We start from the raw sequence: 144179 nt of genomic DNA on the forward strand, positions 1-144179 counted from the left end.
ACAAAGGACACTGATTGGACCAAACCACTGTGGTCCGGCCACAAGCACATAACTTGAAGCCTGTCGAGATGGATTTTCGCGTAATATCGTGAATCCATCTGTTGTGTCAAATCGATGGAAGACAGTTGAAGAAAACACCAGATCAAAAACTGCTTTTTGAAGATGAAAATCAGGAGTCAGAGGTCCAAGCAACAAAGTGTTCTTTAATGCCGGCAATAAAGGAGAGCATATTAGCGCATACAAGATGAACCAGGTCGCTCTGAAGTTTTTTTCCTTCAGGGCGTAGTTTTTATACCCTTGGGTTGGCATAGGTCACACCTATCATCCATCCTCCTTATTTTGGCCAATTACACTATTATATTTTATCTTCGTCACTTGTTGTTGGTCAAAACTCTTCAAGACAGGTTTTGAGCTGTTGTGGATATGTACCGGCATATTCAATTCTATCTGGTTATGTCCAATTTTTTTATATAAGTATTGGGGATCATTTTACACCATTATTGCCAAGTTGTCTCCTGGCCTTATTCTTGCCACTTTACACCCTTATTTCTTGATCTCCTCCAGAGTGTATTTTTTAAAAAAGGTGAAGACTTATATGCAGACCCAAGCAAAGTGACATGTAATACAAACACACTCAAATTTCTCCAGTGTATGATTAGGATTCTTTTACCGTGCGTCCATACGTATATCGTGATTAAATATGATTCATGAGATTACAAATACATCATCAATAGGATTCTAACACACTAGCACTTATTGCTTATAAAATTTATAAAATCAATCTGCATAGCTTAATATTGTCTTAAAGCACACCAATGACATTTAATGAAAATACACCACACATCTTCCTCGCAAGGTAACACTCAAACACAAACTCTCCTTCTTTTCTCCTCAGGAACAAGCAGTTGACCCTCGTACTCGTCTGCTGATGTATAAGATGGTGAACGCCGGCGTGCTGGAAAACATCAATGGCTGCATCAGCACCGGGAAAGAGTCAGTTGTTTTCCACGCTGACGGAGGGAGGTGAGTGAAAAGACGGAGGAAAGGAGGAAAAGAAATTCTCACACGTCTTGACAAACAGCCTTTTTTGCTGTCTTAACGCAGATTAAGATGTCTGCCTGATCTATATCTAAATATTGTGTGTGTGTGTGTGTGTCAGGATGGAGGAGGGGGAGCAGCCGGTCCCAGACGAGGTGGTGTTGAAGGTGTTTAAGACGACGCTCAATGAGTTCAAAAACAGAGACCGCTACATCAAAGACGACTATCGCTTCAAAGATCGCTTCAGCAAGCTGAACCCACGAAAGGTCATTAGGCTGTGGGCCGAGAAGGAGATGCACAACCTGACCAGGTAACTGACACTACTCATAACATCACTCATAATACTCCTAGTACTACTACTACTGCTGCTACTAAAACCATAGTACCACTACTAATATTTAGGGGTGCACAGTATTATCGGCACGTCATCAGTATCGGCCGATAATAGCTCTAAAATGAAATATTGGCATCAGCAAATTCTGCCGAGTATGAGAAGCCGATATGTCGCCTTCTCTTCCGCCACCTGACTGTGCTTCCCTCGACGGACTGTGTCACCCTGACGCTTCCTCCGCATCTTGTAAAATTCACGGTTTGGTACGATTTCTGTATATCAGTAGAAAAAGAAAGGTAGAAAATAATATTTGGTCCTTTTATTTTGATAAATTGAAACATCCAACAATGGCTCATTGGCCAAAACTATTACTGAAACAGTCCAGTTGTGCTGCAGTGGAAAAGGAAAACAACCGGTTTGTTTCTTGCAAGGAGTCAGGACACCTGCTGACAGATGTGTTATAAACATATGTTATAATATGATTATATGTCTGTAAAGATGTCATTAATAATAAATATGGAACACAGTAAAGGGACTAATAAAGCAGCGAGCCATCTGAATCTGTACCAGGTATCACCAGGATGTGAAAGTTCTGAGTTAACGGTCATTGATAGACTGCTAACTCTGAATAGAAGATTAATTGCTGCTAATATTTTGCGTTATTGTAGTAACATTATCCCGCGTGTGTGTGTGTTCAGGATGAAGAAAGCAGAGATTCCCTGTCCGGAGGTGGTGCTGTTGAAGAAACACATCCTGGTGATGTCATTCATCGGTAAAGACCACGTTCCTGCTCCCAAACTCAAAGACGTCATGTTGAGCTCAGAGGACATGAAGAACGCCTACTATCAGGTCCTACATGTAAGTACACATCCAGTATGTTAATGTTTACATACAGCAAGTACAACTGCAAATGACTAATCATTTCATTATTGATCACAATGAGATTTAGTCTGTTAATTAGTAAGGTGTTCAGTCTCTTAAAATATCAAAAATAATGAGAAATTTACATCACATTTTCTCAGATGTCATATTTGTTTCTGCTTTTTTCCAAATGAAAAATAAAAAAATGTAAAGGTTTGGTCTGAATAAAGTAGCAACAAATAAGAGTTTTCTTGATAAATTACACAAAAGATAATTTATCAATATTGTAACTGTCAGTTTTAAAGCTATAATATGTAATTATTCCACATTAAAATGTCTAAAAACAACTAGACCTATGTTATATATGTTGTTGAGTTGTGTTCTTACATTATCCCAGATGTTTCCAACAATTTTCAAACCCAGAGAAATCTGTAATTTAATCAAAGTAATGGACCGTTTCATTTGTCCGCTACAATGGCGTCTACCAAAGAGTAACTTACACACATACAAGATAATACATCGGCGTTGTGGTTGTTCCACACAAACTGTTATAAATTGACTTTTATTCAGTTTTAAGCCACATTTTCATGATAAATTTAGGCCGTTTTTAACTATATCTTTTAGCCGGAAGAAGGATTTTAGTCATTGGACGTCTGGATCTTAAGTTATCAGAGAAATAAACTGGGCAAACGTTAGCAGCAGCTCGGCTAACAGCCCCTCCAGGAAGTACGGTGGTCGCCAAACATCGTTGGAGAAATATTGATTTTTTTTTTTAGTATTTTTAACGATTTTAATCTCCTGGTCCGTTTGTTCTGGAGAGGAGGAGACCTCTGTGGGTAAAAACATCCTGAATGATGAACACTGGAGTAATCCTATCCCGGTGAAGCTGGTTATTTAACAGCGAAGACAACAACTCCCATGATCCCTTGCTACTTCACACCATCATCACACGGGTTTTGATTGAGAGACCCCTAGTGGCTGAAATTACATATTGTGCATTTAAGTGAATAATTCAACTACTGAACATTTAATTAACATCCTTTTAGCACATAAAAATGATTTGTACTTTCTGTACTATACAGCAAGTATACGATTTAGTCAATGGCTGCAGTTATATAGCACTTTAGCTTAACTTAGGACACTTCAACATGCAGACAGAAGGAGTTGGGAGTCAAACCACCGACCTTCTGATTGGTGGACGACCTGTTCCACCTCCTGAACCACAGCTGGCCCATATTTACTCCACTCATCACTGTGTCTTTATGTGTGTGTGCAGGTGATGCAGCAGCTGTATCAGGAGTGTAATCTGGTTCATGCTGATCTCAGTGAATACAACATGCTGTGGCACGAAGGGAAGGTACGACAGTCTGCCTTTCTTTATTTTCAGTCCATGTTTCCCTCATTAACTCTTTTCTTCTTTCTTCTCCTTTGACTTCTTCCTTCTATACTTTTTGTTTCCGTCCTTTGAACTTGACTTCTTTGTTCTTATTTCACCCTGCGTTTCATTATTTTACTCCTTACAGCTCTACTTCTTTCCTTCCATCTTTTTTATCCTTTTTTTCTTCAATCTTTTCTCCTACAATAACTCACTTTTATCTTCATTAATTAATTCCTTCCCTCTTTAGTCTTTTCTCTTTCTTCCTTCATACAGTTAATTTAGTGAGTCTCTTTCACCCTCCACAGTGCTGTTGTAATATGTGTGTGTGTGTTGTAGGTGTGGTTGATAGATGTCAGTCAGTCCATCGAGCCCACTCATCCTCACGGCCTGGAGTTCCTCTTCAGAGACTGCAGGAACGTTTCCACGGTAACGGCTGGTTTCACACATGCAACTCTTATAAAAATAAATGAATAAAATAAAGTCATGTAGTGTTTGTATAAGACAGCTGACTTGGACATTTTAGTGTGTGTGGCTGCTACAGTACACAGATAAAAAATCTGGATATTGACGGTTATAAAAGAAATATTAACGTGTGTGTGTGTGTGTGTGTGTACACCACAGTTCTTCCAGAAGAGAGGCGTGAGCGAGGCGATGAGTGTGTACGACCTTTTCAACGCTGTGAGCGGACTGAACATCCCAGTTGGTACAGAAGACGAAGCTGAGTTTATGGCTGAGGTAACAAATTCAGTTTGATTTGTTCACTAAAATCTCTCCCGACATTGTCCTCTCGCTGTCCAACCACCACAATCCAGCCGGGAGGATGTCTGTGTTGATCAAAATGTTAATATGTTCATCTGAGTCACGTTCTGTGTTACGCTCACAGCATTTAGAGGATAAGTCTGGCGATTTTCTATATTTTTTTTTACTGTCAACAAATCTCATGTTTGGATCCAAACCAACAATGAACTGATCTACTAACAAGTATTGTGTGTGTATCTAAAGCCTGATATACATTGTAAATATCTCAATGAACTTCAGCACAAAGGCGAGAGGATGTGATATGTAGCACAACAAGCTAGTGAAGCTGTAAAAGAACCATGTTCCTGCACATGCTCAGTGGAGTCTGCCTTACACAGAACTACTCTCCGGAGACTGAAAACATGATGCTGTTATTAGTCTTTGGAGCCGTTTCTAATCAAACTAATGTGACCAAACTCTTCATGATGAAGGAACATGTGACCCAGTGCAGCGGTGTGACTCACTGACGTGTTTTTAATAGTTTTTAAACAACCATGGAGGAATAAGATATATCAGGCTTTGGATACACACACAATACTTGTAAGTAGATCAGTTCATCTTTGAACTTGATGAAAGGCTGCAGCACTTCTCGGTCAGAGGAGAGGAAAGTACAGACACCACCAGGTAAATGAGCTCTCTCTCTCTGCTCTCTGACAGATTGTGGCGTTGGAGAAGAGGAACGAGGATCACGTGCAGAGGCGAGGGAAGAAAACGTTCCCTGTGGCCTCCGAGGACGGCGGTCCTCCTTTAAAACCCGACGCTGATGACTAACGCTCACCTGGCTCGCTCTCTCTTCACGATCTCGCCGTGTTGAAAATGCTGTAAGGAGAAGATGAACGGAGGAGGACCCGGAGCCTCCCCCCTTCCAACCCTCCTCACCACCCACTGACCCACCGACTGCTTGCTTTATACAGGCAGGACGGAGCGCCTCCTCCTGGCTGCAGGAGGTTCATCATGTTAGACGTTGAAGTCGGAGCGTCCTGGCTGTCTGAGCACTAAAGAGGCTCCAACATGATTTTCTGAAGATGTTACCAGCTCTCATATCTTCCTGGTTGTATTGGCTGATACATATATTGATTCCAGGATGTGTTTTTCTAGTAAAAAAAAATACTTGTTAATACAGGTAAAAGATAAAAAAAGGACCTCTTGTTTCCTGCTAGAATCACTAGTGGGTCCATCATTACAAACACAAGTGATGCAGCTGAGCTTTGTTCATGCTCTAATTTATTTTGAATTCTAGCAGAGAAGTTTCCAGAGATACCACAAACGTATGTTGGGCTGAATTTTAGGGGGGAATGTGGATTAAATGGTGCAAGAAACAACAAGTTTTCCAATTTTGTATGTGATGTTGCTGAGACAGAATGCACATAGTGTGTTTCATTGTCTGTGTATTTCTGCAGCTTCAGCAAGGCATTGAAACAAGTAGAAAGAGAATATATAAAGTATGTGATAATGTGAGCTTCAGAGCTGCAATCTATTATTTCCATCATGGATTAACCTGCAAATTATTTTCTGAATTCATCTGTTACTCAATTGGTCTATAAAACATCTGAAAACAGTGAAAATCACATCACATGTCACATGAGATTAATAGAAGCAGCAAATCCTCACAAATTACTGGCTGGAACTGGGGAAACATTTTTGCTTTAAAAAAAAAGTCTGAAATAATTTTTTAATTTTGATTATCAAAACAGTGGCTGCTCATTTTTGTGTTGATTGATCAATCTATTATTTGTTGCAGTTCTAGAGATATGTGAAAATAACTGAAGCATCATAAGGAGAAACATAGGAGATTGCAGGATTAAAGGGGTTCAAATAAACTAGCATGAGATTTTTTTGACAGTTTTTTTTTAGCAACATGATAAAAAATATCTCAAAATACCTAATTGCAAAAATTGGTTAAATATCAGCAGATGTTGCTTTCTAAGGCTGATATTTTCCAAAACTGATGCATGCTCATTTCCTGTATTTCTTGGCTTTTTTTTAAGTTCTTTATTTCTCTTTTCTGCTCACTTTCTGTCTTCATTTGCTGTGTGCTCTAAGACTCTTAAGAGTACATGAAAATGACCTACCACCTAATAGGAAACGATGCATATATGTTTTTATATTTCAGATTTATGCACGTTACACAATGAGCCTCATTTTTTTCACCATCGTGGCTAAAATTAGGAAACAAACGCCTGAAAACAAAGGAAACTTCAGTTTAATTCTGTATTTTTGTCACTTTATACTCCGCTCTGTTGCAGTTTAAGGGTCAAATATAGAGGGTGGAAGGGTTCAAAGGTCACAGCAGTTTGGTGTGGTGTGTTAAGTGTTTTGTTAACACTTGAAACTGACATGTAAAAAGACAAAAAAAATGAAAGTGAACTAAAGTCATCCTCACATCATTAACAGTTTTTGATGTTTGCTCTCAGATTGTAACACAACTCTGGCGTGGGAAAGTTTGAACATGTGGAAGATTATTGTGTTTTTATTTTAATGAATATAAAAATGAAAATCAGGACCGAATGTGTCAGGTTCCTCTTAGTGTGGCTTCAGAGACTTATCATCATGAAAAAAATGCATCATTGTGGTGACATTAAAGAGTGAAGATGAAAAACTTTCTGTTGTCTGTTTATTTACTAAAAATATAAATAACTCGGGTTTATCTCCACTTTAACACATGAATGTTTGTCTCGTGCAGCACAAGGTTATTAGAACTGTATCATCTCTTTTTCAGCCATATAGTCATATGATTGCAGGCTGTCACGTGACTTTCAGCAGCAACAACAAGGAGGGTTTCCGGCTCGCGTCTTTCAGAATAAAAGGAGTCATCTAAATGTAAGAGAAATGCATATGGAGCAAGAGTTTTTCCTACTCTCAAGTCTACTTCCAGTGATCAGCACCTCACTACAACCCTTGGTGTTTGTTACTTTTCCACTATAGATTGAATATTGAACTACAATTGGCTTCCAAACTAGTTGTGATGTCACAAATCGTGTATAAGTTCACCCTTTAGAATCTGATTTTTATTGCGCTGAGAGAAACTTTCCACTTTCAGCAGATGAATATGAAAACAAACTCTACAAATACATCACTCAGCACAGAGAAGCTCAAACATCCAACTGAAGGAACAAGAAGAAAAACAATTTTGAGTGGAGTGGGACTTTAAAGTATATTTTGCTTAACTTTTACTAAGTATAATTATGAATGAAGAACATTTACTTGTAACTGAGTATTTTTATAGTATAGTATTGCTACGTTTACTTAAGTAAATGATCAGCTCTGTTGACTTTACAAGACTTTCTACATGTCAAGCTAAAAAAACAAAAGGAATATTCTCTGCTTTTATTCTGACGGTCTGAGCCGGAAGCCTGTTCATCGCCAATTGACTTGTTCTCTTCCGGGTCTGCTGTTGTGACAGTTTCAGGACACTGAACTGAGGCTCGAACAGCGATAAACTGCCGGCGTTCAGTGTGAGGATGAGTGAGGAACATTATTTGGAGCTGTGTGAGAACCCGGTGCAGTTTGAACATGCCTCCAGCGTCAACAACGTCTTCTTCGACGAGGCTAACAAGCAGGTGAGCTAGCTGCTTAGCATTTATGTGGCTAACTAAGCTAAGTCAGCTGACTGACAGTTTGATAGTTAAAAGAACATTTAGAAACTAGCATGTCAACGACAATCTGCACTTTTAATTAAATTGGTTTGTTTACTGGCTGCTGGGAAACTTTATTAATAATCGATAACCTTCAAGATAAATTACATTATCTTTAACAAACATTATAAAATAACACTAGTGGAAGAAGTACTCAGATCCTTTACTGTAGTAAAAGTACCAGTACAGCAATGTAAAAATACTCCATTACATGTAAAAGTCCTGCATGAAAAATCCCACTGTAGTAAAAGTACATAAGTATTATGAGCTTGATGTAGTTAAAGTATTGCAGTAAAAGTAGTGGTTTGGTCCTTCTGACTGATATATTATTATATATGACATCATTAGATTATTAATAGTGAAGCATCAGTGTTAGAGCAGCATGTTACTGTTGTAGCTGCTGGAGGTGGAGCTAGTTTACACTACTTTATATACAGTTAGCTAGTTTAGTCCAGTGGTTCCCAACCTAGGGGTCGGGCCCCTCCAAAGGGTCAGCAGATAAATCTGAGGGGTCGTGAGATGATTAATGGGAGAGGAAAGAAGAAAAAACAAAGTTCTGATACACAAATCTGTTTTCAGTTTTTGGACTTTTTCTCTAATCTTTGATTTTTGCTGAAATATTGGATCATTTGAACATTTATTGAAATGAAAGCATGTGAGAAGTTTAGAGGGAAAAATCACTATTTGGTGGAGCTGTTAACAACTCATAGACATGTGAAATGTGACCCCGACTACACACTGCTTTTTGTAAGACGTCAAAAGACAAAAAGGTTGGAAACCACTGGTTTCATCTTTAACAATGTGTTGTATTTTAAAAGCTTGTTATATTATCCATTGTGTCAAATCTTCATCTGAAAAGTAACTAAAGCTGTCAAATAAATGTAGTGGAGTAGAAAGTACAATATTTCCCTCTGAAATGTAGAAAGTAGCATCACATGGAAATACTCAAGTTAAGTACAAGTACCTCAAAATTGCACCTAAGTACAGTACTTGAGTTAATATAAAACTGTAAAACAATATAAAAAATTCACAATATTTGATGAGATAATTTAGTGAACAAGACCGAGGACCTGCCTTTACAGTTACCAACTTTTTGTTACTTGCTTCATATTTTTAATGTTTTACAACATTTCAATGTGTTGGTTTTTGATAGTAAAGTTGAGAGAAAAACAATGACAGCAGGATGTTAAATGGATTAAATGATAAGGTATTTAAGCTCAACTTGATGAGAGGAAATGGTCAATGTTTGCTTTTTTTGTTCTTCGAATGTTCCTTTTTTGATCAAGCATATAGCAACAAGAAACAAAAATATACTGGTGTGACTTTCTGTCGGAGTGTTCCAGTAGGAGTGGGACATCTTTAGAGCTAAGTCAATCAACAGAAAAATAATTGGAAACTATTTTGATAATCCAATAACTGTTTCATTTATTTTTCAAGCAAAATTAGTTATGAATGCTACACATTCTCAGGTTCCAGCTTCCCAAATGAGATGATATGCTGCTTAATTTTGTCATATATAATAATAAATTAACACCTTTTTGGGTTTTGGAAAAAAAAGACATTTGAAGACGTTACCTTGGGCTCTACGAAGATGTGATCAGCTTTTTTACACTTTTTCTTTGACATTTCATAGACCAAACCAATCGATTAATTGAAAAAATAATTGGGAGATTTATGAATAATGAAAATAATCAGTATAATAAGTAAGTTGCATCCCTAGAAATCTTATATTTCCATTTATTTAAGTACAAATTGCAATACAACAATGTTAATCTACTCTATTACATATAAAAGTAAAAATCTTTCATCAAGCTGCAGAAGTATCAAAAGTAAAGTGACATTAATGCAGAACGGCTCCTTTCAGAGTGTTATATTTTTATCTGTCATATTAATGGGATGTTATTATTGATGCATTTACCTTTAGCAACCAAACATACTTTTAGAGAGGCTTTTATTCAAAGTGCAAGTTGTGACAAAGCAGTTTTAAACATTGTTGCTGTGTAGATGCTACAGTTTGTTTTCTCATGCATGTTGCGTCCTGTTTCCTGGCTGCAGGTGTTTGCGGTGCGTTCAGGTGGAGCCACAGGTGTGGTGGTCAAAGGTCCAGATGATAAGAGCTCTGTTGCCTTCAGGTACATCAATTTGTTCAAGAATCTCTGATGGTACAATCACACTGACCGAAAAACTAAAACCTCAGGACTGATTTTTAAATCACTAAAATATTATATTAACGTTAACTTATTACTTACTTTATTTCTCTGCCTGATCGGTGAATGTCGGTGTCTTTTCCACAGGATGGACGACAAAGGAGAAGTGAAGTGCATCAAGTTCTCCATTGGAAACAAGATTTTGGCAGTACAGAGAACTTCCAAATCTGTGGTGAGCTCTGCTGCAGAGAACAAGAGAGTAACGCTGTCAGATTAGAGGTTTTACTAAAACTGTGCACAGTAATAACAGTAGTCAATTATTTTTAAAGACAAATCTTCAGCAGATGAAAATGTAGCATCAGGTGAATTTACTGTAAATAAAAAGAAACGTGAAGTGACAAGTTATTTAACAATTTCTTGTTTGGTGTTTACAGGATTTCATCAACTTTATACCCGACTATCCACATACAGAGTTCACACAGGAATGCAAGGTTTGTTTCATGATATCTTTCTCCATATTTTAAAAATGATTTCCTCCTGTTTTTCCAATTGATTTTAAAGATTTAGATCAGGAGAACTTCATTTAGTAACAACTGATAAAGGATATGAATGAAAGTGAATACATAGCAGCTCTGTGAAAACTTTTGTCTGTGTTTGTGTTTATTGTCTTGTTCTGCAGATGAAGAACGCAAATGTTTTGGGTTTCTGTTGGACAAACTGGAACGAGATCGTCTTCATCACTGACCAGGGAATAGAATACTACCAGGTAAATGCGAATCACTATCATTTTGGTATTGCCCTGTGCTGGCTGCTTGGAAGAATATCCACCAGACTTTAGAGGATGTATTCAGAACCACTATCCCTTTTAGATTCAATGTTCTATACATATGCAGTATCCCTCAAGAGATCAACTCTGAAGATAGAACCCTTATGACAATTCTGCTGGCTGCATGTAAAAAAGCCATAACTCCTGAGTGGCTAATGCCCCAAGCTCCCTTGATTGATATATGGTAAAGGTGGATCAACTTTATCAGACCCAAGACAGTGTTCAATGTAACATTTTTTGCCACTGGTCCACTTGGCCAGTAGAGTTTTACTGGCCCTTTGTATATTTTCACTGGCCTGGCAGCCAAAAATGTTGTATTGTATGCATAATACGTACAACAGTTAAGTTCCCATTAGATTTGGTTGTTTTCCTTTAGTTTTGAATATGTAATGTTGATATATTACACAAATATGCAAAATATAAAATTAGGCACATATTGGATCAGTAAATGAATGGTGTACAAATATAAGTTTCTCCATATTTCGTGTAAAGCCAGAGAGTAAGGAATACATAGGGAGAAGAGAAGAGAATTTATTACAACATTTTAGTGAGTATGGATGACCTTGATAATAAACTCTTGTGTCAAGAACTGAGACAATGCTAGAGAGATCTGTAGATATCTACTCGTTAAGATAGAACAGTGAGAGAAAGAAACATAACGGCGTTTGTTTGTGTGCGTGTGTTCACTCTGTCATCAACCTGTCCATTACAGATATGGAGCTGAACTGTAATGGATGAATGAAAAGGAGAGCGTCTGTTTCCACAGAAAATCAACTGTTGAGTGTTTGATGGTTATTTCTTTGTACTTTAGAACTTAACCGCTCAAAAAATAACGTTTTATTTCTCTCATTCACTGCTTTGTTGTCTCTACTGCCGCTCCTTCTCCTTGCTTGACCACCGCTGCTCTCTCTCTCGCTCTCTCTTTTTCTCTCATCTTTTTTAAAATCAGTCTGGAAGCCACAACAAAGCCTCACTTTATTTTTAATGTTATCAAACGAAGAGAAATGTTCTCCCCTCGTCCTAAATTGTATACCCATGACTCTGATTGGCAGTCACTGGTTAAAAATCTGGCTCTATCTAGGGTTAAAACATATGCTGCAGCCATTTCGTCCTGTCATGAAGGCTATGGAGAGAGATCGCACATCCGCTGGTTAAGTGTTATCTAACAGGAATCAGAAGACAGCAGCCTGTCATGTGCTCCTTGGCACCGCAGTGGGATTTACCCCTGGTGTTACGCGCTCTGGGCGGACCCCCTTTCACGCCACTAACGCCAATCTCTCTCAAGTTACTCTCTTTAAAAACAGCACTTCTCTTAGCCTTGACTTCAGCAAAAAGAGTAAGTGGTTTATGTGCGCTCTCAGTCTCCCTGTCTTTTCTCATCATTAGAGAAGACAGAAGCGCAGCCACTCTGCAGCCGAATCCCACATTCTTGCCCTAAAATCACAACCAGATCTTTTAGATCAGGATTCTCTTGAAGGTTTTTTCCCTCCTCCTCACAGGAATGAGGGAGAGGAGATATCACACTGCCTCTGTCCAGTGCAAATGTTGTCACATTATGTGGCATGCACAGCAGGCCTCAGATAGACACAGCAGCTATTTGTGTATTACAGGGAGGATTCTCAGGGGAAGTCCCTGACGAAACAGCGCTCGGCCCACTGGCTGTGTGAAGCTATCACACAGCATTAAGCTGCAGTGGGGGTGGACCCAAAAGTGTCTTTTCTTGAACCAGTATTCAAACATGCTTTAAAACAACCCCGCATCAGATGAACTGCAGCTCTTTAATGTCTGAAGTCTTAGTGAATTCAAAAACTAAACTGAATTTGCAGTGACACCCCTGATGGTAATTTGCGCCAGGCGACTGTAAATATCCCTGTTACTCTTGTGTTGTGTGTGTGTGTATGTATGTGGTTAGGTGTTTCCTGACAAGCGTAGTCTGAAGCTGTTGAAGAGTCAGAGCATTAATGTGAACTGGTACCAGTACTGTCCAGAGACCGCTGTCATCCTGCTGTCCACCACCGTGCAGGGAAACATTCTGCAGCCCTTCGCCTTCAGGGTGAGAAGACACACAATGTAATATTTTGATTTTTCTATGTTTAAGTGTATGGATGCTTCATGGTTTGATATCACAAAGCACAGAAAAAAAGGGTTTGCACACCCAACTCAGATATTGTTCCTGTTATTTGGTTTATTATTTTGTTTTCTCTGTGTGCGTTTTTCCCCTCCGTTGCTTAAGTTTGATGAAGACAACTAGATAAAAGATCTGATTTGGGTCTGTAAATCCTTTTTTGTGCTTTGAACTTTGACTTTGGTTACTCACACCTCAGTCCCTGCTCTTTGTTTTTGGTTGAGCACAATGTTTTTTTTATTTCTATTCTAGTTTGGTATTGGACACAAACACACCTAAGATTAGGTTTGTATGTTATAATCTGCAAAGTCAGATAGACAACACCTGGTTTTTATCCAACCAAAACAAAAAATCTGACTTTCAAATTTGACTTTAAACATCAGCAATTGATATTTGAAGTAGAACTAAACACAGATCTATCCACAAGCTGCAGTTAGAATCACATGTTTCCCCTTTGATCCTGTTTTTTTTAAAATAAAAAATATATTTTTTTAATTTATAATTTTAATATTTATAGTTTAATTTTGCTGCATATTTATCATTTCATTTTTATTTGTTGTTTCAGAACGGGAGCATGTCCAAGATGTCTAAGTTTGAGATCGAGTTGCCAGTCGTCCCTAAACCTGCCAAACTCAGCCTGTCGGAGAGAGATATCGCTATGGCAACCATGTAAGTTGGTTTCTGTGGCAGTTATTGTTTCGTGGCACAAACTAAATGTAATTTGTCTTTGCTCTGATAGCCTGAATGTTGACTGAATATCACTAAATGGTCTAAATGTCTCTCTCTGTGTTTGTAGTTACGGTCAGCTGTATGTGATGTATCTGAAGCATCACTCGAGAACAGCCAACAGTCCCAGTGCAGAGGTGGTGCTGTACCACTTACCAAGGTACACACACACACACACACACACACACACACACACACACACACACACGTTTGTATAGCTACAGTATCTTAGTGAGAACATTCATCAATGTAATGCATTCTAGGCCCTCACCCTAACCATAACCATCACGACTAAATGCCTAACCCTAAAGCTTGATTTATGGTCGCTCAAAACCAGTTCTTACCAGTTAATGAACCCTCAAACTGACCTTTTTTAAGGTGCATCAGAAACTAAGGCTCGGCGAAAACGTCCTCCCTCCCCAGGTCTAAAACTCAAAAAATCTTATTGTGATAGCCACAAAACACACGCTCAAGTGTCTATATTGTGGCTTTATTTTATAGAACTTTAGCTTAATTAAACACTTTGATATTTGGCAAAATTTCAAATGTTGCTATGATAAAAGTCAAAATAATAAATAATTTCTCTCAGAAATATAAAATTATTCTGTATGCTGGTCGTGTTTAACTGTTTAATTTCACAGTAAACTCCAGGACAAGTTGTGGTATTAAACTTCACTGTGACGCGTCTCTTTCCAAGAACAAAACCAGAACCTCAGCCCCTCAGTCTCAAACCAAGACATCACTTTTAAACCTTAATTTGTTTATTATTCACAGCTCTTGACATGGGTTACATAAGAGGGCACTAAAGGAAATTTGAGCTCTGAGTTAAGACTGTGGAACAGCTCAGTTAAAAAAGAGAAAATGAAACAGCACAATAGTCCAGAAGAAATTTTCAAATTAAACAGCATCTCAGCATGTTTTATTTTATTTTTTTGAAATGGAAGAACTCTCCAACACTGCCGTTAATTTGGTATTTTTTCCTTTTGTGTGTGTTGTGTGTTCAGGGAGGGTGCGTGTAAGAAGAGTCATGTGTTGAAGCTGAACACCACGGGGAAGTTTGCTCTCAACATTGTGGACAACCTGGTGGTGGTTCATCACCAGAGCTCCCAGGTTTGTGTGTGTGTGTGTTGAAGGTGATCTGTATTTAATTAATGTAGGTAAACACTGTGTCTGTGTGAGGATGTTATTTATACTGTGTGTGTGTGTGTGTGTGTGTGTGTGTGTCAGACGTCTCTGATCTTTGACATCAAGCTGAAGGAGCCAGACTGTGCCGTCACACACCAGCCTGTCTTACCTGCCCGCTCCATACACCCCTACAGGATACCACTGTCAGGTACACACACATACATCTTCATAGCTTCCAGTGTCTGCAGCTTTTCACATCTCTCTCCTGAGTGTTAGCGTGAATTTTTTTGTTTCCTCTCTTCAGGTCCAGCAGTCGTTCCCTCTCAGCCTCCAGTGCCGTGTCAGCTCTGTATCCTTTACGTCTAAAAAGAAGTGTTTTGTGACATTTACTGTGTCAAGTTAATTGTTAATTAAAATCATTCATGATGCAGTTTTTTTAATTTTCTCACGCTGACCTTGACCATCACTCCAGACTCTTCCTCTTGGAGCGTCTTCCAGCCTGACATCATCATCAGCGCCAGTGAAGGTATGAAAACACAAAAAGGGCTGCAACTAACAATTTTTTTCATTATTATTTATCTGCTAATTATTTTCTCAATTATTCAGTTAATTACTTTCTCTATAAAATATGAAACATGCTCATAATTTCCCATCGCTTGTTTTTTCGGACTAATAGTCTAAATAAAATCTAAAGGTAATTGTTGTAGAGGAGTGTGTGAAGGAAGTGAAACTGCCTGGCTGGTGTCCAAAAAGTAAAAACTAAAGCAGTATGAATAAAGGTATATTGATTATCAGTCCATCTGTCTGTCGGTCTGTCTCAGGTTACCTGTGGTACCTGCAGGTGAAGTTGCCTCCAGCCGTCAACCTGCTGCAGGACAAAGGCAAACTGATGGACTTCCTGTTAAGGCGAAGAGACTGCAAGATGGTCATCCTGTCTGTCTGCTCACAGAGTACGTATGTCTGCCTGTCTGTGTGTGTTAGGCCCCTCAGATTAGTCATATTTTTTATTTGAAAAATAAATAAATAATATAAATTAGAAAAATAAATATTAGGAACACCATTCAATATAATGCACCCCAGTACACCACCATCCCCCACTACGACCTCAATAATAAACATAAAGTTGAATTATCACCTTTCTGACAATGTCAAGGAAAACTGAAAATGTATAAGCTTTGTAAATGTAGAATTGATATATAAACCAGCTTGAGAATAACACAGCTGCAGCAGTGGCAGGGTGCCACAAAATCTTTTATGTCATTCAAAATGTATTGTGCATTTTCAATATCATTTCACCTAATTAAATTGTGGTAATATTTACATTTTTTTGTTTTATATTACATTTTCAAATATGCAGAACAAAATATGCAAGAAATATTAAAATCACCATATTAAAAATGTTTAGTATGCAGTTTAAGACATTGTCACAGTAATGCAACACGCTTTGTGGCTTGTAAGTTTTTAAGGTGCTCTGCAATCAGAAGGGGTTTCATGACAAAAATATCTTATAAAGTTTTTTACACCACTGTGTACAAGTGCAAGACAAAAAATCAAAACCAATTTGTTAAAAAAACAACACTAAGACTCTACAGCCATGCTAGCAGTTCTATGAGGCTGTACCTGAGCTAAATGTTAACATCAGCATGCTAACATGTCGATAAACACAAAGTACCACTGAGGCTAATGGGAATGTCCTTTGTTTTGCAGGTATTCGGTCATAAACCACAGTATTGGATAAAATTACATTTTGACCATGACAATCATCAAATAGTTGGCGAGATATTTCAGTCTGGGCTAAAGTAGTGGACTGACAGACATTGCTATGTCTAAAAATACAGTGATTGAGTGTTCCCAGAGGCATTTTCCACCAGTTAGAGAAACAAAACCAAATGTGGTACACCTACATTAAAATAACAAAGTGTTGCCATCAAGCTAAAGCTAAACTTGTGTTTCTGTCAGTTCTGGAGGGCGGAGAGAAGGGCAGTCTTCCAGTTGTGGCGACTGTCTTTGACAAACTCAACCAGGTGTATAAAGAATACCTGGAGGCGGAACAGACGTACACTGTGGTGAGTGATGTCATCTCTAACAGAGGAGCGGTTGGTTAATTAATAAACAAACAAAAACATTTTACTTGTTCTGTTAAATGCTTCTGAACAAGGCTCTGCACTTTCACTTCTCCTCACTTATATGTGTGTTTTGATGTATGTTCATTTCAGATGTTTGTGGTTATGTTTGTAGGCAATGGAGTCTGGTCCAGGTCGAGGCAGTGCAGCCCAGAAGCGTCCGGTCAGAACTCAGGCTGTCATCGACCAATCGGACATGTACACACACGTCCTGTCTTCTTTCACAGAGAAGAAGGTAAAAACAAACACATCCTGTTATCTGTTTTATTACTTTAAAGCCGTTTTCTTTATCTCCGGTTAACACTACGAAGAAGTTAAAGGTTGCTTGTTAAAAAGATTTGTGTTTAGTGTGTCTTAATTAAATCTGGAGGTGTATTTGAAAGTGCAGACTGACTGAAAAGTTGTTAGAGTGATATATGCATATATAGATATATGCATTCCTAGGAGCAATCTAAAGTTGTTAAATATTAAGTCACCTAGTATTTTGGGTTCATGATGGTGTTTGCAAGTTTACAGTATGGACTAATTTACTGCTGTCCTTCATTATATTGAAAACTTTAGATATATACTTGCTGGATGAAACAATCCAGTCAGGACTGAAAGACATCGCAGAGTTAACAATTCAGTACACACATGATATTTTTAACCAGGAAAGTTTCTGCATTTTTCTTGAAGGTGAAAAATGTATTAGTTTTTCCCCACAGGTTCAGGTTTTGACTCCTGTGTACATAGCGATGTCTCTTGGATGAAAAATAATCTTTAAAAACAAAAAAAATCATCAAAATGTCCTCTTGTGACAGGAAACAATTACTTATTTATCAAATTCAACTTGAGATATGTAACAAATATTAAAAATGAAATGACTGCTCTGTTTGTGTGTTAATCTTCTGCAGGGTGTCTCCCATAAGTTCATCATTGCAGTGCTGATGGAGTACATCCGCTCTCTGAACCAGTTCCAGATCACTGTCCAGGTAAAACCAAGCAGAGTGATGCCTCACCTTCTATGCTTTAAAAATCTTTTCTGATTGCTCATCTCTAATGTAAACTGTAAAGCAAACTGTAGCTGAACTTAGCTGAACTGAACATATGAACTTCCTGATCACATTCCTGCTCCCTTTAGATCTTAATGACTCAAGGGTAACCCTCAGCATACACCTTATACTTTTATCTGCTCCACATTTGACTCTGAGGGTGTTTTTTTAAATAATATTTCTACTGTTTGTGTCTCTCAGCATTACCTCTATGAGTTGGTGATAAAGACATTGGTGCAGCACAACCTGTTCTACATGCTGCATCAGTTCCTGCAGTACCACGTCCTCAGTGACTCCAAACCACTGGTGAGTTAAAACTACTCCTAAACTCATCTGAAACTAGTCCTAAACATGGCTCAACTCAGTTCTTAACTCAATGCTAAATTAGTACCAAGTAGGACTATAGGTAATGATAATTTTATCAGTTAGTCAATTAATTGTTTTGTCTCTAAAATGTCAGAAAATGGTGATAAATGACCATCACTATTTCTCAAAGTCCAAGCTGACACATTTGACTGCTTGTTTTGTCAGACCAACAGTCCAAAATCCAAAGATATTCAGTTAACTGTCATAGAACCCGCAAATAGTTTTGGCATTTTATATTTTAAGTTAGAGTTGGACATTTTTGGATACACTTATTTGCCTTCTGCCGTAGAGTTAGACGAGAAGATTGATACCACCCATGTCTTAATATGATATAAATATGAAGCTACAGCAGCTGGTTAGCTTTGCTTAGCATAAAGACTGGAAACAGAGGGAAACAGCTAGCCTGGCTTTGTCCAGAGGTAACAAAAGTAACCAAGAAATAGTCTAGCACGTACAATTTAGTACCAAACTTGTCTACACTGGGCCTGAAACTAGTCAGTAATTCACCTACAATTAGACCAAAATTCCCATGTTTATCACTGATCATCATTTGCAGTCCAAATCTGTAAATTTAGTTTAGTTATTTTATCATTTTTCATTTAGTCTTCTTGTGATCGTTATCCCACAGGGGCAATTTGGTTTGTGTTTTCAGTTTTTCTTATTCCAGTTCATTCCATTTATAAAATAGTCTTTATTTTTCTTGTTTTCAGGCCTGTTTACTTCTGTCACTGGAGAGCACATACCCTCCTGCACACCAGCTGTCACTGGACATGTTGAAGGTATCACAAACACACGCTTAAACAGATTTCTTCACAGCAAGAAACATTTCTGTCATTTAAAAGTTTTTGTTTGTTTATTTCAGCGTCTTTCCACGGCCAATGACGAGATAGTTGAGGTGTTGTTGTCCAAGCAGCAGGTTCTGGGCGCGCTCAGATTCATCCGGAGTGTTGGTACGTTGATAGGATCTAATCTCAGGATAAAACATTTAAACATTTTTACTCCAATTAAAACTTATTATATATGATTATTTGTGATTTCTTTAACAGTATTTTATTTTTATTTATTTATAAAACAATATCACTGCATTGTTCATTTTCATTTTCCTGTTTTCTTCTCATGCATGTTGGCTTTAAAGTTCAGATTGAAAGGTCATCCTTGACTTTGGAACCAGCAGCTGAGAAAACAATTTTGTCATAAGGCCCATTTAGTAGCTCTTCTGGAGCATTCCACTGTATCACATAATCTTCCAAAGGAAATGTTTCTAGGGTCAAAAATGAACTTTTACTCTCAACTTTTGAGCCTACATTGATGAGAAGGCGGAATCTATTTTGTCTGCATGTCAGTATTACATTAAAGTCAGTGAACTGGAAGTTAGAGCGTCTTTAGCTTCTGTACTCTGATGTATTCCCCAGTGAAACAGAATATGTGAACGGTGTACAGTTACAAGAGGGATTTAAATTAAATCCATTGCATTTGATTGGACCACTAAAATGTGCACGTGGTGTTGAGAATTCAGAGCTGTAAAGGACTGTTGGTGTCCACACACACACCTCCCTCACCTGTTGTTAGATCAGGAGGATGAAGGAGAGATGAATGAATTAGAGTTTCTAAGTTTTTGCTTAATTATATATCCTACACTTCCTTTTATGATGCCGCTCTGTAGCAACTACAACCCACAAGTATTTTTATATGATGAGAGCGGTTAGCTAGTTGCCCAGAGTCACATTTCATTGGACATATTTTTGTTTACACCCCTCAGGTCAAGATGAGTCATCAAACATTTGAAACCAGGGAGAGAAAAGACAGGGATTTTGATGTAAAAACACATACTCACAACATACTGACATATATTTGGCATATAACAAGAGACAAATGAACAATTAACCCTGGGACACAGGATTAGAACTGGAAAAATGTATATTATATTTCACTGCGTCTTTAAGATAGACTTAGAAAAATCTGAGCTTATCCTTTGAGGTGAAGTAACCCTGACATGGTTTCACTCGGGGCAGGTGGACATGACAATGTATCGGCCAGGAAGTTTCTGGACGCGGCACGGCAGACTGGAGACCAGATGTTATTCTATACGGTGTTCAGGTCCTTTCAGCAGAGGAACCAACGACTGAGAGGAAGTCCCGGCTTCAACCCCGGTGAGAACACACACACACACACACAGTTAACAGTTATGTTAACCAAAGTGAAGTTGTCTTGTCTTGCTTCGCTGTTCCTTTTGGCAAGAAATGAAACCGGCAATGTAGGCTGTCTTCTCATATGTAAACAGATAACTTTAGCAATTAGGAAATAGGTCTTTTTTCATTGATTGGTATTAAAAATGTCTTAAATTAATAAAACTTGCAGGCACTCTGTTATCTGTTATCAATCTTATCATTTATCATCTTTTTATATAAATTATATGACAAAATAAAAAAGTTGAAATCACCGTATGAGACCCTTTTGGAGAAGGTGGTTTTTGTAAAACCTCAGTTCGCCCTAATTGCAAAAAAATATTTTATCAGTTATCCAGTGGTGGAGGCAGTGTTGAGATCTTTTACTTAAACAAAAGCAGCAATAGCACAGTATAAGAATACTCCATTATAACTCCTGCATTCAAATGTATGTGTAATTTAACGCAGGCAAGGTGGAGTTCATTTTAACAGCTTAATAAATTGTGGACTAGTTCAATCTATAACAATGCATCATATTTTTTTAGTTTTCATCTGAAAAGCTAAATCTAAAAAACTAAAGCTCCAAAATAAATATAGTACAAGAACCTCTAAGTTGTACTTAACTCAAAAAGTATTTGAGTAAATGTACTTAGTTACATTCCAGCACAGTTACTCTCTGTGGTATCCATTTCTGCCAGTTGGGAAAAGAAAACTCTGCAAGCCAAGTGTTTTTTTTTTAAATTATTAATATATATAGTTTTTTTTAAATTCTGACTTACCTCATAATTACAAAAAGTTTCTCAAAATTGTGACTTTGCATCTTAAAATTCTGACTAAGTTTGTAAAAATGCAGACAGTTTAAAACTCTCAGGGTGCAGCTTCTTAAATGTGAATATTTTCTGGTTTCTTTAGTGTTCTATGATAATAAATTGAATATATTTATCATATAAAGATGAATATATTTGGGTTGCAGACTGCTTGTCAAGACAAAACAAGGCATTTAAGGATGTCATCTTGGGTTTTGGAAAACAGTGATCGTCATTTTTCACATTTTAAAAACCCAACGACTAATCAATTAACTGAGAAAATAATTGACAGGATAGAATCAGGACATGTTTCTAGACAGAGATGTTGTTAATATTTTAAATTGTACTGGGACAGATGAAATAGAAACTATTTGAATGGATAGATATCAGTAGATATAAGTAGGAAAATGTGTTCAGGTCGACTGATCCTTTACATCTGGGATTTTTCCACACTTACACACACTAACTTTTGAACTCCTGATTGATTGTGACTAACTTTTAGTGTATTTGTTAACCAGAACTTTCCATGTTTCTGTGTGTGTGTCACCAGGAGAGCACTGTGAGGAGCACGTGGTTTACTTCAAGCAGCTGTTTGGGGAGCAGGCGCTAATGAAGCCTTCCACTGTGTGAACCACTGCGACCAAAAAACTCTGGAAACTATCCTGGATGCCAGCAGACGATGGACTGAGTCTCTCTCTCTCTGTCAGTTTGGACACACAGGAAGGACAGGAGACGACCTGACGGGGTCACAAACCAACATGACGGACAAATCATCATGGACTTGTGTATGTTCACATGCACACTAGTATCCTGGTTCCTGAAACATGAGTATGCCACATGGCAGAGGAACAGGACACAGCATGTAAACACCATTGCACATGAATTTCACATGATTCCTTGTATCCAGAAAGATTAAATCTAAAGTCTTCTATAGGTCCAAATAGTTGATTTTGAGCTCTCTCACTAAAGAAAGTCACTAAGTGAAACATCAGCACAACACAATCTGGTTAGTCCAGACAGACAGCGTTCAGACAAATTGTTTTTACCAGGCTAATATCAGAAATTCAATTGATAAAAATCATTATATGTACATTAGAAATGTATAGACAGTAGGAGGTTTGGGTTATTTGACCAACTGCCTTTGGAATTTATACTTGACTAAGAAAAATAAACTGACTCAAAAGCATTAAAAAACATAGGGGGACCATGTCGTTTGGTTTTAAGTATTGAGGCCAAAGTTGAGAGATAAAATAAAGGACAAGGAAAATTATGTCACGATATTTTGAGAAAACAGTCATATTACAAGAAAATGTTGTACCATTTAGAGACTAAACTTATGTTAGTTATTCTAATTGTATGAAAAGAGAGCAGAAGCCTTGATGTCACTCCCTATCTACTCCTCTGTTCCACTTGCTTCTGTAACTTAATACAATCTTTTTTTCAGCATTTCTTACATCTGTCTTTCTGACATAAATGAAGCATGTTCCTGGAGTTTATTTTCCATATTCAAAGACAAATTGGCTTCACTACAGCACTTGAAATCAGAAGTTGAAACCATTCATTTTTAGCACACCGCTTCCAGAAAAAAAATTCACCAGTGCAGCAGCGTGGGTACTGACATCGTATCTTGGTTTTGTCCATATCCGTAAAATTCACAAATACACCTAAGTCAGTTTTCCCTAAAATCTTCTAAACTTTATCTCTATCCTGTCTGTTACAGACATGTCTGAACTAACCGTGGCCACTTGACTCGTCCGTGGTCTCGCCTCTTTTGTAGAGTTGTGACATTTGGCCTGAGAAGGTCCATGGACTTTGGTTCATTAAAAAGTCAGATAAAAACACAGTTATTGAATAAAGAACAATATTTCCATCCTTATCTAAACATAAGGAGCGAAGTGTGCAATCTCATAATTTTACAACTTAAATTATGAAATGCTAGGACTTTTTCCCCTGATTTTTCCTCATTCCCTAATGGTTCTAATACTCATACCTTCTCATACTTATTATCAGTCAGCCGCAGTTCAAAAGAAATGTGATCACTGACCTGCTGCATGTAAGCTCATTCTGGCTTCTTGTGTACATGTCGTCAGAGATGTACCTGCACAGGTGACCAGAAACATGGAAAATGTTAGAATCATACTGTATCAACATGGAGATCAAAGTTAGTCTTTATGAACATAATCAGAATGTGATTAAAACCAGGAGAAATGTACATGTCATCGCTGTGAGTGGCTTAGGTGACGTCTGGTTTTGCTTTCACTTGTTGTGGGCGGGGTCAGAGGCTGTGGCTGTAAGAAGTCTCAACAGTATGTCTGTATGAAGACTGTACATATGAAATGAGGTGGATAATAAATCTAATGTGTTTATTTTGTATGATAAAGAATGAATTATTGAATAACAGTTACCAATGTTAAATCTTTGTTTTGAAATCAAACATCGCTGAACTGTAGGAAGTAATGATGGGAATATTTTAATGCTCTGTTAAAAGATGCTGAAAATAAAAATAAAGTGTCTATACGTGATGAATTTTCTCTTTCAATGACACTATACAGCTGAAGAAAGACTGAACTAAAAGTGTGTACAAGAGAGTCATTTCTGTGGTGCATTCACATGCTAGTGTGATAAAATCAAAAATAGGGCATTCAGGATTGCATCTTTTCAGAACAGTCAAAAGTTAAATTTACCTTTAACTACCTAAAGTTAAAAAGGAACATAAGAATTTGGTCGCTTCATCAAATAAAAAGACTGCTGGTCCTCAGCCGAGTGTCAAAACTCAAAAGCCACAAGGTACTACAACTCCTGAAAGCACCACAGAAAAAACAACTAACAACAGTTTTGCTTTAAAAAAAATTAAACAAGCTTTGCAATGATGAAACAATGATGCTGGTTGAAACACTGACAGTCCATATGAAAAGGAACATCTTCCAGGGCTGTAATCTCTTCTGCAATAATACAAGATGACAAACTCATAGACAGCAGACTCATTAATAAAATTAGTGTAATAATGCAAATGATTACACCGAGAGCTGAGATTGAACAAGCTGTGGAGAGAAAGTTTAGTCCTGGGTGCATCTAGCAGCTGGTGTACATTCAGAACACCTGAATAGTGAAAAGAAATACACTGAAAATACAGAGAGAACAGGAGAACAAATAAGCTTTATTTACCACCCCCAGGCCAGAATTATATCTCTCTTAATATCTGACAACTTGTGTTACATAGGAAACAGGTGAGATAGGCTGTGGATGTCAGGAGGCATGTGTTAATAATAGCAATAATAGCAATAATTACAGAATTCATCAAAAAAAACAAAGGTGACCCGAAACTGAGCACTAATATGAATGACACTTGACCTGCAGGCTGATTGCTGCATTCTTTGCTGAAAGGTATAAAGAAATAATGTCTGGAACGTAGCTGCAATACTGAATCATTACACATGGTGGTACTGCAACACCAAAATACTGCAGTGCCTGTAATCTTTACAGGAGTTCAGCCAGCAGTGCTGGAAAGTAACTAAGTACATTTACTCAAGTACTGTACTTAAGCAAAGTACAAGTACCTAAAACTTGTACTTGAGTATTTCCATTTTATGCTAAATGATACTTCCATTCCACTACATTTCAGAGGGAAATATTGTACTTTCTACTCCACTACATTTATTTGACAGCTTTAGTTACTTTTCAGATGAAGATTTGACACAATGGATAATATAACAAGCTTTTAAAATACAACACATTGTTAAAAATGAAACCAGTGGTTTCCAACCATTTGGGCTTTTGACACTTTACAAAAAGCACTTTCTAGTCAGGGTCACATTTCAGATGTCTATGAGTTGTTAACAGCTCCACCAAATAGTGATTTTCTCCTCTAAACTTCTCATATGGTTTCATTTCAATAAATGTTCAAATGACCAAATATTTCACCAAAAACCAAAGATTAGAGAAAAAGCCCCAAAACTGAAAACAGATTTGTGTATCAGAACTTTTTTTTTCCTTCTTTCCTCTCTCATTAATCATCTCACGACTCCTCAGATTTATCAGGGTCAGGCCCCTCTATTGGAGGGTCCTGACCCCAGGTTGGGAACCACTGGACTAAACTAGCTAACGGAATATAAAGTAGTTCCAACTAGCTCCACCTCCAGCAGCTACAACAGTAACATACAGTTACTACTGGATGAAGCTCTCCTCTCCACTCTACCTCCCAGTAACATGGCCCAGTCAGAGCCTCTCTACACACAAGCTGCTGCTGTTGCTTCAACCTCTCTGGATCATCAGGATACAGCTGATCCTCCCTCAACACACACCCCTGGATGTTCACTCACACTCTTACAGAGATCACCACCACCAGCTGATGAGAAAAGAAGAAACAACAGAAGTCATAAATCAATGTTTAGTGAGACTCAATCAGCTGTCAGTCAGTGATGCAGCACATCCAGTATAAAGAGCAGCAGGGACTTCAGTCCTGTTCAGACCAGAAGTGGAACAGCTGTGCAGCGTGGCCAGCTTCTTTTCAGCTCTCATGTTAATGTATTGGAGTGAACACACTGAGCTCACAGTTCAAGTTCACAGACCTGCAGAGACTTTTGGTATCAAATCTGTTTCCTCTGCAGATTTCACTGAACTACACAGAGGAAATAAACTGCTGAGAGTCATGAACAAATCATTACTGCAGATACACTTTTGTGATACATTTAAATTGGAGGTTCACCAGGAAATACTGGATATTTGCTTTGATAGTAACTGTGTTTAATACAATACTCCTGAAACCAGCATGGACTGACTTCAACTCTCTACTGACCTCAGAGTATCCAGTCTAAAGTGTGGACTCTCCTGAAGATCACACAGTTCCTTCACATCTGAATCCCACAGCTCATTGTCATTCAGATCCAGCTTTCTCAGATGTGAGGGGTTGGACTTCAGAGCTGAGGCCAGAGAAGAACAGCTGATCTTTGACAACGTGCAGCGACTCAATCTGAATAAAGAATAAATGATGTCACTTTAGAAGACAAAGTTCCTGCTTGAAATCATTCAATGTTTCATAATCTGTTCAGAGGTTTAGAATGAAGGAGTTTAGAAAATGGAAACTCCAAACACCTGAACCCAACAGGATGCAGGATAAAAACTGTCTAATACAAACATTGAAAAGGAGCTCTCATTAATATTAATGACAACATGCTGCTACTTCAATAAAGACAGTGACTTCACCCCTTAATCTCTGCAGCTCCACCAGTGACTCCATCTATACAAACTCATGTCATGCAGCCAAACACAAGTAAAAAACACTGACCTCTATTTACTCAACATCCAAATATGTCAAAATTGATTTAGGGAAAATAGGATATTTCAGTTTCATGGAATCGTGAAGCCATAAAAAATATCATGGCATCTTATGTTTGAATATTTCAGTCAGTATAAACACTGCATAGCTTCATAAATGTGTTGGAACGAGCAAATACTGGATATTATGTTTGTTACTATAATCAATATTTTAGAGGTTTACAGTGAATTGTCCAGTGTCGTTTTTATCTTGTTGTATTTAAGATTTAAATGTGCAGCTCTGACACAGTCAATGCACTAAACCACTAAAGAACCAAACAGACTTTACCTTTAAGATACTCAGTGTGGATCAGCAGAATATCATCCTTATGTCTGCAGATTAGTGTCACCACAATTTTCACATCATATTAATCTCAGCACGGAAGTAAAAAAATGGTGTCTAACCTCAGACTCTCCAGTCTACAGTGTGGACTCTCCAGAAAATCACACAGCAGCTTCACTCCTGAATCCTGCAGCTTGTTGCAGCCCAAATCCAGCTCTCTCAGATGGGAGGGGTTGGACTTCAGAGCTGAGGCCAGAAAAGCACAGCTGATCTCTGACAAACTGCAGGACCACAAACTGAATAAAGAATAAATGATGTCACTTTAGAAATCGAAGTTCCTGCTTGAAATCATTCAATATTCCATAATGTGTTCAGGGCTGAAGAGGGTTTAGAATGGAGAAGTTTAGAAAATGGAAACTTGAAACACCTGAACCCAACAGGATGCAGGTTAAAAACTGTCAAATACAAACAGTGAAAAAGAGCTCTCATTAATATTAACGACATCATGCTGCTACTTCAATAAAGATGTGGTGACTTCACCTCTTCAACTCTGCAGCTACACCAGTGACTCCATCTATACAAACTCATGTTGTGCAGCCAAATGCAAGTTAAAAACACTGACATTTACTTCAGATTCTACTCAAGATCCAAAAGTTTTAAAAGACACCAAATATGACAGGATGGATTTTAGAGAAATGTGAACATATTTATTCTCCAGACATCTACAATATTTCTATTTTATGGAATGACGAAGCCGTAAAAATCATGTCATCTTCAGTTTTAATTTTTCAGTTAGTATAAACATCACATATCATCATTAAGGTTTAGAAAAAAACATGAATGTCTTTTTAAAATTTATATTTACATTAAGGTTAAATTTAAGGTGAAGATCAAATGTTTAAGAAGGTAAGGGTGAAGCAGCCAGTGTTGGATTCTTAATGTTATATTAAATATGTTTTAAATATGAAGCTCAACAAGGTGCTCAGTATGGATCAGGATAAAATCTATGAGGTCAAACCTCATTAAAACTTTTGACATTAAAACTAAGATTTTAATGTTTGACAGCATGTTTTAAACGTGTTATGGTTTAAAACATGCTGTCAAACATTAAAATCATTAAATATTATTTAAACATTTGAAAACAACATTTGAATGTCTAAATCTGAAGGGGATTTTACCTCTTAAACACCATCCCTATGTTTGCAGTATAATGTCATCACAACATCCACATCATACAGTTTAATCTGAGCACAGAAGTAACATAAACGGCGTCTGACCTCAGAGTCTCTAGTCTACAGTGTGGACTCTCCAGAAAATCACACAGCGGCTTAACTCCTGAATTCTGCAGCTTGTTGTAGCCCAAATCCAGCTCTCTCAGATGGGAGGGGTTGGACTTCAGAGCTGAGGCCAGAAAAGCACAGCTGATCTCTGACAAACTGCAGTACCACAAACTGAATGAAGAATAAATGATTTAGCATTAGAAAAAAATGTTCCTGCTTGAAATCATTCAACATTCCATAATCTGGTCAGAGAAGAACAGATTAAGAAAGATTATGAAGGTTTAGAATATAAAAATAAAGGCAGAAAATGCCAAAAAAAAGATGTATGACCTCAGAGTCTCCAGTCTACATTGTGGACTCTCCAGAAAACCACACAGCAACTTCACTCCTGAATCCTGCAGCATGTTGTGCATCAGTTCTAGCTCTCTCAGATGGGAGGGGTTGGACTTCAGAGCTGAGGCCAGAGAAGCAAAGCCGATCCCTGACAAACTGGGGTCAGTAAATCTGAATGAAGAGTAAATTATGTCACTTCAGAAGACAATGTTCCTGCTTGTAATAATCATGTTTCACAATCTGTTCAGAGCGTAAGAAGGTTTAGAATGTAATGACAACATGCTTCTACTTCACGAGAGACATAGTGAATTAACAGTGAATTAGCCAGTGGAGCTTTTCTACTGTTATATATGAAGACCAAAAAGATGCTCAGTATGGATCTGCATAAACTCTATGAGGTCACAGCTGTTTTAACGTTATCAAAATTGATTAAAACAAAGATCTGAATGTTTGATGCATGTTTTTAAAGGGTTAACTATGGTTTAAAATTAAACATTTAAATAGTATTTAAATATTTGAAAACATTTGAATGTCAAAATCTGAGGGGGATTTTACCTCATAACCATCATCCTTATGTTTACAGATTAGTGTCACCATAACTGTCACATTATATTAATCTCAACACAGAAGTCAAAAAAAAATGGTGTCTGACCTCAGAGTCTCCAGTCTACAGTGTGGACTCTCCAGAAAATCACACAGCAGCTTCACTCCTGAATCCTTCACATTGTTGTAGCTCAGTTCCAGCTCTCTCAAATGGGAGGGGTTGGACTTCAGAGCTGAGACCAGAGAAGCATGGCTAATTTCTGACAAACTGCAGGAATTCAATCTGAATGAAGAAAAAATGACACTTCAGAAGACAATGTTCCCGCTTGTAATCATTCAATGTTTAATAATCTGTTCAGAGCTGAAGAAGGTTTAGAATGTAGAAGTTTAGAAAATGGAAACTCCAAACACCTGAACCCAACGGGATGCAGGTTAAAAACTGTCAAATACAAACAGTGAAAAAGAGCTCTTATTAATATTAATGACAACATGCTTCTACTTCAATAAAGACAAAGTGACTTAACAGTGAATTACCCAGAGGAGCATTTTCTTGTTATATTAAGGTTTTAAATCTGTAGCTCTGACAGTCAATAGACTAAACCACTAAGAAGAAAATAGACATCAATGGTAAGATACTCAGCATGAGTCAACATAACATCATCCTTATGTCTGCAGATTAATGTCACCACAACTTTTACCATCATAATAATCTTAGCACAGAAGTGAAGAATGATGTCTGACCCCAGAGTCTTCAGTCTACAGTGTGGACTCTCCAGAAATTCACACAGCAGCTTCACTCCTGAATCCTGTAGCTTGTTTCTAGACAGATCCAGCTTTCTCAGATGGCAGGGGTTGGACTTCAGAGCTGAGACCAGAGAAGCACAGCTGATCTCTGACAAACTGCAGTCTCTCAATCTAAATAAAGAATACATCATGTCGATAAAAATCCATTACAATCCACCAGATCCGTTCAGGTTTTGTATGTATATGTATAATTCAACATTATTATGTCCTAATCAATTAGCTTTTCCCTAATATGAGCAGATTGTGTTATCTGTTATCATCATGTCAGTCTTATGCAGACATCATCCAAATGGTACCACAGCATTCAGACACCTATTCATCTCAACACAGATCACTAAAATGCTACTGCCCTTGATCAAGTCTGTAATAAGTGTGTAATTTCATTAAAAACACTACAGTACTTGAGTGAATACAAAGAAATTTTTTCTTCTACTGAGGCATTTATGTCTTACCACAGATTTACTCTCATTATCACCGCTGACTGACTGTCATCAGTGCCAAACACCAAACTTTCACATGACTTCCCTTTTAACTGGGTGTGCAGCTATCCAAAGTGATATCATTTTCTGACAGGAGACATCAAGCACCTGTTGAAGTCTCACATTTCATTGGTGGCAGCTCAGACACAACTAAAGATACATACTGCATTTTGAAATATGATTTGCTCTCTTTGTCTGTATCCCCATATGAGAGTTTTAGTGTGTGTGTGAGAAAGACTTTAGGCATAGGTTCCTTCAAAATAGTGTGTTCTCAATGTTTAATATAAAAACATTATTCTTGAAAATGCAGTGAAAGTCTGAACTTTTTCCCATTTGATTTACAGATTTGAGATTCACACGCATACCAAAAATTATAAACATTAACTTGGTCTCACAGGTAATTGTCCAATAACTTCAACAGTTTTCTTGCAAATACCAGACCTTTTTGATTGTAGACTAAATTCAAGGTGAAACCAACTGTTTAGGCATTTTGGACTTTTAGTGATTTGTGAAAAACAAATTATCTGAAACTTCTGTTATGTATTTAAAAAACTGGTTAAATACAAGATGTACAATAGTAAAACACAGTCAGTGAACTGACCTTAGAGTCTCCAGTCTACAGTGTGGATTCTCCAGTCCAGCAGACAGCAGCTTCATCTCCGCACCCTGAAGGTTGGTGTTACTCAGATCCAGCTCTCTCAGATGGGAGGGGTTGGACTTCAGAGCTGAGGCCACAATTTCACAGTGAGTCCCTGAGAGTCCACTCAGCCTGTTATTAAAATTTAATAACAGGCAGCCTGTTATTAAAAATTATATTACATTTAAATACACTAAAATCATACACTTTTATTATAAAATAGACACTATGCAAAGTCAAACAACTAAACAGAATAATTGTGTTCATAAGTGTAAACACACCAACTATTAAGTTAAATTTTCTTGCTCTCAAAGTTTTTGTTACAACTGAAGAACAATTGTAAGAATAACTGATGTACAATTTTGGTAACAAGCAGCTGTAACACAAGCTGAAAACACTTTAATAATTTGTAAGTTTTACAGTGTACATGTATGTAAAGGAGGGATGAATGGAATTTCTCTTGGAGCCATACCCTAAGTCCATCAGGAAGTCAGTCATTTTGAATCTACTTTGCAATTTTTTTGCAAAGTGAAGCCATTGACAGGTGTTGTATTCAAACAAACTCCTCCTAGAGATTTAACTCGAGTGACTTGAAATTTGGTAGCTTACATCTAAACACCTTTGTGGTGCTAAATAGCAAAGCTTTTTAATTTTCATGGAACGCCCTTGGCGTGGCATGCTGGACAATTTTGCCCAAAACATGTTTGGGGCATTAAACAGGAAATTGTTGTAACTTGGCTTTACATTGTCCAATCTGCCCCAAATTTCTCATGCAGTGTTTCCCCTATTATAGTACAGGCCTGGTGGGCCACCAGGCCAACAAGAGCCCCGCCAGGCCAAAAAATATTTTTTAAAAATGCCAATAATGACACCAAATATCCAAATAGCATTTGGGAGCCTCTGAGCAGTGCTGTTTCGAAACGTGAGTCAACGTCTGTGTTGTTGCCTGGGAAACTGCAGGTAGCGTAACTCCTTTTAAGGAATAAGGCAGTACATCAGCAGGTGAGTGGTTAAGCAAGAGAGCGAGCGTCAGAAATGTGACGGTGAATGTGAGCAGAGCAGAGGAAAAGGTTAGCAGTAAGGCCGGAGGTGTGTTGGGGTGTGGGCCTGTTTATTTGTCCTCCGGAATGTAACCGCTTTGAAACAATCAGGAAATAACATTTTCATCTGATTTATCGGCATTCTCGCTACAAGCGATCCCTCTCTTCATTAACTCTCTAGCTCATTTGACCACTGCTGATTTCTTTCTCTTGCCTTTTTTAGAGTACAGACTACAGTGTACCTGTTAATAAATGCTGCAGCTTGGGGGTTAGCTCCGAAGTTAGCAACAATGGGTTAGCCTAACCTGACGACGCTAAACAGAGAAACAGAGAATGGAGAAATGTGTGGCTGCTAATAATCCCCCCCCCCACCTGGCCAAACCACTCAACCATGTCAATATTGATTCATAGTCATTGCTTCACCTACTGACAACAGGAAGTTTACCTTACATGGTGTGGTCTACACATGATATACAGCAACATGACATATAATTAGTGGGTTTTCTCTAGCACCACATAGTGGACACAGGAAGTGATAGGTATCTCCTACAAGCAATGTCCGATATTCATGGAAATGTATATCCATGTCAGGTGCCCTCTGGAATGTGTATGTTGTATCATGTTGCCTTGCAATAATAGCAGTTTGAGTGCAGCGTAGTTTGAGTGCAGTGTACCCCGACGTGTGTGAAGGAGTAAGGTCTGATCATCGCTGCTTGCAGCTTTAATGGTTATTGTTTTGGTATTAGCCACAACAAACAGATAATTTTGGGTTGTTGTTATTGGCCCAGAAATTGCACGTAGGTGCATCTCTAATGTAAAGTGATACATGCTTTACAGCATGCACTATACATTAACATTACACTTAATTGTAATATTGATATGATTTATGTAAAATTGGCTTTATAATGTTGATACCTTGTTTCCCAATCACTCTCAACACTGTGAAATGCTATCTTAAAAATGTTTCTTTGTTACATGTACAAACAGTACATCATTTCGAGCCCAAACAGGCTCTTCAGAGTTGGGTACAGAGGCAACAGGAAATATCTTAAACTTTTTGGACTGAGCACCTGGACACAAGAGATGTGTGTATGTTCTGATGTGACTGATTTATAATGTTGATAATCACATCTGGACTTACACAGCCTTTCTGCAGTTCCTCACAGCAGGGATCAGTCTCAGTTGTCCCTCATGTGATGTGTTGTACTTGTTCAGATCCAACTCATCCAGAACCTCCTCTGACATCTGCAGCATGTAGGCCAGAGCTGAGCAGTGGATCTCAGAGAGTTCCTTGTCTGATCTGTTCTCTGACTTCAGGAACTCTTGGATCTCCTGATGCACTGAGTAGTCATTCATCTCCATCAGACAGTGCAAGATGTTGATGCTTCTGTCAGGAGAGATTTGGGTCTTCTTCTCCTTCAGTTTGTTGGTGGCTTTCCGGATGACTTTTGGACTGTTCACTGTCCAACCCAGCAGGCCTCCTAAGAGACTCTGGTTGGACTCCAGAGAGAGGCCATGAAGGAAGCGAACAAAGAGGTCCAGGTGGCCATTTTCACTTCTGAGAGATTTCTCCATGGCTCTCCTCAGGAAGACATCTAGGGATATGTAATGGTCATTGTCCCCATCATCATCGTCATCATCAGTGATTCCATCATCATCAAAGAATTCATCACCATAATCTTTATAGATTAATTCATCATCATCATCCACATCTCCCAGGAAGTCATCCAATACCTCTGTAATGCTGTTGGCGTAACAGTGGTGCATGTAGACTGCGGCCAGAAACTCCTGAACACTCAGATGAATAAAGCAGTAGACTGTTTTCTGGAGGATCACACGCTCTCTTTTGAGGATCCCTGTACAAACTCCTGATAACAACGAGGCCTCTGTGACATCAAGACCACACTGCTCCAGGTCTTCTCGGTAGAACATGTTTCCTTTCTCCAGATGTTCAAATGCCAGCCTCCCCAGCTTTAGAAGAACTTCCCTGTCAGCCTCCGTCAGCTCCTTTGGACTTGTCTCATGTTCCTCATCATACTTGTGCTTCCTCCTCTTTGTCTGAACCAGCAGGAAGTGTGAGTACATGTCAGTCAGGGTCTTGGGCAGCTCTCCTCTCTGGTCTGTAGTTAAAATGTGCTCCAGAACTGTAGCAGTGGTCCAGCAGAAGACTGGGATTCGACACATGATGTGGAAGCTCCTGGTTGTCTTGATGTGTGAGACGATTCTGCTGGACAGCTCTTCATCACTGAATCTCCTCCTGAAGTACTCCTCCTTCTGTGCGTCAGTGAAACCTCGTACTTCTGTTACCCTGTCAACACATGTAGGAGGGATCTGATTGGCTGCTGCAGGTTGAGAAGTTATCCAGACGAGAGCTGAAGGAAGCAGATTCCCCTCAATGAGGTTTGTCAACAGCACGTTGACTGATGACTTCTGTGTGACATCAGACACAACCTTCCTGTTCTTAAAATCCAGTGAAAGTCTGCTTTCATCTAGGCCGTCAAAGATGAACAAAACTTTACTGTCAGCGAGCTTCTCTGCTGTGACCTTCTGTAATGTTGGATGGAAATCATGTATCAGCATGAGAAGACTGTACTGCTCATCTTTAATCAAGTTCAGTTCCCTGAACGAAAGCAGAATCACCAGACTGACATCTTGGTTTTCCAAGCCCTCTGCCCAGTCCAGAGTGAACTTCTGCACTGAGAAGGTTTTTCCAGTGCCAGCTATGCCGTTCGTCAGCACGACTCTGATGTGTTTCTGTTGGTCAGGTAAGACTTTAAAGATGTCGTGGCACTTGATTGGAGTGTCATGGAGGGTATCCATCTTTGTAGCTGTCTCAAGCTGCCACACCTCATGTTGGACATTAACCTTTTCACTCTGTCCCTCTGTAATGTAGAGATCAGTGTAGATCCTGTTGAGGAGGGTTTCACTTCCTGCTTCATCAGCTCCCTCAGTCACACATTCACATCTCCTCCTCAGACTGATCTTATGTTCATCTAAAATCTCCCAGAGAGCAACATTCACTAAAAAAAGAGAAAAATGTGAGACTAAACATAACAAAGACAATCTGACAATTAGCCGTTATGTCATGCCCTCCACTTCTGCCTCCTCCTCCTAGTGTGTGTGCCTCTCTCTCCCCCTTGTCTGTGCCTAATTACAGGAGTGGAGACAGGTGAGTGAGAGTCAGGCGACCAGCTGCCATCCATCAGGAGTTCTGCTTAAATATCTGGTTCAACCTCCTACTCACCGACAGATCATAGACTCTGTTTATCACAGTCAGTCACACTTCTAGCCTCCTTACTTCACTACGGTTCAGTTTCTACAGCATCGCTAATCCCTATTTCTCTGTGCCTACAGTTTTGCCTTTGCCTGACTCCAGCCCTTCTCCTGCCTTCCTGCCTCACCTGCCCAGCACATCCCTCTGCCTGGCTCCCCTCAGTATTCCCTCAGCCCAGCTTCACATCCAGCCCAAATCCCCCTGCCTGGCTCCCCTCTCCATTCCCTCTGCCCAGCTTCACGCCAAGCCCAAGCCCCAGGTTCCCGGCTACCAGCCCAGACCCTGGCCCAAGCCTCAATAAATTATCTTCCAACACTGCTCGCTGCCTCCTGCCTCAGTGTCCTACTCTTGGGTTCGCTAGCCTAGCCATAACACATTATGACCAACCCAAAAACAATCAGTCTTACTTTGTACAGTGCTGGTCTGACTGTCTGTCCGCAGTCCATGTCTTGTTCTGGATCTTTCTCCACACTGGGGACAGGAGGAGTCTCCTGGTGAAGCAGACTGGTCCCAGTATGAGGTGATGCACTGTCTGCAGAACCAGTGTCCACAGCTGGTAGAGACTGGATCCTTCAGGACATCCTGACACAAAGAACAGCAGGACAGCTGTTCCTCCACAGAAACACTCCTCCTCTTCTTCTTCTCTCTGTGAAGACATTTCTTTTTCACTATGATGGTTTGTTGATTTTTGTTGAAAAATATAAATATTTAGCTGACACTGTCTAGAAGCTCAGGCAGTCACGGAGGATAGTAGAAGTCTAGCTTCTTACTTGAAAATTATTATTTTATTTCAACTCTCCTGCTTTCATGAACACATATTTAAGTCTTGTAAACTGACATAAAGAGATTAATTTGTCTCTCTGCTGAAAATAACTCTTAACTGCATTTCTTATCTGGCTGACTTATTAAACATTTAGTGATCTGCCTGTAGTTTGCTATTAATACAAACACTTCCTGCAGCTGCTTCACTGTTCCATTAAAGAGAGCTGATTATGTCCTTTACTGTTTTACAGTCTCTTTGGGCAGCTTAGCTTGGGTTAGTTAGGTTTAAACTGAGGTTAGAGGGGGTCTAAAATTGTGGTAGACCAGCAGTCTTACATGATTCAGAGCTTTCAACTGCAAGCTCCAAATCATTAGTAAGTGAACCTTTGAGCTTAATTTTCTTCAACATGTTTCACATAAGCAGTTAGCTTGGAGAGAAAACTCAGACACACATAATCAAGGTGAGCAAAGCTTCTCCACAAATAACCTTTCGACCACATGTTGCACATTTTTGATATGCACTGATTCATCATGACATCTGGTAATTCATAACAGCTGATCTGAGGGATATTTCGAGTTAAAAACACAAGAAAATTTAACATTTGAAGTAAATTCTTTCAGGTCTTTACAGTGACTTCAGTGTTAGGGCAAAGCTGTATGAACATATTCTTGAAGTGTAAATTGACATTGAGGTTTTCAGGTTGCTACAGAAATACCATCTGTGGTTTCTGGCTATAAAACGCAGATTAAGATCCATCTTAGTTTGAAACAGTGTCTATTATGATAGTTCTGCATCATGAATAGGAATATTTTAGCAGAGCAGTTTGCCTTCATCTTCACTGAAACATCTTCCATCAGTACAGTTTACAACAGAAACAGTGTCTTACTATGTCTAATGACTTAATCATCTTCAAGCCAGTTTACAGTAAAACCAGTCTCTTACTTTGTGTCTGAGGGTCCAGGTTCATTACTGAAGTCTGGAGGAGGATATTCTTTGGATCGGTCACTCTTCATAGACAGACAGCTGGATAATGGAGACCCTGCTCTGTCCTCCTCTTCCTCCACACAAACACTCATCTTGTGGACTTCAGTCAGCCTGAGAGGTAAACCAATAACACTGACTGTAAGATTAGAAAGCAAGATTCAAGAGAAACAAGTCTGTTCATGAGTCACCCCAAAAATACCGAGCAAATACCACACACAAACAAGTTAGTATCTCCCTCTTTTCTTTCTCCTCTTTATAACGACAGAAGTTCATTCCGACTCTTCTCCCCTCTATAGTCCTCAGGGAGGAAACTGACACATTCACGGTGAAATAAGAATGTTTTATTAACACTCACCCTGTGTCAGACGTCAGTTTTTATCCGTCTGCCATGCTCCAAAATCTCAATATGGAGTCTGAACTTGCAGACTGATCCCTTTCAGTTTCAATACTGCCACGTCAAACAGTCACATGACCCTGTCAGCGTGTGTGTGTTTATGAGGATATCTTTTGGCTTAAACAGGTTAAATTAAAATGGATTTTGGAGGAAATTTAGTTTATCTCATCTATGTATTGAATGAATGTAAAAATGAATTGATGTTGTTAACTGTTTTTCTTTTTAATGTGGCTTCATTTGTTGAGCGGAGGAGCGGAGTGAGAGACAAGAGGCCCGTGGCGCAATTTGCGTCAAAACTCTGAACACACACGCTCCCATAATTTTTTTTCAGTATCAAGGTAATCCAGTAATGTCTGTAGATCCGTGGCTACACTGCAAATTGAGAATAAAAAGAAACTGACGGTAACTCATTCGGGATACTTTTAATGGCGCCATTTTGTCAACATCTAAACAAATATAGGCTAAAAACGGGGCTCAAATCGTTGCCCACTGTTAATTTGCTGTATCCATGGCAACGCTATACTTCCTGTTTATATCCCCCTAAAGCATTATGGGAACTGTTATTCAAAAACTGAGACCATGATTATCGCTCAAACCAGTGATGTGTAAGCATGTCTGTTGTGCAAAAAAGCTATTGGCTGGTGTTTGGTACCGACTGGTATCTCTCAGCATAACTTGACACCAAAGAGCAGCCAGTAGCAGATAAACTGTTCAGTAGTAGCTTGCTTTCACCAGCAGATGGCAGCGTTATATGTATGAAGACTGTACATATGAAATGAATGAAGTGGACAATAAATCTAATATGTTTATTTTATATGACAAAGAATGAATTATTGAGTAACTTACAGTCACTAATGTTAAGTCTTTGTCAAAAAGCACCAAATTGTTGGAAGTAACAATGGGAATATATTTTAATGCTCTGTTAAAAGATGCTGAAAATTAAAATAAAAAGTGTCTATACATTATGAAGGTGCCCTTTCAATGACACTGTGTACAGCTAAAGAAGGACTGAACTAAAAGTGTTTACAAGAGAGTCATTTCTGTGGTGCATTCACATGCTAGTGTGATAAAAATCAACATTAGGGCGTTCACGATTGCATCTTTTCAGAACAGTCAAAAGTTGAAGTTACCTGTAACTACCTTTAGACTTTAAAGCTAAAAAGGAACAACTAAATATTTTGCATTTTTACTTAAAAAACTGAAACAACTTATGCAATGATGAAACAACGAGGCTGGTTGAAACAATGACAGTCGATATGAACAGGAGCATATTGCGGGGCTGTAATCTCTTCTGCAATAATACAAGATGACAAACTCATAGACAGCAGCCTCATTAATAACATTACTGTAATAATGCGAATGCTTATACTAAGAGCTGAGATTGAACAATCTGTGATAAGAAAGTTTAGTCCTGGGTGCATCCAGCAACTGGTGTACATTCAAAACACCTGAATAGTCAAAAGAAATACACTGAAAATCCAGAGAGAACTGGAGAACAAATAAACTTTATTTACCACCACTGGGCCTGAATTATATCTGCCTTTATGTCTGACAACTTGTGTTACATAGGAAACAGGTGAGACAGGCTGTGGATATCAGGAGGTGTGTGTTAATAATACCAATAATACAATTAATTACAGAATTCATCAAAAAATAACAAAGGTGATCTGAAACTGAGCACTAATATGAATGACACGACCTGCAGGCTATAAAGAAAGCAGATATAAAGAAATATTATCTGGAAAATAGCTGCAATACTGCATCATTACACATGGTGGTGCTGCAACACATAAATACTGCAGTGCCTCCAATCTTTACAGGAGTTCAACCAGCAGTGCTGGAAAGTAACTAAGTACATTTGCTCAAGTATGTACTTATGTACAATTTTTAGGTACTTGTATCTTAGTTGAGTATTTCCATTTTATGCAAACTGATACTTCTGCTCCACTACATTTAATGACAGCTGTAATTACCATTTACTTTACAGATTTTACATAAAAATACATAATCTTATAAATAAGTGTAATAACTACACACCGATTTGTATAAAATCAGATGTCAGATGTCAAAAAATCAAAGATTAGAGAAAAAGTCCAAAAACTGAAAACAGATTTGCGTATCAGAACTTTGTTTTTTCTTCTTTCCTCTCCCATTAATCATCTCACGACCCCTCAGATTTATCTGCTGACCCTTTGGAGGGGCCCGACCCTTAGGTTGGGAACCACTGGACTAAACTAGCTAACTGTATATAAAGTAGTTGAAACTAGCTCCACCTCCAGCAGCTACAACAGTAACATGCTGCTCTAACACTGATGCTTCACTATTAATAATCTAATGATGTCATATATAATAATATATCAGTCAGAGGGACCAAACCACTACTTTTACTGCAATACTTTAACTAGCCTACATCAAGCTCATAATACTTATGTACTTTTACTGCAATATTTTAACTACATCAAGCTCATAATACTACTTCTATTTAAGTAGTTTTTTCAGATAAGATTTTTCATGCAGGACTTTTACTTGTAATGGGGTATTTTTACATTGCTTTACTGGCACTTCATCTCAAGGATCTGAGTAATTCTCCCACCATTGATCTTCCACTGATGTGATGGAAGCTGAAACAATAAGTCAATTAATCAGTGAGTTTATCAAAAGGTTTTTTATTTTCATTTGAACTTTACTCGCAAAAATGATTGGATGAAAACATACAACTCCAAATACAGGTAGAGCTGTAAATGGTGCAATGGTGTGAGAGAGTGCCGAAATAAATATTGTATGAGTAAAAACAAATTGATGTTACTCTATATACATACATTAGGTGGTTATATACAGTATAGAGTATTTTGTTGTTTTACATAATTGTAAACTGAATATATTATCTTATCAAAAATAAGACATTTGTAGACATAGCTTTGCCCCCGAGAAATTGTGATGATAATAATTTTTGGACACTTTTTAGACAATATTATTAATTGGTTAATTTGGAAAATAACTGACACATAAAAAACTCGGTTGCAGCTGTGGATCTAACTACACTTTTCTTATCAGAAAGTAGTTTTAATATATCATCTAGTCAGACATGAGAAACATTTATACAAAAATGGACCACAGAACACATTTGAATGATTCTGAGAACACAGAAATAATGGTATAAATAACATACACACACACTGGAAAAAAGAGAAAAGAAAAAAATACCTTTATATATATATATACAGTTCACACACATACACACACACACACACACGCACACACAAACACACACACAATTCTGTATTTCATATCAGTCTATTTTACATGTCTATGTCACATTTATTCTATATTATATACAGTTATACAGATGAACAGACTTATGCTAACTGTGTTGTGTGTATTCTGTCATAATGTATCACAATATCATCTAATATATAGAAATATATCATGCATATCTATAGTTTGTTTTTGTTTATAGGATGATATATATAAAATGACATGAGATACAGAATTATGTGTGTGTGTGTGTGTGTGTAGCTCTGTCATAGGCTACTTTCAGGGACAAATTTCAGAATTAAGACCAGTCAAATGGGGACGGCTTTCCCAATTGGTGACAAAAGTCACGTTCCCAATTGGTAAAACACTGATTTTTTTGGGTCAGTGGTTAAGGTTAGGGTAAGTCTCCAGGAAATAAATGTAAGTCTAGGAATGTCCCCAAAAGTGACCTAGGACAACGTGTGTGTGTGTGTGTGTGTGTGTGTGTCTGTGTGTGTGTATGTATGTGTATGTGTGTGCGCGCGCGCATGCATATGTAGTCCTACAACATGTATAGCCTATATATATGTGCGGGTACCCGCGTGCGCGCACCAGCGACAGCGTGTGCGCGTACAACCTACAATCTGTCCAGGTTAGTGCGTGAGCGCGCATGTCCGTCAGGTGGGTGAAGACAGACAGAGTGAATAGGAAGAGGACCGGAAACATCGGAGAGGATGGCTTCAAAATAAATGTTATTTTGGTGACGGAGCTGTTGAAATTTTCAGAAAATGAGCTTGTTTGTTGGCCTTCATGTTCAGCTCTAAACAGTTAAGTTAAAACTGGTCTGGTAGCAAGTCAGAGTGTTTATTTTAGAATTAAAACAATTCAGTTAATTGGTTAGGTTAGCTGATCAGCAGAAAAACACACACAATGTTGATCAGTTAATCGTTAAAGTTGATTATAAACATTCTTTGGTGTCAGCGTCTGTAATATGAGGATTTATTGTGTTTTTTTATCATCGTAAACTGAATATCTTTGGGTCCGACAAGACGAAACATTTGACAATGTCACCCTGAGCTCTGGAAAACTGACATTTTACACAATTTTCTGACATTTTTTAAACTAAATGATTGATTGACTAATTAAAATCTTACTTAACATAACTGCTGATTAAAATAATTGTTAGTTGCACCCTTAATTTTATTTAAGTAATTAAAAATATTATATTGTATTAAATGAAGTGATGTAATGGTAAATCAGATGGGTGTCCGAGTAAGATAAAGTAAATTATTATGTGCTGATGTTGATTATGAGGCACATATTAACAACTAACAAAATGTTAAAGTATTTGGCCTATATAAAACGATAGTAATGATAATAATAATAATACATTGAATTTGTACCGCACTTTTCATTCATAGGGAAACTAACATGTAGCTACTCCAACCCTGTTAGAGTTATATGATCTCTGTTTTAAAATTACTAACCTAAACCTTGTTGTAATATTAACATCACTACCCGTGTATGTGTGTGTACTTTTACATGTAATATTGCATGCTTCATTTTTCAATTTTTGCTTTTATTGATTTGTAAAGTGTACAGAGACTCTCTGGGTGATGTGCACTTTGAATAAAGTGAAGCTGAAGTTGAATCTGAAGTTGAATAATTAAGTTTAGTTTTAGGATCTGCTTTAAATAGCTGTCATTGCGTGTGTGTGTGTGTGTGCAGCCTAGGAGGTAATTGCACTGTGAATTACCTACATCTGACTGACACTCAAGCATCTTGTTTATTTATTCCAAACCCTTATTTATATAACATGCTGCTACACTACATCAACTAAAAACCACCTATTTAATCTGACTTTTATGTAGTGTCTTATAATTGTATGGTTTTATTATTTATGTACTTCTTTTATATGTTATCATCATTATTATTAATTTTATTCCTTTTTTTTATTTTTTTTTAACAATTTACTGTTTTATTATAATCCTAATTTTGTGTACTATTTCATAATTTTATTTTTGTTGTTTTTATTGCTTGTATTATCTTTTATTGTGTCCTCATCAATTCACCTTTTTCATTTTTAATTACTTTGGTGTACATTAGTCTCTAAATCCATTTCTAACATCCCACATTTTGTCAGTCAAATGTAAAGCACTTTGAATTGCATTTGATTTGTTTGTAAAGTGCTATATAGCTAATGATTAATTGATTGGTTGATTGATTGGTTGATTGATTAATTGATTGATTAATGTGCAATATGCCTTCATACTGCTGCCCCAGGAATTCATTAGAAACTCTGTAAATAACAGTTACTTTTTTAAAATTATATACAATAACTTTAATATTTTTATTTAATCTAAATGTAATTTATTTTAAATGTGCTGTGCATGGACCCTGATGTGTCTGTAGCTGCAAATGGAAAATCAAAGTCTCTTGGATGTTGAAGGATTTTCTTTTGAAAGGGTTGACCGGCAGTGTGTGTGTTTCAGTAACTTGACAGTTTCAGAGCATCCTGACGTCTTCTCAGAGCACAAAGTGAAACGCATCTCAGCTCCTGCGTCCTCCTCACACGTTACAGTGCCCGCACGGATCCACAAGGACACCGTTTAATCATCTGTGCGGCTTTCAGGGACATTTATTGGTCATTCCCCCCGCTCGTTCGTTTTTAATTTGCTCGGATATCTTTGTGTCCGCGGGATACCGATGGCCACCCCCACCGCCGTCCCCAGCATCAGCACCAGCAGCAGCAGCCAGGACGGCCGGGATTCAACCAGCACACCCAGCAGCTCGCTTCGCTGTGAGTATCTACGTTTTATTTCTATCGAAACACCTTAAAATAATACAAAAACACAGCAAACTGCTGTGAAGCTGCATGTAGCAGGCGTTCATCCCGGATAAACGTCCTCACTTTTGGAGGATGCTGATAATTTTTTTGCCTCCTTGCGAGGACATTTGGTGAGGATACATCACATAAGGGTCACTTTGATCATTAAACACAAGAGGAATTTGTCAATTTAGCTCAATTTAAGAAACATTTACCTCCAATATCAAACACTCAGCAACATTCAGGCTTCTCAGGATTATTTTTTTTTCGCCTTTCTGTTTAATCTCAGTGGTGGAAATGTAAAACAGCCCTGTGGGACCTTTAAGTGTCTCTGGCTTTTCATCGTGTTGTCTCAGTGGACAGACAGATTGGACGACATCTGACACAATTAATGTAAGCGGCAGATGGGGACGAGTTGGGGGCGGGGGTGTGGTGGGTTAGCAGGGGGGTCATGAAGGTACTTAGATCCTTTACTGCAGTTAAAGTACCAATACAGCAATGTAAAAATAGTCCATTACAAGTAAAGGTCCTGCATGAAACATCCCACTACAGTAAAAGTACATAAGTATTATGAGCTTGATGTAGTTAAAGTATTGCAGTTAAAGTACATAAGTATTATGAGCTTGATGTAGTTAAAGTATTGCAGTAAAAGTAGTGGTTTGGTCCCTCTGACTGATATATTATTATATATGACATCATTAGATTATTAATAGTGAAGCATCAGTGTTAGAGCAGCATGTTACTGTTGTAGCTGCTGGAGGTGGAGCTAGTTTACACTACTTTATATACAGTTAGCTAGTTTAGTCCAGTGGTTCCCAACCTAGGGGTCGGGCCCCTCCAAAGGGTCAGCAGATAAATCTGAGGGGTGGTGAGATGATTAATGGGAGAGGAAAGAAGAAAAAACAAAGTTCTGATACACAAATCTGTTTTCAGTTTTTGGACTTTTTCTCTAATCTTTGATTTTTGCTGAAATATTGGATCATTTGAACATTTATTGAAATGAAAGCATGTGAGAAGTTTAGAGGGAAAAATCACTATTTGGTGGAGCTGTTAACAACTCATAGACATGTTAAATGTGACCCCGACTACACACTGCTTTTTGTAAGACGTCAAAAGACAAAAAGGTTGGAAACCACTGGTTTCATCTGTAACAATGTGTTGTATTTTAAAAGCTTGTTATATTATCCATTGTGTCAAATCTTCATCTGAAATCGGGCAAAGCGGGCAACAGCAGGGACCCTGAACCCTAAAGGGCCCCAGAATACCTATGCAGGAAAATACTTTATGGTTATTTGATTAATTGCAAATTTGTTTGGCAATATGTATTAAGGCAGTCAGAGGTTACCGCTGCAGTTGACAGGGAGTATTTGGAAAAAATGTACAGTAGCTCAACTCATTTCTCAAAATAGAGATTGTGATTTGGGTAAAAGAAAATCTAAATATTGGGTTCTGAACTATGTTATGATTGACAATGAGTTAGAAAATGAACAGAGAAAGCAGTTTAGAGCTGCAATGATCAGTCGAATTAACAATTTTGATAATTGAATAATCATTTAAGCATTTTTAATGCAAAAAGAGAAAGAAAAAATACTGGTTCCAGCTTCTCACATACAAATATTTGCTTGTTGTCTGGATGTCTGTAAACTGGATGTATTGGGTTTGTGGACAGTTGCTCAGACAAAACAAGATATTTAAAAATATAATAAAAACAGGGTACAGCAGGTCTTTCTTGCCAAATGTAATTAGGGTGCTTTGACTTTCAAAAAAATTGGCAACTATTTTGGTCATTGGTCATTTTTAAAGCAAAAATGTCAAACATTCCCCAGTTGCTTAGTCTTATGTAATAGTAAATTTATGTCATCTTGGAAACGCCGACCGTCATTTTTTACAGTTTTCAGATGCTTAATAGAAACGATCAAACGAAAAAATAAACAAAACGAAAATAATCTTTAGTTGCAGCTCCAAAGCAGTCAGCCAAAAATAATGGATACATGGTTGAAATGGACAGTTAAATGAATGATAAATGTTTAAAATAGAACATGATGGCATATGGTGCCGATGAAGCAGTTCTTGGGTTCATGTGACAGGACTGTGGGGGTAAGTTTAGTAAAGAAGCACAAGGCATTCATCCTTAATTTTGACCAATACCATCTTTTTTACCTCTATATTTTACCATTCTTGGCACCCTGTCTTGTAGTAGAACACTGTGTAAAAATCTAGTTTTACCATTTTAAATATCTTTAGTTTCTATTATGCTTACATAGTGCATATTTTAAAATAAATCTGCTTTAAATCACCTCACTTGGAGAACCAGGTTCATGTTCACTCTGGGGCCCCCTAATGAGTTAATCCAGCCCTGGCAATCACTGTGCAATTTAGAAAATTATGCTGGACATTTTTCTCTGTTGTCAGACAGTGAAATAATGAATTAACTAGTTAGTGAGTTTGTTGGTTTCATCGTGTCAGTCTTGTGCCAAATATTTGACACATCCCACATGGAATTACAAAACACCGCCATGTGTCAATCTTCAGAAATATAAAAAGACATCATCAGATTTCTGGTGAAAGGTATACACCCCCCACCCCCGTTATGTGTACTTAAAAACATAAAACATGTACTTTGTTTATGTGCGTTTTTAAAAATAAACCACACAATATATCAGAAGAAAGATGAGCTGAGGAAATGATTTGCAGATTCATCGAAAAATAAATAATTAGCTGCAGCCAAGTTAAATAGATGTTCTAAAAATACCAGAGTTACACAACACAACTTACATTTTTCTTTGAACAAAAAACAAATCTTTTCTAATATTTTTTTTCAGATTCCGTGAGTTTATTCTTTATTCTGAATTTCATATAATTGATTCTAATTTGTATACATGATTTTTTTTAAATTCTGATTATTAGTAGAAATAAACTATATTAATGAAGTGAAATGTGTAGGCAGAGTGCTTCATTTTCTATTTTACTTTTTGGTAATGATGAGAAGTACACTGTAATACTTTGATGCTACTTTACACTTCTACTTCACTATATTTCAGAAAATATTGTACTTTTTACTGCACTACATTGATTTGACTGCTATAGTTACTAGTTACAGATTCACTTCTACACACAAAACATGTAATCAGAGTAAAACAATATGATGCATTGCTGCAGATTAAACTAAACAACAGTGTAGAAAAGTTCTCACATCAATGCATAGAAGTAATAATATCTTGCTTTCAGTGTGTTCTATGTATAGACTTTTGTTTCTTCTTCTGTGTAAAGAATCTTTGAGAACCTTGAAATTTACCTTATAAATAAAATGTATTACTATAATTATTAATATATGTGATATTATAACTCTAACAGGAGACATTCTCCTGTATAATGAGAAGTTTTACTTATGATACTTAAAGTACATTTTTTTGATTTTTTTGATTTAGAACACCTATAAATAAAACTTTTTTTTATGTGGTATTTTTACTGAAAAGCAAAAGATCTGATCATTCCCTCTTATTTATTTTGTTTTTATTTTTTAATCTATTTTATTGTTTTTATTATTACATTTTCATCATTTTAAACTCTTGTGTGCATTATTCTCACATTGTTTCACTGTTTACGTTTCTACTGTCTCATCATCAACATCAACTAAAGTTATATTGATTGATATATTGATTGATTATGGATGATTCATGCTCTCTGTTTTCTGTTTGTCTCTTCTAGGCTGAGGAATCCCATGTCAGACATAGTTGCCTTAACTGACCTTTGACCTTTTGCTGACACCTTACTGAGGGGTCGCGACCCCCAGTGTAGAAGACTCATCATCAACAAGCCTCGAGCTCCGACCGGCCTCATCATGACGAAGCAGAAAGTCGACGTCACCGACTGATGAAACCGAAATCTGCCACCGCCAAACGCCATGACAGAGGAGGAGGGCGCTGTGAGATGCTGAACGGGAAGAGAAACAGGACAAAAAAGATGTGAATTCTGCTCTGAACACCCAGAACAAACACTCCCCTGCCATCCCTCCACTCTGAGTTGCACGTAGAGGTTGTTTGTTTGAATAAAGACCATCACAGTCCCCTTAACGTTACTAAAACCTCTAACTGAACCTGTCATTCACACATCAAAAGCCAAAAAACAGACTTCTCTCCATCCAAAGGAAGAAGGCAGGGACTTTCATCTCCCTCAGAGCCGACGATGTAGACGAAGACAGCAGTGATGATTGTTGATTCGTACTGTTACTGATGGACAGAAGTCCAGCTTTCTAAACCAGCACAGTCATTCTGTGTTGGATTGTACATGCGTGAAGACGACCATGATTGTCTCTTACTGACACAAAATCTGACAGCAAATAAGATTGTGTTACTGAGAAAAACTTACACTTACTAACACAGATGGGTCAACCGCAAAAGTCTCTACAAGAAAACAATCATAAAACTAAATTGCCCGGCAGTTTGATCCTCAAAACTGCAAAATTTGGAGTTTAAAGTCCAGACGTTTGAAGAAGAAAGGATACTAAAGATATTAAAAGAAGAAAAACAAGTCCATCTGTTGATCTAGGGGACAACAGGTGGTACAGAAACACTTTTTGGACATCAGGAAACAAACACAGAAGGCAGAGGAACCAAACCCGAGCAAGTCGCCAAGATGACGCACTTACACGCCGGCCTGAGCTCCGAGACGACAGAGAAGGCTCGCTTAGAGCTGAATGAAAACCCGGACACTCTGCACCAGGACATCCAGCAGGTAGACAGCAAGAAAACACTTATTACATGTATTACTAACAATAACAATCAGAGCTGAGCTTAAAGGATAAAGCTAGTGTTGTTCTATGTCTTTCTAATTGTTAAAAAGACTAAAATCAATGTGTTAGTCTCTAAATAAAGATTTATTTTTACAAGCATGGCAGTAACAACAGAATAGAACTTATAAAACAGAAAATATAATTAAGTTTACAAAACAGAAATAATATAAAAACATACAAAAACGTAAAATAAAATACAATACTCACCATCTGTGGCTCTCAGCTCCAAAAATACTGCTTCCTACTGAAGACTTGGTCAGTCAGTTAGTTAGAAACTTTATTGTTCACGTTGTGGAAAATGATCTTTGGTTTCACCACATAGCGTTAAATGCAGGGCAGGACAAACAACATGAGTTAAAATACATAAATACAGTAAAAATAAAGCACAATAAAATAAAATAAGAAAAGGGATAGATGTTGCTGTCAGAGTTCAGGATCAGCAGGAAGCTTTACTCTTTATATTAAATTCATAAAAGGCTGCAACAAATGATTATTTTTATTATAATGATGCAGATTATTTGCTCAATTAATTGGTTATTTGTTTGTTCTATAAAATATCAGAAAATAGCAAAAAATGTCCAAGTTGATGTTTTTAAATGTCCACCCATCCAAAACCTAAACTTACTTACTGTCATAGACAACTAACAAAACATGCAAATATTTACAACTGAGAATCTGGAACCAGTGAAGCCTTAAAAAAAAGCTTAAATGATTGTTTGATTATCAAAATTGTTGCAACTTAATCAATTTATAGACTAAACATTGCAGCTCTAAATTAATAAGATTTCTCACTTGGTTGCATCCTTTTAATTTTACAAGCTACATTTACTATTATCTGCTATTTCAGTTTATTCCTAACATTCAGATTTCCAATGACTAAAAAAAACTTTCCACCAAAAACACCAGGCTTTAAAATCATTTAACCTCCTACGTAGATACAATTTCTGTGTGACTTTGAAGTAAATCTTTAAAATCAGCTCACAGATATAGTTTCTCTCTTCTCTTGCATTCTGTGTATTAAAACGGTTCCGAATCCTAAACTTCTGTCTGTGTTAACTCGAGGTTCGGGACATGATCGTGACGCGACCGGACATCGGTTTCCTGCGGACGGACGACGACTTCATCCTCCGCTTCCTGAGAGCCAGGAAGTTCGACCAGGTGGAAACCTTCAGACTGCTGGCTCAGTATTTCCAGTTCAGGCAGCAGAACCTCGACATGTTCCAGAGCTTCAAGGTCTGCTTCTGTTTGTGATATAATTACAGTATGAGCTCCTAATGCATCAGAAATATGTTCTTACCATCTCAACTCATAGATGTGACCACATTGTGTTTACTGTTGTCTTTAGTTGTGCTCGTATTGAGGCTGCAACTAACAATATTATTTTCTTGATTAATTGATTCATCGTTTATTCTATAAAATGTCAAAAAGTAGTAAAACACACCCTCCCAGTTAAAATTAAATTCTTCAAGTGTCAAAAATCAAAACCATTTTGGTAATTTGGTCATATTTTTGGGATTTGGACTGTTGGTTGGACAAAACAAGACATCTGAAGATGTCATCCTGGGAAATTATAACAGCCATATTTCATTATTTACTGACATTTTATCGACAAAACGATTCATCTTTAAAACAATCATGAGTTGCTGCTCTAATCTGATGGGAAGCCTGAAACCAGAACAGTCGAGACTGTTAAACCACTACACGAGTGTGTAATGTTTTGTGTAGGTGTCCACATACTTTTGGCCATGTGATGTATATTAACGCAGCATATTAACATTTCTACCCGTTGAATAATGATGTTTTATGGTGTGACAACGCTGTGGTTAACGTCTGGTTAGATTTAGGCACAAGGACCACTTGGTTAGGGTTAGGGGAAAGATCATGGTTTGGGTTAAAATAAAAAATAAAATAAAAACGGCCGATGTTTCACTAAAATATATATATTTCCTATATAGGAAAGATCAACTCATATAGATCACATGTGAACTACATCACTTTAGAAATGTTGACATGATACGTTTTGTTGACATTTTGATAAGATATGTTTTGTTGAAATGTTAATATGTTACGTATTTTGCGTGATGAAATGTAGATATTCAATGTTTCTGTGGTTTGCAGAAATGTACAGTGCCAACGTTTTACTCTGGCAACCAGACTGTGTTTTGAGTAGGTGTCCACATACTTTTGGCCATGTAGTGTATATTCGGGGTGAATTTAAGTGTTTGTGTGTGTGTGTCAGGTGGATGACCCTGGTATTAAGCGAGCGTTGATGGACGGTTTCCCGGGTGTTCTGGAGACTCCGGACCAACATGGCCGAAAAATCCTCATCCTTTTCGCATCCAACTGGGACCAGAGCAGGTAAACACACACACACACACACACACACACACACACACACACACACATCCCTCTATTGATTGAAAGCACAAAGAGCCTAATGAGTCATTTCTGCGCTTCGACTAAAAACAGACAAGGACTCACGCAGCCTATTGAATCTGGTCTCGTAGTTAAGACTCACAGCGTGAAGGACTGTCACACTCTCTTTAACTATTGATTAGCTGCTGAGCAGTAACGACACACACACACACGCTTTTTCCTCCTCCTCCTCCTCCTCTGTCAGGAACTCCTTCACAGACATCCTGCGGGCGATCCTCCTCTCTCTGGAGGTTTTGATAGAGAACCCGGAGCTCCAGATCAACGGTTTCATCCTCATCATTGACTGGAGCAACTTCTCCTTCAAACAGGCCTCTAAGCTCACTCCCAACATCCTCAAACTGGCTATTGAAGGCCTCCAGGTAAAATAAAACAGTCAGTTAATGTGTGTGAAGGATAAAAAAAAAAATACTGTGCATGCATGATAAATGTGGTGCAATGTTGATCGCATTTGCGTTTACTTACCTTGAATGACAGATTTTGGGTGCTTTAAGGCTTTTTCTAGAACTTCCATATTTGGTACCAACTTTTTTCGCAGTCATAATTATGACTTTGAAGCTGACGTGAATAATATTTACAGGTTGTAAACTGGTAAATATGGCAACTCCCACATGACATGAGAGTGATAAAGGCTTCAATTTCAGTGGTAGGAAGGAAGCTCATTAGAAGACATGTTTGTTTCTTTCCAGGTTTTGTGGTTGTTCCATTCGCTCTCTGTCAGTTTGTGTAGTGATAATGTCATAAAAACAACTGACTTAAGAATTTTAGCGATTTTTTAGAATTTAAATTTAACATTGTACTTCTATAAAACTGTCAGACACAAGATGGACAATTTTAAAAAAGGATCGAAATTGATGCAACAAACCAGAGATAATGTCTTTTTTATTCCATATTGTCAAAACCTGCCACCTACAATACCCACAATGCAACATGATGCCGACAGTTCAGTCTGAGTTTCAGGTGTGTTATGCTAGTAGCGGCTAATGTAGCCTGGAGCTGCTAGCCTCCAGCAGAGACAAGGAGCTTCAGAGGTCTGCTAACCTCACTTCTTTCTAACTCCACATCCCCAGATTTTTTTATTTCACAAACTTGTAGTCTTCAGCCCCAACCGACGCTGATTCAAGTTGTTTTTTTGGAAAATATATATTTTTTAAAGGGGACATTTTGTGCTTTTTGTGGTTTTCTGTTATTTATATCCTGTTATGATGTTGGAGTTTTGAATTTCCAAAAACTTGAGGTGAATGTTTGTAGAACTGACGACAGCTCCTCAATATGCCCATAAGCGGACGTCTGTTCTGTAGCCTTGGTTGCTAAGGTGGTTGCTAAGGTGTTTCCATGTGTTGTTCAGCTCCAACATGTACGGATGGATTTGAGAAGTTGACATTTGGAGTAAAGAAGGAGAAAAAGAAGTGAAATCTTGCTACTATAGTTTGTTTACGTAGCCTCCGGAGCCGGAGGAAGCTTCCTGAAGCTGACCAATCAGAACAGAGTGGGCTCATCAGGAGGCAGGGCCTTAAAGAAACAGGAGCTAAAAACGGCCTGTTTCAGACAGAGGCTGAACTGAGGGGCTGCATAAAGGACCAGTAGAAGATAAATAAGGAGTTTTTAACTGGAAATCATACAAAGATATTCCAGTAGAGCCCCAGAATATAAATATAGAGCTGGAAATGTGCAGAATATGTTCACTTTAACAATCTCAAAGCGACATTGAGCACAGAAAAAAAATATTGTCTTTTGCACAGCTGTCTGTTACTACTGTCATGGTACAAATATAATAACCAATATCTGAAAAGCATGAAATTGCTCAATTTGGACAACAATCTCTTTCTGGAAACTGTGACCAGTAAACAATTTTCTGAATATTTGCAGCTCAATAGTAATATCTCAAATTAGGGGAGGGTCAGCCTGCTTTCACATTTGTGTGACTGAAATTGTTATTTTTGGGTTTTTTGCAGCTCAGATGAAAGAGAGAGCAAGAAAATTGGGAGAAACTGAATTTGCTACAGAAATCAGAGCAAAAAAAATTAATTTTCACACAGGTCACTCTTTTCTTTCCTTCCTCAGGATAGTTTTCCAGCTCGGTTTGGGGGAATCCATTTTGTGAATCAGCCCTGGTACATTCACGCCATGTACACCATCATCAAACCTTTCCTCAAAGACAAGACAAGGAAAAGGGTGAAAACACAATTTGGCTTCTTTTTTTAATCTCTCTGTCTCTTGTTTTTATTTCATATTGCTCATCCTTTTTCTTCTCTCCGCTTTCCTCTTATCTTCTTTCATTCTTTCTTTTCTCTCCTTGTCATCCGTTTCTTCTTTTGTTTTCTTTTTTCTTCTTCTATTTTCTCTTTCCCTTTCTGTGTCTTCCTCTACTCCTTTCACCTCTTTGTAATTGTTTGTATTTCCTTTCTTTTGATTATTAATCTCTCTCTTATCTCTCTCTCTCCCCTCCTCTTCTCTCTTCCTGCCAAGTTTTTCGTCTCATCTCCTTTTCTCTCTCCTTCTCTGCCTCTCCTCATTTTGTCTTCTTCCTCTCCTCTCCTCTCTCCAGATCTTCCTCCACGGTAACAACCTGAACTCGCTCCACCAGCTCATCCAGCCCGAGTGTTTGCCGTCGGAGTTCGGCGGGACTCTGCCGCCGTACGACATGGGCATCTGGGCCCGGACGCTGCTGGGACCGGACTACAACGACGAGACCGAGTACACGCTGACCTACGACGCCCTGCATGTCAGGGAGAACTGCGGAGGAGGAGGAGACAAGGAGATGATGAAGAGGTGAGGAGGAAGTGTGGGGAAAGAGTTCATCATTTCATACACTGTCAGACTGTGTGGGATTTATACAGACTGTGGATAGATTGATACAATTTATTTGACAACAATGACAGTAAATATAACACTGCAGTCCTGACATACAATTAAAATGTTCAGGATAAAAAAAAAACAATAAAAGTAAAAGCTAATTGAGAGACCGGTGACGATGTAGGGCCCAGAGCATGGAAGGAACATCTCCATATTTAGAGAAGATGTATATATTACATATTACACAATGCAGATACTGCCAAGGTTATCTTTGACTTTATATTTTATGGAGACTGTCCTTCCAAGGAAAATGACAAAATCAGTTGTTTCAGGAAGTGTTGTAGACGTTCTTATAGAGCGACAAAGTCCGTGTGGCGTTGAGGTTGGACTGGACGGATGAGTCAACAAAACATCAGAATTAAAAATGTAACTTCTGTACCGTGGCGTACATCAGAGTGACAGAATATGTGAGCAGTGTACAATTATAATAATCAATAATAATATAATAATTAAATCCTTCAAATCTGATTGGACTAGAAGGTGGGCAGGACTTAGCGAACACAGCACAATACAGAGCTTGACAGAAATAAGAAATATTTTATTAATCCTGAGGGAAATTTAAGACAGAGGAAAAAAAAGGATTTTGATATAAAAATACTCATACAACAACACATAAAATATATTTGGCGTATAATGAGATAACAATTAACTCAGGGACAGAGGATTAGACCTGGGAATATTTATTTTTTATTTCATTGTTTCACTCTTTTAACAGTAACCAACTGTGAGTCAACATAGTCTTTTAAAAACTACGACAGCTTCCGGAGCGCATGGATCAAGGACGTATTGTTTAAATTGGAGGAATTGTTGATTTGATCACATTTGCTACATTGATCAGAATATCCAGGCTGCTGCACACTTCTGCCTGTCAGACGTCCGGTGTGAGCTGCAGGTGTTGATCAACACGTTGAGACACAGCCGGTGTATTATTGGCCTTTTAATCACATTTATCTCAGTACTTTAGACTGTTTTTATACTGTTACTATTCCCACCAATATTGCTGCTACTTCTACAGTCAGACATGTTTCTGTGTTTCAGGTCTCAGTCAGCGGTCGAACCAGGAACTCTCCGACAGACGGACAGAGAGACAAGCACGCCACTACTGGCCCTGGACTGATCACACACACACACACACACTGTAGAGCCATCACACACAGTCATTTTCACACAAACACACACACACACACTGTAGAGCCATCACACACCATCATTCTCACACACACACACACACACTCATGCACTGTACCAGCTGTGTATTACTAAGCTGGCAGATTTGAACTTGTGTCGTTTTGTCCTGTTGAACTGAACTGTGACAGTGACTCCTGACACACACACACACACACACACACACACACACACACACACACACACACAGTCTGTCCTGTCTCTGAGCCGTCTAATGCCTCCCAGCTGAGCCTCTCTCCAGCCAGCAGCATCTGTCCACACAGACACACTCTGAAGTGTGTGTTTATGTGTCGTCCTCTGCTTCTCGTTTCGCCAAATCTGTCAGAAACAAGCAGGAATGTAAAAAAAAAAAAAAAGAAAAAAAAGAGAGATCACATTTAATCTGTGATGCGATTATGTTACCGTGAGCCAAAAGAAACCTGAGAATGAAGAAATATGGTGAGTCGTGTTTCGACTGCAACGATGTGGTGAAACTTTATTTTAAAAACCTCAGAGAACAAAGTGATTTTCAGTGACGCCACGTTACTGAAGACAGAAAATCTGAAGAATTACAGAACAATCAAATACAAGTGATATTACGAGTCACACCAACAAGAAATTATTTAAACAAAGATTAAGTTTAATTATAGTTTATTTAGAATGATAAACCCAGATTTAAATGTGAGATCAGTTAAAGCTTAAACTGTGAATTAACTGATTACTCAATACAGAAAATTAATATCCAAAAAGTTGATAATTGATTAATTGCTTCAGTTGTTTAATGAAGTAGAAATGGCATATATTATCTGGCTCCAGCTCTTATCAGTTTTAAATGATTGTAAATTCAATTGGTTGAACAAAACAGAGATTTGAAGACATCGTCTTCATCTCTCAAAACTTGTGATGGCTCATCTTCACTCTGTTTTTGACATTTCATGAAAATTTAATTTATAAATCAAAATAATGACTGACACATTAATTGTCAACTTCAAAACTGCAGCAGAGCGTGAAAACAAAGCAACCTCAAATTTCAGCTTTAAGCGAATCAACACAGCATCAATCGTACATTTCAAGAGAAAATGTACGATTTAAAGCAGCGCTAATCAATATGTTTTATATAAACAATAGTTCAAATTACATTATGTAACACAAAAGGTGTTGCTTGTGGTGAAAAGCCCACATAGAATTCTCACCATCACTACTCTACCGAGGAGGTTTTTAGCCTCTTTTAGCGTCTAGTTTTGGTTTTACGTAACATTTCCTGTCTGGTTCAGTCTCAGTGTTTCCAGCAGCTAACAGCAGACAAAGTTAGAGACTAGATGGTGAAGATGGTGGAGCATTTAGCAGCTAAAGAGCCAAATATTTTTCTCAGGAGCTGGTGGAGACCAAACCAGAGCTGAACGGATAGTGAATATTGGACTTACATTCATCAGATGGTGACAAACACGACTCCAATGGGATGATCAGAATCACTCTATACAGTAAGCTGATAATGTATGAGATGTTGTGTTTTTAGTTTGTTATGGTACCACTAAATGGACAATTAAAACATAATCCTGGTAGATTTAACCAAAAATATAAAGGATCAAGAATAGAACCCTGAGGAACACCACAAGTCATTATCAATGGGACGATCGTGTTGTTCTGTGTCAGCTGGATGTGACAGTAGGCAGCTGGTTGCTAGCATGTTAGCCACAACACTTTATAAGGCAATAATATGTCATTGTTTTGCTGCCCCCTAGTGGCCAAAAATCAATCAATGCAGCCTTCAATAAAAGTTGAGAAGGATTCTTTTTTTAGTTTAAATTTGTGGTGTGACATGTTGAAAAAGCAATGATTTAATCTACATTTAAAGATAATTCTTGTTGGTGAGACTTTAAATATCGGAATGCTACCAAAAACATTTAGTTTCAAGGTTTTCTGAAGTGTGAATCTAAAGTTCACAGTGACTCTGACACAGCGTCTTCTTTAACAAACTAAATTCTTCATCTACTTGCTGGAGTATTTTCCCCTTAATATGTATAAAACACTTTTATTTCAGCCAAATATTTTTGTAACCGGACTTCCAGAAACCTGAAATAACTACAAATCCAACAGAGGCGGACACATTCACACTCATCAGTTATAAAAAGGAAGGAAAGACGTCGTAAAAGAAACTTCACTTTGGTAGAATAATTTCACCTTTTTTCTTTTACCTATTAACAAAATCACGTCATGTTAGACCGACTTTGCACAAGCATTTCACAATAACAACACTGCACATGTTGCCAAAAAACGGACACTATAACCGGATGACAGTTCACATGCATGAAAAAGTTTTAAAAAAAGTTCTACCAGAGTGAAATATTTCTTTATACAAGTATTGTGCTGTGAAGAAACCACAGGATGCCAAACTATCACCTTTAACCTCTCCTGCAATTAAGGGAAAGATTGTTTTTATTGAATTTAACTTATTTGAAGATTGTATATTATTGTTACTAGTATTACTACACTGCAAAAAAAGTGATACACTTGGCTTATATTAGGCAAAGATATTTAAAGTTAAATTATCTTTATTTCCTGCAGCGTAAATAATTCTGATTTCTGTCTGAAATCCGAAAATACGACGAGTAAAATCAGATTCTGAGAAGATTTGCATGTTGATAATTTCACTTAAATATCTGAAGAAAATATTGTATGATAATGTGGAATATCCATGAAGGATAAAAGCGACTTGCCAAGTTTGTCATGATTTTTTGCAGTGTGTTCGACTCATCATCAGGGCTACACTGATCTCCACTCGACTGTAATGTAATGTATTTCCTTTCAATGAATGTATAGAAGTAAACATTTACACCAATGTGGTTGTGTTGTGTTTCATTCAGCAGTGGGGGTGTTATTCTGAAAGGGGACATTAACGGGACAGGCTACTAAAAACAAAACAATAAGTCCAAATTATTTGGGTATTTGGTGCTTGGAGACATTTTCACTACTGCAGCAGATCACATTTTGGGTTTGGGTCCTCAAAGTGTCAAAAGTACTTAACTCTAGTTAAAAACTCCTTATTTATCTTCTACTGGTCCTTTATGCAGCCCCTCAGTTCAGCCTCTGTCTGAAACAGGCCGTTTTAGCTCCTGTCTCTTTAAGGCCCCGCCTCCTGATGAGCCCACTCTGTTCTGATTGGTCAGCTCCTGGGAGACGCCCCTCGGCAGACTTCCAGAGATGACGTCAACAAACCATGAAATAAACTATAGTAGCAGGATTTCACCAAGTTCTTTAATTTCTTTACCTGAAATGTCAACTTCTCAAATACATCCGTACATGTTCGAGCCAACAACGTGAACAGAACATGGAAACATCTTAGCAACCACCTTAGCAACAAAGGCTACAAAACGGACGGCTGTTTATGTGCATGTGCGATGAGCTGATGTCAGCTCTTCAGCAAGGTAGAAATAAAACATCACAAATGAAGCTTCAGAGCAGGTTGATGCCCTGACTTTTGACTTGCAGGCAGCATTTCTACATACATTCACCTCAAGTTTTTAACAATGTTTAACATCCGACATCAGAACAGGTTATAAATAACAGAAAACCAGAAAAAGCAGAATATGTCCCCTTTAAGAAAGATCCCCCAAAACTCATGTTTTTGATTGTACTGTCCCTTTAAATTATGCAGGAAAGTAACATTAGAATCCATAATCAAGTTTTCATCATCAGAACCATGAAGTACTTGTATGATATGAGATGAAACAGTGATAACTCTGTGGAAATATTTGGTTATAGTGATATTTGGTTATAGGCAAATTCATATTCATCATATTCAACGAGGTGTAATGTAAATTATGCAACAGGAAACAGAATAAGTACAAGATGTAGAAACAGCCCAAGTGTATGAATTATTATTTCTTAAGTTTGAAGTGAATATTTTCTGTTTTTTTGTTGGATGGTGAACAGGAAGTGTAACCCTGGAAGCTTTGTTCTCGTTACAGAAACAGAAAGCAGATTATTTTCAAACGGGATCGTCAAATGAACCTTCAAAACGTCCAAAAGCAGTGCAGACTGGAAAAAGAGCAAAATAAAATCAATCAGAACTACGAGTTGTTGAGATCTAAAACATTCAGAGCTGCACAGAACTTCACTGCTGATTTTCACGTTTTAACTTCTGTCTCATTTTGCTGTTTGGGGACAAAAAAAACCAACAAAAACACATTTCATCTGATGAAACATTTAAAAAGCCAAACTGGAAGAGAACCAGATAAACACAGACTGGGACAAATGGACACAACTTTTGTGGTTGCCATTTTTTTCTGTATTTTTTTTATTTTTAATAAAAATATATATAATCTTTTATAACATCTTGTGTTTCAATGTTATTGTGCAAAAGTAATGAAAAAGTGAGTGAACAGAACTTAAAACGCACCAGGATAAACTGAAGAAAAATGCATAGTGGTTGAGCTAAAATTAAGGCTTCTTTTCAGTTCATGAAAGGTTTCTGACATTTTACAGAACAATGGCAACAAGCAAAATTATTATCAAAACTGTATGTGAGACATTTTAAAGTGTAATGAAGGCAGGAAATATATTTCTATCTGTTCGATATTGTAGTGTTTATACGCTTATTTCACAATTTAACAGTTAAGAAACTAAATAACGAGAGCTGGTTTTGGTTTTAGACTCTCAGTAACGTTTGTAACTCATTTAATCATTTTTTCAAACAACAGACCTGAAAATAAACTCATTTCAGGAGCTAGAAAATAAATTTTGAGTTCCATAATGTTCGCAAGATTTCCATGATTGTAGGAACCTTGAACCCGATCCAAACAGAGCTAAAACAAGTACCGTATGTGTTCAGTTTGTTTTTGGTGAAACATTATCAAGTCAGTAGTATAATCCAGAAAAAAATACACACTTTTTTTTTTTCATTTCCATCCTTCAGTTTGATGCTTTGATCATTCGACAGTCTGCGGTAGTTTTAGTAGTTTATCCACAAAAAAAAAAAAAAAAAAGAAAACTAAAAATCAACAGTCAGTCAGTCCGTCTGCCGTGTGATTCTCCTCACATTCAGCCAGTCAGTGTTTGTAGCAGTTTATCCACAGAAGAAGAATCGGTCGGCCCGTCTGTGTCCTTATGTTACCTTGTGTGTTCAGGCTGATCTATATTGAGCTCAGATGCTGGCGTTGATACGAGGTTAACTCCGGGTGCCAGACGTCTACGATGAAGATGAGGCGGTAACTGTCGGCGTCCTGCCAAACCTCGTGCTCGAAGGAGTCGTCGAAGATGAGGATTTTACCTTCCTCCCACTCCCTGCAAGGTCAGACATGAAGAAGAATGAGAGGTTAGGAGGAGGATGGTGTGAATGTGTGAACCAAATGTTGTGACAATCAACCAATAGTTGTTGAGAGATTTCAGTCTGGACCAGAGGAATTAGGAAAATGTTGGTATAGAAGAAAAGTTTGACCGACGCTGTTAAAAACGTATCGTTCAGGAGTCGACTAGGAGAGACGTTGAGGTTTTGAGAAACAGCGATGTACATTTAAACTTCCGTAGAGCTGCAACTAACGATGACTTTCTCTATGAAACATCTGAAAACTGAAAAATATCCGTCAGTTTCCTAAAATCCAAGGTGACTAAAGCTGCAATGATTAGCAAATTAACTGATTAATCGCCAACTATTAAATTAACCACCAACTATTTCAATAATCGATTAATTGTTTGGAGTCATTTTATTAGAAGAAAATGTTCAAATATCCTGACTCCAGCTTCTCAAATGTGAATGTTTTATACTTTCTTTAGTCCTCCATGACAGTAAACTGAATATCTTTGGGTTGTTGACTGTTGGTCGGGACAAAACAAAAAATTTGAGGACGTCACCTTGATTTTTCTGACGTTTTAAGGACCAACCTGTTAGTTGTAGCCCTAAAGGTGACATCTTTGAATCCGAAAGCAAATCCTCACAGATGACTGGCTGGAACTGGGGAACGTTTGATATTTGTGCTTTAAAACAATCGATTATAAAAAATAGTTGCTGACGATTTATTTCCTCACGCAAATCAGGACTACAGTCATGTTTTTCTGGTCTGGTGTGAATATGTGAGAGATGTTTCATGTGGCCGGTTAGCTCAGTTGGTTAGAGCGTGGTGCTAATAACGCCAAGGTCGCGGGTTCGATCCCCGTACGGGCCAATCAGCTTATTGACACAACATTTAAGGACTGTGGAAATGCCCATGAAACACCTTTTCACAGGCAGGTTAAGGGGAGGCAGTGCACTGTAACTTCTGAAACAGACAAGCTGACGTTCACACCCACTTTACACCGTGATCGACCTGCTGTGCGGAGGTGAGAAAGGGTCTCAGCTCTCCTTCTTCATTCATGACACAACTATTTATGTCCTTTTTCATGTGAACAGCCGAGTGCAAAACTATGACTGACCTCCAGGAGAGACTGTCTTAAAATAACAGTATTTAAAGGATATCATGTCTCCCCGTCCCCCTCCCCTCTCTATAACTATAAATACATTTTATTTCAGATATGACTGGACAACATGTCCTAAGAACCAGTTCTGAGCAGCCATAAATGGACCCTTACACCTGCACTGAGAAGTTCTTAATTTCCTAGAAGTTTCAATGAAGTTTGGAGTCTTAATCACAAATCAGTCAAACATCCATTTGAGACACTTAAAGAGTGAAGAAGAGTGGAGAGGAGGAAGAATGAGATGAGAATGAAGAGAAGAGAAGAAGTGAGGTGGGGAGGAAAAATGATGAGGGAGTGATTGAGGAGAGAAGAAGAAATGAAAGGAGAGGAGGTGAAAAATTAGAGGATAGGAAAGAAAATGTAAAAGAAAACAAAAAGGTCAAAAGTGAGGAGAGAAAAGAGGAGAAACTGAGGAGAAGAAAGAAGAAAACGTTGAGTGAGGGAGGAAGGACTAAGAGAAGATGAAGAAGAAGAAGAAGAGGGAGTAGGGGAAGAAGAAAGAGGACAAGGAAGAAAAGAAGAAGAAGCAAAAACAAAAACCAAACGTTGAAACATAGGAGCAACGGAGGAGAGAGAAAAAGACAAGAGGAGATTATGAATAAGGATGAGGACGGTTGCAGTACTTGGTCTGGTTGGTGCAGCGAATCCTGCAGCCTTGTTTAGGGATGACGAGGCCGAGATGCATCCTCAGTCTGCAGTTGGTTGGACCGGTGTGAGGCCACACATGAGTACCTGGCTGCATCACCGAGAACTTAATCTGAACACACAGAAAGATTCAAAAGGGAAATATATCAAAACCGACAGATTATCACTTATTTAAGGTCTGATCACAAAATAAACTCCATTATTATTATAGTTATTTCAAGAAGTTTACATCTAAAACTGTCGAGGTTCAGAGGGTGAAAGCACCGATTTGGTTTTTAAATTCAAGCATATTTTTCAGCAATGAAATCCTCAAAATCAGCATACTGACACATCTGACAGCAGATGAGAAATTTCAGAGTAGTTCTGTCGTTAATCTGTGGACTTTATGAATCTTTGTAATAGAGTTGCAAAGTGTGAGGAGCTGCTGGTCACTGAAGAGTTGTTCCTCATGCTGTATTTTCATTTAAAAATGTTCTTTTAATGATTCCCTCGATGTCACTGAACATAGAGACTCTCTGGGATAATGTAACGATCCTATATGTTAAAGTTATGGCCCTCTGTTTTAATCATTTCAATTTTGTTTTGTTTTTGTCCATCATTTTGGTGGACTGTTCAAAATACTACAATACCCATGAGCCTCGGTCACCGTTGCTATGGAGAAGAGGCCAGTCAGAGTCACGAATCAGAGCGGTAGCTAATTCAAAAAGCTTTGCTGAGAACAAAATGTGGCGTCAAAGTTGCTGAATTCATCCAAGATTGAACCAAACTTTAAAAGTGAACTGAGTTAAGTTTCGGTTTTCTCAACGCTGTAATCTTTCAGTTCTGACCGCCGTTAACGGGGCACCTGACACAATTTTTAGCTCTGTGATTGGATGTTTTTTGCTGAAATGCAACTTGAGTGTCGTAGTTAACTTCTAGCTTGAAATTTTTATGTCCACAGTCTTGTAGCTTCGACTTTTTATCAAAAAATCAGATATTTTGAAATGCAGTTGTTCATCTTTTGTTCTGATGATTTAACCGGGAGGATTTCATGTTGATCCAAACCATAGAAGAGAGAGAACTGAGTCACGTAACATCGTCTGTGGGACATATTCATGAGACTTTTCCTTTTGGAACCGGAGACAGTGGAAATATCTCTCCCCTCACTTTGCAACTCTATAACAAACAGAGACGAGACCGGAGGGAAATAACAGACAGGAGTTCCTGCTGAGCTCTCAGATCAGAGGAGGGATCTCTGGCACAACTTCACCTACTTCTAAGGTGCATTGAGAAGGAAAGAAACTTAAGCAACACTTGTACTATAAAGACCAAAGTCTCTGTGAGTCTAACATTAGTCTAACACACACACACGGTGAGTGCGTCTGTCGCTAGCTAGCTTACAACTAACATACAGTCGGTAAAGTGGCTGTTTGAGGCGATTAAACAGGTCCCGTGTTTAGATTCACTTTTTGTCTGAACACACCTTTAGTCCAATGATGAGAGAGTCCTCAACCTGGAGGTATTCTCACTTTTATAAGAGAAACATGAATACTTCCATTAAAGCAGAACATAGAGCGCACATTTGTCTAACTTGACTATCAATCAGCGTTCTGAATGATTTTGTCTTTTTGAGCTCTTGTCTAGTTTATCTATCAGTGTGTGTGTGTGTGTGTGTGTGTGTGTGTGTGTGTGTGTGTACCTGTCCTCTCTTGCAGCCTGTAGCTTCAGGGTATCTCTCCAGCAGTGAGCAGGTCTTTGGGACGCCCTGACAGGCATTTCCAGCTTTCCTCCCTAAACACAGACACACAAAATACAGTCAAACCTCTTTAGGGCTGCAACTAACGATTACTTTCATTATCAATTAATCAATTAGTCTATAAATATATTCCTGGATGTCCAACGAAGAGTCCAAAACCCAAAGATATTCCATTTGTATCTGAGTTACAAAGATATTAAACACATCTCTCACAAATCTTGCTCATACCTTTAATAACCTTTAATCCATGAAATTTCAGTCTAGTATCTATATATTTACATATTTAACACAGTTTTTATCTGCAAAAATGTTAATAATTGCATTCTCTGTTTATCCATATCAGCCTATTCTACAGTTTTGTAAATCTGCACATTTTTCCAAACCTCTCAGGTGAATATATTATAACATAATATATAATAACTATATTCTGTAGTTATTTTTTAATATACTATAGTTACACACTTTTAGTCACTGAATTTTCTCTTTACATGCTTTATGACATGTTGCTTATTATCTCAGCTGCTACGACATGTGAAATTATGTATCTATCTATCAGATCTCATCTCAACACCAGTGTGGCAGCAACAATTTTGTGTATTTTTGTGTGTACCTTGTTGCCAGAGTGTGTATTGGCCCCACTCTCCCTTCTCTCGGAGGTTTTCCTCCTCAGGTATGAACAGTCCGGTGTTCTGGTCCATCACAGCCAGAGCTTCATCCCTGATCGTCTTCCAGTTCCTCTCCAACGTCTGAACACAAACACGCAACATTCACTTTAAAGACTTTTACTGATAAACCTGCATTATACTCGTGTGACTGACATATCCTGACAGCGTACCTTGACCAGATCAGTGTATCCGGTCTCTTTAGGCGTCCACCACGGCTGAGCCTTCAGTCCATTTACGTTGTACAGAGATCTCTGCCACACTGAGGCAAAATGACCACGTTTGTGACCCAACTCATACCAGTGATACGCCTGCAGAGAGAGAGAGAGAGAGAATATACTGTAACTGCTGGTTATAAAGCAATGAAATGATTTCATTTGGGACAATCTTTCAAATGTTGGAAGATGCAAGTGGGTTTAATGGCTGCTTTTATATGAGTGAACTACTGAAGTCTGGAAAAAACGATACCATGGAACCAAATTCAGATGTCTGTTTACACTCTCAGCTTTTAAATCTTGTCTTAAAACACATTTTTATAGACTTCTTCTGTGACATCTAGACATATTTGCTTACACAATTACAGCTCTTTTGTTTTAACTGTTTTACTTAATGGATTATTTTATTTGTAACTGTCTTTTTTTGTTTGATTGTATTTTTCTGTTGTTTTTATACCTGCGATTGTCTTTTCAGCTGTCTATCTGCACTGGAAAGCTTTTGGTGCTCTTAGCTTGAAAAGTGCCATACAAAACCAATTATTAATATTATTAGTATTATTATTATTGGTAGATAAAGATATAAGTTATATTGGAAATAGAAAGTTCAAATCACAGAAAAAGCAGGGCTGAACTGTCTGTCTCACCACTAAACGTTACTAAACAGGAGGATTTTAAGTTTGGTGGAAGCCCAAACAATGCTCCAATAAGCGAGGTATGGGCAAACAAGACTGGGATAAAATGTTGAACATTAACAAAGAAACAAACTACTGATTTTCTATTAATAAAGCTTGTCTGATACAAGTTTTTTCACTTTTAGTGGATAAGTGAACTCCTACACTAATGGCTGGTTAGCTCAGTTAGAGAGTGGTGCTAATAACGCCAAGTTCACGGGTTCGATCCCTGTACGGGCCAACAAACTTTTAAGATAACATTTACTCAGTAAGATTCTCCGTATACTAAGTACTTAGAAACTGACTCAATAAAATAAAAAAAACAGTAAAATGTGGAGTCTAATCAAAGAACTTAGAAAAGGTACGAACATGCAATGAGGGAGTTTTCAAACCTCTTTAAAAAGTTGATTCTTTGGTTGCTAGCAGCTAGCCGGATAATGCATCAAGGTTCAACCTAAACTAACAACAATGTATGGTGTCTCCTTGATATTTGGGCAGATAGGAGCCTCTGCAGGACCTTCTTCCTGCAGGTGACATCACATCGAATGTTCATATGACATCTTACTTCTACGAAAAACCACTATGTCATGGCCGGTTAGCTCAGTTGGTTAGAGCGTGGTGCTAATAACGCCAAGGTCGCGGGTTCGATCCCCGTACGGGCCAAATACCTTTTAAGATAAACATCACTCAACAAGATCTTCAGTACAGTAGAGTTTGGAGTTTGATCAAAGAACTTAGAAAATGTACCAACATGAAAAAAGACTGAAAGAATCAAACCTGTAGTTGCTTTCCTCTGGTCTGGATCAGTTAGAAAACTTTTCACACACATTTCTTTCCACACAGAAAAACATTCAAATGAACCAAAATGCATCACTAAAAGCCAGGTGAGAACATTAACTCGACTCAAACAAGTGAACGCAGGTTTGAAATCTCTCTCGGGTCACAAACCTTAGGTTTCAAAAATCTGCAAGTGACACTCGTCTGCGCATAAACAGAAGAATTACTTCTAATTTCTAAATAACTTCTCCATCACATGGCCGGTTAGCTCAGTTGGTTAGAGCGTGGTGCTAATAACGCCAAGGTCGCGGGTTCGATCCCCGTACGGGCCAACAAACTTTAAAGGTAACACCAGTCACTCTATAAATGGTTTAGCACAGGTGACTTTGGAGTCTAATTTAAAAAAAAACTATCCTAGCAAACAAACCAACATGTAATGAGAATGAAGAAGTTATGTAAAAAAACTCTTCAATGTCAAGTGGAAAATCCAAACAACAAACATGATGAAAAATCAGGCTAAACCCAAATTGCCAAATCCTGGCAAGAGAAACCACCACACATACTTACACAACAAATAGTGATATAAGCTGTGACAAACATATAGAAGGGCCCCAAAGTCCAGACTTTGGAAAGAAAATCAGTAGAGACCACAAATAACACAGCCCTCTTTTTCCATCACCAGACAGAATTCTTCCCTTCTAGAGGGAAGTTTAGAGTCTGATCTCCAAAGATTTACACAGAAAGTCCTACCACGAAGGCAGAAATCAGACAAAAGGTTTGAGTAGAAAGTTCTTTCAACCAGTTCATTTTGGGGCTCTTAGTGACGTGCAGATCTTTCTGCTTTCAATACCAGTCAAACAGTGAACACAGGAAAGAATCTATTACCCATAAGAACAGAGCAAATACTAATCGATTCAGGCAACAACTGAAAACGTTGACCACCATTTGTACCTCTACAAAGCTCACCCAACTCACATCCAAATCAAACACATAAAAAGTCATAATTTTCTGTGTGAAAGACAGAGATAATTATGGTTTGATATGGCCGGTTAGCTCAGTTGGTTAGAGCGTGGTGCTAATAACGCCAAGGTCGCGGGTTCGATCCCCGTACGGGCCAAATACCTTTTAAGATAACCATCACTCAGCAAGATCCTCAGTACAGTAGAGTTTGGAGTTTGTTCAAATAACTTAGAAAATGTACTGACATGAAAAACGACTGAAAGAATCAAACCTGTAGTTGCTTTCCTCTGCTCTGGATCAGTTAGAAAACTTGTTTTGGATTCTTTTCACACAGAAAAACATTCAAATGAACCAAAATGTATCGCTAAAAGCCAGGTGAGAACGTTAACTTGACTCAAACAAATGACCACAGGTTTGAAATCTCTCTCGGGTCACAAACCTTAGGCTTCAAAAATCTGCAAGTGACACTGATCACATCAGCTGTGCATAAACAGTAGAATTACTTCTGATTTCTAAATAACTTCTCCATCAAATGGCCGGTTAGCTCAGTTGGTTAGAGCGTGGTGCTAATAACGCCAAGGTCGCGGGTTCGATCCCCGTACAGGCCAACAAACTTTAAAGGTAACATCAGTCACTCTATAAATGGTTTAGCACAGGTGACTTTGGAGTCTAACTTAAAAAAAACTATCCTAGCAAACAAACCAACATGTAATGAGAATGTAGAAGTTATGTAAAAAACACTCCTCAATGTCAAGTGGAAAATCCAAACAACAAACATGATGAAAAATCAGGCTAAACCCAAATTTTCAAATCCTGGCAAGAGTAACCACCACACATACTTACACAACAAATAGTGATATAAGCTGTGTCAAACACTAGGGATAAACATATAGAAGGGCCCCAAAGCCCAGACTTTGGACAGAAAATCAGTAGAGACCACAAATAACAAAGCCCTCTTTTTCCCCAATACCACCCTCTACTAGCTGATGTAGGATTCATGGCTGGTTAAGTCAGTTGGTTAGAGCGTGGTGCTAATAACGCTGAGGTCACAGGTTTGATCCTGTACACGCCAGATAAGTTTTGAGTCAACATCCATCACCAGACAGAATTCTTCCCTTCTAGAGGGAAGTTTAGAGTCTGATCTCCAATGTTTGACACAGAAAGATCTACCACGAAGGCAGAAATCAGACAAAAGATTTGAGTAGAAAGTGCTTTCAACCAGTTCATTTTGGGGCTCTTAGTAATGTGTGCAGATCTTTCTGCTTTCAATACCAGTCAAACAGTGAACACAGGAAAGAATTTATCACCCATAAGAACACAGCAAATACTAATCTATTCAGGCAACAACTGAAAACGTTGACCACCATTTGTACCTCTACAACGCTCACCCAACTCACATCCAAATCAACCAAATAAGTAATAATTTTCTGTGTGAAAGACAGAGATAATTATGGTTTGATATGGCCGGTTAGCTCAGTTGGTTAGAGCGTGGTGCTAATAACGCCAAGGTCGTGGGTTCGATCCCCGTACGGGCCAAATACCTTTTAAGATAACCATCACTCAACAAGATCCTCAGTACAGTAGAGTTTGGAGTTTGATCAAAGAACTTAGAAAATGTACCAACATGCAAAGAGACTGAAAGAATCAAACCTGTAGTTGCTTTCCTCTGGTCTGGATCAGTTAGAAAACTTTCCACGCACATTTCTTTCCACACAGAAAAACATTCAAATGAACCAAAATGTATCACTAAAAGCCAGGTGAGAACGTTAACTCTACCCAAACAAATGAACGCAAGTTTGAAATCTCTCTTGGGCCACAAACCTTAGGCTTCAAAAATCTGGAAGTGACACTCGGCTGTGCATAAACAGAAGAATTACTTTTAATTTCTAAATAACTTCTCCATCACATGGCCGGTTAGCTCAGTTGGTTAGAGCGTGGTGCTAATAACGCCAAGGTCGCGGGTTCGATCCCCGTACGGGCCAGTTAAGTTTTGAGTCAACATCCATCACCAGACAGAATTCTTCTCTTCTAGAGGGAAGTTTGGAGTCTGATCTCCAATGTTTGACACAGGAAGATCTACCACAAATGCAAAAACTAGACAAAAGATTTGAGTAGAAAGTGCTTTCAACTAGTTTATTTTGGGGCTCTTAGTAATGTGTGCAGATCTTTCGGCTTTCAATACGAGTCCAACAGTGTACACAGGAAAGAATTTATCACCCATAAGAAAACAGCAAATACTAATCTATTCAGGCAACAACTGAAAACGTTGACCACCATTTGTACCTCTACAAAGCTCACACCTTAGGCTTCAAAAATCTGCAAGTGAGATTGATCGCATTGGCTGCGCATAAACAGTAGAATTATTTCTAATTTCAAAATGACATCTCCATCACATGGCCGGTTAGCTCAGCTGGTTAGAGCGTGGTGCTAATAACGCCAAGGTCGCGGGTTCGATCCCCGTACGGGCCAACAAACTTTAAAGGTCACACCAGTCACTCTATAAATGGTTTAGTCCAGGTGAATTATGAGACATAATGTTCTAAGCTCTTATATGCTCTAAACTTTCAAAATTTGAATAGGCGCCTAACCAAAACACAATGTTCATTACAGATTTATTACTAGGAAAACTTGCCACACAGTGCTGAGCTGCATCTCGAAATAATCTTCAGGCTCCCAGCTTTCAGATGATGTATACCACTTCTATGTGGCATATACTGTTGACCTGCTATCTCACCCTAAAAATCCCCTGTCCCCCCCAAAAATGGGTCTATGGTAGGGGGGTAGGACTGGAAGAGGTTAAATGACGGTACCAGACGGGAAGATGAAGTTAAAAAACTCTCAACAATTTTGTACACCAGTTATAAAATATGCTGACTAACACCAAGGCTGCTGGGTCTTCTGAGAAGATAAATTCAATGTGAGCATTTCTTGAGAATATACTCAAGCAATGTTCAGTTTTTTCGTCAGCCAGATGTTGAGGAAACTCTTTGTGATGTTAATGTTTCCGATATGGCATTACAGTGCACAGGTATTTCGGTTATTTTGTCCAAGGGGCACAACAAAACAACAAAACACCTTGGGAGATAATGCAATGCCATACAAATTTAAGGTGTTTTGTTTCACTTCAATCAATTATCAGGAAATTGTTCAGGCACTAAATCTTGTTTCTGTTTAGTTCAGATCAGACTCTTTGGCACCACCATGTGATCAACAGACTTTACTGCAGGACTGATTGTGTTCATCAATCTACATTTATGTTTGGAAATAAAGTGACAAATGTACTGTGGGTGTGTGTGTGTTACTCACGCTGTTGTCTCCGACTCTCTGCAGAGCATCTCCCAGGTGGAAATAAAAACGCCCATCGTCAGTCCCGGGTTCACCTGACTCTAAACCCTCCTGGAGAAAGATGTGGAGAGGGAAAGGTTTAGGTTCTGGGCTCAGGGATCTATTGTTGTTAGTTAGTTGTGTTATTTATTGTGTCATGCACATACAAGCACCCAGCCCACATGGATTCATAAGACAAGTATTGTTGCCTTGGTGAAACATCTGTCAGAGAAGAACAGAACAAACAAAGAGGCTCCCCAAATAAAATCAATCACAAAGAAGATTCTCCTCCTAAAACACAGCTCAAGTTCTTTATAATCGTCCATCTCGAAGAGTCCATCAGAAATATAAGACATTTTACTGAAACGCAAGTACTGAAATCATCATGTAATGAACAATAAGACATGGAATGGATTTGACCTTCAATCTCACAAAACAAACAAGGTTATTTCCCTTCAAGGAAACACGTAAACCTCTCTGTTTCTATATCTCACGGTGGTGTACCTGATTGTATTATTTCATAATTGCAGCGACTTGTATCAACCTCAAAACCCCCTTAAAACAGATAAGCCAGTTTCTCTTAAGAAAGAATTTGATTTACTGACTTGCTGCATGTACATGGGACTCGTAGATCTCAGAGGAACCTGGTTTCTTCTATGTATGTGTAAATGTGCTGAATGAAGGTCCTCATAAGTATAGATATAAACATACGTGTGTGTGTGTGTGTGTGTGTGTGTGTGTGTGTGTGTGTGTGTGTGTGTACCTTCAGGTATGGTATACTCTCTGCTATCTTGTTCTCTGACTTCAGGATGAAGCCGTAATGAACTTTAGCAAAGCCATTGCCAGGGGAAACTGCCAGGACCTGGTGGGGGCGGCACAGAGGACAGACAGCCAATCAAAATAAAGAACAACACAGTTAAAGTTTTTACCAGCACTGAAACTCCAACAAACTCCTGTCACTCAAACTAAACATGAAAGCTAAAATAAAGCTAACAGTGTTCACACACCTCCTCATAGACCTTCTTGGCGCCCTTGTTGTCTCCTAGTAACAGGTGGGCGACGCCCAGGTCGTTCTTCAGACTGACGTCTTCTGGAAAGAGCTGAACCAACTTTTCTAGAGTCGCCAGAGACCCACGCATCCGACCTGAGAGAGAGAAACAATAATATAACACCGCTTTCAGTTTTCAGTATTTTATTTCAATCATATCTGAATGATGATAGAAGGATAGTGAGCTTTTAGTGCAATAAAACATCAAAAAATGCAGATATCGCGACTAAAGTCTTCCTGAATATGTTTGATTCAGTCATTTTAGAATAGAATAGTATAAATTTGTGCTTGAGTGGGTATTGTTAGCATGAATAACAGGTCTCTCAGCCAATCATACTCACTCAGTTGACAGACAGCACCCTATGATGCCTATCATGTCATGGCTAGTTGGCTCAGTCTGTTAGAGTGTGGTGCTAAAGATGACAATGTTTAGGGTTCGATTCCTGTGCAGGTCAAACAGTTTTTATGGGAAAACAATACATGACGAAAAGTTCTTGATTACAGTAAGCAGGTAGTTCAGGGTCTGAAAAGTGAAGCTAACGCAGAAGTGCCTTAAACCTGCATTCTCTCTAATGACCATCAGGGGGCGACTCCACTGGCTCCAAAAACAAGTCTGATTGTATAGAAGTCTATGAGATAATGACCCCACTTCTCATTTGATTTATTACCTCAGTAAACTCTTTCCTAATGAGTTTATGGTCTCAATTGCTAATTTCAAGTCTTCAATACAGCATGATGTTCATTCAAAGCAAGGTATGCTTTAGGAAGTGGCTACGATGTGATTGACAAGTCGCTATGATGGCAACGTGGTTAGGTCATGTGACCATCGTGTAACACTGGAGTCGCATTGTATAGGCGTAGCCCTAGCTGTCACTATTTCAGTGTTTTTTCAGTTCATGAAAGTCAATTGTAACATTTTGGTCACCTGATAAGGCTTGTCCAATGTTAAGTTGTACTAAATCCAACTCCCTCAGTTTTTCCTGAGTACAGAGTACATTAATGGTTTTAAGTTTGTTTTGTGATAGTGAACATTAGCATTAGCTTTAGCATTATCACAGTTAACCATAGATTGTAAATGCACCATGCTAACCGAGCTAGCAGCTAGCGTTAGGGTCAGCTCCACTCTCTTGTTCAAATATGGTCACTTCTCATCACTTCTGACTCCAAAAATCCAAGATGGCGACAGTCAAAATGGCAAACTCAAGGCTTCAAAACTGGAATCCACAAACCAATGGGTGACGTCAAAGTAATCACGAATCAAAAAACACCAATCTTCCGACATGAGAATCAAACCAAAATGCATCCGTAAAAGCCAGGTGAGAAAGTTCATTCCACTCAAACAAGTGAACGCAGGTTTAAAATCTCCTTCAGACCCTTTTCAAACCTGCATTGTTTAGTCCAGTTGAATGGGACTTTGGTTGGTTTTCCTCTTTGATGCGGTTCATTTGTGCAGATCTGAACACAGCAGTCGTATTCAGACCAAAACAACTGCATGCAGACTTTTTAGAGGACGTAGTCTTGATCTGGTCAGAAATTAATTCTGGAGCGGTTTGAGGTGGGAACATGATCCGACCTCCATCTGACTGCAAAGCTGCAAGTTTGAGCTAGACGGCTCCTGTAGTCAGGAGTACATGCTGGGATGTGGATGAGCGCAGTCAGTTGCTAGCAGCTGACATGGATGGTATGTTGCCTTCCTGATATTTGGGAAGATATGAGCTTCTTCAGGACCTTCTTTCTGTATTTACTTTGTCACTCTTCAGATGAGCCTTTCTACTCAGTTTGCTTGATTTTTTTTCTGTATGAAAAGAAACTGATCAAGGGGAAAACGCATCAAGTTTAGTGACTACAGTATGCAGACTTGTATAAAAACCTCTTCAATAGCAGCACAAATCATCAAGATTGGGCCACAAACTTCAGGCTTTAAAAATCTGTAAGTGACATCGCATCGGCTGTGCATACAAAGAAAAATTACCTCTAATTTCTAAACAACATCACCATGTCATGGCCGGTTAGCTCAGTTGGTTAGAGCGTGGTGCTAATAACGCCAAGGTCGCGGGTTCGATCCCCGTACGGGCCACACAACTTTTGAGTCAACGCTAACCAAACAGCAGCACCAGTGCAGTTTGGAGTCTAATCACAATTTCATAAGTTCCTAAATTGATTAAAATCTAAATGCACGCAGAGTTGTTTAAAAATAGATATAAATATTCACACAACGAAAATATCAACAGTGTCAAAAGACTTTTCCTCTAACCTGAAGTTTGGTTTGAAGTCAACTCACAAATACATCAAACATCCAATCGAGACCTTGCATGCGAGGTTATGTAAAGATTGTTTTATGTGTCAAGTGGAAGATGAAACAGAAAAGATGAAACAGTGCACACAGGAGACAAACAGGCTGAAATCCTTTAGAGATCAGGAAACAGGTGCAATGACATTCTGACAACTTAAAAAATCACTAGTGCTTTCACCTTTTTTTTAAAAAAAAAGTGTCACCTCACCCTGGTAGGAGACAGTGAGAGACATATCAGTCCCTGGCCGGTTAGCTCAGTTGGTTAGAGCGTGGTGCTAATAACGCCAAGGTCGCGGGTTCGATCCCCGTACGGGCCACACAGCTTTTAAGGTAACACTCACAACCTTGAGAAGTTCCTTGGACAGTGAAGTTTGGAAGTCTCATAGGCCAATAAAGTTATTCAAAATCTGTCAAAACACAGACTGGAGTTTGGAGTTTCATCGCAATTCAAAAACTGGAAAATAACACTGGTTTTGTACTTGTGCCTGATCAGAGGCAGAGCTACAGTACGAGGAGCTGAAAGGAGTCAAACAGCCGGACCTAACACTCACTCCGCTGACTTCAGCACAAATCATCAGGATTGGACCACACGCACACACACAGGCTTCAAAAATCTGCAAGTGACATCACAGCAGCCGTGCATACACAGAGGAATCACCCCAAATTAGTAACTAATGTTAAACTCAGACTGTAATCCTTCACTGATCAGACAGCAAACATTAATCAAATTCTGGAAACACTTAGAACACTAACAGTGATATCAGCTGTGTCAAACACTGAGGACAAACATATAGAAAGGCCCCAAAGTCCAGATTTTAGAAATAAAATCAGTAGAGACCACACATGCCACAACCCCCTTTTTCCAAATACCACCAACTTTCTACTAGCTGATGTGGAGGAGGGAGAGCCAGGTATTCATGGCCGGTTAGCTCAGTTGGTTAGAGCGTGGTGCTAATAACGCCAAGGTCACGGGTTCGATCCCCGTACGGGCCAGTTAAGTTTTGATTCAACATCCATCACCAGACAGAATTCTTCCCTTCTAGAGGGAAGTTTAGAGTCTGATCTTGAATGTTTGACACAGAAAGATCTACCACAAAGGCAGAAATCAGACAAAAGGTTTGAGTAGAAAGTGCTTTCAACCAGTTCATTTTGGGGCTCTTAGAGACGTGCAGATCTTTCTGCTTTCAATACCAGTCCAACAGTGTACACAGGAAAGACTCTATTACCCATAAGAACACAGCAAATACTAGTCGATTCAGGCAACAACTGAAAACGTTTGTACCTCTACAAAGCTCACCCAACTCACACCCAAATCAACCAAATAAAAAGTCATAATTTTCTGTGTGAAAGACAGAGATAATTATGGTTTGATATGGCCGGTTAGCTCAGTTGGTTAGAGCGTGGTGCTAATAACGCCAAGGTCGCGGGTTCGATCCCCGTACGGGCCAGTCAGTTTATTGAGTCACCTCCCCCCACCTTCCCTTCTGAAAAGTTCTTGAATACAGTGAAGTTTGAAGTCTGTTTACAAATCCAGAAAAAACAACCTGCCGATTATCAGAATCAGACTTCAAATGCAACTGAACTTTCACTACTTTCATACTGGATCACAAACTTAAAGCTTCAAAAATCTACAAGTGACATCACAGAAAATTACCTTACATTTCTAAGTAACACCACCATGTCATGGTGCTAATAATGCTAAGGTCACAGGTTCAATCCCTGCACAGGCCAAACAACTCCTGAGTCCCCATATAGCAGCGTTAAGCCCAACTCACACATATGGGCTACATCCCAAGTCTCTTATTTCATATTTCCTCACTCAAACCAGAGGATGTTCTGGTCCGCTGTTTTATCACTATCAGGATATCAATAAATAATGAATAAATAATATAAATGTATTCTGGCAGTAGAGATGGCTCCTGTGCCTCTCAGCAGGACACAGAATAAATACAGAATGCAGGTTTTTATTCATGTGCAGGTGTTTGTCCAACAGAGAAAACAGCTGCTGCAGTGATAACTGTGAGCCTTTATTAGTGTTAACACGGCGCACATGTGTGCAGACACAAACTCCATCAAAAGTCGCTACAGCTGTTAAAGCTGACTGACAACTGATCCGGCTGTGATCAGCCGCCGCCGTCTTCACAAACGGACGTCGCTTCACATGACGCTTCAGATGAAAGGACGTCTCATTTCTCTAAAAACATATTTCCTCGTTTCTTCTGTCTTCGCTCGGTTTCCTTGCATCTCTCCATGCGTCCTCGGTGGGAGGGACTAAGACGCCAGGAAAAGACGTAAGTGAGGGAAACGTGGATGTAATTTAAGAGACTTAGGATGTGCCCATGGACTCAAAGTAATAAGCTCTCAAAAGCCCGAACCTTGTGTTTGCTTAGAGATAGGCACATAATTTACATACTTGGCTCTGATTGGACAGTTACTTTCTCCCACTGGCCCACAACAAAGTAGTTTCCTGAGCAGTGTGTTTACAGTGACGATCTGCTTGTCTCACATTTGTCTGAAGTGATTTTGGAGTGCCAGCGTCTTGTTTTACAAATGACTATCACTCGGAAACTGCAGATACATTTGTGTGTCTTACAGTCCTCTCACATGCTCATGAATGGGTCACAATGTATGATGTTTATTTTGATTAGTTAATCATGTCAAAATGACACAGACGCAGCCTGCATGTTGTAAATGTGGCGAAACGGGCTCCTGTTTCCAGAGGAAACCAGGTTGTTGCTCCCCCACGTCAGAGTAAATTTACATAAAGTTTTCTAAACTTCTACGAGAATGTTAATTAACCTCTTCCATTCTGCCCTTATTTTGGAGCAAAAACTAAAACGACTGTAGCTCCTGAACCACTGAACCACTGCCAGAAAGGAAATCTCCCAACGGTTTGTGTGAAAGTATCAGACACACTTGGGGTGACACAGAAACAGACCAGCAGGTCTTTGAAGCCAGTAAAAATTAAGAAAAAAGCTTTGCCTGTGTCTTTGTCTGTTACGGAAGAGAGCAGCGAGGGGCTGTAAACTGTTTTGTGTTTTTTCATGAAAACGTCCAGATGGATTTCCTAAACGGAAGACTTTAGGGAGATATTTTTGTAAACACGAGCTCTTCCTGATTACAGCAATACCACAAGCGGTGTAATGTAGACAGGAGAGAAAAAATAAAGTATGTGTTACCCAGAAACTGCTGTCTCTCAGCTCGTCTCTTCAGCGTAGCTCTCAAGAGGTCAGAGGTCACATCAGGAAGCTCAGCAGCCTCTCTGTAGCTGTTGATGGCTTTCTGCAGCATGTCGTTACTACGCATCTTCTCGGCCAGGTCGTCCTCCGCCTGCGTGCACACACACACACACACACACACCCGCGCAGTGAAGTCATTACATCACCATGTTGGTTGGCTGTACTGTGATACTGTGCAGCAGCTCTGTTGTGTACCTGAGCTCTTCCATAGCGAGCGCGGGGGCTCTGTGGATACTGCTGCACCAGCGTCTCGAATGCTCTTAACGCCTCCTCCAATTTACCCTGACACACAGAGAGGGAGGAATAACAAATAAACAAATAATGAAATAATAAATGCATCAATTATACATGTCCTTGTGCCTCATTTTAGCTCAAACTACCAGGAAGACAGGAGCAGTTTTATAAAGACTGAAGGGGATATCACTGTTAAATGAGTTTCCAGAGGGAGAAAGGAATGAGATATTGAATAAAAATACTGGTTATGTACTCTCTGGATAGCAATATCAGTGAATGTACAGAACATTTAAGTGTGTTTGCAGGAGAGCAGACAGGTGTAACGTCTGTACCTTCTTACGAAGCTTTTCTGCAGCGTCGATTTCAGACTTAATGGTTTTATCAAACTTATTCAACAATTTTGGTTTCTTCTTCTTTGCTGGAGGACAGAGAGAGAAGGAACAAGAGAGAATGAAATAAAAAAGAGAAAGATTCAGAGACAAATGCAACAGAGCTGTGTGGTTAAATACGCAACAATCAGACATTGTTAATGTTCTGGTTTTTTTTTAACCTTTTTCTTTGAGCTTCTCCTCGGCCTGTTTCTTAGTTGTTTCTGTAACAGAGGAGGAAGAGACAGACTTTAACATTTAATAATAAACACATTCTGCAGCAGGGTGACTGTGGCTCAGCAGGTAGAGCACGAGATCAATGATCACAGGATGAACGGTTCGATCCTCAGCTCCTCCTGTTCACATGCTGATGTTTCGGCTGGAGCCTAGCGCTGCAGCTGCGTCATCAGTATGTATCAATGTGGGGAATCATTTGGTGAAGATCAAATGAAAAAGCACCTCAATTGCAGCAAATGTCTTTTAAAAGCTTGAATGAGGAGGACCACACACAGGCTGTCTCCCTTCATAGACTTCAAACCATCAAAAAACAAATTGAATCAAAGCTAAATAATAACACTTAAACTTAGTTTATAAGAAAATACATCAAGTCTAGCTCTTCATTTCAGTAAATGTACAGTACTGTGTAAAAGTTTTAGGCACTTTAGATGTTTAGATTCTTCTCCATAATGCAACACCATCAGGGAGGCGTCTGATCATCTGCAGCAGGACGAGTCCAAACATCCAGGCAGAGTCATAAAGATCTATCTTCAGTCCTGCAACAGATGGTCTCTGATCTCGACATCATGGAGTCAGTCTGGGATTAACATGAAGAGACAGAAGCAGCTGAGGAAGAACTGTGGCAACTTCTCAAAGATACAGGAACGACCGACCTGCTGAGTACCTGAAACACTGAGGAGAACTGCTGCTGTTTTAAAGGCAAAGCTGCTCACAGCAGATACTGATTTACTTGAAGTTTCTTCTCTTTACTAAACTTTGTATCAAGTTAAGTGATGAATAAAAAACTATTCATGGCATTATTTTTTAAAGCACTTTACTTTTATTGCCTAAAACATTTGCACAGTACTGTATGTAAAGTGGAAATACATGTTTTCAACTCATAATTTCAGTTTGGCCCCTGATGAAGGAATAAGACAAGATAACTAGAGACAGCAGTACAAGAATAAACAGACCACGTACAGTAAACCGTTGGGCTTTTATTCAGCACGACCTCGTTGAATAGATAACAAAGTGGATCATTGTGGAAGAAGCTTTTTTTTTTTAAATTTTAACTTTTTCATTAAAAGTGAGTGTTGGCTGATCCGTCATGTGACTTCTGATTGCAGAACAGTCACCAGCATGTCAGCAGCTCGTTCTGTGTTGGCCAGTAGATGGTGTGTTTTACAACATTTACAGTTCTGGCTTTGACTGTGTATGTTTTTATAGCAGAACTTATAGTTATTGTGCTCATTTCAGCTCCTGATCGTCTCACATGAGCTTAACCTGAAACCTGTTAGAGTCACAGACTGGTCCAGGTAGACTGTTCTTACAATACAGAAACTAAACTCCTGAAACACTTTATGTTTTCATAAACGCTGATGAAAGAAAACACTGAATGAGAGATTGTATTTAGTTACAGAAGCTAGACAGGAAGTGACATCATGACTTCAAGACAGTAAAACCAGCTAATCCACAACAACTGTGGCTACGAACATTATTACTGAATTTGAAGGTAAAAACAAACCTTTGTGTTATATAATGAATCTTATACTTGTATTTGGTAAATTCCACATAAAAGCAAGATTCTCAAAGTCTTTCCCAAACATAAATGTTTTTCTGGTTGAATTTAATTTGAACACGGATACTTTTAAGACTTATGACAAACAAGAAAAGTGTATTATGAAGAATTATTTTCTGTGTCCCTTGATTTTAACTAATTAGGGACCGAGCCCAAAAGGCAGAGGACTACTGTAAAACAGTTTCCTATTGTTTTTCGTGCGTTTGTTTGTTTCTTTCTTTATTATTACGCCACTTAAACCCTAAATTTGACCCCCTAAACATGCTCAAAAACTCACCAAATTTGGCAAGCACATCAGGTCTGGTGAACAATTTGATAAAATGTAAAAATTAACCCCTAAAGTGCCAAACTGTGCTCTCTAGCACCACCTATGTAACTAAAATGGCCACCATGGCCCGTAGGAATGTCGTAGAGAGATCAAACCAAAACTCAATTATTCGTCTCATTAAGACCTACAAATCATATACTGACACCCCTGACCTAAATCCAACAGGAAGTCCGCAATCTCAATTTCAAAATAAGATTTTGACCGAATTTTGGGTCAAAGTGGGTTCACTCACACTCTCCATTCAAATATATGAGTATTTTTCTGTGTCCAGCTGCAGTTACTTATCGTCTCTACACATCTGACAGTACACATGTCAATCAAACTTTCAAAATAAAAGCACACCACACTTGTAAGAAATATCTCTTATTTTTAAAAAGCAAAATGATCTGATCCCGACGGGCCAGAGTGCGAAGTCCCGACCAACGCTGCTTGCAGCTTTAATTTCATGTTGTCCTTCACTATTATTGTTTTTGGATATTATTTGATTATGTTGTAAGAATCTAATAATAATGTATTATTTTGATTTCACGTATATTTATGTTTTTGCATAACAGTATTTTGAATCACACGAGAATGTAGGTCTCTATTTAAATGCTGAATGTCTGTTTGTTCATGATGTTTAATAAAAGGCAGCTAAGTAAAGGTGAACTAAGTACAAGCAGACTGAGTGCAAAAGAAAATGTCAAACATGAAGCTGAAGTCTTATACAGTTTACAACATCACACAGGAGAAGTTACACAGCTTTTTTACTGATGTTTCACCTCTTTGTGATCGACATAAGTCTATGATCAGTAATTGAACACATTCTTTCTTGTCATGCAGTAAACTTAACACATATTCATTGTTTTTCTGAGGCTTTCGCTGATCCTCTTATAGCCATCGTTGCAGCAACAAGCTCCTTTTCTTTTGCTGATAAGTATAAAGAAATGGTTGTTTTGTTTGGAAGGGTAACTGCAAAAACGTTAATCTTGCAAATGTGGAAAATGGTCTGAACATAGAGGTGATGTGTGTTTGATATATCTAGGACCCTGTACTGAAATCTCTCTAAGGACTAATGTGTTGTGTCCAATTTAAAGTACTTTGCTGTGTATATTCCTTTATTTTACTATGTATATACACTTTTAAAGAAAAACTGCCTTGTATTGATTTGAATTTATGACTGTGGTTATTGTTATTATTATGGATGTGATGTGTCTGTTTGTGTTTGTTTAATGACTTTAATGTCTTGAAAATTGCAACACAAATCAATATTTGCTTGTATGTGTGTGTGTTTACCCTCAGCTTCAGCTTCAGGGATGCTCTCTGTCTGTTTGGGCGTCTCACTCTGTGGTTCTGGTTCCACTGGTGGTTCAGACTGGTTCTCTGCTTCTCCCACTGGCTCTGACAGGAGATAAAAAATATCACTTCACTTATCTGTAACTTTCCAGAACAAAGTTAGAGTCTTTCTTCTTCTTTCTTCTGGCATTTTTAAGCCTTTATTATAGCGACAGTAGAGAGTAGACGGAAGCATCTTAACCAGTAGGCTACTGGGGCCCAGCGTCTACTGTGTTTGCTGCTCTGTTCTTCCTTAAAACCATCTTCTAAATTCCTCTGAAGTGACTTGTTTTTTTCTTTCCAAGATTATTTGTCAAATTGTACAGATTTTTCTGACTAGAACAGACGTCTCAAAACCACACGATATTTACAGAAACGTAGATTCCTAAAAAAAACTCAGTGAGCTGCATAAAACACAGTGGAAACATCTTTCTGGGTGTCAAATTAAAGACATTTTACAGTCAGTGTAAACCAAACAAAATCAGAATGTAACATGATGAAGAATTTTTCTCACGTGAGCAGAGATGAGTTCAGAAGAATCAACATTTTCTAGACTTCCTGATGCATATTTTGGACAAAAGACATCAATGAAGAATACTGAAGACTGTACCTGCTTCCTGTGTAACTTTGGAACTTGTCAGATATTTCCCAGACTCCACTAGAGCACAAATAAAAACAACAGTATAAAGGTTAATGATTCCTGAGCGGTGTCATTATCACATAAAACATCTTAACGACACTCATTATCAGAGATGATAGAGTCTGTAAGTGTTGACATGACAGATAAGGCTGGTTAATGCTGATACGCAGAGAAACTTCCAAATGTTGTAAAACAAGTTGATTTCTTTTAGTGCTTTTATTCTGCTGCCTTTCAGATGTAATTTGTTTTCTATTTGTTTTCTTTTCCCTTTATAACTACATCGCAGAAAAAGAAGCTGAACAAAATTGCTAAATTAAAAGAATAGTTCAACATTTTTGGGAAATTTGCCACTACCACCACTTGGTTAGCTTAGCTTAGCATTAAGACCGGAAACAGCTAGCCTGGCTCTCTCCAAAGCTGATAAAATTCACCTTCCAACACTTCTAAAGCTCATGAATTAACAAGTTATATCTTGATTGTTTTATCTGTAAGTGTAAAGTGGCAAGTTGTGGTTTTACTGGGGGTCATGTGCCGGACTACTTCTTGGTTTAGCACACTGACTTCCTGTAATTTCTGTCACTTCATTGTGACAACAAGAGTCCAGAAATAGAAATAGATCATCACAAAACCACCTGTGAAACAACAAGTTGTCGTTCTTCTCATCTTACTCTCAGCAAGAAAGCATCCTTTTTCCTTTAACAAACTAAATTACACTAAATAATACCAAACATAACAAACCTAACAAATAAGAAACAACTTAGCTGAACTTAACAAAGCTACGTAGAGCTACAGCAGAGTTGTGTTTCCTTCCCTGACAGTGTTTGACTCACCTTCACTCTCCTGAGACAGCGGCTCCTCCACCAAAACTGCAGCAGGAAACACAGAAAACATCAACAGTTATATTAATACCAAACATACCGATATGAGCAAAAGCTGACCAGAAACTTCTAACGTCAATCGAGCAACATTTAGTTGATTGGCAGAAATTTAAGCTGCAACAGTTTTGAAGTAATTTTGCAAACAAAAATGGCAAAAATCCACAAACATAATCGTTTTCTCTTTTTCTCAGTTTTCTATGATTGCAAACTGAATATCTTTCGGTTTTGGGCTGTTGGCCGGACAAAAACATGTGAAGATGTCAAATTTGACCACACTTTGAACCTGTGACGGTCATTTTATAGACCAAACAATGAATTGATTAATTAACTAAATAACATCTACATTAATCAGTAGTGGAAATAATTGTTAGTTCCAAACCTAAAAGTCAGTATCAGTAATTTTTTGGTCATCTCTAACTGTACTACTCTGTGCTACTGTAATACTGGTGTATCATTGTTACTAAAACCTACTGCTGCTGCTACAACAACTAATACATCTTATCTTCATGTTTAAAGTCTCACCTCCAGTCGTGTCGATGGCGTCAGCTTCATCCTCTGAAAAAAAAAGGAGAATTAAAGGAAAAGGAAATGAATAAAAACAACCATTGACACCAGCAGGAGCAAATCTTTCAGAGAACAATGAGAATTGGGTAATAAGAACATGAGAGAGATTTTTCTGACCATAAGGATGCCCGCTGTCTCCTCGAGGATCATCTGAGACAGACAGACAAGCAGATCTATCACTAATGCTTTATCACAAGCTAGTAAACACAGAAACCGGCAGATGGAAAAAATGACATTTAAAATGAAATGGAAAAAAGTGTCCAAAAAACACTTGGCACATGCTAACTCTTATGTAACACTGAAAACACACTGGTGGTTTATAAACAACAGCAGGTCACTCAGACTTTGACTGAATCTTACATGTTTTATGATGATGCTGAAGGCACTAAAGCTTCAGTTAAAGACTCTCTTTCTAAATAAGATATGAGACAAATTGAATCTTCAAGGTTTTCACACAGGCAGGCAGTCTATCCCTGAAATGTTCAGGAACATTTCCTGCATGGGGTCATGTGTGAATGGGGGCAGGAATCTGTACCTCCAATGTCCCATCTCAAGACTTAGAAACATTTCAGGGAAAATGCCGGTACGGCTGTGGTGTGAATGAAAGCAGTAACATTGCAGGGACAAGCACGGACAAGACACTTTCATGTGAAGCAAGCGAACCAATCACAAGACTTGGCGTTTGGGTGACGTACTGTGAGTTGGGCGGTGTTCGGTTTTGGCGGCTGCGTCACAAACTTTCTCATAAACAGTAAACTAAAATATGTTTCTGGAAACATTTTAGGTCAGAAATAGACAATTCAGTAACATTATCTTGATTCATATTTGATCAGCACTGCCTAGTTTGAAAGTTTGATCTGACTTTTGTGAGTTTTTACTTCTTCTTCTGTTGAGTTTAATGGTGGTTGGCATCCGTAAGTGTTGCATTACCGCCATCTATCACAGCGCTGCCATGTTATGTGTGAAAAGGCACAAGATGGAAATGTTCCTGAATGTAGCTGCATGTTTAAATAGTGAAAATCACTACCGGTGCCTGAAAGGTTAACCCAGTAATTTACTGGGAACTGTGTGTGAAAGAGGCTTAAACTCTTTCTTGGAGTATTAACATTTATTTCATTGTTGTAAAATGTAGACACAGCGTTGTTTCATTTGGTGTTTTCCACCTTCTAATGAAGCCACAGATAAACACTCTTTAGTATTTTCAAAGGAGAAAGTCGTTTTGGACTTTTTGAACATAATTTCTTATGTTACCAACATCTTCCTCATCAATAAGAGAACTTACAAGAATAAAAGAGAAATTAATGCACATTATTCATATTGTGAATAATCAATTACTGTTGCATACTATGACTATTTGCACTGTGTGTTTATCTAAACCATTGATTGCACTGGACTTACTGGAAACGTTACCAGTATCTTTGCACGCTACATATATGTGAGCTGTCACACAGAACCTTACTTTCCCTGTAAACTTAGTTTTATATATTGTTTTTGTGTATTTGTACATTATCGTATAAGGTTTTTACTTTTTTTACTTTTCGTGTGTTATGTTGCTTTTATTGTGTTTTACATATTAATTTTTTATTTATTTATTTTGTAGGTAAAGCTTTGAGGACCCTTTTTACCCAAATTATTTTTTTATTTTTATTGTTATTATTAAAACAAATTCCTCACACACTTGTAGGAGGTGAATCAAGTCTGATTCTGATTCTAATGAAATACTATAAAAAGTGACAGCTGTGTTTAACTGACCTGGAACAAAGTCATCTTCCACCAACGGAGGGAGAGGGACAGCAGCTGGAGATGCACCAAAATGAGACAATTAGTCTGAGTCGTTTTTATAGAGTCCTGACTTCACACCTGCGTGCTGTTATTGGCTGCAGGCGACACACCCACTGCCCAAAGGTTGACGCCCAGAAACGTACCGAACACGGCGAAACAATAAGAAAATAAGAAAATACAGGCAGAGGGAAGAGTCTCTGCAGATAAATACACCGTCACACACTTCTAGAGGGTCATAAGTGATGATTGAGAGAGATATTTATAGATTGTTTTTTTAGGAAAATCTTGCATAGTGTACCTTTAACTAATCGTTGCAGCTCTATAGTAATATATTGTGTTTCTCAGTGTTAATTGTCAATGTTGGATAAATAGAGAACAATAGTGCAAGTCCATTTCTTTTCATTCATAGGTTAAGTAAGGAAAAATACAGTGTTTTCTTTTCTTTTTCCAAATTTTTTGCAACTTTTTTGGCTTTCTTAACTATTTTGTTGCATTTGAGGTTTTGTTACGTCTCTGTAATTGTTGTGTTTCTGCAACTCAGGCACCACTCAGAGCTGTGAGCTGTGATTAGTTCATTAATTAATTAGTCGAAGGACAGAAAATTCGTCATTAATCAGCAACTATTTTGGTAATAAATTAATTGTGAGTTATTTTTTCAAGACAAAATGTCAGAAATTCACTGGTTCTAGCTTCTTAAATGTGAGGATTTTATGCTTGTCTTTATCATATATGATAGTAAACTGAATATTTTTGTGTTTTGGACTGTTGGCTGAAAAAAATGAGCAATTTGAAGATGTCATCTTGCTCTGTTTGAAATCATAACGGCTATTTTTAAAGACAAAACAATCAGCCGATTAATTGGCAGAATAATGAAAACAATCATTAGTCGCAGCTCTAGAAAAGTGTGAACATGCAGAACTACTGTATATAAAACCACACTGGATGACTCAAAGGTACGGAGAGGTGTGAAATATAACAGCGTAAGACATCAGTGAACACAGTCAAGGCAGATTGAACACAGGCAGCTTCACAGACACAGCAGCGTTAATCTTTTATCATCCAAACAACAACAACAACAACAACAAGGTGAACACATGCAGCAGCTTCTCAGCCAGAGTGAAGGCTGCACCAACCTTGGATTTCAGACTCCACATCCTGAGATCCAGAGACTGGCAGACACACAGACACACAGGAGCCATAATGTTACCTTCATCACATCATCATGTCATTCATGGCATTCAGCTGATCACACGGACGGATCGTAGTGAGGGCGGACAGCAGTTAATAAGTGCATTCAGACACCACAGGCTGTAAGTTCAGCATCAATATAGCTGCTGGTAAAAAGCTGTTCTAGATAAAAGACTCAGCTACGTACACAGTAAGGCCAAAAGTATGTGGACACCTGAATATGGGTATTAATCAAGCAGCAGCTCCCACGTCTTGAGGCTGAAGCACCTTAAAGTGCCGCAGACGGCTGCTAGATGCTCCAACTGACTCCCATTCAAAAGCTTCAACGAGTCATTATGGTCTCAATCTCTAAATTCAGACCCTCTAATAAGTGTGCTGGTGGTCATTTTGGAAATTATTGCTCCATTAATAAGATTTGAAGACTTACAGTAGCTTTGATGTCAGCCGTGTGGGTGTTGATTGACAGCTGGATGGATGCTGTCACACAATATTTCACTAAGTTTAATGTTACATGATTACATTACCTGCCCTGTTAGCTAAAGTAGCTAATGTTAGCCCAAGTGTGCTGCGCTCGGTGTTCCCAGTAAGCTAGCATTAGCTTGGGTCAAAGGTAGCGGGACGTGTTTCCAGAACGTGAAAGGCAACACCTCACACTCCTTATTTGGAACCTCCTGGCTCCAAGTGGAAAAGATGGCGCCGACCATAAGCTGCAACTCTGGGCTTCAAACCGACACCAATGCAAAGTTAAAATGAGTGATGTCACACCTCGCTACGTCCATCTTTATATACAGTCTATGGCATTAATCTGCTGCTATAACAGCCTCCACTCCTCTGATTTCAGGCTGTCCTCCCAACACTGATGTTGGCTGATAAAAAAAGTTCTTCCACACCAAACTGGGAAAACCATTTATATATGGAGCTGGCTTTGGGAAAAACACAAACCAGTTGGAAGAACGCTACTGTCTCAAATACCATTGCATGATGCAGTAGTTAGATTTCCCTTCACTGGAACCAACCAGCAAAAACAGACACAGTCCAGGTGTGGTCAGGGTCCACATGTTGTCCACATACTTTTGGCCATATAGTGTATGTGATAATATAAAACAAAAAATAATCTGAAGTACAATAAGCAGGGACAAAGCAGAATTTAGCATTCAAATGTTACAGCAGCTCACATGACTTTAAATATGAAACACTGTTCCTCTTATGTATCATCAGTTAGAGAACAAATAGAGGAAAAGCTTTTTCGTGACTGTCACACTATAAGTGTTTTGTTTGAGCTTCCCTGTGATGATCTGTGTTGACTATGATACAAAGAGAAAGATAGAAAAGAGCTTCATGGATCCAGAAAAAATATCCTTTCATTCACTCTCAGCCATCATGTTACAAACATACCTTCATGACTGCGGGCAGACGGGAGGTCGCTCTCTACAACTGACAAAGAAATCAACATCAACAGTTTCAGCAATCAGCAACAATTAATGAATAATGTTATTCTGTGTAGAAATTAAAAAGGTAATGCTGTTTTTCCGAAAACTTAAAGCTACTTTACGTAGTATTTTGTTTCACAAAAATACTTATTTCCTGTTGCAGCTAACGTCCCCTTCTTCTCTCTGGGTTTTGTTTTTAAAATGGAGGAGGAAGAAAAAACACTGACAGCCAGCGTATTCGTGCATATTCTTACATATTCTTACGTACTCTTACTTATTCTTACGTACTCTTACATATTCTTACGTAATCTTACTTATTCTTAAGTATTTTTACGTACTCTTACATATTCTTACGTACTCTTACTTATTCTTACGTACTCTTACTTATTCTTACGTACTCTTACATATTCTTACGTATTCTTACATATTCTTACGTATTCTTACGTACTCTTACGTAAGAATACGCTGGCTGTCTGTGTTTTTTCTTCCTTTTCCTTTTAAAAAACAAAACTCAGAGACCCGATTCTTACGTGCTCTCAATTTAATAATACATGCACACAGACTACTTAATTAGTGCCCTTGATTTATCTAATTTTCCTGTTCTCTTCTTGTAGAGGGAACCAGCCAGATACAGGTGGACGTTTGAAGAAAGTGATGGAGAGGACATCTCCCTGTAACGTCAGCGCCATTTTTATGTGCTTATGTGTAATTGAATGAAGAGCGGGTAAAATTTGTTTGACTTACTTCAGGTTTTTGAGCAACCCAGAATCCTGAAGTTGAGTTTTTATGAACTGGATGAAGTTTTTACTGCTAAAAAGTCAGTTATCCTGTGGATTATGTTTAAGGGATCTCAGAGATAACACAGTGTTGTGCTTACAAGTTAAAAACCCAAAGTATTTCCACATATCTTAGTCCAAGATCAAACTGAAGCCTTATTATTAAATCCCAGTGATCCACAGCGAGGCTGAACGCACAAATTATTAAATTAGGAGCATGAATTAGTTAGTTTTTTCTCCATGACTCCTCCAGGCTCAATATATTCTAACCAGGAGAGATAAAGAAATGTAGAACTAGAATAAAGACATTGTGTTTTGTCTTTCTGACCTGGTGGTTAACAGTAGATGTAAACGTAGAGTCTGAAAGACGCCAGCAGATTCGTTTGTTTACAGTTATTACACTACTACATATAAACTGATGTGGTGATTAGTTCTTAAGGTAAAAATGATAATATCTTAATTACATACTGTACATAGACTGTGGCCCACACACACCTGATGCTGTCTCAGGGGATGTGTCCTCCGCTGGCCCCTCCCCTTGTGGCTCTGCAGCTTGTTGATTGGTCGACTGAGACACATGTTCAGTGGTTTCTAAAAGTTGCAGGATGGAGATAATCAATCATGAGATATATGTTTTATATAAAAACATAATGGACTTAAAGTTAACTAGTCTTAAAGGATGGAGGAAGGGTTCAAAAAAGTTTGCCTTAAAACAACAGTCAGGAAAACAAATGAACATTAAAACCTGTTTTTCTTGCTGTAATCATTCCTCCTGTTCATACCGACCATTAGTCAGAGTCTTTTTAGAGTCTCAGATGGCTGAAGCTTCATATTAGCATCAGAAAACATTTTTGTATGAACTGTGGATTGTTGATTTTGTCCTGCATCACTTACATTGAAAGCACATTAGGAAAGGTTCTCCTAATGGCCAATGATAACAGGAGGAACTTATTCTGAACTTATTCTAGCAGTATATAGAAGACTCAAGGTTTAGGAGACAGTCTTGTGACGTCAGGCAGCAACTAATTAATTAATCTCTTAATATTTTTTTAAAGTAATATATTAATTATTCTGTCTATAAAATGTCAGAAAACTGTGAAAATGCCCATCAAAATTTCCCAGAACTCTAAGTGGTGTCTTCAGGTTGCTTGTTGTTGTCTGACCAACATAAAAAAAAATATTCAGTTTATCCAATGGTTCCCCATCTGGCAGTTTGGGCCCCGACAAGGGGTTTCTTCTGTCTTGTTCTTGTTAGATAGTGTTGTTTTACCATTACAGGCCTCTAAAATTATTTAAATGAAACTATCTTAATGGAAGAAAATCACTCTGCGATTGAAGTGCTCATAGACATACTCTACAACTTATGACGAAGGGTCACATGGAGATATTGCTTTAAATTGACTTGACTAATCTATTAATGAACTTATCATTTCAGCACTATTGTGACCTTCAGATCACAAGGTAACTCCCAGACTTGTTTGGGAACATCGAGGTAGGAAGATGCAGGTGCAATAAACGTCTGTTAGAGGACACTTTCATCCAGGACTGTATATATTTATAGTGTGAGTGACCTTTTGGGAATCAAACTTTTCCCCCAGTGAAGCAGCTTAGTGTGAAACAGCAGCAGGGTGGAGCCGGCATAAAACCTCAGCTCGTCCGTGTGAAGCAGCCACTCAGGCTTTGTTGGAGTAACACGGTTTTTAGTCTCGTCTGACGCAGAGATGGGATCGGTGTTACGTTCAGCAGAGGTCAGGTGAGGCAGACACTCCCTCAGGAGGAGATTCACAGGTGGGAACGAGGTTAAACACCTGCTGGTTGGTTGTCTCAGGTATCAGGTCAGAGTCAGCTCGTTTGTCTGGGCCGCAACAGACCCAGAGGACGACTATCGCTGTGTGTGTGTGTGTGTGTGTCCTCACCTGCGCTCTCTTCAGGTGAATCTCCTACATCTGGTCTCTCTGCCTGTTTCAACCCTGTTCAGTGTTTAGAGGAGCAAAAATCAGACACAAAGACACACATACTTGTCACCTCCACCCCGAATCATAGACTTGTATAAAAGGACTGAAGCTCGTACTGGTTGTACTGGTCATTAGGGCTGGGTATTGTGTAAGATTTTCAGATATAAAATTTACCAAAATGACACCTTAAGTTTGGTTTTTGAACACTTTTGGGGAACATACATGTTTTTTTTTTTTTTTTTTTTTAAAGGGACATATGATGCTTTTTGTTATTTTTATCCTGCTATGATGTCGGATGTTAAATGTGGTCAAAGTAGCTAAACTTGAGGTGAATGTATATGAAAATACTCCCTGCAAGACAAAGCCAACAACAAGAAGAAAGACATAAAAACTGAATGAAAAGGGAAAATTACAAAAACACAAAACTAATGCAGAACTGAGTCGGTTTACAGTTAAGTGTCACAGTGCCTCCATAATGACAAACAGATCATTTACACATTTATATGCATGTATTCAGCAGTGAAGAGCTCCAGAGTTACAGTAAATCAGCCTGATCATATTCCTGGGAAAGGAAATAAAAGCTGACGAGAGCAGAGCGCTGAGAGTTAAAGAGCAGAGGAGGAAGTTGTGGTGGAGGGAGATAGGACCGAGCGGAGGAAACGAGGATGTGAAGCTCGTAACTCATTCTCAGACGTTTTATAACAGACTTTTTCTTTCAGTCGTCTGGTTGCTGCTGGACGACATCAAACCTCTTCTTGACTTTTACACCCAGAAGGAGGACAAACACACCTCAGTTTGAACACCAACATTTATTTATCAAAGATTTTTTTTTTCACATTTTGAAGGAAAAGCAACATTATTTTTGAGTTGGAACAGCAATAAACACAAGCTAACCCAAGATATAAATAAACTTAAGCTTTGGGAGCTTTGGGCTGCAAGAAATGTTCATTCATTTTTTACAATTACTTGATTAATTATTCTAATAATCTATAAAATGTTAGAATATTGGGGAAATGCCATCACAATTACCCAGAACCCAAAGTTCAGATTTCTTGTCTCGTCCGACCAACAAAACAAAGATCTTCAGTTTACGATGAAATAAAACAGAAAATCAGCAAATCCTAAAGCTGAAACTGGGTTGATAAACTACTTAAGCAATAAAACAATTATGAAAATTGTTGATTACTTCTCTGTCATTTAACTAATCGAATAGTTCACACCCTACCAAAGGTTGTGAGATGATTATCTCGGTAAAAACATTACGTTTATTTTGCTGATTTGTCCCAAATCTTTTTTTCTTCCTTGTGAAAAATTGTACTTTAACCTTTTCAGTCTTCTAAAATTATTTAAATGAAACGGAGGAAAAATCACTCAAACATTTGTCCTGTGATGACGGTTTGCTGCACTTAAATTTGGAACAGCAATAAAAACACTTTCAAACCTGCAGCTCAGGGCTTAAAAGGTGCATAAAACAGAAAACAAACAAGATGTTGAGTGTTTTTTTAAGCTGTGAAATAAACAGATTCTTAGTGCAAGCAGGTGTTGACAGTAAAACATCCAACAACCACAGTGTCCAGTAAGAGAAACATTTCAGTTTCTTCCCTGCAGCCAAAACATGTGCAGTATAATCAGTTTTTATTGAATTCAGTGTTATTCATCCCATATATGATGCACTACATGACAGACTATTAACTTACGCTTTGAGCCGACAGCAACTAAATCAACCTACATTAAAAGATAACTACTGTTACAAGCAACCAATAAGAAAAGAACATAGATGAGAGTCAGAGTGTCGGTTCAGTGGAGGACAAACATTCCTGTTTCCTATAGAACAACATCACGAAAATGAAAATGATGCATACGACTCTGCTATGACTCCATCTGAAAGACTGTTTCATAATAAAACTTTCACTTCACTTTTTCTCCAAATCCGAACTGACTGCAACCTTTGACAGAGTCATTTACAGTAAGTTCATACTGTATGATATTACACAGACAGGTGATATGAAAGAAAATACGGTTTTTATTTCTCAATCCTCCCACATTTATTTACGTCCATCGACTTTTGCTTCAGTAGACGATGGAATCCATCAGACCACGTGTAGCAAAGTTACACCAGAAGGCTCAAATATTTTACAATTTGAAGGAAATTCATGTTGGCACAAGCATAATAAGACGGAAACATGTGGTTGATTTTCTTTTGATTCACCAAATTAAAACCATAAACTTTAAACTTTATGCAGATACGTCAAGCTAACATGCAAACAGGGTGATGTGATTTAAGTCGAGAGGCAGTTTTCACACCAGTTTTTGCAGCCGGGACACATCTTCACCTCCACAGCTCAGATTTTTTTTTAAAGATTTTCTTTCAATATTTTAAGTGCCTCAAAAGTAAAAAATGTTCAACTCTGAGCAGAAAAACACGGTCACTGCACCACCAGAATATCAGAATACCAAGATAAGAATTAACAACAGCTTATCTATTAATCTACATTCATTTTCTCAATCGATCGTCAAAGAATTTTGCCAAAAAAATGTCTGGAAATAGTGAGAAATGCTTATCTTAATGTCCCAGAGCCTGTGATAATGTCTTCAAATGTCTCATTAAGTCCAAAACTCAAAGAAACATCAAATCCTCACATCTGAGAAGCCCAAATTTGCCCTATTTTTGCTTAAGAAACCACTAAGATTATTATTCAGTCATGAAAACAGTTGATCGACTAATCGTTGCAGCTTTAAAATGATAATTAATGTCATAATGTAGCTACATTAGCTTTGCCATTTACATTAGCTGCTTTAGCATTAACCTAAGATCAGATAAAGAAGGTTCTAAGCTAAACGCTGCTGCCAGTGTTTATAAAGGCAGAGCGGCGTCCTTACATGTGAGTAATGAAACTGGATTTTATATAGTTACAGATGTAAACTCAAATGTTTCATGTGAAGCTGGAAAAAAACATTTTCTGTGACTGAAAGCAGTGAAAGTGCTGCAACTAACGATTATCTTCATGATATATTAATCTGACAATTACTAATCTATAAAAATTGTGAGAAATGTCAATCACTGTTTTCCAAATCATCATCACCAATCATCCACAAGCCAGAAATATTCAGTTTACTGTCACAGAGGACTAAAGAAACCAGAAAATATTCACATTTGAGAAGCTGGAATCAGAGAATTTGGACTTTTTTTCTTATAAAATGACTCAAAACTATAAAATACTTGGTGGTGATTAATTTTCTGACAATCGACTAATTGTTGCAGCTCTACAGTTGTTCTTTGAGCTCACAGTTTGAATATTTCATACATTATTTTATGCCGTTTTAGTTTTAGCACCATTAATCAGATCACATCTTTGTGTGATCGTGTTACTTCTTCCCACCCTCCGCCGCGCTCCTCTCTCTCCTGACCGCTGTCGGAGGTTTCGGCTGGGACGTGTTGGTTTTCCTCTCTAGATGTTCTTGTCTCTTTGCGGCGTTGCGTTCCCTCTCCGCTCTCTCCCTCGCCAGCCGCTCGGCCTCCATCTTGTCCCGGACGGCTTTCTCTCTGGTGAGCCTCTGCCTCTCCAGTAGCTCCTTCTCTCTGGCCGCTTTCTCCTTTTCAGCCCTCTCTCGCTCTAACTTTTCCTTCGCCGCTCTCTCCCGTTCCATCCTCTCCTTCTCCCGGGCCATTCGTTCTCTTTCCTTCGCCATTCGCTCTCTCTCCATCCTTTCCTTCTGTTCTCTCGCAATTCTTTCCTTTTCCACTCTTTCTCTCTCTAATCTCTCTTTTTCCTGAGCGATTCGTGCATTTTCCCTGGCGATTCTTTCTCTTTCCTTAGCGATGCGTTCCCTCTCCAGTCTTTCTTTCTCCGCTCTCTCTTTGGCGATCCTTTCTTTCTCGAGTCTTTCCCTTTCTTTGGCGGCCCGCTCCCTCTCCAGCCTTTCTTTTTCTGCTCTCTCTTTTGCGATCCGTTCTTTTTCTTGTCGCTCCTTCTCTCTGGCGATTCGCTCTCTTTCCTTAGCGACGCGTTCCCTCTCCAGTCTCTCTTTTTCCGCTTTCTCCTTGGCGATCCTTTCTTTCTCAAGTCTCTCCCTCTCTAATCGTTCCTTCTCCGCCTTCTCTCTCTCCATCCTCTCCTTCTCTCTGGCTATTCTCTCTCTTTCTTTAGCAAGGCGTTCCCTCTCTATTCTTTCCTTTTCCAGTCTCTCTTTCTCCAATCGTTCCCTCTCCATCTTTTCCTTCTCCGCCTTCTCTCGCTCCAGTCGTTCTCTCTCTTCTCTGGCTGCTTTTTCTTTGGCTAGTCTCTCCATCTCTTGCTTCTCTTTCTCTGCCCTCTCTCGAGCCAACCTCTCTTTCTCGGCTTTCTCTTTGGCTTCCCTCTCCATCCTCTCCTTCTCAGCCTTCTCTCTTTCCATCCTTTCCTTCTCAGCCTTCTCTCTTTCCATCCTTTCCTTCTCTGCCTTCTCTCTTTCCATCCTTTCCTCCTCTGCCTTCTCTCTTTCCATCCTTTCCTTCTCTGCCTTCTCTCTTTCCATCCTCTCCTTCTCCGCCTTCTCTCTTTCAATCCTCTCCTTCTCAGCCTTCTCCCTCTCCATCCTCTCCTTCTCAGCCTTCTCCCTCTCCATCCTTTCCTTTTCCATCCTCTCCCTCTCCTCTTTCTCTCTCTCCACCCTCTCTGCCTCCCTCCTCCTCTCCTCCTCCTTCAGTTGCTCCCGAGCGGCCTCCAGCGTCTTCATCTTCAGCGCCCAGGCCGCCTCCTTCTCCTCCTCTTCCTCGGCGAGGAAGGCTCTGATCTCGGCCAGGGCGATGCGAGCGATCCTCTTGGCCTCCATCTTCTCGTGGATCATCCTCAGCTCTTGTTGCAGAGCGGAGCGCAGCTTGACTCCTCGGACAGGAGGCTCTGAGGTTTGAGTTAAAGACGGGACTTTAACCGCGGTTTGATACCGATTCATCCACACCGAGTTGTTATTGCGGTAACACACGGCAACCAATGAGGTGTTAGAAATGCAGACCACATCATCACACTGTAGTTGCTAGTTTTTTTAAATACACCAAAGAACACCAGTCTCAGTTTAGTGGCACCATTAAAGCCAAATGTTACCAGCGTCTTGCAGGATAATGGGATCTCCTGTTCATCTTGAATATATAATATGTAATGTTTTAAAGGAAAAAAACGTCCGTGCAATTTTGACATAATGCTTGGCTGAAAGGTCCAAAGATGCTTAAAGGATCAGTCTGGCAATTTTCTATATATTTCTTATTGTCAACAAAGCTCATGTTTGGATCCAAACCAACAACGAACTGATCTACTAACACGTATTGTGTGTGTATCAAAGCTGATATATCTTATTAAAAACACGTCAGTGAGTCACATCGCTGCACTGGGTCACATGTTCCTTCATCATGAAGAGTTTGGTCACGTTAGGTTGTTTAGAAACGGCTCCAAAGACTAATAACAGCATCATGTTTTCAGTCTCTGGAGAGTAGTTCTGTGTAAGGTGGACGCTACTGAGCATGTGCAGGAAACGCTGTTCTGTTTCCAGCTTCACTAGCTTGTTGTGCTACATCCTCTTGACTTTTTAATAGTTTTCGGAGGTCGACGGCACAGAGGAATACGATATATCAGGCTTTGGATACACACACAGAAATATAAAACATTGCCAGCCAAATCCTTTCAATTTCATCAGATGAAAAAAAAACAAACAAAAAAAGGTCCATTTCAAACATGCAGACGGCAGGTTTTAATACCTCGGGTTGCGTTCTGTCTAGCAGCCGTCTCCCCTGCTGTCTCGTCTGACACAGAGGCGAACAAACAGACTGTCAGTTCAGTTTCATCTCTACAGCTCAGCTTCACCCATCACTGCAATCACCTAACAACAGACCTGAAGATACTATGGTAGGATTATAGAGGTGGACATCTGTGACTGGGTTGAAAAGGTTAAATGAAGTGTGTTCTGTCAGATGGGGGAGCTCATGCTGCGTATTACAAATCCCATCAACAAATAGATATGAGGTAATGTGAACAGGAAGTATCAGTTGACTAACTTGCAGCCAGTAAATCACGTACACAAACCCACAAACAGAAAGATCAGAACTCTACCTTTCGTGAGTTTCATCTCTGGAGCAGGGGCCTCTAATGTCTTGTCTTCTAGGATGGTTCAAAACAAACCAATCAGTTGTACTGTTAGTTAACTCCCTCATTTATTTTTGCCCCCAACTCTTCAGGTGAACAAGTCTTCCCCTTGTTGAACCCACAACCCCGGCAGTGTTAATGCTTTACTGTGGTCACTACGGAGCAAACAAAAGTCGTGCAGGAGCAGAGGAGACAGTACCTTTACTTCTACCTCTCTTCTTCACCTCTTTCTTGTCCTCTACAAGGTTTAGAAACAGACAGGTCTGTCAGGAGGACTATAAGCGGAGTATGATTGATGTTATTTTCACATACACACACATTTTTTTGTACAGTACCTTTTCTCAGCCTGTCTCTCCTGAAAGCAGGACCTTTTAACTTCCTCTCATCTGAGCCAACAGACAGCAGAGAAAGTTAATGGAAACTACTGAATGTACATGTCAAGACACTAGAAAGTAAATAATCTGCTGCCTTGAAATAATTAAATACACCCATGTGAAGAAAATACTTTAGACTGCAGTTTATATTTAAGATCAGAATAATCCAGTTTTTTTAAAAAAAAACATGATTCATTTCTCTCAAATATCTGCTGAGAAAACGCCCACTGAGTGATAATTTGGCAAAAAATATGTTTACTTGGAACAAGCTGAGCGTACAGATGGACAGCAGAGAGGAGGACCATGTTGCTGGAGGAGAGGCTTGAGTTTCTGGATGTTTTAAAACTTTTTCATCATTGACGGTATTTCTATTGAGATCCATTGTAATTGCTGTGAATCATAGATGCTGTCCTTCATGATGGAACCAAACTCTCGGGGGAGGAGGGGGAGTATGTGAGCTTTTTGTTGAAGTACGCCTACAAGCAGTGGTCTGAAGTAAAACACCTTGTCTGTTTGGACACAGAGTGTTCCAGTAAAGACAGCTGAATAACAGGTGCTGTAACTCTTAAGACCACAAGACTCCAGAATTTTAAAATCCACAATCTGAACCAATTCATGAACAATAAACTGAGCTGCAGTTTATTACAACCAACCCTTGACCTGCTGAGTTACATTCTCCAAATACCAACATAAATGTGTTCGACACATTGTGTGTAAGAATGAATACAAATGACAAACTTATTTACTGTGTCCTTAAGTTTTAACAGTGGCATAAATAAGGCCACAAAATGATCCAACACACTTAAGATAAAAGACGACCGATTATCTCATTTCTAATATATACAAATAAAGCAGAATATCATCTACTAATGTGAATATTAGAGGTTTACAGGCGGAAACGTGCAAGTATTGTTAATATACAGTGAGTCATGTTATTAATACAGAACACTGGGTGAACACAGCAGAATATAAACAGCAGTGAAGTCATTATATTGATACAGTATCATCAAGTACAACTTTTTACCCTCCAGTAACACTGGATTTGATTGATTTACCAGCCAACAAGACTGTTGTAGTGAAACAGGATCTCCGAACGAAGACCTGCCAACGTGGCTGTAAGAAAGTGCAGAACTGCTTGTATTTGTTTGGTGTTTGATGGTAAATTCCCACTCAATCTCTCAGTTCTTTCCAGTAGGAACACCGTAGACAGCCAGCACCAATTAGGACAAAATATATGAGATTGCAGGGCCATATGAGGCCTGAGAAGAACATTAAAATAAGGTCCACAAAGTGCACAAGTGAACTTTTCATCCTCTAAATCACTTATTGGAGAATAAATGATTTTTAAATGGCAGATTTAGAAGGATCAAACAATCAAAAAACTCAAAAAGTAGATGAATGCACAAATAAATATAAAGGCGACTAAATGTTAATTATAGACTACGTTTCTCTAGCAAGTCCCTGCAAGTTGATTTTCAGAAATGATCTAAAACCAACGGCTGCCTGGAAGGAAGGAAATCAATCTAAAAACAGATGGAATATTTGGGAAAACAGGATTTGTATTTAATGAAACCACCAACGTTCATGGTTATGATCCTGTTAGAGCTGCAACGATTAGTCGATTAATCGATTAGTCGATCAACAGAAAACAACAAGTTTACATTAGAGATGAAACAACAAATAAATTAGTCAATCAACAGAAAATTAATTGTCAACTATTTTGATAATCAATTAGTCGTTTTAGTCATTTTTCACACATATGATGGATCAATGCTTCTTAAATGTGAAGATTTGTTTTTTTTTCTCTGCTTGTCATACATGACAGTTTAATAATTAATATCTTAACAGTTTAGACTGTTAAATGAAACAAGCAGATAGAAAGCACCGAAATCACCGTGGCAACTATTTTAACATGTCATATACTAAATGATTAATCGAATAATCGAGAAAATCCGCAGATTGATCGATAATGAAAATAATCGTTAGCTGCAGCCTTAGATCCTATAAAATATTTTCATGTTTTGAAAAAAAAAAAATGATACTGAAGAATTTTGTTGATATACAAAGATGCCAATAAATCTGATCGGCCAGTAAAAGCTGATAATATATTATTGATTTCTACAATCAAATAAACCAATAAATTAAATATATTCTGGGTCGTGTGGAGCTCTGAGGTTTTTTTTCTTGTTTCTTTTAAAAGGACTGTCAGGCCAGTCCGCCCAGTTTGGCCCTGCTGTGGAAACCAGACTGTCCTCTATCAGGTCCTCTGCCCCACAACATACACACTGCCCTCCTCCAGCTGGACTGGGCTACATCCCAGTCTGGTCCTCAATGGTCGGTAGTAGGACCAGGGAGCCTTGTTACTGGCTGTGGCTCTGGTTCCTGTTCTCCTATTGGTTCTGGAGGTCCAGTATGACCCCTTTGACCTCCACGTCATCAGAGTAAGCCGCTCCGCCTTCCTCCCGCACCTCAGCCGCCGCCTCCTCCTCCTCCTCCTTCCCCTCCTCCTCCTCTTCCTCGCCCCGCTCTATGGGTGAGGACACTACGTCATAGAGGAAGGTGAAGAAGCCATAGATCCAATCAGAGCCCTCCTCTGCTAAAATATTAAGAACCTCCTCAAGCGACTCGGCATTCGCACTACCGCCGCCATCTTTGGTCAAGCCTGACGAGAGAGAGAGAGGGAAGAGAAAGGGAGGGAAGGAGAAAAATAGATGGGATGGATGGAAAGGGGAGAAAAGTGGAGGAAGGTTGTGAAGGAGTACATTAAAGGAGAAGGAAGAGAAATGAAAGGAGGTGAAGGAAAGGTTAAAGAATAAGAATGGGAAGGAAGGAAGGAAGGAAGGATGGTAGGAAGGAATGGAGAACAACCGTAACAAAAAAACAGGGCAAAAAAATAAAGGATGACGACGCAGGAAAGAGAGAGAGATAGTGAGTTAAAGAAGTCGCAGATGAACCACAGACAACAGATAAGCCTCTACTTCCTGTCTCAGTCTCGTCAGGCAATCTGTGACTTTCTGTCTGCTCGCCAAAAGAACAGAGGCGGCTATCTCTCCTCTAATTCTCTGCTGCGCTGTTCTTCAGCTTCTCCAACTTGAAAATAATTAGAAAAACACGACTGTTCATCTGTAATATCGTCTCCTAATTCTTGTTTTTCCTTCCTACTGATTGTATCAGCTGCAGACTGCAGACTGCGGTGACTTATGAGTGATTGTTTTTAAAGATATCAGTTACATCCAGTACAGATATGAATAGAAACGCAGAATTGAACGTGAAGGCCTCAAGAAAATAATTTGCCGGCAGCATTTCTAGTGATTATTGTTTACTGTCATAGTTTGTGTCTTGATCTGTTTGTTCAGCTGGAACATTATTAGTTCAATACATCTAATCAGGAAGCAGCTATAGTGTATTAAGACTTATTATTAGGTGTATTTAGATGTTATTTATGTTTTCTCTCTGATGTTTTGTTGGTTTTTATACCTTTGTTCTATATTTTATTGATTCATTTGTATTTTTTATGGGTGAAATGACATTTTCATAAAAACACAGAAGGTTAATAGTAGTTTGTTTAGTATTAGTACCTTAATGTCACAGTTTTACATGTGATAGCAAACTGGTGGTTGTTACATTTGAAAATCCAATGAGATCCTGTCCCAACGTACAGTATGAGTATGAATGGAAGTTCAGGAAATAAACCAGTTTAACTGTCATGTACACGTGATTCTGTGATTAGTGTGTCTTCAAATTCATAGAATCACTTGTATATATAACAACCCCTGATGTATGACACACTTATAATATGATACATATAACATAATGCAATAAGATAATTAGAGCTACAACGATTCATCAATGAGTCGACTGACAGAAAATTAATCTGCAGCTATTTTGATCAATGAATCGTCTTTTTTTGTCATTTTTTTAACATAAGCTGGTTTCAGCTTCTCAAATTTGATGATTTGAAGCTTTTTCTGTGTCATACATGATAGTAGATTCAATATTTTTGGGTTTATGGACAGTTGATGTGATAAATAAAGAAATCTGAGGGCGTCACCATGAGCTGAGATACCAGTACCAGTAACAGTACCAGCACAGCATCATTGTGTAGTTAATTTAAGAGGGTTAAGTGAAGTGTTAACAGGCATAAATGGTAAAATGTTATTTATTGAATTACATGTATCAGACCAGAAGTAGAAGATCGTGCCCCAAAAACAACAGAGAAAGTAAAGCACTGTTAGCTTTTACTTATTATTAGCAGCACTTAAACATGCTGACTCTTCCTATGAATCTCTTCCATGTTCAGTCACACAGCTGATTCAGCAAAAACAGGCGGTAAGCGTTGCGTGGACTCATCAGCAGGGCTGGTTTTACAGCCGTCCACTGGTTGAGTAAGGCATCGAACCCGCAGAGTAAGACTGTTACTGTTTGAACTGAGGCGCTGTGACACAACTGTAAACCACATCAGTCAGGCATCACACGGACAAAACACAGAGAAGAATTGAAGCGGACTTGCCGAGCAGAACTTTAGCGTCTTCCACGTCAAAGTCTCCGTCTCCGTCTGTGTCGTAGGCCGTCAGTTTACCTGCAGCACGAAGAGGAAGGTGAGGAGGAAGATGATGAAATAAAACACATACTGCTGTTTTATAACAACACAAACAAACTCATGGAAACTGTTAAAATAATTAATGTCAAAATTAAAATGTGCATGTAAACAGGTTGAGATGAATGTTAAACCAATAAGATGTCAGATAACACAGTGACTGAGATAAATAAGCCACCATGACTATAGATTATTCTGCCAATTACTGTCAAGATTAATTGATTAATCGTTAAACTATGAAGCGTCAAAAATGAGTGAAAAAAATGCCAAACACGATTTCTCAGAGCACAAGATGATATCTTCAATTTACCATGTTTACCAGGTCATATATCACGACAAGCGGCAAATCCTTATAGATGACTGATAGACAATCAAAATTGCTTTCTGTTCATCAACTAATTGATTAATCCAATCATTTTTTACTGTACGTGACAATAACTTACTGCACATCCCTTTATTTATGCAACTGAATGTGTTTTTTTGCTTTTATTTGAACAGATTCTCACTTTTATTAGCATTCTTACACTAACCCTAACGCCCTAACCCTAATCCCCACTGACACTTTAAAAGTCCCCCCCTCCCAAAAAATACCTGAAATATGACGATATAATCAAGAACTCTGACTCACACTAAAAACCTAAGCTTAACCATGCAGAGGGAATACACTCTAAAATGACAATAAAGTAAGATTTCTTGTCAAAATCAATCTGTGTATCAATCAGAGTTCAGCACAGAAACCCACACCTACGTCTTTTATTTTTACTTTATTTCATCCATTAGCTCATCAAGCTAACGTCACACTGTAAATTCTTAATAAAGGTCATTTGAAAGAAGTCCCGATGCTTCACTTTAGACCTTTAGAGGCAGGAAAGCAGAACTCTTATAATAATACAAGCTATTAATAAGAACATAGCTCACAGTTTATTAATAGCTAAACAAAAAACAATATGTCAAAGTGCATGAACCACGAAGGTGCTGAATTAAAACTGTGAGAGGAGGAAGGATGTGGTTCAGGAGGAGAACGATGATGTTCATCATTTGACCAATAATCACGTTCATATCATCGGCCTGCAGGAAACGTTTTGTATATCGACACAACAGAAAAGACAGAACCACTGTGCCGTTAAAACACTTGTTGTACTTTCATTATAGTTTCTGGTTGCAGCTGGCAGGCAAAGTTAGACAGGAAGCTACAAGGCTGATAGAAAGCAATCTCAATTACAAGAAAACCTACGACTCTAACTATAACACCGGTGTCAGATAGATGCAAACAACCATCTCTGCAATGATCTACTGACTGTATACTGGTTAGACAGGAAGCACTATTGTTGTTTCCACCTCTGTGGTCTATGTACATACTTCTTCGTCTCGCCTTTAACATTAACTTTGCTCTCTCGGCTCCATCTGATCCTATCTGTGCTCTTTTGGAGTATTTCAGTGATTCCCTCTGATGGAAATTATGACAATCCAGTGACATTAGCAGATGTTTAAATCTGGAGACCATACCTTGTAAAACTTCAGAAAAGTTCATACGAAACTCCTTAGCTCTGGCTGCATGCAGAGATAACAACAGGGAGAGAAACAAGAGGAAGAAGAAGAAGAAGAAGAAGGAGAAGAAGAGAGGATTCACTCTGAATTAGTACAGAACAATACAGCATTAGAGACGAGCCGCAGGGCTGCATGATGATTCACTCTGTCATTATTGTCTAAGCCTGGAAGGAGATCACGCGCTTGGTTGTGCGTGTCCCAGTGTGTGTGTGTGTGTGTGTGTGTGTGTGTGTGTGTGTGTGTGTGTGTGTGTGTGTGTGTGTGTGTCCACAGCTAATCTCACATTACTACTGGACCCATCAGCCTAATAAAAAAACCTATTTTGTAAGTATTTTGTCTTTTCAGCAGTCCATTTTATGACAGCAAAAGGCATTTCTGGCAATCGGCTAGGCTAAAAACAAGGCTGATTTAGTCTGTTGAAGGCAACATTTTGGTCTTTGTCGTGGCTAAAAAACTGATATTGATAGAAAAGTTTGGTCTCATCTTGAACGGGAGAATCTGCAGATTAATTCCATACCCAGGATGTTATGATCCACTTAAGTTAGGCAGGATACGAGATGAATAAATCCCTGTTTTTGTTATCTTCACCATGGTCTTGCCTGTAAGGGAACCTGGAGGGACAACTGAGTGAGATTCAACTCTTCTGTGTTTGGGAGAGGGGAGAGAGGTAGGGAAGGGTTTTATTTTTACTACAAAATGTTCTGGATAAACAACAGTGTTTAAAGAGACATTTGGACTTATCTTGTTTATTGTTTCCTTATTAAGTTTATACAGTTCGGTGAACCCAGGACGCTCCGTTACCATGACACTATTCTATGCATCTTAATGAAAACTGAGATTATACTAGGGATGCACGATATTGTGATTTTTTGCCAATATGCCGATATTTCCAACTCATTGTGGCCGATGGCCGATGCCGATACCAATATGCACATATTATTTTCCTGCTGGCTGAGGAGTTGGTGCAGCAGCAGAGTTTTCTTTGAGTTTATTAGACAGACTGGATTAATGTGTAGGATTTAATCTCTGGTCCACACTCCGGAGCAGAAGGTGGCGGTAATGCACCTAATACACTGGTTGCCAACCGCCGTTATAAACCAAAAAGAAGTTTTTCTTTTTTCAAACAGAGTGATACATCCTGTCAGCCAAAGTGTTACCTATCTGTGCAGCTGAACATAGCAGCTCCTCGACGGACTGTTTCACCCTGACGGTCCCGGTGTTTCCTCCGCAGGCTGCACTTCACTCAGCCGCCCGTCAGAGCTGCTTCTTCCCACTTTAACCTGAATAACAAACCAGGGCTCGGTGCTCCGGTTGTATCCTCATAGAGAGCTGAGGCTAACATTAGCTTGGAGGCTAGCGGAAGGCTAGCTGGCTGAGCTGACGCTCCGCTCTCCGCTAGCTAACGTTAGCCTCGGCTCTCCACGTGGATCCAACCGGATCACCGAGCCCCGGTTTGTTATTCAGGTTAAAGTGGGAAGAAGCAGCAGGTCTGACGGGCGGCTGAGTGGAGTGCAGTCTACAGAGGAAACACTGGGACCATCAGGGTGACACAGTCTGTCGAGGGAAGCATAGTCAGGCGGCGGAGGAGAAGGCGACATATCGGCCTCTCGTAATCGGCAGAAATGGCCGATGCCGTTATTTCATTTTAGAGCTTTTATCGGCCGATACTGATGATGTGCCGATAATATTGTGCATCCCTAGATTATACTATACAAAAACACTTAATTAAAAACTTGGCATACATTTATATAAGACAACTTATACTATATTGTACTACTACACTATACTATGCAAAAAAACTTTACTGAATACTTTGCAGATCTCGGCTGGTTGCATCTGGCCGTTGTGGCGTCGCAGTAGGAGCTTCACCTCCAGACACACCCAGCAGAGATCTGCACTCTACTAGTTTAGATGTGAATTCCTGTTAGATTTACTGAAGACTGCAGCTGCTTCACAGTTAAAAGCCTTCCAGCTGCCAGGAATGTGATTAAAGAAAGGCTGATGGATCCGTCTGCAGTCATATGAAATATAGACGAGCTGCTTCCTTCCAATGATGTTACCTGGTAAAAGGTAGACTACATTTATATTTGTTCATTTGTACACGTTGGTGGCAAATCAGAACAGGATATGATTAAATATCCAGTGTTCAGAGTGATCATTTGGAGGAAATGATTTGGATTTCAGCGACACAGACTGTTCATATTCAGAGTCTAACTGGGCCTCATTCATAAAACATTCACACATTCAGATATGATCTAAACTAAGGCTGCAACAAACTATCAGCAATTCATCTGTCAATTATTTTCTTAATTTATCACTTTGTCAGTATGTTTTTTGTCCAACCAACAATCTAAAATCCTGTGAAAAGCAACAGATCCTCACATCTGAGGAGGTTTAAGTGTTTCAGTTTTAATCTCAAGTTATGCAAATTTGCAAAGGTTTGCACACACGGGTCAGAGCAAATGATTCATGAATTTAATGTTTTTACTTACACCTTAGTTTTACTACTTTGTGTATTTTTCCACATCATGCAGCCCTGAGAGACTTCAAATACACAGAGCAAAGAGAAGAAGCACAGAAGCAAAGTTTAACTTAACAAATAATTAACTCTGCTGTGTTTTTCTGCCGTCATAAACCCAGAATCCAGCCTGATACGACACATCTTTAACTTTATATTGACTCTTCCACAGGCAGTCATTCATAAACTGTTCGCAGCTTGACTTCAGTATCTCTCATCTATTGTTTCCATCTGACTGATGTGTGAGACAAACTGCCATAATGTGAGATGGAAGATATGAAGGAGACGAGATAAATGTGTCTTCTGACACGTAGTGCGGTAGAGTCACCTCTGTGTGTGTGTGTGTGTGTGTGTGTTTGTGTGTGTGTGTTTGTGTGTGTGTGTTTGTCTGAGAGAAACAGGTTGTGAAAGTCCTGCATGACTGTCATAACCACATGAAGACAGAGACAAAGTTCCTGTATGAAAAAAAACCATTTTGAAACTTTCAGCGCAGCATCTGATTGTGTGTGTGTGTGTGTGTGAGTGTGTGTGTGTGTGTGCGTGTGTGTGTGTGTGAGTGTGAGTGTGAGTTTGTGTGGGAACCAAAACTAGGCCAGCCAAATGTGACAACACACTGCTGATAGTTTTATTGCTGCAGTTTATATCCTGAAAACATGAAACTTACTAGTTCGTCACATTTAATGAATATTTGTTTGTTATATTTGATGTAATTTCATTATATTAAATATTGAAGCTTTGTGCACAACTAATGATTGTTTTCATTGCTTGAATAATGACTGAAATCAGATTTTTACTAGATTCAAAAACAGTCACATTTCTCTGCTCGAGAGAGTTTTTCAAAATAGTTGCTGATTAATTTTTGACTAATTGTTGCAGCTCTGAATTTAAGCGCTTTTGACAACATTTTCTTAACAAATGTTTTACGTGACTGTTATCATCTGAGAAGTATCAGAATCTTCAATTACATTTTTTTGGTAAACATAATGACTGGTAAACATAAAACTGTAATGATTAGTCGATTAACTGATTAGTTGAAAAACACGACGTTAACTCTCTGGAGCAGAGAAATGTGACTGTTTTGAAGGCAGACTCTGTCGACATCTGATCACCTGACATTTAAGGATCAGTGTGACCTACTGATGACCTCTGATTTAATTGATCACCTGCACATCATTCCTGCACCTTAATAATGACGTTACGATCAACCTTACTTACCGATGACGCTGTCGTAGTCAACGATGTCGAAGTAGACCACAGCCACGGAGCTCCAGACTCCCAGCAGAGCCAGGACCACAAACCAGGTAAACATGGAATATTTAGGACCTCCTCCTGCATCTCCTCCTCCTCCTCCTCCTCCTCCCCCACCTCCGCCATCCGTCCTCTTTCCATTCTTGCTTTCCACAGGTGTTGTCTTCGCCTCTGAGGACGTCAATCACAGTGAAAACAGGGTCATTAATACAATAATACAGAGTGACAGACTAATGAAACCACCGTTAGGTTATTTAATCAGCAATGGAGCTTTAAGCACTGTTGCTATGGTCGTTTACAGCCACCTGATATACTGGTTAAACTGTTGACTGGGATCGGTTTGAGGTTTTCTGTTAGCATGGGCCACATCACATGGTTAGAGACACTGAGGTGAGTAATTCTGAAATCTGACTAAACACAGGAAGTGTGTCAACGCAGACATGGAGGAACTTGACACAACAGATAACAGGTGCACATATCAACACTGACAGAGTTTTTCCTTGTGGACAGTGTTTCCTTACTGAGCTGCATCTGAGAAGCTGAAACATCAAATATTTGGTATTTTTGCTTTAAAAAAAGTGCTACAAAGATATTTTAAAAAAGGTCACACCGGAACATTGGATATAGTCTTAAAGAAGTCCAGCAGAAGGCCAGAGAGGAGACAATATGGCTGCTGCTGCCGCTGCAGAGGGCGGACTGACACAGGAATAGAGTCAATATGACCCTGACAGACAGTCAGAGAGTGACAACAGCTGCTCGTCCACTACTGAAGACTGAAATGGCTGCAGCTCATTACAACAGCTGTCTGCTTACAATCAAGTCTAATTAATGGCCTTAATGCTCAAGATAGAAACCAGAAATAGTCTGGTCCTTTATAGAAACCATCAGACTGCTCTGAGAGTCTCTGTGTGGTTAATGTGTTAGTGTTTCTAAAAGCAATAAAGGTTCTTTACTGTTGAACATTAGTGATGCAACTAACTTCATCAAAGACATTATCAAGGCTGTTAAACACCTGTATCAACATGTTTGGAAGCTTTTATTTAACTCGGGGTTCATTGTGATTGATTTTTTGTTTGTTTTAAGGAAAAAAAGGCTAAAATTCTTCCAGCTTCTTTAGTTTTTCAGTCTTCCATGACAGCAGGGTTCAAAATGAACTTGTTTCCTCAGTGTCCCACAACCGTCCTGAACTCTACTTTCAAAGGCTCAACAACCATTGTCCCAAACTGAAGTTCTTTTTTTTCATTCTACATAATAAATATAGTTTATTAACTTTGTTTCAGTAACTTTCATCACTTCATTGACTCACTCTGGTCCATCATGGAAGTTCTGCTGGTTGTTTCCTTCACTTATATCTGAATAAAAACTGAAACCACCCTGGATGTTTGGCCACAATCAGTTTTCATTATTCTTTTAATCATTGGATTAGTTACTGTTGTTTATTTCTAGCTGTCTGATCAATAAATGCATCACTGCAAACTGATTGGTACACAGTGATGGAAATTTACAAACACACACTCTGAACACATCTTATAGTAAATACTAATGACTGAGTTAATGCGTACATCATCTTCATCATTATCTCCTTTCTGTCGAACCCCCTGATCCATCAGTCTGGTGTCATTTCCACTGTAGGACTGTTAATATGTCGCTTTATTAAGTTTTAATATTTTTCCAGGTGAGAAAGTAACTGCTTAGATTCCCATTCCAAAAGGCCAAACAACCAATCAATTATTCAAGGAAATAATCCACAGAATAATTGATACTGAAAATAATCATTAGTTGCTACTTTTATACTAGTGCTAGACAGGTTGAACGTGATGGTGTGGGCCTCATAGTGCGTTGATGCATTGTAACTTAGACCACAGTCAAAGTTTGGACGAGCCTAAAAAGGATGTTGAGACGTCTACATTAAGCCGGCGAAATTCTAAAACGCTGTTTTCGAACAAAAACGACCTGCGTCCACTGCAGAAGTTTCAGCTTGTTTCTGCAAATATCTCCGTCTATATTAAAATACCAAAACTGGTAATTCTCTTCCTACTGGGCATGTGCAGAGGACAGATGAGCAAGTCAGCCACACAAAAACCAGCGAAGAAGAAATGGTATATTTTCTGTTTCCGCAGCATCTTCCTGACATTTAGTTTATTGCAGCAGATTCCAACAGTTTGAGCAGAGAAAGGTGGGTGATAGCAACGTTTAACTCTGAACAAGCTGTCAAAGTAGACAATAAAAAGAACAACACTCGCATGAAGAACTCCACCATTGTCGTTGTTGTGTTTCTTCTTCTTCCTCTTCCAATGGAACGCCGTGCTACTGCTACCATCTCTACAAAGCCCCGTCCCGGCAGATTGCAGGGCTGACAGTCCTTCTTCAATTCAATTTAATAACGGTTCTTAAGATGCACAAAAGGGACTTCCTGGTTTAGTTCCTGGTTCCAGAGTTCCTGGAACTTTTTGGTCAAAAAGAGGCTTTAGAAGAATGATGTTGATCAGTTCCACATGAAGAAGTCCAGAGAATTTCAGGGGAAAAAGAGCTTTGGTATCAGATTGTTACTCAGCCAAGTCAAACCGTGCCAAACCAGGAGTATCACTGGATCCATTTTCATGCAAGACTTTCTACAGCTATTTCACAATAAATAAAAGACTTTACTGCAGTGCTTTTACAGTAAAAACAGTCGTCACCCAATGAAAACAGTGATGTGTGGAGTTTGCAATAAAAACATGCTGCACACTGAACCAGGTCAAACCAAACCAACAAAACAAATCCAGGCCAATGAAAACTTCAGAAAATCAAGTTATTCTGGGTTAAAAATGAAGTCATGTATCGCTGAGCTCTCCTGCTCATCCATGCCAAACCGAGCTCATACACCTTTCCTACCTGTCTCCGAGACAGCAGGTGTCACCTCCTCCTGCGTCGGTGGGACCTCCTCCTGAGTAACGCCTCCTAACCGAGCCAAACCAGGCCAGATAAGAACCAAACCATCACTGAATCAAACCAGGTCAAACCCCATTCGTACACCAGTCCTACCTGTCTCCTGGAACACCTCCTCCTCTATCAGCGGCTCCTCCTCCTCCTCATACACCTCCTCTTCAACGTACACCACCTCCACCTCCTCTTCCTCCTCCTCCTCCTCCTCGGCACGGACCTCCTCTACAGGAACTGAGGAGGCGGAGGAGGAGGAGGGTGGGTAGGACGTGCCATAGTGGCGGTAGCGCTGCATGGATTGTCTCAGGTCTCAGATTGGGAAAACTGCGGATAAATGCTCCCGACCAATGATACCAGTAGGTTACACACTAAACCACCATTAAAATAAATACAAATGTTTGCTTAAAATATGAAGTTTAGTGCTGGTGATGTTCAAGTAAAAGATAAAGCCAAAAAACAGAATGAAAAAAGAGGTAAACTCAGGAAATGACAACTCTATTTCGATATAAAACTTTTCAAAAATATTACAAAGTGCCTCAAGAAAACTATACAAAATAGCAGCTTCAAAAGCACCAGTAAGAAATCAATGAGGTAATGAAAAGAGATAAAAACAATCCGAAAGAACAAATTATTGATCATCCAAGAAGAAAAGCAGCGATCTAGGAGAATGTCAGAAAGCAAATGAGCTAATCAGGACAAAGAGAGAGAGAGAGCGCTCCTCCTCCTCCTCCTCTTCCTCCCAGCAGCACAGTGTTAGACACTAATGGGCTGCAGTCTACTGGTCATCCAGAACCTGATCCACACTATTATTAGAGCTGACAAACCCAGGGTTTGTGTGTGTGTGTGTGTATATATGTGTGTGTCAGATGCCAGAGAGGACAGAATAGCCCACTAAATAACCTTGACACTTGTTTGTTCACACACACACACACACACACACACACTTAACTGGGCTACAGCAGACTATGTTACGTCCACACTACGCCGGTTAAATTTGTAATTGCATCTTATTGTCTCTGTTTCATGCTGAAGGTCTTCAGAGTGTATAAATATTAAAACACCAGCTCTGTGTTTCATTGTGTACGGGGTAAAATTAAACATTTGTAAAATGATGACATCAGCAGCCCAGTGAAGGTCGGGGCCGTGCGGCAGTTAAGTTTAGAGCTGCAACGATTAGTCGATTAATCAATTAGCTGCCAACTATTTTCATAATCCATTAATCATTTGGAGCAGGGATGTCAAGTTTCGGTTGCTGACACCCGTTAACTGTCAACTAACCAGGTAGTTTTTAAGTTGTGATGTAGCTTTTGTTTGTGCTCAGCAGTCGGTGGTCAGAGCTAGCTTGTCTGCCCTGGCTAGCTTGTTTTTTAGCTAATCCTTCTTCTCTGTTTAGTCACAGTAGCTCTCGACTGCATGATGTACTCGGGTTCGAGGTACCAAACTAGCTCTTTCAATCTCTATATCACACTCACTCAATATCACACTGATCGGCAGCATATCAGTCTCAATCATGCAACACACCAACTAGGTGATGGCCTCGGACCAGTGCTTTCTCCCCCGGCTAGCAGCAGCGTGATCTTTGGCTGTGACTGCGAGCCATCCTCAGACATGGCAGCCGGGTGCTTGTTCTTAATGTGGTGCAGCATAGTGCTAGTACTGTACTGGTCCAAATATAAGGCGACCCTGATAATAAGACGACCCCCCCCTCCTTATCATATGTGACAGTGGTATTTGGCAGCTTGACATATTCCGTTTCTGCAGTAGAGCTTTGGACTCGTTTTCACTCATCATGAATTTATTTCCTCCGTGGCAGAAAAACACCCGACACAATCCTTCAGAAACTCCTGCAGGTTAAACTGGACTAACCAAACACTTTTAGTGCTGACTGACTCTAACATGCTCACTATAAACAGACTTTAAGACACTCGCTAAACTAGCAACATTAAGGCTACAAACAACCCATAATGCATCACTCTGTGGAGGAGCTGGTTTTGCACCAGTGCTTTATTCATTCAAAAAGAACAACTGATGTTGTGAACACGTAATTATCTTGCTGTTAGCGGAGTGTGTATGCAAATTAACCTATAGACCGACATGCGTAACCAGTCAGTTAACCATTGACATCCCTAATTGGGGTCATTCTTTTTAGAAAAGAAAAATCCAAGTTCTGGTTCCAGTTTCTCAAATGTGACTATTTTCGGGTTTCTTTAGTCGTCTATAACAGTAAGCTGAATATCTTTGGGTTGTGGACTGTTGGTTGGGACACTAGAAGACATCTGAGGACGTCATCTTGGACTTTTGGAAACAATGATTGATATTTTTCACCATTTTCTGATATTTTATAGACCAAGCAACTAATCAATTACTCAAGAAAATAATCAACAGATTAATCCATAATGAAAATAATTGTGAGTTGCAACCCTAATAAAGTTGAATAGATCTGCAATGATTAGTCAATTAATCGCTCAACAGAAAATTAATTGTCAACTTTTTTCATAAATTTGTTATTTTCTAACGTAAATGTGCCAAATATTTGCTGGTTTCAGCGTCTCAAATATGAGGATTTGATGCTTTTTTGGAATATATGATATTAAACTGATTATTTTGGTGTTTTGGACTGTTGGTTGGACAAACAAGAGTTTTGAAGATGTTACCATGGGCTCTGAGAAATTATGACGGTTAATCAATTAATCCTTTTAGTCATTTGTCAAACAAAAACACCAAATGATAATGATTTTTTTTCAGCTGGTTAACGTGTCTTATTTATAAGCCGTAATTAAATCACTGTTTCCTGCTTGTTCCGTTGACTGACAACAGAAACAGGAAAATATGTAAATGTGAATATTGTGAATTGAGCTGCATTAAAACACAGTGAGGGTCTGAACTGAACAGACTGACACTCAGCAGAGTAACAGACTGTCTGTAGCTGCCCAGTCAAAGTTAAAAAGACAACTTCCTCTCATCCAACTGTCCCACTCTTTACCAGATGTTGGCTGTGATGCAGTTTTGTGGTTTGTCAACTGAAAAGAGGACGAATAAGAAGAGAAACACAGAAACAACCTAGTAATGCTACGTAGACACGAGTCATTTTCACAAGAAAACACAAGACAGCATAGTTTTGGTTAAAAATGACTGTACACTGGTGCCACAGCAATGCCTCAGAATACTTTACTAGTAATACCTATTTCTACAAAACCCTTTATTCAATAAAAGCAAACTTCTTAAGTCCACAAACATTTCCATAACACAATCTGACATGTTCATACAGTATGAAATAGGTGAAATGATTCATTTAATCAGGAAAGAGAGGAAAATCTAACCAAGAAATGAGGACTAATACTTCAGGCACCATTCAGCCTTAAAGTCACTGATGATGATTATGTGTGAATCACCGTCTGACTCTATTAAAATCTGCACATGACAGCTCGTGGTGTTTGCAGGCAGAACACTGGTTATTTTGCATGTTATTCTTTGCTGCACCTTGTTCCTGCTGTAACAGTCGTTGCATGTGTTGTTACTAACGAGCAAATAAGAGCGGTGGGTGAAAAATACCCTTTTTGAGGCCAGTTGCAACATAAGTTTCACTTTTAGTCACTATAAGTTTGTACAACCTGGCTTTGTGTTGGCAGGACACAAGCTGGCTGTTGTATTTGCATTCCCATACGTACAGAAAGTAGGTCAGAATAGAGGTTCATTTCTATCTCGTGTTGTGAGTTTCTGTCTTGACACACACAAAGCTGTGTTTACATTCAGCCATCTAAATGCAAAGCACTAGTTTTTAATGCTAACATAGTTGGGAATAACAGTAATCGAGAGACTGAGAAGAGGAAGGAACTCTTTGCTGATCTTGAGTGAAAGGAATCAAGTGATGAATAAGAAGATTAAATAAATGCAATAATAAGATTTTGGTGCTAATATCACAGCACATCTCAGAGTGTCACAGAAATGAAGTATGATAAGTTCACTGAACTCACTAAAGACCACAAAAAACACACTTACAATAACAGAAATATATATAGTTTTTCATTAATCAATTATCATGATATGACCATGTAATGAATGTGGAATAACCTGAAAGCTTTATATGAGTCTTAAAATAAACAGGGTCAGTAAAGTGGGTTTACATCAGTTTGTCCTCGATTTCATCCCCAACTCTGCATTTTAAAAACATACAAATAACACAGATCATCAACCATGAACTGCTGAGTGTCTGTTGAAAAGTTAATTGTAGGTTAGCTTCTGTTAGCAGGCTATCACCTAAAGCACCAAGGACCCCTAGACTGACACAAAACAGACCACAGACCCCCATTTGATCAGATTTTGTCCCAGGGTTCCCCATCTGAGAGGATTTTTGCTTTTAGATGTGTATGAACCTCATGAGCATTATTATTGGATGGAGCCCCCTCAAGGACCACTGGGGGTCCATCCATGTCCATCCATCCATCCATCTAAATGACCAAGTTATGAATGCTTAATAACCTGAAAGCTTTATGTGAGACTTATAAATGTGTAAACAAGGGCAGTAAAGTGGGTTTACATGAGTTCATCCTTGACCCTTCGGTTTAAAAACATGCAAATAATCACAGAACATGAACTGCTGGGTGTCTGTTGAAAAGTTAATAGCTTGTTAGCTGCTGTTAGCAGGCTATATGACCTATGGTAGCTGAGGTAGCTTAGCGTCATTTACTGGGCCACTTACATGCCACCACTGGACCAGCAAGCTAGCGGTCACACAGAGCATCACTTGATTTAATCTTAACAAATAAATAGTCAGTTTGATAGCTGAAGTCCTCTAAATTCAGTATATTCTGACAGCTAGCAAGCAAAAAAATGACTAAACCAGCCCCGTTTTCTTGTATCGCGAGAACGTCAAACCAGACTCTATTCAAATTTCTTACAGTTTTATAAACTCTTGTTTAATAGCAAAGTAAACACCAAAGAAAACACGAATTGTGACATTTGCACGAAGCTTTATAAACCACTACTCAGTTCGGCGTAGGTTATATTCGTAAAACTGGGTTAACTTGAATAAAATGTTGAGTTTTACTGCGGGTTCACGCTGCTCCTTCACGCCCGGCGGGAGGCTCCTCTGCCCGGGGAAGGACTGTGGGAACCGCGGGGCGAAACAACCGTGAAAGGTGGAGTGTGTTGCATCTTGTGTCGGTATGTTGTAGCCGTATTGAACAATGTATTCTAACGATTCCTACCAGCATCTCCCGTGTTATTCTAACGTATGTGCATCTTTGCCGACAGGACAAACAACTTTAAACTGCAGGATATGAATTGGGAATATGTACAGAGGACATGCAGGCGCGTCCAATGTAGCAGGAAAAGGGTACTGACCTTTTTTGGAGTGGGTTTTGGGATTTTTTCTCTGGGCCATCGCTTCGTAAATTCACCAGTGCGGGTTCGTCTGTTAAGAAGCGACCAACTAACTAGCTAAATTAGCTGTAAATGTGTGAAAAAACATGAACTAAATCAACGTTCCTGGTCGGTTTCTGCGCTCCGCTCTCATTGATGAAGCTCCGAGTTCACCCCCTAAAAATCACGTCTTTTACTTGGATACCAGTAAAGCCAAAGTCCATGGTAACGGTGATTGATTACACCTTCCGCCAATCAGAGCCACGGAACTGGCTCGTAGGCGGGATATAAGGCGGGCTCTTATCATTTTGGACCAATCACGTCGCGGTGCAGCTTCCCAGCGTCGTAACTCTCCTTGGAAAGCAGCAAAAACGTGGCAGACGAGGAAAAGGAGTTTTAAACATCTGGGGCGGAGAGAGCATACGTGACATAAACCGAGATCATTATTATAATTTAAAAATACTTTATTACTATATGTCATGCCTAATAGAGGAGGTTTTAATGGAAATGACGACAAAACATAGTGCATAATTAAAAGTTAAGAACAATGACATCGCAGTGCACAAAAACACTTTCGCCCATCAATTGTTAAGGTAAGGCTAAAGCCATTATCAAAATCATTACATAGCCTATGTAGCTCCTTCTTCATATACTACATACAGTCATTATTATCATCATCCTCCTGGTCACCATTATAGAATTAATCATCATCATCACCATCTTTTATCAGATGGATGATGTGTAAAGTGAGAAGCTCCCCCTACTGTATTTTAATATTAAGTGCATGATCGGTATTTAAATCCCATATTGGACATATTGAATATTATACTTAAGTTTGCATGTATCCTTTTCCACCTGCGTATGTCTATTATCTCTACTAGATATCAGAAAACAGAAATTAAAGTTAAATTATTTAGAGGTTTTCTAAATGGACCTAAGATCCAGATTTGAGTTGGGTTGACAACATACTACTAATAAAACCATAATCATAAGAACATTTTAAAATACACAGAGTACCATAAAGCAAAAGATAAGCTGGAAAGATATTAAGTGTGGTACCTCTGCAATTCAGAGGTTAAATAACCTAAACATATTACTATAGTCCAATATCACAAATGACAAATTTGCCTCAGTGGGCTTTACAATCTGTACAGCAGATATAAAACCCTCTGCCCTCAGACTCTTGATTTAAAAAAGGAAAAAACCCCTAAAAACTCTTTAACAGGGAAAAATGGAGGAAACCTCAGAAAGAGCAACAGAGGAGGTTTCCTCTCCCAGGATGGACATAAAATAGATGTTGTGTGTACAGAAAGACCAAGAAAGCAAAAAATATGCAAGTCATAAATATTTAAAAAGACAACCAACTAAAAAAATGTGTCAAAACTTTATCATTCAAGAGTTGAATAATCTCAGGTGATGTACTTCTTTTAAAACGCTCAGATTGAAAACAGACGTCTGCTGCTGGGTGAGAATCATCTCTAACAACATTCAGATCCTTTTGGTGAAACCGAACAGGTCAGGACACCAAACTGACAGAGAAACTTTACACATTTTCTTACAACAGGTGTGTAAAACTTTTACGGTTGTGCTTTCCTACATCAGGATTGTAGAGACTGTAGTGCCAAGACATTTATACTCTCACATTTGGTTATTCCAGGAGGCAGTTTCCCATCCTCACCTGTCTATGAGATGGTGACTTTGGGGACTCTGGTGATGATGAGATCAGTCATAACTGTTTACACTTTCAAAAGCCTCATAAATAAGTTACGAACTGTGTGTATGTACATATATTTCAATGTAAAGCACATTGAGTTCCTTGTAATAAAGTTTGCTTCATACATACATTTGTCTGCAGGACTTATATTGAAAGACAGTGAAAGACAAAATTGGAAGCAGACAGACATCTACAGATAGGTGAATGCACAGGTGTCTCACATCTGCAAAACACAACTTAAAAAGAAAACTTAAAATAAAGTTGAAACTGGTTCAATGAGACATGTATAACTACATGTTTTTGATCTACTATCATGTATCATCCTCTCAGGGAAAATATTTCAAAATTTCCTAATTAAATATGAAATAAATTGATTTCAAGGCTGTTTTACAGACACTTTCAGACTCTGAAACCTACATGAAACCTGTTTGGTAACCATGGCGATGTGGAACAAAGATCAGTCTTGCACCACTGAAACTGAGAAATTTATAGGAAACCTGTAAGAAAAGTGTTGAAATGTAGAAAAATCATATTTTAGACATGAGAGATTTAAAATAATGTAGAGAGAAATGATTGCAGTTACATCCTGAAACTGAAGGAGGGCGCTGTAGTATAACATTTAGCAGAACATCCCAGTCTGACATGAACATTTATTCATCTATCAGGCTGAATTTGTACAGTATCACCGATGTTTAACCCTGTGAATAAAATATCTGAATTCTTTGACTTCCTCCTGCAAGAAAACTCAATTTCTCAGTTTCTTTGATTGATTTTTCAGTTTTTATGCAGCCGGGAGGAAGAGAACGAGAGGAAGAACAAGCACAATAAACTACACACTGCAGACAACACCTGATATAAAGCACCAGAGAGAAGCAAAGTTATTCAGTGTACCAGTAGAAAATCTGTCAAAAACATGAAATATAGCCTCCCAGTGTTCAATAAACGAATAAAGTGTCACTAACAGAGGTTCAGCAGCAGCTGTAGGATCGAACCCGTGACCTTTCAGTTTATGAGAAGGTCTAAACCTTATGTAAACCTCAGCTAAATTTAACCCGGGGACACATGAGGGGGACACATTAAAACAGGGTCAAAGCACATTATACGAAAGCATGACTATAAAATGTGTCTTCAGAGGTGATATAACGACACTCGAAGATCCTCAGGACTCACAGGATTACATTTTTTTAATAATATTTTGTTCAAATTAAAGTTTGATTGAAATATATAAATGGAACGACCTCCCTCAGAAGTTTCATATGAACTTCAAAAAGGTAAATTCATCACAGCTGCACTTTGATCTCCTGACATCTGACTACAAACCAGCCTGCCTGAAGTCTGTATTTTATTGTATGAAAAGTATGAAGAAAGCTTTTAAACATGTTTTAAATACTCTGCTTTGAATAATAATTGGTGTAAGTTACATACGGGCCCCCTGATTGGCTCCAGACTAGCTGTGATGTCACAAGTCCTGCTCGTAGGTTCACCTGTTAAACTGAGATTTAAGGTGAGTTCAGCAGATGAATGAAAACAAACTGCACAGAGAAGAAGAAGAAGAAGAAGAAGAAGAAGAAGAAGAAGAAGAAGAAGAAGAAGAAGAAGAAGAAGAAGAAGAAGAAGAAGAAGAAGTTCATGTTCTTTATGCATGAACACTTATGTTTTATTTTGTTTTGTTTACATTAAAGTGAGTAAATCTAACTTTACCAGAAATAATATATAAGAAACATTTATGGCCCAAAACAGCTTAATATGTAACCACAACAGGAATTCATAGATATATTTACGGCTGCAACTAACAATTTTATTTTCACTATCAATAAATCTACAGATTATTTTCTCGATTCATCATTTAGACTACGAGTTATCAGAAAATAGTGAAAAATATGTGTTATAATTTCCAACAACTCAAATGTCCTGTGTAGCGACTACTTTTCAAAAAAGTCCACTAAGAGATTTAGTCGGCTCCTATATGTGACACGTCTGTACAAAACCATCCTGAAGTCCAGATGATGTTTACTGATGTTTTTATTGAAAAAATAAACAAAAATGAAAGAGTCTGACAAGCAGCTGTTGTACAAAAAAATATACAAAGAAATGCAGTCTGACGGTGAAAATAAAGTGATAAACAGATGATGGTGACGGTCAACAGAAAATATCAGAGCTCTACCAACTCCACAAAACTCCCATCACCACCTGAGTGAACAGCTTAAATAATAGGAAACCACACCCATGTGTCAAGCAACGTAACTGACGCAATACGTAACGCCCAGGTCAATATATAAACAGAAATAACAACATATTTTGGCTCCAACATCCCAAAGTTATTCTGAGCGTCCAAAACCCAAAGTTATTCAGTTTACTGTGATATATGACACGTAAAATAAGTTGATCTTCAAATTTGAGAAGCTAAAACCAGAGAATTTATGTTTTAAAAGTGACTAAAATGATTAATCGATGATGAAAATAGTCGCTGATTAATTTTCTGTTGATTGACTGAGTGATTAATCATCGCAGCTGTAGATATAATGTGAAAAATGTGGCACTTTTTGTAGGATTTGGTACAAAAATGTTGGAATGCAGCTAATTGGATTTACCTCAGTTAGAAACATAACTGTACTGCTCTGTTCTACAGAAATGTGATGATTTCTACAAGTTGCTATAAATAAACTTCAGGTACAAACATAACACGTCTAAGTCAACTTCAAACCGTCTGCAGATTCATACAGGAACTTTGGTGATCCTGTCACAGTCACAGGTACCATCATCCACCAGACTTCTTCCCTGTTTGTTATACTGGGCTGAGTGGGAGGAGGCTTTTATACAGGACACTGAAGTTTGTGAAATGTGACTGAAGAGTTTGACATTTGTTTGTATGTTTGAGGAGCTGCGTCATCATGAGATTATTGTATAAGAGAGTTTGCAGGTTGTATTCATGTATATTCTTTCAGGTTTATGTATGTCGGTCGATTATGATGAGGATTGTGTTTTCTGCTGCTCTGGGTTTTCCCTCCACACCTGTCCTGATCCCTGTGTCTTCCTCAGCCAATCAGCTCCTTTCCTGTTCTCCTGTTCTGTTTGAATCTCCTGCTCCTCCCCTGACAGATGATATTGATGTTGAACTTGTCCATAACTGATGATGTTCAACATCTTTTAAATTCCTGAGCTTATATATCAGAGCTTTCAGAGTTTCCTCATCAGTTAAAGTGTTACTTTTCCTCTTGTCAATGTCTTTATCTTTTTTATCTAGTTCCTATTTTATTTTATTTTATTGGTATTATTACATTGTCATTTTTTTCTTAATTCTAGTTTAACTTTGTGCATTCGTCTCAAATTGTTTTACTGTTTACATTTATTCTTATCAGCTTGTCAGTCATCTTTAAATTTCACTAACCTGTACAAAGAAAGGTGCCAAACATATGAAGTTTGATTGGTTGAGGAAGGAAATGATTAATGACTGAAAGCAGACGATCAGGAAACACGTCTTTAGTAAACAGAGAGGAGAACGTGAGGCTTTCAGAGCAGAACTGTTAGAAACATGTTAGTGATCTTGGGTTTACTGCTGATTGTTGGGTTTAGATGGTGGATTGAGGCTTCACAGCCAGACTGACAGCTGTGTGTGCGTGTGTGTGTGTGTTTTAATGAGCACACACACACACACTTGTCTTTTACACACAAGCACACAAGCCAAACACACACACACACACACACAGTTCACTAATAAAGATCACGTGTCACATACCAGCCGTGAACCATGCATTAACCCCTTCACACACACACACACACACACGTACACACACATACATCCCGTCAGCTGAGAGATTCCTCATAAAAGCTCATTAATGTGTGAATACTTTCATATATTTAATAAAAACAAAACCGAGTCTGGTATGTAGATTATTTTTCATTAAGTGCAAACAGAAAACTGTTTAACGAGTTTAAATCTACAGAAAACAGACGGCGCAGTAATAATTATGACAACACACTCCGATAAAGAGAAGTTACTGTTCTTTTATTGCCACAATTATTAAAATAACCGATATCGAACACAAGGGGGAGACTCTTGTACACCTCACAGTATGGACTGGACACAGCGGCATGATGGGAAATAATTGATCATGGTGGGAGGAGGACAGCAGACTGAAAAACAGACAACAGAAGAAGATGCTGCTGTAGTCAAACTGTATGTTTTTACATGCATTTCATTTAAAATGTGTTTTCAAATGGAGAAAAGTGTATATAGATTTCCACTTTATTATCCTCAGTCTAAATTATTGAACATCTTTCAGATAGAAGTTTATGTTTTTCTGCTATATTAACTTTAGGAAACTTAATCATGACGTCATCCGGAGATATTAAATAGTTTTCACAATCACAACGTAGTTTTCTTGTTATCTGGGGGAATTTAACACCCTGTTTCTTCTTCTGCGTTTCATTTTTACTCTGTTCAGGATCAACTCTGTGAGGAAACTTTCTCAGCTGCTTTTGTCTGTCACTCTTCAGTTGAAAGTTACACTTCTTTCATGACTTCTTTCAATGTTTTCACTCAAACTGAAACTTTTCTCAGCCTTTCCATTTTAACTGCTGTTTCAGCTTCTGTCAGTATTTGTATTTAAAGGAAGGAGCGGTGTTTGCTCACCTGTAGACTGACAATGTGTTCAGGCTTCACAAGTCTGTATAAACTGCAGGGAAACAAACACTTACAATAAAATCAGCCAACAATCTAATAGGAGGAGAAAATCCATCAATAAAGCCCAGTTTCCCACATATTCATCAATAGACAATAATATAAATGATCATTTAGTGCCAAACACTGATGTGAACAAGGGAGAGATCACAATAATTCACCATAAATATACAAAAATAGTAATAATTAACACATTTTAAAAAGTATAATCCACAACACTAACCAATCAATACAGACTTAAATATGATCATAATAAGATGGAAGTAAGTACAAAGTCAGTGTACATAGAAATAGATTCAAAACTGTCAAAAAGTGAGTTAATGAACTGGATACATAATAGTATTTATATGTCAACACCACTTCAACTCTGTAACACATTCAGTGTTATCAACAATATATTGAACACTATGTGGTAAAAAGATCAAACCTACATGTGATAGTTGAACATGTGACTGTGACGCCGTCGCTGCTGGTTTCAGGTAGTTCACCAGATGTTGGCAGCTGGCTGCAGGGATTTCCTCCCATTCAGCTACGAGAGCATCAGTGAGGTCCAACAGTTCATATCATTGACTGTATATAATTATATATTCATATACAGTCAGTGGTTCATATCACTGGTGTTGGATGAGGTTGAGTTCAGCTCTTCCACACTAAACTGGGAAAAACAGTTTCTTTATGGAGCTTCTGTTGAGACCAAGTTGGAAGAACACAGTTTAAAATATGATGGAGCATAAAGATTTCACTTAACTGGACTTTAAACACATTAAAGAGAAAACACATATTTCCAACATGGTCCCAAGATATTAAAAGACAAAGAAACATAAAAACTGTGTGTGTGTGTGTGTGTGTGTGTGTGTGTGTGTATTGGTGTTCAGACTTGGTTTTAGGGGTTGAGGGATGCATGATGTCCTCACAACTATAGAAAGACAAAAATAATCATATATGGACAATAACATGTTTGAAATGTTTAGCCAGTATATCCTCCTGTAGAACTGCTGTAAGTCTCTTCATCTTCATGTGTCTGTATGTTCTTGTAACTTTGGGCTTTTGTGTGTGTGTTCCCTTTCTCTCCCCATGGTCGCGTGCACGTGCGTGTGTGCGCGTGTCCTCGGTCACTTCAGTGCGAGACAAACGGGACTTCGGGCGTAACCTCGCGATACTCCCCATCCTCTCTCTCTCTCTCTCTCTCTTCTCTCCTCTCTCTTCTCTCTCCCTCCTCTCTCTCTCTCTCCTCTCTCTCTCTCTCTCTCTCTCTCTCTCTCTCTCTCTCTCTCCATCCGCGTCCAGGGGGCGATCAAGCAGCGGGGATGATGGGAGTCGGACCGGTCAGCCCTACCAGCCTACCGACCTACCGACGCACCGAAACGCAGCACAACACTCCGGTCTGACGGCAAAACTTCACACTTTTCCACCTTCAAATAATTTCTCCAAAAAAAAAAAAAAAAGGAAAGAAAAAGCAAAAGCAAAGCAACAGCTGGAGCTGCAGGAGGGGACTTTCACTGTGGAGGTTTATTCTTGTTAATTATCACACCTGAAAAGGATGAGAAGAAATTTAAAAAAAATCCATTTTCCCTGAGCTGGAGGAGTGTGTTTTTTCGGAATTAAAGGAAGCTGAAGCCGCTCCTGGAGGATTAAAGCGGCTGAAGTTGGGAAGATGCCGGAGGAAGCGGAGCAGACGGAGTGAAGCAGCCCCGGTGCGCACTTTCCCCTCCCCGGCTGGACTGAAGCGCGACAGTCCGCTCCTCTGACGCTGCTGGAGGGACACTTCTGCGCTCCTGCCTCTTCTCATTCATTTCATCATCATCATCACCTTGCGTGGATTTAAAACAAACAAACAAACAAAAAAACAGCCTTCATCCTCTCCTTTCTCCTCTTCCTCCTCTTCTTGCTCCTTCACATTGAGATATTTTTTACTCCAAACACTTTTTTTTTGTTGTTTCTTGGCGCTGCGCGGAGTTTTTTCGCTCATGGATCGGCCACTTTGCGCCTCCTCTCCGGATGGGATTTGGCAGCTGTGAGCGGGACGCGGCGGACCGGTGATGGTGTGACAGAAAGCGAGATTTAAAACCCGCAGTTTTTAACGCAGGAGTTTCACATGTGAGTACTTTTTTTTTTCTTTGTTAGAGAATTATCATGTTTCTTAATGAGGGGGGGTGAACTCTGACCTTTTAGAGCCAGTTGATCCTGACAAGACAAAACACCTGCGACACTGAGCAAAATCACTTCTGTCACGGAGAATATTTCATTTTTAAAATTGATTTCCTTTGTGAAAATATCCATAAGAAAACTTTCATCAGTTTGACATCACACTCAGACATGTTTGGATGAATTTTTGGGGGATAAAACCAAATTTAAAATGCGTATTTCTGCGCACAGATTCCCTAAATGTTGACTAAAACCAACACATTTCCAGAGTTGATTTCTTTTAAAAGACTCTGCTGTCACCTGATTGAACTCTCCGTGTCATTAACATTTTTTTGATATATTGATTGTTATTTTTTTGGATGACGCAGCCTCAGATCGGTCCTGAAAACACGCAGTTTAAAGTCAGTTTCAGCCGGCTCTTCATCCCTCCTCTTCATCCCTGTTATGAGCCACTTTCGCCCTCCAGAGACCCCGTTTCCTCTTGTTCCTATGCAACCCCGGCTCCTTATCAGCTGTGCCGAGCCGAGCCGAGCCGAGCCGTGCCACCACTTTCCATTAATTAACCGGCTCTGTTTATGTAAAGGGGTGGGAGATACATTTGGGGCTGATTGAGCTGCTGGTTGTCGTATTTTGGCTTGTTTACCTCCAGAAATGTAATTTTCCGATAATATCTCCACTGCGACTAACAGTGCGTCAGTAGAAACCTTTACGGACTGATATTTGACGTAATATCACCGTGAAACTGCTGTTACATTTCCAAAAAAAAGTGCTTAAAGATATTTTTTATCGCACCTTCATCGTTCCTATAATATGCATAATGTTGGTTGTACTTGCTGTTATATTATAGAGGTTTTAAAGTGACTTTATAGTGCTGTAATTACTCCATATTGCATATGCTTCATATTACATTTATATAATATTCATATAATCCTGCACAGCATTGCAGAGTGTTTGTCTGGTGATCAGCAGGATGCATTATTATCACCTATGAAATCTCTACTATTCCTATAATGTTATTATCTGGGGTTAGAATGTGTGTTTAAACACAGAAAAGTACTGTTTTGTGTTAATTTCATACATTTTTTGTTGTGGATTTACTGGACGTGTTTTTTTTTATAGGTCCATCATATGAGGTCATGCTGTGCAGAGACTGTTCATGTAGAAATATTTATTATTTGTATAGAGCTGCAACGATTAGTTGATTAATCAACTGAAATGAAACTGTAACTATTTTGATAACTGAATGATCGTTTTGAGTCTTTTTTTTTAAGAAAAAACGCCAAAATTCTCTTGATCCAGCTTCTTAAATGTGATTATGTTCTAGTTTCTTTAGTCCTTTATGATAGTAAACTGAATATCTTTAAGTTGTGGATTATTTTTTTTGGGTCAAAACAAAATATTCCATGTTGCATTTTGGGCTTTTGGAAAACAGTGATGGACGTTTTTCCACCACCTCCTCATTGTGAAGATGTTGAGAGACAGAAATAGAGGAAGTGATCAGTTAGACCTGAAACTGTGCTCGTTGGTGTCGCCTGTTGACCTTTGACCTTCCACCTTCTGGATGAATCCTTCACCGTCATGCAGCAGCAGAAACACATAACGGCTCGACCAGTACTGATGACTCACGCGTGGAGTCTGATCAGTTTTATATATCAGCTGATCAGAAACATGATAAAACCTTGTAAAATGACAATGAGAGGAATGATCTTATGATTTATTTATTTAATTTCAAACATTTTCATATTCCTCACATGTCTTAACACACGCTCTGCGTTCATATCGGCTCGAATATAAGATAAGAAATAAGATGAGAAGAAGATATAATCAGTGTCGTCTTATATTCGAGTCATTATGGTAAAAACATTCATGTCAAACTAAACCTGTGCATCAGTTTTTTTCTGTAAATAAAAATATGCATGAAGTGAGTTTAGGTCTCTAATAACTTGATGAAATTTTAATGAATTATTTGAAAACCACCCACAGTTCATTGCATTACATCACGACCTCTGACCTTTTCACTTGCAGAGGCTCTACGAGGCGGTTACTGTAGGTAGGAGGCATGATGGGTGGCAAGGAGAGGAAGGAAGGAAGGAAGGAAATAAGGACTAGAAAAGGAAGGAATGAAAGAGGGGAGGTGGGTGAGGAAAGATAGGAAGGTAAAGGAAGTAAATCAGACGGTGGGATGATGGGATGTTATGTCAGCGATGATGCATTTTGCTCAACAACTTCCGGTGAAGCTGTTTCAGTCTGAAGGAGGCTGATGAAGATTGTTGTTGTTCATCTCAGTGCGTCCTTCCATCCTGTGATTCTATTGGCTGAAACAGTCAATTTAACACCACAAGTAAAACAAACAAAAAAGAAAAAAAAGAAGTGTTTTGCTGCTTTTCTGGATTTTAGTTCTGAGTCGATGCTGATAAATGTGACAGCGTTGTATCCCGATGAGTGCCTGCATAATGACGTCACCACTGTGTGCTCACATAGAAAACACTTGGTCGGCTTTATTTCTGTTTCTGCTGCTTAATCTTAAGTTAAACATTCAGTTCTCTGTTGGGTCTCGTCTGTTTGCCGTCCCGATTAGCAGGATGTCTCGACACAACTGATTGATTTTTGCTGCGGATTCATGAATTTCTTCAGAATGAAACATATTCCCATGAAGGACTGCAGGTATTTAAATGGAAATCTACAGGAATAAGGAATAAGATATATCAGGCTTTGATACACAGACAATACTTGTTAGTAGATCAGTTCACTGTTGGTTTGGATCCAAACATGAGATTTGTAGACAATAAGGAAAATATAGAGTAATATAGAGAGAGAGAGTACAAGTGATGGACAGTGTGCAGATTGTTTCCTCTCCATATTATTATAATGAAACATTTAAAGGATTGTGGTGTTGTGGTGCACATGTTCATGTTCACATTGTGTTTTCTACAGTTATGGTTAAATCTGCCATAATTGCAATTTTTGCACAGATATGGAAAAACTCAAAGTTCTGTATCAAAACACAGAGTGTGCAAGAGAAACTCTGGATGTGTGACGTTGAGATTAGTTTCTGAGTATTTTAGCAGTTGTCTTGCTGCAGATATACACTACTGGTCAATTTTTCTAGTTTTACTGAAATTAACATAGTTTAATGTGTCAATGACTCTGAAATTAAAACATAGAAGCAATAAACAATTAGAGATACAAAAAAGAAAGCATGCAAACAAAATTTAATCATCAAAGTTGCCACTTTTTGCAGATATAACAGCCAAACACACATTCTTTCTACGATGGAAATCAAATATTGTTGGGAAACAATATGGGAAGTTTGCACAAATGTGTTACACTATCAGGTTGCCTTCTGTCCAGTTCATCCCAGTCCAGCTGGATGTCTGTGCTGGTTCCATGATTTGCAGCCGACCGTCTGGTTCTTTTCTTCGAAGGTATTTCTGACACCTTGGAGGTTTGTTTTGGGTCATTAAGTCGCTGTAGGATGAATCCCTACTGCAGGATGCTGTGGTCGCCCTTTTGGTCAGTGTGCAAGTCACCAACTCTGGATCCAGCAAAAGAGCCTCAGACCATCACGCTTCCTCCTTCATGCTTTTACACAGACAGAGTTAACATTGGGACACCTGTAGGAATGGATTGCATCGACTTTAAAGGCTTCATTTTACTTCCATTGCTGCAGAAAATCTTTTTTATAACTCTGTTTTTCAGGGTTTTTTAAACCTCTGTTTTACTGCTTTACCTTTGGACCATTTAAAGTTGTTCGCTGGACTTGAACTGTTTAAATTTCCGGAAAAATAAGTGTGTTTCTGACAACTTTTGACTGGTGGTGTGTGTTCCATTGTGGTCGGTACGGTCTGACATCATACATGTGGTTACAGACTTTTAACAAACTTTGAGTCAGAAGAGGAGAGTGAAACTGTGATTTTCAGCTCGGTGTTAAGTAACTCTGCAACAAACAGCCTGTAGCGGCTGTGTCAACACCTCAACACCGCTCTGCTCCAACCCAACAACAGGTGTCCCAGCGCTGCACCGCCTGCCTCGCATGCATTACATTTGTGTGTGTGTGTGTGTGCATATATGTGTGTGTGTGTGTGTGACTACGTGAGATGTCTGAACCCGTATTTGGTGTTTTTGTGTGTCCGCTTGTGTGCAGGTAATGTATGTGTGTGTTCCTGTGTGTGCGTGCAGCTGAAAAGCCCCACACAGTGTTGTACTGTTTGTTCAGTGTTGGAGCAGCAGGCCTGACCTTTCCTGAGACAACACGAGCTGCTGTTTGACGGACGAGGCAGCGCTGTGGCTCTGTGCTCTGACATCAGTCCTGCAGGCTGGAACCAGCTTCCTGCTTATTATCCACAACCTTTGTGCAGTAAAGGCGCCGTATGAAACCTGAGCAGCTCTATAGCTTTTATCGCAGAGCTTAAAAATCCTCCTGAGCGCTGACAATCCACCTCTCAGCGTTTGCTTTGGATTCATTTCCTTTTTTGTGTTTCTGCAGTGTGTTTTCAAAGCCATTAACTCCCATGAAAGACACATGTTTGTGTCATACGCTGTGAAAGGTGAAAGACCGGTTTCTCAGAACATTATAAAGAAGCAAATGGTCCGCAGCTGTGACAAGAACTTTTCTAGGAACTGAGAAACCTTTAGAGGAACTCAGAAACATCACCTGTGCTTCATCCAGAGGAGCCGAGGTTTAGATTTAGTTCTGAGAAGCGTGTAGCGTAGGGATGTCAGTTTCTATTAATTTTGCTTTCGACAGACTGACACCGATTAACCAGTAACTAACTGGTTAATTTTTAAGAAAAGTGTTGTTGTAGCTTTCGTTTGTGAGAGCTGCCCAGCAGTCGGTGGTCAGAGCTAGCTTGTCTGCCCTGGTTAGCTTGACTTTTAGCTCATTGTTTTTCTCCTCAAAGTGTTTTCAATACGTTTAGTCACAGTAGCTCTCGATGGCATAACAGACTCGAGCTTGAGATACTGAACTAGCTCTTTCAATCCCTCGCCCTCTACCACACTGACTGGCAGCATATTGGTCTCAATCATTTGGCACGCCAACTAGATGATGGCCTAATAACAAAGTAACACCTACATTGTTATTACAGATAGACCGTAGGATTAGCAGGCTAGGCTAACAGGCTAAGGCTGTGAGACTTTATATCTGCATCATGAAGCACACAAACACTGTAAACACACCTGTCACCTGCCCAGCATGGTGCTGTTAAATGGGCTACGCACAGCACGGCACAGCTATGCTAACAATGCTAGCCATGCTAACTAGCTGCTAGCCACCGTGCAGGTTGGTAAAATGGAAGCATCATGTCTCTTTGTATCTGCGGGTTGGTGCTCCTATCAGTGGGCAGAGGAGGACGAGCTCCTGCTGTCATCCTCAGGGTGGGATCTCTTATATCAATTTAATGTAATTAATTTTTTTCATGCTAATCTGTGATTGACCAAAACATGTAAAATGACACTCCAATGGAGGACATCCTCCATAAACAATCAACAACCAGAATACAATATTGACATCACGTTGGTCCAATGACAGTTTCCAAATTTTATCTTTCATACAGAATAAATTATAACGTGCAAATTGACACCTACTTTTACACACATCAGATAGCTACTTGCAATGCAGCAGTTAGCTTGTTGTAGCAGCCCTGAAGGACTGTTGTTAAGTTAAAAGGAGAATGGATCTGGACCGGGGGGTGCAGGACAGCAGGACGCTGCTGGGGAGCGGATGGAGAGCTCTGTTCTGCTGGTGCAGCCTCGGGCATCGGGCTCGATCCACGGCTGCTGCTTTGAAGTGAACTCCTCTCAACAACAATAGAAAGTTAACAACATAATTTAAATATAACAACCAAGAGAGTTAGCTTGTTCGTCATTGTTGCTAATGATATCAGATTGGTTAACCAGCAGCCACAAAGTTCTGTTAACTAACAAACAAGACGACCAACAGCCACAAGTGGACGTCATGACATGGATACGTCATCTCTATGACAAACAGAAGAAGACGTCAGATAACGTGAGTCAGAGGCCCTGTATACACCTGACACTGACATGCGTCTCCACATGCTTCCTGAGTGACCACTTGTGATCTCACTTCCCCTCTCTATATGCAAATAAACACGGACATCATTTCCGTTTGCAAAGATCCACATCGTCCAAAGCTGTGTTCAACTTGTTTGACAACAGGATCAACATACAGCTAAAGATAAAGATAAAGATACAGATACATAAAGATACAGCTTCTCTCTCTCTGTCTCTTTGGTCACTAATTTCATCTCCGATGGTTAAATGTCTTTGTGGCTGTTGTGTGAATTTATCTCCTTCACAACAAGATCATATTATGTGCTGTAGGTTTGCCTGTTGAAGAGTTACAGTGAGCTGTGTGGACTCACATGGAGAGAACCTGATTCAATTGATTGACTTAATTGAGTTTAATTGGTTGTTCAGTCACCTGTTGATGTTGTGTGATTTGTGAATGAGTGTGCAGGAGGTCTGGCTGCTTGCTTGTGATAATTTCTTCATTCCTGTTCGTTTTTAAGCTGAGCTGTATATGAGTAATAAGCTTAAAATAACTAAAATTAAGACTTTTTAAATACTAAAAGTAACTAGAATAACAAGTGTTAACATTTCAGCTTTGTAGGCTATATTTTGTATGTCGTGCATATAGATGAGAGTGTGTAAGTCATGTATTTGATACATACATTAATACTTTTTGACGTGAACCTACACTTTCAGATCTTTCTAGTGTTCAGCACTGATATCAGATTATAAGCTTTGTGGTACTTTCTTTTGGCATACTAAGAAGATACATAGGAAATGTTAAATCATGTGATATGTTGTCACAATAGAACAATACTATAAATGTGAAGTTAATTTTGTTTAACTTTGTTGGTAAAATGACACATCTCAACCACTCCAGGGCTAAAATGAGTGCTTCTTAGTTTAGAAACAATATGTATAAATGTCTTTAAAGGAGCAGCCTTTTCACCACTCAGGGTTTTTATTTTATTTTAAGCAAATTGTTTTATTTGCATATAAAATTGCCCCCCCCCCCCCCCCCCCCTAATTTCATTTCATTTCATTCACATGGTACTAAAAGTTGGCACCAACTGATCTAATGTGAAGTAACGAGTTCAGTACCTAGTATGTAAATTAACCTATAGACCAACAGACGTAACCAGTCAAAAATATTCTCGGTGGTTAGACGAACCATTGACATCTCTAGTGTAGCGCTTTCTGATGTTTGGTCAAAATCAAACCTTTTAACTGCCAATCTACTTAGAAAGTGCTCTTAGAAGCGTTTTTGACATCCATCACCTGATTCATGGAACAGAAACGCTACAGTTTTATATCAGTTTATATATTAAACCACACTGAGTCCAAGACACAGACGTGAGACACACATCACCCCGGGACCCCCTACATTTCCTTTCACACTCTCCAATTGGACAGTGTTGGAGTTGGAGTCTTAAATAGTGTTTACGTGCTGTCAACGTCTCTCTTTTAATGTGGATTCCCGGTAAGTTATATAAGCTGTTGCTTTTTAGTTCATTATTGGTCTAATTGGCTTAATCTACATAGTTCTACAGATGCTTTGGAAACACAAAATACACAAACATGACAAGAACCAAAACCAACAGCCAAAATATTTTCCTCCACGTTATAAAGAACCAAATGGTCCGCAGCAGTGACCGAAACTCACAACCAGAACATCAATGGATGTTCATGACCACATGAACTTTTCTAGGAAATGAGAAACCTTTTGAGAAACTCAGAAGCACAACACACAACACAACATAGTTCTGAGAAGCATGTGGCGCTTTCTGATGTTTGGTCGAAGACAAGACATTTAACTGCTACAGTTGGTGTTTCAACTAAAGGCTCGTCCACATAGAAAGTGTTCTTAGAAGCATTTTTGACTTCCATCACGGAACAGAAATGCCTCAGTTTTATCAAATGTATAAATTTACACAAAATACACAAACCAACCAACGAACCAAAGCTCATAGTCAAAATGTTAACAGACCTTTTTGAATACAGGAACAGTTGCAGGACCCCAGGAAACTTGGTACAAAAGTACAAGAGTACAAGTATAAGAAAGTACAAGAACCCAGGAACCAAAGTACAAAATTAGTTCCTGCCTCTAAAACTCCCAGAATCACCAGATCGCTGCTGCTTTGTGAGACAACTGTTGTGTCTTTCTGGCATTTTCAATCTTCCTCTCTACCTCTGCGTGTCTCTTTTCCAACATCCAGTCAACATCGCAGTCAATGCAACAGGAAATGATAAAGAACAGAACTGTTTCTGTGTGGAAGCCGTCACATTATTAGCTGAATGTCTTTAACCTTCAGGGTGCTCAAACATGACTTTTAGTTCCCGAGTTTAGTTTTAGCTGCTCTCATCAAATTCATTTCTCATTTTGTACCTTTTACTATGTAAGGATGAGAAAGCCAAACCTCGTATCCAACACAACACTGGAAAATTCTTCATCTTTGTTTCTTTGTCTGATAAGAGCTCAACCAGAACAGATTATTACATTAAAATGAATCAAAACTATGACCAAAACCTGATCCTAACCTAGATCAAAACAATTAACTTGAACCTTAATTGAACCAAAAGTTAAACAATAACATAACTAAATATTTCATCTTAAAAATGTACTTCTGCACATATTGTTTCAAATATCATGTCAGAGGAGACACTGAAAGAAAGTTAGACCTTAAATAGCCAGTTGCTGAGTCAGATGGAGGCTGGCGTGTCCTGGTTTGGCCCAGTTTGGCCAGTTTGGGATCACTTGAGCTGAAGGTTGAGACTGAAGGTGGTGAGTCAGTGGCGTCACCCAGCAGCTCCGTGTTGAAGCTGAGTCAGGACGGACAGATCTGCTCCTCTCTCGGCTTTAATCTCAATGATCCTCTCCCAGAGAGCACAGAGCTGAGAGCGCTGACAGTTTAGTTATCTGTTATTCCTCTGTTAAAGCAGCCCAGAGAAATACTCTTAAAAGTGACGGCTTCTTTCCTTCTTTTAACAATTTTACTGTCCAAATCTGGAGAGACATTAGTGTCAGCAGAACTGGCTTTTCCAACAGTCATAAAATACAACTTTTCATGCTTAAACTTCATTTATTGAGAATACATTTGACTTGGAAACCACAATTTGTAACTGTCATGGGTTAAGTATGAATAGGAGAAAAAAGATTAAAACTGTAAATTTTGGACAGTGACAGTTTATGTTCTTTTTCTTCTTGTTGTAAATGTTTTATAGCTGTTTTCTGCTACCATCTGCTGTTTTTTATGATGAATTCATCATCATTTTTATTGTTTATTTAACATTTTATTTGCATAGAGACAAGTATAAACCAACGCCACCTACCACAGCATTTATAGCTAAACTCATTTGCACTGCCCGTCCCTTTGTTGGGCCTTTAAAAATTAAATTAAATTTTATTTTTTATTGTTTAATTAAAAAATTAAAGTCAACAACAGCAGAAGACAGAAACTATTTAGGAACAACGATACAATAAAAGTACCATGAAACTCAATGACAAGCATCATAAAAGCTTCAGATGATCTAAAATCAAACTAATCGAGCATGAAAGTTATTTTTTAATAAACACTTAAAGGGAAACTTTGACATTTTTCAACCAACATTCTATCATTAGAATGAGGGTAGTACATGAACAATGTTTAACTTCCCTCCATGTTGTCTTCACCCAGACTTCCCCATGTTGGAAGTCTACTTTAGACTACAAACTACATTTCCTGTAGGTCTTCCAAAACACCCCGTCTACCATGTTATGCTAGCAGACACTAAAATATCATACTACTGAACACTTTGAATCAGACACAACAGAGCTAATGCTAATGAGCTAATGAGTTTCTCCGTGATCCTAACACAAACACAAACACACAACTAGCTTTACAGTATAATGTCGGAGCAGAGATGTGGCGCCACTATTACAACTTATGTGTCAGAATATTGCACAGCAGAGCATAGAGGAGAAAGCTAACACCACTGGAGATATATTACAGCGGCAGCTGAAATCATGGATGTATAATAAGAGCTGGATATGGCGCCGCCACTCAACCTTGCAGCCAATTTTTCCCAGTGGCCACTCGCGGTATTACAGTAAAAAATCCCCCTGCGGCCCAAAAAGGATTTTCCCCCAAGACCACCACTGTAAAAGAGACATCTGTAAAACTGTTGACAGGACGCCTCGAACTGCAAACAACATCAATTATGACTCTTTCTGTTATGAACTTTTGATTCATGGAGGTTTTATGTTTGTAAAACTTTCCTCGAGCCGAGAAAAGTGATTTAAAAAGCTGTGACGTCATCACAATGTAACGTCTATGGGCCGAGGGGGAGCTCGTGGGCGGGGCCAGCGGGGGGAACACTACTGCACATATTCAGTGGGCCGCACAACACGGAAGCAAACCCGGAAGCTGGAAACTTTTTTTGGCGTATGCACCAGGTGAGCAATTCCTATAGGATGGAATGGGCGCCAGTTTTAGTCTGGTATCCAGCTCTGATAATACATCCATGGCTGAAACAGAGGCAGCTGCAGACAGACTGAAAACTCTGCGTTGCAAAAAACTTTGCTGTGCTTTTGTAAAGGTGCAATGCATTCTGGTTATTGTAGGATTCCCCCTTAAGAGCGATATGAGGAATCTACAGCCTTTCTCTCTGTTTTCTTTAGTCATCGAGTAACAATTTCAAAAATACTGTAATTGCACATTTCTACTACATAGGTGACCTATTTTTAAAAAATCATCACATTCACAGTGGTGAATTACTTTTTGTAAAGGATCATTCTGGCAATTTTCTATATTTTTCTTATTGTCAACAAATGTCATGTTTGGATCCAAACCAACAACGAACTGATCTACTAACATGTATTGTGTGTGTGTATCAAAGCTTGATATATTTTATTCCTCCATCATGAAGAGTTTGGTCACGTTAGTTTGTTTAGAAACGGCTCCAAAGACTAATAACAGCATCATGTTTTCAGTCTCTGGAGAGCAGTTCTGTGTAATGCAGACGCTACTGAGCATGTGCAGGAACACAGTTCGCTAACTTGTGCTACATATCACAACCTCTTGACTTTGTACTAAAGTTCTTTGAGAAATTAAGAACCTGGTGCAAAGTCAAGAGGTTGTGATTTCAATCAGGAGAGACTCAGTTTCATGGAGTAAAAGATGTTTATTTGAACATTAGACCCCATCATGATTTCACCGGATATGAAGGGGGGAGGAGAATGTGAGAGTAGAATAGGATAACCCCCCGATGGAGTCTAGACACTGGTGGTGGTGATGAATGGCGTGGATCTCGGTGGTGTAGGTCGCTGCTTCTGGTGAACTCGAGCCTGGTGCTGAAGTACGTGGAGGAGAAAGCGAGATGGAGATCGGGGATGAAGAGGAGAGGAGCGAGCTCCGGACACGTCGTGGAGGTGGATGGGGGCGGAGGAGGGTCAAGATGGTTGATCTGAAATGACAGCTGACGCCGTGATCGGCGGTTAGAGATTGTGGAGGAATCTGATTCGATAACTAGAAGTGACGCCCCCTAAACAGCTGATGTGAAGGCGGGGCTAGCAGGGGAGATGAATGAATGGTTAAGATAGTCTTCCTGTCTCCACATGTCGCCATGTCCTTTAACTTCATGACAAGTTAACAAACTTAATTGCCTGAAGAAGACAGTGAGGAAAAGGAAAAGCTTTTAACCTCACCTTGAGTTCATCAGCAGGTCTTGTCATGATGTGAAGGTCAGTTACAGGATATAATAGTCCTGCTTCTCTTTGTCTGTGTGTACCAGGTATTACTGATGTTGTGTGCTGATGTCTGTTATGTGTAAACGGTGACATTGTGGCGACTCGCCTCCCGTATGGGGACGAAAATGAAGTCCCCACAATATAAATCATTAGATTTTAGGGTGAAGACATGGTTTAAGGTTAGGGTAAGGTTAGAGTAAGTCCCCAAGGAATGAATGTACGTCAGTATGTTGGAAACACAACAGTGTGTGTGTGTGTGTCCGTCTATTTTTAGGTCGGCCTCAGAGCAGCCTGTTGTTGTTTTTGTTGACAGAGTTATGATTTGCCTTTTGTCAAATCATAACAAAACATAAAATCAGTTTTTATGATCAGATAATAAAGTACAAACACTCTGCCGGTCTACAGGAAGAAAAATACAGATTTTAATACTTTAGCAAAAGCATAAACCCTGTTGAGTAATAATATAAAATATCTCTATGAGATACTGAGGAAAAATATTCTTTATACATTTAAATTGGTAGTTTTTCCAACTACCAAACTTTCTCTGAACTTTGAGGTTTTTTGAATACTTTTACAACAAAATCTTCTTGTCTAGTTGTACAAGCTGTATAATATATAAATAGTTTTTTATTTTCTAAAATTATGAATGCTTTTGTCAAATAGTATTGAGGAGAAAGCAAGAACATTCTTTACAGAACTCAGGTAAAAAAAAAAAGAAAGAAATTCTTTGGTAAGAGCTCCACAGGCAGCTGCTCCGGTGAGTCATATAAAGTAAAATACCAAAGAGCAGCATGTGTCAGCTTTAATAGACGTCTGACGGTCAACATTTTTCTTAAGTGAGTGTTTAAGACAACATAAGGCAGCTTACAGAGGAACAAAGAGGCCGAATGAACTGTTAAAGCTTCAGCTGAAAAGAGAAAAAAAACAACAAAATTATGAAACACGACAAACAGAAACATCTTAAAAATCATGATGAAGTCTGTCAAACGGCGAAAGAAAGAGACTTAATATTTGATCAGATACATACGACATGTAGATACTTAAAGATCCCCTCTAGACATGTTTTAAGATGTATATAAAACACTCTATTCTGAATAATAATCTGTGTCTGATATGGTTTTTCCACAAAAGAAAGTTTAATTATCTTGTTAAAATCCAAAGTTTTCCTGCTGGACACCAGATGTTTCCTCCTTCACTGTAAAGTTCACTCTCAGTGTTTGTGCACTGGAGGCTTCAAGTTTCCGCATCACACTTGTGTAAGTTGAATACTGGACCACGATTGGCTCCAAACTAGTTGTGATGTCACAAATCCTGCTGGTAGGTTCACGTGTTAAACTCAGATTCAGTCAGTGAGCTCAGAGAAACTTTCCTCTTTCAGCAGATGAATGTGAAAACAAACTCTGCACAGAGGAGAGGAACAAACATCCAGCTGAAAGGAACAAGATTAAAAACAAAAAATGTTGCAAAAGTTGCAAAAAAAGTCACATAAATGTTGATACCGAACCTACGAATAACTGCAGCATTATTAAACTCTGAATGTTGAGCCTCATTCATTCTAAAAGATGTTGCCTGTGGATATAATCCAGGCAGCGAACAGCTGCCACTAATGTTTTCTGTGACCACAAACAAACCCTTTAATTTAGGAAATGTTACAAAAAATACATTTACAGGTTCATGTGTAAAGATGCAGCGAGTCCCAGATCTCTACAACATACAGCACACAATCCAGAGCTGCAGCGATCAGTCGATTAATCAATTAGCTGATCATCAGAAAAATAATCGGCAACTATTTTGATAATGTGTGTTTCTTACTGTGATTTCACTATATTATATTACTATTTACTTTTACTATATTGTGCCTGACTATGTGTCTATCTTGTGTCTATTTTTATGCCATGTATGTATTTTTCAATCTTTACTGACACACACACTGCTTTGGTGAAGCTGCAGCCCTCCGTTTGTTGCACATTTGCATTGAATTGAATTTTTTCACCTAAAAAGCCAAATATTTGCTGGTTTCAGCTTCTCATATATGAGATTATGCTGTTTTTATGATAGTAAACTGAATATCTTTGTGCTTTGAACTGTTCTTCAGCTGTGGGGAACTATAATGGCCATTTTTCAATTTTTACTGACATTTTATTAACAAAATGATTAATCAATAATGAAAAGAATCATTCGTTGCAGCCCTGCTATGTACTACATACTAATTGTCATAGTTTTAGCACTTTAAAATATAAAACTCTCAAAATACTTTACTTTTTATTGTGTTTCTTGATGTTGGACTTTGGAAAGTCACTGCCTTTTCCTTCTTAAGATTTAATATTTACTCTTCTTGTTTTCTAAGAACTTTCTGGAGCTTTCTCACCACCATTTATTTCACTGTCGTCCAGCTGCGAGCGCTTCCTCTATTTGTAACGGTGTGACTGGTTGCTCGGGGTGCCAGTTAGGTCAGTGCCTAACAATATTTTCATCAGGTTTGTGAGTCAGTATGTTTAAGTTAGTCATCGGCACACATGACTCAAGTATGGAGCACAACAACAGACAACACTGCAGAGCACAGACCCGAAAGCAAAACATAAAATGCAGGTCGACAAATGATAAAAACCCACAACAGATATCTCTCAATGCAATTACATGTATTGATGAATCAATGCAGGCAAAAATAATCAGAGAAAACAGTTCCTCCCAGAAAAATCCAGTTCGAGTTTCCCTCCAATAAATCCCCAAAACAAAATAATTCCAGTTCAGTTCAGTTATGAACTATCAGATCTGAATATCTCCCAGGAATTAATAGCTTTAGACAAGGAAACAAGAAAGACTGACGACTTTCTGCTCAGACAGGACGCTCTCACCACTTCCTCGTACCACTGCGCCATCTTGGACTCTCAGCGTCGTCACCATTTTAAAAGAAGGTGAATGAAGGAGTTGCTTTATGAGTGGGGGGGTGGTGGGGGGTGTGTCTATAGTGATAGCAGATCGCTACATATTTCCTTTCGTGCATCGTGAACAAACTACAGACAAACCAGACCAGAACCAGCTGGAGGTCTGCTGAAGCTTTATTTTAGAAGAGTAAAATGTGAGAATGCAAACATATATAGAGCTTTACTACATCAGCGGGATACGCTTTATTTCATGTCATCAAGCAGCAGCAGCAGCAGCAGCAGCAGCGAGGTCAAAGGTCAGAGGTCACAGTGTGATGATATCAGATGGATGATGGAGAGGTGTTGTGGATTTTTTGGCGCTCAGTGACATGTGCACTTCTCTTCAAGTGTCTGTGAGCATAAATCAAACGCACCTTGAGGCGTTCACATGCCTCCGTGTCTGTGTTTAGCAACCAGACGATTGGCTGGCATGCGTGTGCATGTGTGTGCGTGTGTGTGCGTGTGTGTGAGTGTGTGTGTGCATCTTTACATGTGTATTAGTATCCAACTGGAGTGAAGGAGAGGCTGGTGACAGAATATTCCTCCATCTTTTCATTAGTGATTGTGTGTGTGTGTCTAAGTGTGTGTGTGTGTGTGTGTGTGTATTAGTGTGTGTGTGTGTGTGTGTGTGTGCGTGATGGTTTAGCGATGGTTTATTGCTTCAGAGGTGCAGGGCAGAGTTATAAATCACGCTCTGTGGATGTGTCTGCTTCTCAATTATCACAAAATCATTGAAATGTAGAACACACACACACACACACACGCACAACACACACACACATGCACAACACACATGCTGTGATTTCACCTGTTCGTCAGGATCACCACCCTGTGCTTTGGGACCAGAACTCACAGCTGTAACTATAGCAACAGCGGAACCATAGCGACCAGTGTCACCATCAGCAGCAGCAGCAGACGTGCAGGACTCAGTGGAGTCTTTCTTTACATTCAGCCTGGGACGCCTTTAAAAAATTTGGGATCAGCAGCAGCAGCAGCAGCAGCAGCAGCAGCGACGAGGAAGTCGACCATGTTTGATTTGATTACAGTGGAGACTTTGGGGTTTTGTTGTCTTTAAATGAGGTTCAGTCACTTCACTAACGTCAGTTATTCTTTCCTGTTTGTTCCTCTCTGTAATCCTGTCAGGTCCAATCAACAGGCTGCACTTTTTAATGCCTGACTCCATCAGGCTGTGCAGAGGTGGAGTTATCTGTTAACTGCAAAAGGCAGTTGGAGGCAGCGGAGCAGTTGCTCCATAACAACCAGAGGGACAAATTCAAAAACAAAACATTTATAATACGTATGATGCTGAAGAATGTCAGTTTTATTTTAACATTTTAAGACAACAGTCATCGTTTGTTCTTGTCAAAATGTTAAAGGACACATATTCCCCACATTTCCAGGTGTATATTCATATTCTGGGGCTCTACTGGAATATCTTTGCATGATTTCCAGTTAAAAACTCCTTATTTATCTTCTACTGGTCCTTTATGCAGCCCCTCAGTTCAGCCTCTGTCTGAAACAGGCCGTTTTAGCTCCTGTCTCTTTAAGCCCCGCCTCCTGACAAACTATAGTAGCAGGATTTCACTTCCTATTTTCCTTCTTTACGCCAAATGGAATCTCAAATACGTGTTGGAGATGAACCAGATCCAGTTCAACAGTTGATGTGTTCACCTCGTTGCTCCGGTCCTCCTCCAAGTCCATCTGATATTTTAATTGTTCCTTTTGATGTCTTTACTGACAAGCAAACCCAGCTAGCCATCGTGCTGGATGAAAACCTTTGCTGCTGATCGGTATCACGCCGCCACGTTCAAACATGACATAATGACGTAAATATTGATTTCACAAAGAGTGATGAAGCACAGCGAGACGATTCACTGCTCCTGAATCACAGATAGCTTTACTCACATACTCTCCTGCATTGTGTTTACCATTACAGTTGTGTTACTGTGTTTTTTTTGTTTTGTTTTTTAAGCTCATCACTCGTGAGTTGCATTAAGGCACCACTGGACGCAGCTGTGCAGGTCGACCAGAGAAATAACATCTCTTTAAATGGATATACTGTATTTCTACAGTTAAAATGACAAACGTTAAGTTAACTGCTTCTAGTCGCTGCCACAGATTCTGTGTCGACTGATGAAGTCTGCAGGACGGATTCGTTACCTGCTACCGATTGGTTGGACTAAAATGGAAAATGGAGAACATGAACACAGTTCTGTCTGATCATCAGGCTGAATGTTAAACTGGAAGTAGAATGTGCAGAACAAAGTGAAATTACACATTTACTGTAGTTTGCGACTAAAGAGGATTACTGTGAGTACCTGACATGTTCAGAAAGCCATTGTGATCCCCCATCACACACACACACACACACACACACACACACACACACACACACACACACCGTGTTGTTGTTTAATGGCAGCAGGTCGGCCTCTGGCTGTGTGGTCAGCTGACCTTGGAGACAGCTCGTCTGCTTTGAGGTCTCATGATTTATCAGCGACACATGGAGTCACTCGACCTCCTGTTAACGCCGCTGACCCCCCCGCTCCTCTTCCACCTGTTCAACCTCCCACACCTGCTCCCTCTGCTCCTCCTCCTCCTTCTTTTTCCTTCTTCTTCCTGTTAAGAAAAGACCAGCAGCACCTACAGAAACTGAACCTGCACCGTCATCATCTACACTGCATGATTGACATGTGGTCTCTGGACATTTTTAAATCCTAAACAGCATACTCTATCAACGAGTCCAAACACGTGGTTGGTCCATGAACTCCAAAGTGTTTTCTGATGTGACGCTGCCATCAGCAGGATGACATTATTAGTCTGTACCTTCCTAAACTGTTAAACATCACTGTTGAAGAATAAAGATGTTTTATGGCATGACAACACTATGGTTTGGTTACATTTAGCCTCAAAAACCACTTGGTTAGGTTCAGGGAAAGGTCATGGTTTGGGTTAGAATGATCAGTTTTTAATTTCAGGGGACCTCATCATGGTTACAATAGTAACCACGTGAGTTAAAGGGGACATATTAATAAAATATTTTTTTGTGATTTTCTGTCATTTATATCCTGTTATGATGTAGAAATGCTGCCTGCAAGTCAAAAACCAGTGCTTCAACCTGCTCTGAACACTTCGTTTGCAAAATTACACCACAAACAGCTGTTCGTTGGTAGTCTTGGTTGCTAAGGTGGTTGCTAAGGTGTTTCCATGTGTTGCTCAGCTCCAACATGTACGGATGGATTTGAGAAGTTGACATTTGGAGTAAAGAAGGAGAAGAAGAAGTGAAATCCTGCTACTATAGTTTGTTTACGTAGCCTCCGGAGCCGGAGGAAGCTTCCTGAAAGCTGACCAATCAGAACAGAGTGGGCTCATCAGGAGGCGGGACCTTAAAGAGACAGGAGCTAAAACGGCCTGTTTCAGACAGAGGCTGAACTGAGGGGCTGCATAAAGGACCAGTAGAAGATAAATAAAGAGTTTTTAACTGGAAATCATGTAAAGATATTCCAGTAGAGCCCCAGAATATAAATATAGAGCTGGAAATGTGCAGAATATGAGTCCTTTAATTGACGATCATGGTCGTGGTTTAAAAAACACTGTTGATTTGCAGTTGGAAACCCTGTTTGTATCTAACATAGATACTTTTAGCTGTTGCATTTATTATTTTTATTTTCATTTTCTTTTTGTTACTATTTATTTTGACAGTTTTGTTTTTCCTTAGATTTTCTATTGTCTATCTCTTCATAAGTAGAGTTGTTTCACTTATTTTCTTTCTCTCTCTCTCTCTTTTAAAATTGATCATCGTGATTTTAAATTGTTTGTTTGTTTTATTGTTGTTGTTTATTTTGGGTGGACCCCAGAGAGACTGTAGCAACCAGTTTGTGGAAGCTAACGAGGGGATCCAAATAAAGAATAAAGACTAAGTAAAGCCCATATATACACACAGCATAGTTAGGAAAATACTGTTAACCACAAACATCGTTCACCCATTTAGTGTCTGATTGTTGCCATGGAAACACAGCTCTTAATTCTTTGTTTTTGTGAATCTGTCAAACTTGCATCAGTCTAATCTGAGAGCAAAACCCTACAAACCAGTATAAAATATCTCTGTGAAACTGGCCCCAGGTATGGCAATGGTGGCACAGGAAGCCAGAGGGATGATGGGTAATGTGGTCTTACAGTACTGTGGAGAAAACGTGAGCACTAACACTGGTGTCAGTGGTTTCTCGTTCGTTTTTGCTGGTTTTACATCGTCACTCCTCAGCAGAAACATTAAATGTGAGTCAGATCTGCCGATGATTAAAAATGAACCTTGCCGCAGTAAATCACAGCTGCTCGCTCCTCGCAGCAGCAGGCCGACATTTTAAAACACTTTGCAGCTCGTGATTTATTTTGACGAGGGGCGGCCATGTCAAACACCTCCATCTCTCTCTCTCTCTCTCTCTTTCTCTCTCTCTCTGTTTTATCAGAGCTGGATGATCTGCTCTTTGTGCTTTTCTCTATTCTCATGTCCTTCATTCTCCCGCTGCCTCTGTTCTTCTTTATTTCCTCTCGTCCTCTCTCTGTCATTTTAACTGAATCTATGAATTTTCCATAAAGAAACCTCACATTTACATTAATATCTCTTTTAATGTCCATCAAACCCACTTAAAATAAATGAAGGGAGTTAATGAATAAGGAGAGGAAAGATGTATTTCACATTATTCTTTGATAACAAATGGAGATCTGAAGAATATTTAAGAGATATAATAAAAAAGTAGCTGATAAAATAACTTAATCACAGTGACAAAAGTAGAAAGACTTTGCTTAAAATGAAAAATCGATCTAAAGATGCTTCTGGTTGAGCTGAAAATACACTGCATGGCCACAAGTATGCGGACACCTCAACATTCCTCACATACGTGCATTTTTGAAGATTTTGGGGTTGATGTGTCGTAAATTAAACCTAAAACACATTATTGTAAACAGATGAAATGAATCATTTAATAAACATCTGAAGCACATAGTGAGGATGGTTTTACAGTTTCACAGAAAGTAAAATTAAGTTCATGCAGCAAAGACTGAAATATGAAGTTTGAAGTAACAGCACAACTCTTAAAAGACGTCTAAATTTAGTTGAAAAGTCTTAAATCTTTAGATTATAGTCTTTATTTTAATGACATTTTGATGACAAATCAAAATATATTTCTTAAGAGATGTTTATGATAATATTTTCTTGTAGAGAGTTCTGGAAAAGCTCTTAAAAAAGTCATGTTTTTACAGATATTACAGTGTTATTGCATATACAGTACTGAAGGTTTACAAGTGAGATGCAGTGATGCCGACAGTCTCGTTTCCTAAAAACATCGTAAGGCTTAAAATGATTGTAGTTTCCCAGAAACAACTGAAGATGCTGTTAGACATGATGGTAGATTAACCAGCGACTCCTGAACATTCGGAGGAGGTTCAGAGCAACAAAGACTTCATGTTTTATTGAAGTTTTCATTGTTTTTGTGCATTTTTAAGTCTCTACTTGTTTCATGAACACTGATGTTCTTTAAGTGACGTTTGATGTAAAATGAGCGATGATGATGATGAAACTAAACCAACACACACACATTAATCAATCAACAGCTGATCTGCCGGTTTGTGTCGTCATCGTCTTCCTCTCCTCTGGCTGACATCACTCTTCCTCTGTGGTGTATTTTCCGTCTCCATAGCTTCTCCTCTCTTTCTGTTTATGGTGTGTATGTCGTTTGTCTCATGCTTACATACAGCAGGTCTAATACAGAAATGATGACAGACTGACACATGTTGATGAAGCTTACAGGAAGCTTCACTGCTTCATTTAGTTTGAATCTGATCGTCAGAGTATCGTCTGCCTGCAGCAGCAGATCAATCAAACTTTACTTTCTTAAACCTGCTTCCACCAGGAACATGACTGATAAAGACTGTAGACTGTTTACTGCACATGACTGAAAACTCAAATGTCATTTACAACATTTACACTTTGTGATTTGTGTATTTTCAATATACAGCGCGACTTACAGACAGTTAAAGGATCAGTGAGTAAAATTTAGTGGCATCTAGTGGAACAGATTTGTCAGAAATGGAATAT

General features: G+C 38.8%; 6 protein-coding genes and 12 non-coding genes across 32 annotated transcripts in view; 16 read left to right on the plus strand and 2 right to left on the minus strand.

Moving 5' to 3' along the window:
- Positions 1 to 7005, plus strand: part of riok3 (RIO kinase 3 (yeast)) — a 9508-nt gene extending 2503 nt beyond the window's left edge. The window contains exons 5-11 of the mRNA XM_067577864.1: positions 896 to 1023; positions 1160 to 1348; positions 2068 to 2227; positions 3507 to 3587; positions 3945 to 4034; positions 4230 to 4343; positions 5064 to 7005. Coding sequence (XP_067433965.1) covers positions 896 to 1023; positions 1160 to 1348; positions 2068 to 2227; positions 3507 to 3587; positions 3945 to 4034; positions 4230 to 4343; positions 5064 to 5177 — 876 coding nt within the window. The 3' untranslated portion in view covers positions 5178 to 7005. The remainder of the gene's footprint in view (positions 1 to 895; positions 1024 to 1159; positions 1349 to 2067; positions 2228 to 3506; positions 3588 to 3944; positions 4035 to 4229; positions 4344 to 5063) is intronic.
- A 755-nt stretch (positions 7006 to 7760) lies between these two features.
- On the plus strand, positions 7761 to 23998 carry rmc1 (regulator of MON1-CCZ1). The gene is made up of 21 exons (XM_067578903.1): positions 7761 to 7966; positions 10097 to 10173; positions 10336 to 10420; positions 10623 to 10679; positions 10868 to 10954; positions 12927 to 13067; positions 13705 to 13808; positions 13936 to 14025; positions 14870 to 14975; positions 15093 to 15198; positions 15295 to 15339; positions 15463 to 15516; positions 15812 to 15940; positions 16950 to 17056; positions 17229 to 17348; positions 18007 to 18084; positions 18346 to 18450; positions 19221 to 19289; positions 19373 to 19460; positions 20523 to 20660; positions 22032 to 23998. The coding sequence occupies exons 1-21, from the start codon at positions 7868 to 7870 to the stop codon at positions 22109 to 22111; spliced, it is 1965 nt and encodes a 654-aa protein (XP_067435004.1). The 5' UTR covers positions 7761 to 7867; the 3' UTR covers positions 22112 to 23998.
- Positions 23999 to 24609: 611 nt separating this feature from the next.
- On the minus strand, positions 24610 to 38171 carry LOC137173814 (protein NLRC3-like). Of its 6 annotated transcripts, none has more exons than XM_067578899.1 (12): positions 37570 to 38170; positions 37173 to 37325; positions 35875 to 36113; positions 33335 to 35186; positions 31118 to 31285; positions 29975 to 30148; positions 29343 to 29516; positions 28688 to 28861; positions 28355 to 28528; positions 27200 to 27373; positions 26277 to 26450; positions 24610 to 25826 (listed from the first exon to the last, which is right to left on the minus strand). In XM_067578899.1, the coding sequence occupies exons 2-12, from the start codon at positions 37304 to 37306 to the stop codon at positions 25814 to 25816; spliced, it is 3450 nt and encodes a 1149-aa protein (XP_067435000.1). In that variant the 5' UTR covers positions 37307 to 37325; positions 37570 to 38170; the 3' UTR covers positions 24610 to 25813. The 6 variants fall into 6 exon arrangements, with proteins under 6 accessions (XP_067435000.1, XP_067434999.1, XP_067434998.1 ...); XM_067578898.1 differs by having other exon boundaries at positions 33335 to 35213; positions 37173 to 37350; positions 37570 to 38164; XM_067578897.1 differs by having other exon boundaries at positions 33335 to 35213; positions 37570 to 38163.
- A 4874-nt stretch (positions 38172 to 43045) lies between these two features.
- LOC137172972 (clavesin-1-like) lies at positions 43046 to 57700 on the plus strand. Its single transcript, XM_067577633.1, has 8 exons — positions 43046 to 43642; positions 47378 to 48403; positions 49524 to 49694; positions 50701 to 50819; positions 51082 to 51256; positions 52959 to 53069; positions 53443 to 53666; positions 54789 to 57700. Exons 2-8 carry the CDS (start codon positions 48305 to 48307, stop codon positions 54865 to 54867), a joined length of 978 nt encoding a protein of 325 aa, XP_067433734.1. The 5' UTR covers positions 43046 to 43642; positions 47378 to 48304; the 3' UTR covers positions 54868 to 57700.
- A 2137-nt stretch (positions 57701 to 59837) lies between these two features.
- unm_hu7910 (un-named hu7910) lies at positions 59838 to 115072 on the minus strand. 10 transcript variants are annotated; one of them, XM_067577622.1, is made up of 27 exons: positions 109608 to 110266; positions 109458 to 109523; positions 106551 to 106754; positions 102776 to 102820; positions 101183 to 101251; positions 90147 to 90200; positions 88726 to 88821; positions 87420 to 87458; positions 85970 to 86005; positions 84807 to 84851; positions 83172 to 83204; positions 83013 to 83045; positions 82443 to 82478; positions 81583 to 81630; positions 80934 to 81038; positions 77718 to 77759; positions 77500 to 77585; positions 77129 to 77215; positions 76874 to 77024; positions 71361 to 71497; positions 71117 to 71215; positions 70336 to 70425; positions 64580 to 64717; positions 64355 to 64490; positions 63688 to 63779; positions 61988 to 62121; positions 59838 to 60197 (listed from the first exon to the last, which is right to left on the minus strand). In XM_067577622.1, exons 1-27 carry the CDS (start codon positions 109798 to 109800, stop codon positions 60047 to 60049), a joined length of 2445 nt encoding a protein of 814 aa, XP_067433723.1. In that variant the 5' UTR covers positions 109801 to 110266; the 3' UTR covers positions 59838 to 60046. The 10 variants fall into 10 exon arrangements, with proteins under 10 accessions (XP_067433723.1, XP_067433731.1, XP_067433724.1 ...); XM_067577630.1 differs by lacking the exons at positions 109458 to 109523; positions 109608 to 110266 and adding an exon at positions 114849 to 115072; XM_067577623.1 differs by lacking the exon at positions 85970 to 86005.
- On the plus strand, positions 61002 to 61075 carry trnai-aau (transfer RNA isoleucine (anticodon AAU)). The gene has a single exon. It is a non-coding gene; the product is annotated as a tRNA-Ile (tRNA).
- Positions 65882 to 65955, plus strand: trnai-aau (transfer RNA isoleucine (anticodon AAU)). The gene has a single exon. It is a non-coding gene; the product is annotated as a tRNA-Ile (tRNA).
- On the plus strand, positions 66328 to 66401 carry trnai-aau (transfer RNA isoleucine (anticodon AAU)). The gene has a single exon. It is a non-coding gene; the product is annotated as a tRNA-Ile (tRNA).
- On the plus strand, positions 67113 to 67186 carry trnai-aau (transfer RNA isoleucine (anticodon AAU)). The gene has a single exon. It is a non-coding gene; the product is annotated as a tRNA-Ile (tRNA).
- On the plus strand, positions 67564 to 67637 carry trnai-aau (transfer RNA isoleucine (anticodon AAU)). Its single transcript has one exon. It is a non-coding gene; the product is annotated as a tRNA-Ile (tRNA).
- Positions 68492 to 68565, plus strand: trnai-aau (transfer RNA isoleucine (anticodon AAU)). The gene has a single exon. It is a non-coding gene; the product is annotated as a tRNA-Ile (tRNA).
- Positions 68938 to 69011, plus strand: trnai-aau (transfer RNA isoleucine (anticodon AAU)). Its single transcript has one exon. It is a non-coding gene; the product is annotated as a tRNA-Ile (tRNA).
- Positions 69425 to 69498, plus strand: trnai-aau (transfer RNA isoleucine (anticodon AAU)). The gene has a single exon. It is a non-coding gene; the product is annotated as a tRNA-Ile (tRNA).
- trnai-aau (transfer RNA isoleucine (anticodon AAU)) lies at positions 73405 to 73478 on the plus strand. Its single transcript has one exon. It is a non-coding gene; the product is annotated as a tRNA-Ile (tRNA).
- Positions 73938 to 74011, plus strand: trnai-aau (transfer RNA isoleucine (anticodon AAU)). Its single transcript has one exon. It is a non-coding gene; the product is annotated as a tRNA-Ile (tRNA).
- trnai-aau (transfer RNA isoleucine (anticodon AAU)) lies at positions 74614 to 74687 on the plus strand. Its single transcript has one exon. It is a non-coding gene; the product is annotated as a tRNA-Ile (tRNA).
- Positions 75069 to 75142, plus strand: trnai-aau (transfer RNA isoleucine (anticodon AAU)). The gene has a single exon. It is a non-coding gene; the product is annotated as a tRNA-Ile (tRNA).
- A 7071-nt stretch (positions 115073 to 122143) lies between the features above and the next one.
- The window catches only part of LOC137172973 (sodium channel protein type 3 subunit alpha-like), a 243866-nt gene continuing 221830 nt past the window's right edge, over positions 122144 to 144179 (plus strand). The window contains exon 1 of the mRNA XM_067577634.1: positions 122144 to 123358. The gene's annotated coding sequence lies outside the window, so the exon portion shown is untranslated. The remainder of the gene's footprint in view (positions 123359 to 144179) is intronic.

The sequence above is a fragment of the Thunnus thynnus genome, chromosome 21, assembly GCF_963924715.1.
Source record: "Thunnus thynnus chromosome 21, fThuThy2.1, whole genome shotgun sequence".
Lineage (NCBI taxonomy): Eukaryota > Metazoa > Chordata > Actinopteri > Scombriformes > Scombridae > Thunnus > Thunnus thynnus.

Bases quoted from the DNA above. Each gene is read 5' to 3' on its own strand.
- unm_hu7910 (XM_067577622.1), bottom strand. From the start codon at position 109,800: ATGCAGCGCTACCGCCACTATGGCACGTCCTACCCACCCTCCTCCTCC. The intron at 106,755-109,457 runs GTAGGAAAGGTG...TGACGTCCTCAG, and splicing joins ACCTGCTGTCTCGGAGACAG to AGGCGAAGACAACACCTGTG. The intron at 88,822-90,146 runs GTGAGGACACAC...TGCAACTTTTAG, and splicing joins TTCACCTGAAGAGAGCGCAG to AAACCACTGAACATGTGTCT.
- LOC137173814 (XM_067578898.1), bottom strand. From the start codon at position 37,306: ATGAGTGTTTGTGTGGAGGAAGAGGAGGACAGAGCAGGGTCTCCATTA. The intron at 35,214-35,874 runs GTAAGACTGATT...CTCTTTTTTTAG, and splicing joins TCAGACCAGCACTGTACAAA to TGAATGTTGCTCTCTGGGAG. The intron at 29,517-29,974 runs GTCAGACATCAT...TTCTTCATTCAG, and splicing joins TGTAGACTGAAGACTCTGGG to ATTGAATTCCTGCAGTTTGT.
- rmc1 (XM_067578903.1), top strand. From the start codon at position 7,868: ATGAGTGAGGAACATTATTTGGAGCTGTGTGAGAACCCGGTGCAGTTT. The intron at 7,967-10,096 runs GTGAGCTAGCTG...TCCTGGCTGCAG, and splicing joins TCGACGAGGCTAACAAGCAG to GTGTTTGCGGTGCGTTCAGG. The intron at 10,680-10,867 runs GTTTGTTTCATG...CTTGTTCTGCAG, and splicing joins AGTTCACACAGGAATGCAAG to ATGAAGAACGCAAATGTTTT.
- LOC137172972 (XM_067577633.1), top strand. From the start codon at position 48,305: ATGACGCACTTACACGCCGGCCTGAGCTCCGAGACGACAGAGAAGGCT. The intron at 49,695-50,700 runs GTCTGCTTCTGT...TGTGTGTGTCAG, and splicing joins ACATGTTCCAGAGCTTCAAG to GTGGATGACCCTGGTATTAA. The intron at 51,257-52,958 runs GTAAAATAAAAC...TTCCTTCCTCAG, and splicing joins TGGCTATTGAAGGCCTCCAG to GATAGTTTTCCAGCTCGGTT.